Source organism: Lemur catta, chromosome 6 (assembly GCF_020740605.2).
Source record: "Lemur catta isolate mLemCat1 chromosome 6, mLemCat1.pri, whole genome shotgun sequence".
In the NCBI taxonomy this organism is placed as follows: domain Eukaryota; kingdom Metazoa; phylum Chordata; class Mammalia; order Primates; family Lemuridae; genus Lemur; species Lemur catta.
Window position 1 is genome coordinate 6,906,807 of NC_059133.1, and position 114,887 is coordinate 7,021,693.

A 114,887-nucleotide genomic window follows, 5' to 3' on the forward strand; every position below is an offset into this window, starting at 1 on the left:
GGCTTGTTTTGTTTGTGGGGTCCCTTTTGGGATGGAGAGAAGCCCTGAAGGCTTTGAAAAACAATCATCGTCCTCCCAGTGACTGAGCCCTGGGTAAACGTAGTTGTCCTGGTTCCCCTTTTTCACCCCATCAACACAGGACACTTTCCACACTGGAAACAGGTTCCATAAGGTTAGGAACTGCCCCAGTTTCCTTGCTAGTAGGTGGTGGAGCCAGGGCTGGAAGCAGAGCCTGGGGTACCTAGTCATGGCTTTTTAGGAACCGCCTATTCGTGGAGATGGGGTGCGGTCAGCCTCCAGTCTGCTCTAAATCTAGTACTTGCCCACCCCAAAGCACTAGACAGGAACGTGGGGGTGGGCTGGGCTTCTCCCTGTCAGCACGGAGGAAAATGAGGCCCCTGGAAGTGGCCTTGTGTCTAGTTGGCTGATCAGCCTGGACCAGGGCCTCCCTCTGCTCAACAGGCTCTGTGGAAGACAAGTGGCCCATGCAGGGGGCTGGACATCAGGGCTCCTGGGCTCCTGCCCAGAGGCTGGACATTTGACCCTAGAGCTTCTAGGCCCAGTTCACGTACTTGGGTGGGGAGGGATCAGTGTTGGCCTGTTTGGAGAATGAGGGGCTTGAGGAGACCCCCACCTCACTAATGCCCTAGGAGAGCTGCTTGCCCCCTGTCCCAGCCCAGAGGTGGTGGCGGAGGTGACTATGGGCCCCAGGGCAGGGGCCGGTGGCCCTCACCCACTCATTCCTATTTCTATTAATATAAACACAGTTCCTAACACAGCAGGTGCCCACTGTCACCTGCTCCCACTTCCTGTCATGCCCTCAGACAGCAGAAGTCCCTGCGTGAGGCCCACCTCAGATGCTGAGACTTACTTTCCCGGCCAGTCCCTCCAGCTGAAGGTGTGGACACTCCAGATTTGAGCAAACTCCCAAATACTCCCAGGGTGGGGAGCCCCACTCCTGGCATAGACACAGAGATGCCTCATCCATACATTAATGCCTCCACTTCTTCACCACACACCGGCTCTGACGAGGTGGCGTGGGAGACCTGAAGGGGTAAAGGGCTGTCTGGGGCCCCTGCCCCGCAGCAGAGGAAGAAAATATTCTGGAGACTCAGACAGTTCCTCCAAAGAAGGCTCATTTATTCACTTGACAAATCCTCCACGAGCATCCTCTCTCCCCTGGGAATACAGGAGGGAAAGCAGTTTCAGGACAGGTATGCACAGGGGACCTGGGAGCCAGAGATTCAAGAAGGCTTCCTGGAGGTGGTGAAGAAAGTACAAATGAGCCCTGAAGGAGGAGAGCAAGGCACACCCCTCCCCAGGGAGCACCTGCCAGGACGGTGCTGCCCGTCAGGTCAGGTCAGGGAAGTCTGGACTCTGCTCCCTTAGAAGTGTAGGTTTCCAATTCCAGCCCTGCCACTCCCGAGCAGGGTGACCTCAAGCAAACCACTCCACCTACTCTGGTGCCTCAGTTCCCTCACCTCTAAAATGGGGATGATAATTGTACCTACTTGTCAAAATTAAATGAAATAATGGGTGGAAAATGCTGAGCATAGTGGCTGGTCTGGAGTAAACAACTCAGTAAACAACAAGTATCATTTTCACCATCATGGCCATTCTGGTCCATCCTTACAGGCCACCAGCCAACCCAGCCCAGTGTGCTTCCCTGCATCAGCAGACAGGCTGAAACCCAAGCCGGCTGGCAGCAGGACCAGGCTGGGACAGAACAGGAAACTGCATTCTCAGAGCAGGGCCTGGGCTGCCCGGTTCTGCCCTCTGCCAACATGGGAAGCTGCTTCTCCCAGCAAGACTGTGTCCTGCAAAGTACACTCAACTCTCTTCCTCCTCTCCAGGGGCCCAGCTTTCTGCTTGGGATGGGCTGAGGCCCTCTGTGTGTGTCCCAAAACATCCTGGGAGTTTCTCCCTGGACAGGCAGACAAATGTGTGGGGGTGAGTCATGGTGGCGGGAGAACCCTGCTCCCTTTGTCACTGCCCACTTGACTCAGCACCTGTAGGCCAAGGGGCTGCCACTCTCTGGTCCCCACTATTGCCACCTCCTCGTGCGTGAGTCAGGGGGTGGAGTGGCACACTCCCTCTACCTTTACGTGGGCCTGGACAGTTCTGCCAAGTTTTGCCCAGGCAGGGGCTGTGGACAGGCTGGGACCAGCCAGGAGTCTCCAAGCCTCTGGGCAATGGGAGCCTGCTCATTCTCTGGATTTTTTTTTTGTGTGTGTGTGTGTGTGAGACAGAGTCTTGCTCTGTTGCCCTGGTAGAGTGCAGTGGTGTCATCATAGCCCACTGCAACCTCAAACTCCTGGGCTCGGGCGATCCTCCTGCCCTAGGCTCTGAGGGACTGGGACTACAGGTGTGTGCCACCATGCCCAGCTAATTTTTTTTCTATTTTTTGTAGAAACAGTGTCTCACTCTTGCCCAGGCTGGTCTTGAACTCCTGAGCTCAAGCATCCTCCCACCTCAGCCTCCCAAAGTGCTAGAATTACAGGCAGAGCCACTGTGCCCAGCCCACTCTGGTTCTTAATTTGGGGAATTTCACTGCCAGCAAGAAAAATGAGTTCTAGGTCCTCAAAGCTGCCAATTCACTGTATAACCTCGAGCCCCTCTTGACATCTGACCCATTTGTACAATGAAGGACAGTGGGGTAGGCCTCTGTCCAGCTAGGACATTGGGCTGGTCTCTGTGCCAGCATCTCTTCCTGCCCCACAGGCTCCCAAGCCCTGGTGAGGGCCAGTGGAGGCCCCTGTGCTGTGGCATTCTGCCCAGAGCGGGGAGGAAAGAATGACAGGCTGAGCCCTAGGCAGGACCACATGCTACCAGCCGGGACTCCCCACCCAAGACACAAAAACATAATCAAACCACTACTGGGCTGGGGCAGGGCTGGGTAAGTCTGGGCAGGAGAAGAGGCTCAGCCCAGAGGCCCGGACATCTAGTTTCTTCTAGCTTTGCCTGATTCATTATATTCAACATTTAATATTCAGCATTCAACATAGAGGCCCGTAAGTGCTAGACACTGTTCTAAACATGAGGAAAATAAAGGAGAACAGTAGACAAAATTCCTGCTCTCCTGGAGCAATGTTCCAAACAAATAAACAAGAAAATGCCAGACATGAAGATAATCACAATGAGAGCTGGGGTGGTGGCATACGCCTGTAGTCCCAGCGACTCAGGAGGCTGAGGTGGGAGGATCAGTCCAGGAGCTGGAGGCTGCAGTGAGCTATGGTTGCACCACTGCACTCCAGCTGGGCGACAGAGCCAGACTCTGTCTCTAAAAATAAAAATTTTTAAAAATAATAATTGCAACCAGTGATGCTGGCTAGTGACCCAAGGACCCCTTAAGATTGGGTGGACAGGACAAGGGAAGCCTTCGCAGGAGCGGGCTTTCAGCCTACGATCTGAAGTACAATATCCCTTGTCACATGCTTAACAGAGACAGCCGCAGAAGGACCAGACACTTCAAAGTGTACGAGGCAGGAACAGCACAGTGTGCTCAGGGAATGGAAAGGCCGGTAACAAGCAAGAGGCATGTGGCACAGATGAGGTAGAAGAGGTGCCCGGGCCACACCATGGGTCCTGAAGCCCAGATGGGGAGTTGCAATTTTATCTTAAATGTGCCAGTTAAGTTTCCTGCCCCATAAGGTCACCTCCTCAGGGCAGAGGCAGTAAAAGAGCTTTTCTCCCACCCCTATCGACAAACCTCCTGGAGCTTATGCCAGGCCCTGAGTGTGGACTGGCTGCAGGAGCAGAGCCAGGCCCTGCCCTTGGGAAGCAATTTAGTGGTGGAAAAGTCAGGTGGAGGACGAACCGGGGGCATCATGGCTTCACCACACCATCAAGTCGACGGCAGAAGGAAGCCCAGGGAGCCATAAGCCAGAGGAGCCTCCCACCCAGCTCTGGAAGGCTTTTCAGGGGGGCGATGGAAGCTAATGGAGAGCACACTGGGAGGCCGAGGTGGGAGGGCTGTTTGAGCTCAGGAGTTCGAGACCAGCCTGAGCAAGACTGAGACCCTGTCTCTCCAAAAAATAGAAAAAATTAGCTGGGAATGGTGGTGTGTGCCTGTAGTCCCAGCTACTCAGGAGCTGAGCCCAGGAGTTTGAGGTTGCAGTGAGCTGTGATGACACCACTGCACTCCATTCAGGGTGACAGAGTGAGACTCTGTCTCAAAGAAAAAAAAAAAGAAAAAAAAAGAAAATATCTTTGTGATCTTGAGTTAGGCAAAGATTTCTTAGATATGGCTCCAAAAGCATAATCCATAAAAAAAAAAACTGACAAACTGGACTTTTATGAAAATTAAGAACTTCTCTTAGAAAGACACTGTTAAGAGAATTGGCTGGGTGCAGTGGCTTGCACCTGTAATCCTAGCACTCTGGAAGGCCAAGACAGGGGGATTGCTTGAGCCCAGGAGTTCCAGACCAGCCTTGGCAATAGCAAGACTCTGTCTTTACAAAAAATAAAAAATAAAAAAAATTAGCCAGGTATGGTGTCACATGCCTGTAGTCCCCGCTATTCAGGAGGCTGAGGCAGGAGGATCGCTTGAGCCCAAGAGTTTGAGGTTGCTGTGAGCTATGATGACACTACCACACTCTAGCCCTAATGACAGAGCAAGATCCTATCTCAAAAAATTAAAAAAAACCAAAAACAAGAAGCCCAGTAGTACCCAAAGGCCTGAAAGGCCCAACCAGCATTCATGGTTCATTCAACAAGCATTGAGCCCCTACCACGTGCCAGACGCTGTTCTCGGCACTGGGGATGCAGCGGAAATAAGACAAAGTCCCTGCCCTCTAAGACTTATGAATTCTACTGGATAAGATAAACAATAAATATGATAAAGAAACAAAATCCATGCAGAGTTATGTCCTCAGGGAAACAGAATAGCTCTCCTCTACAAGGGCAGGGGTGAGAGAGGGCATCTAAGTAGGTGACAGCTAAACTGAGTCCTGGAAATTACAAAGGAGCCAGAGGGGCCCCTCGTGTTTCTTGTGTGCCCCCTCCCCTGTGAGACTTCTGCCCTGCTGTCTCTACACTGGAGTCTGCTCACGGCTGTGTGGCTTTGCATGAATCCCACCCTCTCTGCAGCTCAGCTTTCTGATCTATAAAGCAGGGAGACAAGGCTGTGCCAGCTTACCGGGGTGCAGGGCCCCCACACGGCTGGTTCTCTGTGCAAGGAGGCTGCTCCCCTTGGCTCAGCTGGCGTTTGGGGACACCAAGCAAAAACACTAAGGATATAGAAACAAGCATCTCAGGAGCCCAGCTGCACTCTGAGAGGCAGTCTGGGGAGCCTGTCCTTGGGGACTTGGGGTGTCTTCCAGAGAGAGGGCATGGGTTGGGGCAGGGGCACCCCTCTTAAGCAAGTCTCAAAGTGAGGTGGGGGGAGCTAAAGCGCTGTCCTGGCCTCTGGGAGGGCAGCTCTGTCCTCCTGCTCATACCAGGGCTGGGAACAAGCCAGGTTGGCCTGAGGCCCAGAGGGGCGGAGCAGGAGGTCAGTGCCACGGGAGGGGGTGCCTGCTTGGCCCTCTCTCTGGACACAATGTCCTGGACTGCTCCACAGCTTGGCTGGCCGACAGGGAACAGTGGCTGGCAGAGGGCACGGGCAGCCGGCCGACCGGGTGGGGGGGCAGCCCAGCCTGAGCAAAGGGCTTGTTCTTACAACCTGTCCTGCCACCTTGGCAAGGGGAGAGCCAGCTCTTCGAGGCCACAGGGCATGGTGCCCTGAGGGAATCTCAGCAATCTCTCACCACCTCATGCCTCAGTTTCTCCGTATCACCAATAACTACCATCACTTGAGCTAAGTTCTACACGAATGCAGAACCCTGCAAATGCTGCCCTGGTGCCTTACTAGCTATGTGACCTTGGATAGGTCACAATCTCTCTGAAACTGAGATACTCACCTGAAAAATGGCATCTATTAATACTTCTTTGGGCATGAATGCATGAAAAGCATTTAGGAGAGTGACCCTCACAGAGAGAGCATTTATTGGAGTAAAGTGTGCTATTATTACCACATTAATAAGCAGCAGTAACATTTATTTATTAAGGGCCTCCTGGGTGCCAAGAGCCTTACCTACATTGTCCCAAATCCAGGCAGTAACCTGGCAGGCAGATCTTTTATAGGTGAGGAAACTGAGCTCCGAGAAGCAAAGTGACAGTGATATTAAGAGGCTGAGTGGCTCCCTAGGTGGGAACTCAGCCTCCCCCGTAGGCAGAAGGGTAAGGGCCTGTTGGGTGGACCCTGGGGGGGTACTAAGCAGTTGAACCCAGATACCCAGCCACCCACAGGACACTCCTGGCATAGTCCAAACTCAGATTCAGGCACATGAGTCAAGGTGCTCAGGAAGGGTTGGGGGACAGTGAGAGGAATGCATTCATTTTTATTCATTTGCATTCATTCACTTGGCAAATATTTATTGGGGGCAATACAGTCTGGTGCTGCCACACACAGGCTCTGGAGCCAGACTTTGAACATGGATTCTGTCACTTGCAAGGTGTGTGGCCTAGAGGTAGGATAACTCCCAGTTTCCCCTCTGAAAGTCGTAAGTCCCCAAAACCCCTTAGTCTCTGGCAAAGCAGGACAGTTGGTAAAATGACACCAATTCTCCCTATATTGTTCAAAGCTAAAATGAGTCTAACACCCTGGGCTCACAGTCCAGGCCAATAAGTGGGAGTAGGGATAGTGGCATTTCGTCTCATGCTGGTAAGGGCAGAGCAGGAGGGAAGGGAAGGAAGTATGATTATTCCCTTTGCAGATGAGACTAAAGTTCCAACAGTGTTTGATCAGCTCAGAGAAAGCCTGGGAGATACTCCCTCATCTCAAAGCTTGCCCTTAGTAGGTGCTCAAAACAGGTGTTGCATGGACTACCTCAGCAAGTAAGACCATGGGTGGGGCTGCTGGGGACCCTTAGGTGCTCCCAGGGGTCTTATACAGAGGGTGGCTGGGAAGCCTCCCCACCTGGCGAGGCCACACAGCACCAGCCCCACCTGCAGCAGCTGGCCAGGCCACAGGGCAAGCCTGGACCACGTGCTCCCAGGGCAAAGGCCAAAGTCCACAGTGAGCTGACTGTGCTGGGCACGCCTGCAGTCCCTGGGAGGGGTGAGGGGTGAGGGGTGAGGGATAGACAGAGTCCACAGTTACCTTGCTAAATACTCACCAGGTGCTGACATGTGTCTACAACACTAGACGGAAGGGACCATTTAATAGGTGGGGACACTTAGGCTCAGAGAGGAAAATCTGCCCAAGGTCACCCAGAGGAAGGTGGAGAAACCAGCCACCACAGAACTTCACCGCTAGACTTAAGGCTTTAAGACACGTGGTGGCCCAGGCACAATGGCGTGGGAGGAGCGGCTGCATAAGGCTTCCTGAGCAGGGGGCCTTCAGAGCCCCAAATGTCCAAGCCTGGGAGGAAACCATCATACAGACGGAGCAGGGGTTCCCACCGCAGTCTGGGTTCTCCTGGGGACACAAGGATCCTAGCGACGGCGGTCACAGCCATCCCCCCACCCCGCGGGGTGGTCCGCTGGAAAGGGACCTCAGTTTCCCTTTGGATGCTAAGCGACAGGGGTGAGGGCGGAGCCAGGCGAAGCTGAGCCAAGAAGGTGGCCCGGGCCCCTCCTTGCCCGCCCAGCGAGGTGCGGAAGGGGTGGGGGGGCAGTTACATAACGGGCGGCGGGGGCGGGGCGGCCACGTCAGCGCCGGGAGGGGGAGGGGAGTGGATGGCGCCCCCCCACGAACAGCCTGGCTGTGCCGTCCTCGTGACTCCAGAACAGGCCCCCTCCGCGCCCCGCCGTGCCGGCCGCCGAGCCCGCTGGGGCTGGGGGTGGGGAGGACACCCGGGGAGACCGAGGCTGGGGAGGGCTGCGACCTGCCCAGGTCACCCCGCCGTCTGGGCAAGCTGCCCGAGACCTGGGCCTGGAGAGGAGCCGGGGTGGGGGACCCTCGCTGCACCTGAGGCCGCTGGCGGGGCGGCCCGAGCCCCTCACTGGCCTCCAGGGTCCTTTCTGCCCCCGCAGCCTGCAAGCCCTTTGCCCTTCCCCGAGGGCATTTTCACAGCTCCCGCCCTGCCCTGGCTGGGAGCTCGGCCTAGAGGCCCCCAGGCCCTCCTCTTCCTCCTCCTCCGCGGAGGCCGCCTCAGCGGCCACTCGGGACGCGGGGCTCTGCGCGGTGTCGCCGCGCGCCCCTTCCCCGGCGAGGCGCGCCTCGGCCGCCCCGGTTGCAGCGCTGACTTCGTCCTCGCGGTTATTTATATCCACGTCGTCCCGCCGCGAGCCCCGCGCCGAGAGGCGGCCCCGCGGCACGCAGCTTGTGCGGCGGGTGCGGTGCAGGGCGGGAGGCCGCGGGCTGGCTGTGCCCGCTGCCCTCGCTCAGGGCCCGGGCGGGGCTGGCTCGCCTCAGCCTTGGGGAAGGAGGAAAGGACCGAAGGCAGCTGCCACCTGAGGTCATCCCGGGCCCGCGTCCCGCCATTACTGCCTTTGCTCTCCCTCCTTCTCGGGTCAGGGTGTCATGGTGGGCTTCCCCGGGAAGCTCCCCTCAAGCGGGATCACTGCCCCTGCCCGGGGAGACTGCTTAGTAAAGCTGATTCCACACCAGCCCCTCCGAGGGGCCCTCCTGAGGGTGAGGCCTGGGCCTCTGCATTTGCAACACGCTCCCTGGAGGAATCCGTGGCTTTCTATGGTTTGGGAGCATCGAGGGAGGCTGGCAGGCAGGTCCTGCGCCTATTTGGATTTGATAGGGCAGAGCGAGTGAGGGCTGGTGGAGGACAGCCTGGCCTGGGGCCACGGCCAGAATTCGCCAGTTACGCCTGGGAGCACCCCCTGCCCCAAGCCCTTTAATGCCTGCTAAGTGATGCAGTAGACCCTTTCCTCCAGCAACCCTGCAAAATGGACCTTGTTGTCCTCATTTTACAAGGCTCAGAGAGGGGGCTGTGACTTAGACAATGTCTCTAGTGAGGAAGGGACAAAATCAGGACCCCATTTAATTCCTTTTTCCAGGTATCAGCTAAACACTGGGCATGCAAAGATGGATAAAATACAGTTCCTGCCCTAAAATATTTGTTGGGACGGGAAGAGAGGAGGCAGCAGACGTACAACGATCCACAATCATGATCGCGACCGTGGTCTGATGGAGCACCAAGGGCCCAGAGCTGAATTTTTTTTTTTTTTTTTTTTTGAGACAGAGTCTCGCTCTGTTGCCGGGCTAGAGTGAGTGCCGTGGCGTCAGCCTAGCTCACAGCAACCTCAAACTCCTGGGCTTAAGCGATCCTACTGCCTCAGCCTCCCCAGTAGCTGGGACTACAGGCATGCGCCACCATGCCCGGCTAATTTTTTCTATATATATTTTTAGTTGTCTAGATAATTTTTATTTCTATTTTTAGTAGAGACGGGGTCTTGCTCAGGCTGGTCCTGAACTCCTGACCTCGAGTGATCCACCCGCCTCGGCCTCCCAGAGGGCTAAAGCTAGGATCACAGGCGTGAGCCACCGCGCCCGGCCCCAGAGCTCAATTTTGAAGGATGAGCAGGAGTTACTGGGGAAGATTCCAGAGGGGGCATCCCAGGCGGCAGGAACAGCTTGTTCAACTGTTCAGAGGCCTGAAATAGCAATTGCTTTAGGGATCCAGGAGCCCTACAGTGAGCCTGAGGCTTAGCGGCTTAGCCTGTGTTGGTGTGTTGGTTTGGTGGGAGATGAGGCTGGATGTGCAGGAGACTCTTAGCCAGGCGAGGGGGCTGGACTTCGCTCCCTGAGCACAGCAGGAGGAGGGGTGAGGAGGAGAAGGGATGGGAGGGAAGCCACAGGAGCAGAGGCACAGGGCCCTCTCCCACCCCAGCCCATCCCTTATCCCCATGGCAACCCATCTTCCCTTGCCTTGGCTCCACCTTAAGCTGGGGACTTCCAGGGAAGACCAGACACCATCCCAGCTAGGCATGATATGCTTGCTTTGTGGCCTGAAGCAGTCTACTTTGTCCCCCTATGTCTCAGTTTCCTCATCGAATCCCTGAGTGCTAATCCCTGCCCAGGCCCGCTCAGGGCCAGCATGTGGAGCAGAGGCCGGTGTGGGCAAGAGGAGCCTGTGTATTCTGAGCGGCCCCGTCAAGCACAGTGCTAGGCATCTGCTCACTTGGTGCATCCCCTGCCCTCCTTCCAGGGGGCTCTCCCAAAGGATCCTCCTCCCAGCGGTGTCCCCCAGGCCTCAAAGAATCACGACCTGAGAACCCGCACTGCTGGCTGGAGTCTGGAGCTGCCAGATCTCTCAAAGCAGGGCCTCAGGCATGTCACAACCTTTCTGGGCCTCAGCTTTCTCAGATGCAAAATAGAACGCTCCCAAGTATTGAGGGAGGAGGGGGCTATGGGAGCCCCTCTGCCCAGAACAACCCAGGCTGGCTCTCTCCAAACACATACAGCTCCCAGACACAGGGCAAATCAGGACCCCCTCCTCCCTCCCCCTCCCATGTCCCCTCTGCCACCCCCAGCCCCTGCCAGGGACATCCTGTGCCCCGGTGATGACACCAGGCTGATAGGATTTATTTTTAAACTCTCAGGCCTTGGTGAGCTCCCTACCCCCACCCATCCTACCCTACCTCAGGCTGCCTGCCCAGTACCCACATCCAAGCTGGGCCCCAGCTTAGTCCTCAAAGGACTCCCTACACACACTGTTGCTGACCTGCACAGGTGTTTGCGATCATGTGCCAGGTGCCTCTAATCATTGAATTCAGACCTGCCAAGTAAAGAGATGGGCCCCTGGAGGTGGACCCCAGCTCCCTCTTGCCTCCAAGGGGGATCCCGAAGCCCAGAGAAGGCAAGGGGCTTGCCCAGATCCCACAGTCAGGGCCAGGGATCATCAGAGGGGCTCTATAGACACCGGAATCCCTGGCTGGTGCCTTAGAGCTGTCACCAAAGCTTGGCTGGAATTCATCTTTTTCAAACAGCTTTTTTGGACTGCAGGCTTCAAATCTTTCTTGGTGCTATATAGCCCAGACAAGCTGCAGAAGTAGACTGAGTGCTAAGGTAGTGTCCAGCAGCACCACAGCCTTCACCAACACGCTGGGCAGGGTGTGTCCATCACAAATGTCACACACTTACCCTCTTGAGTGACTTAGACTAAGGACTTGTTACCACCTTGAGTTTGGAAATTTATGCTGATGAAACATCCCTTTTATCTGTTTCATATGTTGGCCTTCTGGATAAGATTGTAGCTGAAAATGAGGTTCTACTGCAAAGAAACAGTGGAAAATGTCAGCCTTGAATCTGTATCCTCGAAGCTGCTCCAGGAAGCTCAGCAAGGGCCAGAATCCTCTTTAAACAAATGGGGAAACTGGCCCGGTGCGGTGACTCATGCCTGTAATCCCAGCACTTTGGGAAGCCAAAGTAGGGGGATTGCTTGAGGCCAGGAGTTTGTAGACCAGCCTGGGCAACATAGTGAGACCCCATCGCTACAAAAAATACAGTTAGCCAAGTGTAGTGGTACATGCATGTAGTCCCAGCTACTCGAGAAGCTGAGGCAGGAGGATCATTTGAGCCCAGGAGTTTGAGGTTGTGGTGAGCTCTGATGATGCCACTGCACTCTAGCCCAGGCAACAGAGGAAGACCCTGTCTCAAAAAACAAAACCAAAAACAAATGAGGAAACTAAAGGTCAAGGGGAGGGGTGACTTGGGCAGTGGCAGGAATCTAGGGTATCTGTCCTCCAGCTTCATGAGGGGTGAGATTGACCTACCTTGCCCAGCCAGCCGGCCAAGTTGTTGGTCTGTCTTTGATACCACTACTGCCTAGGAGAGTAAGTCCCTAGAATCTCCATTTCTTTTTTTCCTTTTTACTTTTTTTAGATTCTTTCTCTCAGTAGTCCAAGGCCAGTTTGGGAATCTCCATTTCTTGACAGTTCAGTTCAGTGCAACATAGAGGATAAGGGTGCAGACTCTGGACCCAGATAGATCTGAGTTTGAATCCTGCCTGTAGCATTTCTTAGCTGTGTGACCTTGGGCAAGTCACTTTACTGCTCTTTGCCTCAGTGTTCTCACCTGTAAAATGGGGTTAATAATAGGATGTAACTCACAGGGAGGATTATGGGAAAACCTGCTGGAGAAAATGCCTAAAAAATACTGAGCACAAGGCTTGACACTTAGTGAGCACTCAACCAGTAGAAGATTTTATTATTATTATTATTATTATTGTCCCTGTGCAAGCACTCACTGGATCTTTACCCTGGCAGCCCTACTGTGGGGCCCAGGAATCAGATGTGGGCCCTGCCCCCATGTGGCTCACAAGTCCAGAGATGCAGGGGAGGATGAGGGAGAAGCCATCTCTGATGGGGCATCTGGGAGGGCCTCCAGGAAGAAAGGGGCCTCTCCGGTGTCTGGGCAGGGCCATCAGGATTGGAGTGGGGGAGGGGGCAGCTGGCTCGGCTGGTCTGGGAGAGAGTATTGCAGAGAAAACCCCGTGGGAGGACTAGTGGGTGTGGAGAGAGTCCAGCATCAGCTCAGGATCCCCCAAAACCTCAGCAGCCCTTTTGCCTTATATTATTGTCACCACCAACACCCCCATGTCCCTGGGGGATGCTGTGACCCTTGAGCCAAAGAGCAAGAGCTGGGCTGGCACACAGATGGGCCTGTTACCAGAAGGGCAGGAGCCAAGAAAGAAGGAGCCCAGGCTCCACTCCCTGTGCCCACACTCCAGTCATGTCAGCAGAAAGTCCACCAGTGCTGAGTTCAAATCCCACTTACTGTGTGATCTTAGCCAAGTCACTTAATCTCTCTCTCAGTTTTCTTCTCTGTAAAATGGGCACAAAGATACTTAAAGGGCTGTTGTGAGGGTGAAATGAACAGGGATATAAAACATCTACCACATACAATAGGTGCTCAGTAATTACATTTCTTTTTTTTTGAGACAGAGTCTCGCTTTGTTGCCTGGGCTAGAGTGAGTGCCATGGTGTCAGCCTAGCTCACAGCAACCTCAAACTCCTGGGCTCAAGCGATCCTCCTGCCTCAGCCTCCCGAGTAGGTGGGACTACAGGCATGCGCCACCATGCCCGGCTAATTTTTTCTATATATTTTTGGTTGGCCAGATAATTTCTTTCTATTTTTAGTAGAGACGGGGTCTCGCTCTTGCTGAGGCTGGTCTCGAACACCTGTCCTTGAGTGATCCACCCACCTCAGCCTCCCAGAGTGCTAGGATTACAGGCGTGAGCCACCGCGCCCGGCCTAATAATTACATTTTTTTTTTTTTTTGAGACAGAGTCTCACTTTGTTGCCCGGGCTAGAGTGAGTGCCGTGGCGTCAAGCCTAGCTCACAGCAACCTCAAACTCCTGGGCTTAAGCGATCCTACTGCCTCAGCCTCCCGAGTAGCTGGGACTACAGGCATGCGCCACCATGCCCGGCTAATTTTTTCTGTATATATTTTAGTTGGCCAGATAATTTCTTTCTATTTTTAGTAGAGACGGGGGGGGGGGGGGGGGGGGTCTCGCTCCTGCTCAGGCTGGTCTCGAACTCCTGACCTCGAGCGATCCACCCGCCTCGGCCTCCCAGAGTGCTAGGATTACAGGCGTGAGCCACCGCGCCCGGCCTTAATTACATTTCTTAAGAAGGGAAAGAGCTCAGCTGAATCTCTGCCTGGCAAAGTGGAGAGGCTGGGGATTGGGCCCCTCCAGCTTAATCTCTGGCCCTCCTTACGCTGAGGAAGTCCACAGCCTCCTTGACCAGGCTGGCGGGACTGAGCTGTGCCCCTTAGGGAAAGCGGGTTCTGAGCACAAACGTATGGAAATCCCATGCAAACCAGGAAGCACTGGGTCCTCCGTGGGGAATCCAGCTACCGTGGAGGGGGGCCGGGGTTGGAACAGGAGCCTTCACAGGGCACTGCCGCAGCTGCTGCCTGAGAAGGTGCTCTGGGTCCTGTGGGCCCATCCTGGCACTGAGAAAGCCCGTGGTGCACTGGGATCCCTGGACCTTCCCTGTCAGGGTGAGAAGGCCCCTGGATGTGGGCACACACACTCTGTCTCAAATCCTGACAGACACAGTTGAACACACACATATACCAGGGACACTCATGGACACAGACAGACAACTGCACAGACGCATGGGCACAGACCTTGCCCTATTTGATGACACAGGATGCTGGGGCCCCAGGAGGCCCAGGCTTCCTGTCCACCTGCCTTTTCCCCACACCCACATACTACCCACCTGCACACACCACCCACCACTGGGGGAGGCCCCTGAAAAAGCCCCTCAGCCTCGTTCTGGTACAGCGGACCCATCGGCTCCCTCACACGGGCGCTCAGTCCTTGCTCACATTTATTGTCCCCCCACTTTTGATAAAGGGTCTTGCTCTTTCAACCCAGCTAGAGTGCCGTGGCGTCAGCCTAGCTCACAGCAACCTCAAACTCATGGGTTGAAGTGATCCTCCTGCCTCAGCCTCCCCAGTAGCTGGGACTACAGGTGTGTACCACCACGCCTGGCTAGTTTTTCTATTTTTAGTAGAGATGGTCTTGCTCTTGCTCAGGCTGGTCTCAAATTCCTGAGCTCAAGTGATCCTTCTGCCTTGGCCTCCCAGAGTGCTAGGATTACAGGTGTGAGCCAACTGTGGCTGGCCTATTATCCCTTTTTGACAGATGAGGAAACTGAGGCTCAGAGCCAGGCTTGTTGAGATCACACAGAGGACTGGGGAGGTGGAGTACAAATCCAGGCTCAACAGATAGACTCCAGGTCTGAGGCTTCTCTAGAACCCGCACCCAGACACCTCGCTCTGCTGAGCTCCAGTCCCCACACTCCCTACACATCTGCTCCCTCCCCAGAAAGAGGAAGCAGCCAGCCTCCCTTCCTCCGGGGCCTCTGTGGATAGCCTGGGCCACGTCCGCCTGGGGCCATTGGTGGGCAGGCCGCCGGGTCAGCTGGTGCCCCACAGCACCGCCTGGCACAGAAGGTCCTGGCGGCTTTGCTGAGAGGACAAATCTGGAGGCTGGACCCTGAGGTCATTGCCCAGGACGTGTCTGCAGTGCCACCTGGCGGTGACACAATACTCCTGTCACGTCTGGCTCTGGTGCTGTCATCCTTCCCCCAGAGGGCCCAGCAGAGGTTTAGTGAGCAGCTGCTATGTGCCCAGCAGGCCAGGCAGGGAGCCAGGGCTAGGCTAGGTCAGGGCGCTCACTCCAGGCAGGAGGAGCAGAGAGTGCGGGGGCCTCTGAGACCGGAAGGCGTGGGGGGAGGACCAAGAGGAACAAACCAGTCGAAGTGCTAGCCTCTGCTGCCAGGGGCAGAGAGAGAAGGGAGTGGGCCTGGCAGGCGGCCAGATCTGGCAGGGCCTCTTGGGCTGTGTGAGGAGTTTGCCTTTGTTTCTGAGTGTGATGGGAGCCGCAGTATATGAGGTGTATGATGGGCGGTTTAAAGGTGCTGTGAGAAGAGCATCAGAAAGATGCTGCCATCATTCAGGCAGGAGATGATGGCGGCTTGTACACCAAGGGGTGGCGGTGGGGGTGGTAAAGAATGACTGGATTCTAGAACTGATAGGATTTGCTGGTGGATTGAATGGGGCTGTGAGCTAAAGTGAGGAATCAAGAAGGACCCCAAGGCTTTGGTCTGAGCACCTGGTGGACGGTGGGGGCCTTGGTTCTGAAGGGAAGACTGTGGGAGGAGCAGGTTGTGAGCACACCAGGAACCTGCCTGGGGGCTGGTGCGGGGCAAGATGCCGTGAGACATCTGAGTGGAAGGGCCGGGTAGGCAGGTAGATGCATGAGTCTGGGGCTCAGGGGAGAGGTTCAAGCTGGGGATACAAATTTGGAAATTTTCAGAGTATAGCTGGTGCCCCAGGCTGTGAGGTGGGGTGAATCACCCAGTGAGCAAGTGTAGACGGAGCAGAGCAGCAGGATGGATTCCAGGGTCTGACAGTTTGGGGAAAGTTTGGGGAGACGAGGAGGAACCAGCAAAGGAGAGTGAGCAGGAGTAGCCCCAGGCGGAAGAGAATCTCGCTCTGGTGAAGGGGGTTTCAGAAAGGAGGGAATGAGCAACCGAGTCCAGCACTGCTCAGCAGTGAAGGATGAGGCTGGCACGGTGGCTCACACCTATAATCATGGCACTCTGGGAGGCTAAGGCAGGAGGATTGCTTGAGGCCAGGAGTTTGAGAACAACTTAAGCAAGAATGAGACCCCGTCTCTACTAAAAATAGCAAAATTATCCAGAGATGGTGGCACACATCTGTAGTCCGAGCTACTCAGGAGGCTGAGGCAGGAGGATTGCCTGAGCCCAGGAGTTGGAGGTTGTGATGATCTGTGATGATGCCACTGCAGTCTACCCAGGGCAACAGATTGGGGCTCTGTCTCAAAAAAAAAAAAAAAAAAAGTGAAGGATAAGCTCGAGCATCGGCCACATTGATCTGGCAACACCAAGGTTATCGGTGACCTTGAGAAGGGTGGTTTCAGCCCAGGGGTTTCAGTGGAGGGACAGCAGTGGAGGAGGCTGTAAACACCTTCGTGTAGTTTTACTGCAAAGGGTGCTGGAGGGTAACAGGGCCCAGGAGGTTGGATGTTTCTTTTTTCTTTCTTTCTTTTTTTTTTTTTTTTGAGACAGAGTCCCACTCTGTCGCCTAGGCTAGAGTACCGTGTGTGGCGTCAGCCTAGCTCATAGCAACCTCAAACTCCTGGGCTCAAACAATCCTTCTGCCTCAGCCTCCCGAGTAGCTGGGACTACAGGCATGTGCCACCATGCCCGGCTAATATTTTTCTATATATATTTTTAGCTGTCCAAATCATTTCTTTCTATTTTTAGTAGAGACGGGGGTCTTGCTCTTGCTCAGGCTGGCCTCGAACTCCTGACCTCGATCGATCCTCCCGCCTCGGCCTCCTAGAGTGCTAGGATTACAGGCGTGAGCCACCGTGCCCGGCCCTGGATGTTTCATTTTTTAGGATGGGAGATTGACAGCATGTTTGTGGGATGACAGGGTGATAGAGCAGAGAGGGAGTGATGACTCAGACCAGTGTCCTTCCAAGAGCTGTTTGGGTGGGAGGGGTGTAGTGGGAGTGGGGACACTGGGATGCTTAGTCCCTAGGGACAGCAGAACAGCCTGTGGCTGACAGGGAGGACCTTGGAGTTGGGCTGTCTGCATTCAAATCCTGGCTCCACCACTGACAAGCTGTGGGATTAGGACAAGTCATTTCTGCTTTCTGAGCTTCAGTTTCCTCACACACAGAATGGGTGATGATGACAGCAGTTGCTGACACGTAGGGCTGCCTGCTCCATGCCAGGCCCTGCTCTAAGTGTTTCACGTGTTTTAACTCATCGGATCCTTACTTCAAGTGTGAGGGAAGGACTGGGTCCAGCTGGTGGCCTCCAGAAGGCGTGGGATCATGCAGGACGGGCAACTTGTCCCCAAAGGCATTGGTGAAGCGGGAACATCTATGTGGGGCCTGAAGGATGACTAGGAGTTTGTGAGGCAGAGAAGAGAGGAGAGGGAAGGCTGGGCTCGCCTAAGCACAGGCAGAGGCCTGGTAGTGTCACCAAGTCTGAGCATCAGTACTCAGACCCACACTTCCAGTCCTCCTGGGCAGATGGGGAAACTGAGGCCCAGAGTAAAGAGAAGCCCAGTGAGTTCGTGGTGGGCTGGGTGCTGGAAACTCCCAGCTCAGGCCTCCAGCCCAGCTTTGGCTGCCCTTGTCTGCTCTGGTCACACCCAGAGGCTCATACCTGGGGCCTCTGCAGGGCTCTCGGGCAGGATCTCTAGGCAGTTTGGGTTCCGTTCAGCAGTGTCTCAGACACAGAGCCAGGGGTTCCAGGGTGTAGCCCTGCCACAGACATGGGTCACAGCAGTTCCAGACTCAGGCCCAGGAATAGCTGTGACCTTCACCTTGGGCAGTCTGGCCCTGCTGCCATCGGGCCACATCTCTGTCCCCTCCCTGCCCGCTCTTTACCCTCCAGCCAGCTTTCCCAAGGGTGGGATCACAGGCGTTGGCAAGTCTGTGGGGAAGGGGATTTGTGTGTGATGTGGGGGCAAGGGTGGGTGAGGCACTTGGCAGCACATTCTGAGCCCCAGATGTGTTGGGCTGGGATACTGTCCATTGTCACGTGCCCTGTGCCTTGCTGTTTACAAGGAGATTCCATCCAGCATCTCATGTGACCCTCACAATGACCCTAACAAGTGGGCAGCACTGGGATCCTGGTCCCCATGGCACTGATGAGGAAAAAGAGGGGATGTGGCTTGTGTGGGGCCACACAGCAAGTTGGAGACGGGGCTGAAAGAAGCCTGACTTCTGGCTTTGTGTGAGCTCAGGTTTCTGTGAACGGCTTCTGCCTGCGGTGGCAGTAGGGTGATCAGGGCCCTCCCTGCTTGGGTGTGATTCCAGGGAGATGGGGGTGTGGCAGTGCTGGATCTCTCAGCCCGAGGCCCGTTTTGCTGTGTGACCACTGGTTCCTTTCTCTGGGTCTCTTTCCCATCCATTCAGGGAGGGCCTGGATGTGATAACTTCCAAAGTCTTTGTTGTCCAAAGCCTCTGACCCTGGCACCCAGGAGAACATGACATATCATGAAGAAGGGAAGGAGAGAGATGGATCCAGGGGAGGGAGGACCCCAGAACTGAGGCTGTGGGGCCCAGCTGGGTAGGATCAAGGAAGAAGTTGGGAAGGGGCTAGAGAAACAGTGTGCCCTTAGGGAAGTCACTTCCCCATTTGTCAAATGGGGTCACTGTGAAGGTCGTCAGCCAGCATGTAGGATAAATGCCAACATCTTCCTCCCATTGTGGGCAGCCGGGCCTGGGCCTCATTGCTACCAGCCAGGGTGGCTGAGGCAGCCCATGGGAAGATGTCAGCCCTGACCTCAGTTCTGGCTGCTTTGGCTGGTTGCCCTCTGCTTGCCTAAGGGAGGCGGCAGGTAAGGGAGTCCTTCCAGTGTGGACGGGCCCAGGCAGCTCCAGCACCACTGCCAGGAGATGACTGAGATGCAAGAATAGCCAGGGCTTAGGAGACACCAGATCTTGGTTTGAATCCCAGCTCTGATATTTAGCAGATGTGAGACCTTGGACAAGTCACCTAAGACTTCCCTGAGCCTCAATTTCTTCCTCTGTAAGACAGGTATCCCCATCTGTCTTAGTTCATTTTGTGCTGCTATAACAGAATACCTGGGTACTTTATTTTTTATTCTATTTTATTTATTTATTTGAGACAGAGTCTCACTTTGTCGCCCCTGGAGAGTGCAGTGGCGTCATCATAGCTCACTGTAGCTCAAACTTCTGGGCTCAAGTGATCCTCCTGCCTCAGCCTCCCAAAGTGCTGGGATTACAGGCATGAACCACTATGCCTGGCCTATTGTTAATTTTTTTAAGAGACAGTGTCTTGCTATGTTGCCCAGGCTGGCATTGAACTCCTGGACTCAAATGATCCTCCCACCTCAGCCTCCCAAGTTGCTGGGACTACAGGTGAGTACCACCATGCTTGGCTAGACTGGGTAATTTATAAGAACGAGATTTATTTCTTACAGTTCTGGAGGGTAGAACTCCAAGATCAAGGGACCACATCTGGTGAGGGCCTTCTTGCTGTGCATGGTAACATGGTGGAAGGCACACATGGCAAGAGAGAGCAACAGCTAGAACTTGCAGCCTCAAACCCTTTTATATCAACATTAATGCATTCACGAGGGTGGAACCCTCAAGACCTAAACACCTCCCATTAGGGCCCATGTCCCAAAATTGCACTGGGGATTCAGTTTCCAACACATGCTTTTTGGAGGAGACATTCAAACCATAACACCATCCTAGGGTGCTGTGAGGCTAGCAGGACATAGCAACAGGGAGGAAAGGTACACCCAGCCTCCTGCCCTGAGAGGACCAGCTGGAGGCAGCAGAACAAGGCCCCCATTGACCTTTTCACCCCCAGCTCTGGGGCTGGACCCCTTGTCAGTTTGGAGAAGCCTGGCGGAAGGCTAAGCAGTGGCTTGCTGTGTGCCCCAGCTCCGACTGGTGGAGCTGCAGCTTAAAATAAGTATCCTGCTTAGCCGTTACTTAATCCTAATGGGCCTGAGCATCAGGCTGCATGGTTGGGAGGATTTGCTGAAGTCAGAAGCTGATGAAAGCTCAGAGGGAACTGGCTGGGGGTCTGGGGCACCCACCTTAAACCCTGTTTCTGGTTTCCTTTGCTGCTCACCCCTGTCTCTGGCTGGCAGCTTTCCTGGATTAGCTGCTGACGTCAGGAGCTGCCAGCTGGGCTGGCTTGAACAGCCAAGGAGAGCTGTATGAAGGGATGTCTGGTGGTGGGGTGCAGTCAAGGAAGGGGGCGTGTGTCCAGCTTTGGAAATTTGTCCTCCAGGGAGTTGGGGAGGTGTGAGGGAGAAGGGAGTTAACAATGATGCGTTGGGTCAGGTACTCACATGTGACCCGTGTGGCATATCCTCATCGTACAGAGAGGGAACTAGCTCAGGGAAGTGATGTGACTCCCCTAAGGTCACATGGCTGGTCTGACCCTGGCTGCATCCCACACCATCTGGTAGACACTCCTCCCTGACGGCCAACAGCTGCTGGGACTGGAGGTGATCACCTTGGTGTAGGTCGGTACCGTCTACTCCATTGCTAAACGGCATGGTGAGCAATCACTCTGCACCAGGGGCCTTATGTACGGAATCCTCACAACAGACTTAGGAGGCTAGTGTCCCATTCTGCACATGAGAAAACAGAAGCCCAGAGAGAGGAAGTGACTTACCCAAGATCATCCCCCAAATTGGTGATGGAGGCAGGGTTGGATCCTAGGACTGTCTAACTCCAAAGCCAGTGTTCTTACCTGCCACACACTCAGCAGAGATTTTACAGCTTTGACGTATTTCAAGCCCACGCCTGTCCTTCCCATGGCTGCACAAATCTCTGCTTTGAGTAAGAGCATTTGAATGCAGAACAGAAAACACAGCGTGTTAAAACAGGTTATCACTGGAGAGAAACAGACCTCAGGTTGACGAATATCAGGGAAGGGCTTCATAGGTCCAGTTGGGTCACATGGTCATCCCTTGACTAATCAACTGTGCCCAGGGCTAGGGCCAAATAGGCCACAGGGATGGATTTGGGAATGGGCAAGGCCTTTGGGGTCAAAGGTTTTGCTTTTTCACCTGGCTTCTTAGAGTTCTATTCCCAACCTCAGGGACAAGAGGCTGGGGAGCAAGGGTTCCTATCATCCCCGACCTCCCATAGCTCTTTTCCTGGTGCCCCATCCTTTGGCCAGCTGGGCAGGTGGTGTCTGCAGGGGAACTGAGGTACATGGCTCAGGGCCAGAAGCTACCTGCAAGACCCTTGGCTCTGCACTCACTTCTGTGGGAACCTCTGGGACAAATCACACCCATTCACCCTCCTGACCTCAGCTTAAATGCTTGGGCTCAAGCGATCCTCCCACCTCAACTTCTCGAGTAGCATACCAACACACCCAGCTAATTTTTTCATTTTTTGTAGAGATGGGGTCTTGCTATGTTGCCCAGGCTGTAATGTTTGTCTTTCCTAGCAGATTGTGAGGGCAAGAGCCAGGGATGACATAAAATAGACTGTTATTTTTTTGAGGCAGAGTCTCGCTCCATTGCCTGGGCTAGAGTGCCATGGCATCAACCTAGCTCACAGCAACCTCGAACTCCCGGACTCAAGTGATCTTCCTGCCTCAGCTTCCCGAGTAGCCAGGACTACGGGTGCATGCCACCACACCCAGCTAATTTTTCTATTTTTAGTAGAGATGGGGTCTCACTCTTGCTCAGGCTGGTCTCGAACTCCTGACCTCAGGCGATCCTCTCACCTCCGTCTCCCAGAGTGCTAGGATTACAGGCGTGAGCCACTGCGCGGGCGGCCAAAATAGACATTTAATAAATATTTGCTGAAGGACATTTCTCTAAACTCTGGTTTCTCCATTTATAAAACAGGGTAACAACATCCCCCCTGTTTAGTTTAAATAAGATAATACCTTTAAATAAGATAATACCCACCTTAGTCCTGCAAGGTAGTAGTAAGTGCTGATCATGCTGGGGGCTAGCCTGAGAGTGAGGCTTTGTAAGCTTTGAGGGGGCAGGTAGAGCCCAGGGTGCAATTGGTTCAAAGATTGAATATGTGACTCTGCCCTGATCCCAGGGTGGAGATCTCTGCCTAGTTGCTCTCCTGGGAATTTGTCACCACATGCCCCACTCTGGGTTTGAATTTAGCTCTGCCACTACGAATTGGGCACATCACTTTGCCTTTCTGAGCCTCAATGTTTCATTTTTAAGATGGCCACTTAAAAGAGTCCACCTTTCCAGCCCAGGTCTCCAAACTTCAAATTTTATTTCCCCTTAGAAACAAAATTACAAATAGTTTCCTGTCCCTCAAACTACAAGGACCCTGAGCACTAACAACATGCTGTGTGGGGAGCCCAGGAAGAAGCAGTCTTGGTTGTAAAAGGGCAGCCCCACACCTTGTGGAGAAAGCAGGCGCCACCAACTCCACACACCAGGGGGATGGAGGGAGAAGGGTGCAGGGAAGGCTGGAGCTGGAGGAGGGGGAGGGGTTTGCAGTGGGCGCTGCCAAGGGTGGTGCCACTTCCTGGGGAACTCGGGCCAGCCTGAGCAGGGGACCTGGGGACACCAATGGTGAGTGAATCAGCAATGACGGCTCTGGTGCCCTGCAAGTGGCTGTACCCTTGTGTATAAATTTGTCATTTAGCTGTGAAAGTCTTATGGCCACAGACAGAAAATCTGGCAAAAGGAGAAATGGAAACCTCCCAGAGTCCCACCACCAGGGATTCCATCTCTCCCAGTCTTTTTAATTTCTTCTTTTTTTTTTTACATAGTTGCTTGGGAAAACATTTTATAAGCAGTTCCTGTCTTTCTACTAGTTGCACAGCACTTTTATCTGTTCTGTTGCTTTTGGTCTGATATTTGTCCTTCTTCAATATAAGCAGGGCAGGAATTACTTCCATCTGATAGATGAGGAAACTGAGGCACAAAGGATTAGAGGTTAGATTTTATTTGTTTGCTTGTTTATTTATTTTATTTTTTGAGACAGAGTCTTGCTCTGTTGCCCAGGCTAGAGTGCTGTTGTGTCAACCTAGCTCACAGCAACCCAAACACCTGGGCTTAAGCAATCCTTCTGCCTCAGGCTCCCGAGTAGCTGGGACTATAGGCATGCGCCACCATGCCCAGCTAATTTTTTCCATATATTTTTAGTTGTCTAGCTTTCTGTTTTTAGTAGAGATGGAGTCTCACTCTTGCTGAGGCTGGTCTCGAACTCCTGACATTGAATGATCCTCCCGCCCTGGTCTCCTAGAGTGCTAGGATTACAGGCGTGAGCCACCTTGCCCGGTGTAGAGGTTAGATTTTAGATGCCAAGGGTATCTGGATGCTGATGAAGGGGGTGTCTGGGATGGATTCTAATGAGAGAGTTTTTTGGCCTATCTCTCAGGTTCCTAGGCTAACACACAGAGAGGAAACACAGGTGAGGTGGGGGTTGGGGGAGAACAGAAAAGACAGTCTCAAAATTCTCATCTCAAAATATTTAATTTTGTTTGAAAAGGATACATTCCCAGCTTCCCTCCCCACCACATCGCTCTGGCCCACCAGCACGACACACTCGCACGCACACGCGCACATAAGGCCTACGGGCTGCGGTCTGCTTCCGCCCTCTCCAGCTGGGAAGAAGGGATTTTTCTCTTGTCTCCTTCCCCCAACAAAGGTAAAGGAGAGAGGGGCCCACTGGAATGCCAGCTCCCAGGGGAGGACACAGAGCCCCACACACTCTTATCACATCACATGCACTTAGAAAAATAAAACCAAGTGGTGTTCTGGCATCCCCAACACCATAAGATAGCAATATCCACCTGGAAGTCATCTTTGCCATTTTCTAGAAAAATTTATTGCACTTAATTAGCAGATGTTAAAGGGAGCTCTGGGGTGGAGCTTTGCCATGAAAACCAGAAGCTCCTCGGCCCTTTGTGTTGCAGGGAGCGTAGCTCCCAGGGCCCTGGGTGGAGAGCTGCCCAGCACAAAGGGGCTCCCGACCTGCTGCCCTGCCTCAGGCCAGAGAACTGTAGGAGCTGCCTGCCCAGGGCCACGGCAGCCCTCTCAGCAGGGTGACGGGTACCCAAAGTCAAGGATCACTGCTAAGTGCCTGCGCCAACCTAAGGAGCCAGACAGGCAAATCCCTTCCTTCGGCTGAGGGTAAATTACCCAGGTCCTTCACCGAGTTGCCGTTGACCTTGAAAGCTCTCTCTCGATCTAAATGAATATATATCTCTATATACATTTATAATATGTATATTCTTGCAACGTTCCAGCTCATTCATGACTTGTCTGTTCTGAGGTTGTAGTGAGGCTGCCATGAAGAAGCTGAAGACAGGACCCTTAGGAAGTGGGTGGCACTTCCAAGCCCATCATGAACCCATGGAAAGCCAAGGTTAAGTCAGCTTCTCCAGCCTCCAGTGCTTTTTAGATGTCAAAGATCTGAGCACAGGAGCCTCAGTCTTCGGCTGTCAGTCCCAGGATGGAGAAGGTCCAGGAGGGAGTCAGGGAGACTCCCATTTCCCTGACAGAAAATGAGCAGGCACCGACCCTTTCCTCCTGCAAGGACTCAATTCTTAGGCCAGGGGAGGAGACAACCTTACCTGAACACTTATCTTCTCTAAAATGTCCTCTATGAACATACGCTGCCCTGTCCCTGCCAGGCTCCTGACTCAAAAGGACTCTTCTGAAAGAGTCCAGTAGCCACACTCTTTCCAAGTAAGCACTTTGGGAAGGAACCCGCCACCTACTGCCTGGGGTGGGGGAGAAGGGGAGGGCACCAAACAGGCAGAAGGTGGGACAGAAAGGAGAGACATCAAGCCACCATCCTACCTACTGGGGTTGGAAGATGGACACATGGACACCATCCAGAGATTAGGTGTCCATCCTTTAAAAAAATAAAAGTGAGAAAACACAAACCATATACTTCTGGCCAAAGAAAATGAAGAGCTTTTAAGCTCAAGGCTCTTCTACCAATAACAAAATGAGAACTGCCCTCTTGGTGAATAGCCAGACCAGAGAGAGTGTGCCCAGGAGGGCGAGCTGCCCAGGGCAGGACACTGACATGCTGGATGCACCTGCCCTGTGTGGTTATAATAGAGTGAAAAGTGTGTACATGGTTTTTATAGAACCGCAAAGTAAAAGTCAGGGCCTGGAGAGAGGGGTGACCTCCCTTGGCCTCAGGGACCCTTGTGAAGTCCCCAGGAGAGGTGGGTGTACAGGTCCCCGGAGGGCCGTGGCATTCCTCTGGGGTGCAGCCCACAGCCTGGTCTTAACATCTGTTATGAAAAGTCTTTAGAGTTCTGGCCTGGGACTCTGAGCCATCACTTTAAATAAAGCTAGTGTTACCTATGACAAAGTACACCTGTCACTTCTGTCTCCTCTTCACCATACGCTGCCCGCCCTGAGCAAATAAACACACCCATCTCAAGGGTGCCCAACTAACCCAAATGAGCAGAGGCTTCCACGAATTTCCTCAGTCAACTTTCTGGGCAAAGCAAAAGGACGAGTCCAGCCAGACACAAGAGAAAGGAGCAGTTGTGAGGCAGAGGAAGCTGCAGCTGTGAGAATCCCTCCATGCCATGGCCAGGCTTGTGCAGGTGGCCCCCATCTCCTGGGACCCAGACTGAGGGGACTCTAGGCCTGTGTAAATGTCCCAACAGCCTGCTATTCCCAAGGGGTGCACCACGACCTCAGCAACCGGACTAGGTGCCCTGCCCTGCCAAGTCTCTGGGCAGCTCACACGGGAGGGATCCTGAAGCAAGAACTAGGAAGCCCTCTCTGCCCCAGGGAGAGGGGACTCTGGCCTGGGCCACATTGGTGAGCAGAGCAAGAAAAAACAGGAGTTTTTCAAGAAACGTGCCCCAGCTCTCGTGCCCACAGTGTAAGGAGGCTGCGGAGGCCAGTTTTCTGAACACCACAAGGAAGCTGCATCCTGGGTCCAGGACATTAAAGCTTCCTAGATAAGAGGGGTTTTCCTTGTAAATCTACGATCTGAGATTAGTTATTGGGTGGAAAGAAACAGCAGGCCTGGAGGCCCAGTCTAGTGGGACAAACAAGAGACTCAGGTGGCCTCCACGGGTGGCCTGGAGAGGAGGTGAAACGTTCTCCCTCTGCGCTGGCAGCCAGGGCTCAGAGACCAGCTGCCCCGGGAGTCTGTCTTCCATGGGCATGAAACACAGAGAGGGCAATCACCAGGGCCTCCTCCCTGGCTTCCAGACCTCAGAGCCGCAGGGGAATAGTGGTTCGGGGGCTAAGAATGGTTGGGCAAACTCCTGCTGCAGGCTCCAGACTCGAACCCCAGGCCAGGCCGTGCAAAGATCCTGCTCCTGTGGCCTGCCACCCATGCAGACACTAAAGGAGGAGCTGGTTTGTCCTCTAACTCCAAGAAGGATGGGAACTGATGTTTCTCTCAAAGACTTCTGGGGAGGATGAGGTGCGTGACAGACACACCCCAAGTGGAAATGCACCCTGCTACCTGAGAAGACATAAGGGTGACAACAATTACGACTCCTTCTGCAGAGACAGCCCTTGGCAGCCCAGGCTGGAGACTGAGGGAGAGTCAAGAGAAGCCTGAGTGCCCTGTGAAAGGAGGATTTGTACTCCAGAGGTCCCCTTCTGATTCAACCGGGACATCCAAGAACAGAAACTAAGGCCGATTCCCCCGTCTACGTAGATTCTCTCACACTCCCCACCAGTGAGGAGGCTGGCCCCCTGGGGAAGTCGCCACGTGCGCCGCCTGTGTTATAATGAAGCTGAGACGTGAACGCTCCTGCGACAGGTGTGCCACCACGCGCCCATGACGAGTCATAAGTCTCCACGTGTGTGAGGGGTTTCAGGGAGCCCCCAGGCAGAGGTCTGAGGTGCAAGCAGTGCCCCGCCCGGGCGGTGGGCACAGGTTACAAGGGCCCATACTTGGTCTCGTACTTGGACACAATGGTCTTGCACTTGCCCACCTCCTTGCGTAGCTCGGCCACCTCCGTCCGCAGGGCTGTGTTCTCCTTCTCCAGGAAGGCTGCCCGGATGGTGATCTGATTTTCTTTCAGGCGCCGGGCGTCTCGCGACCGTTTAGCAGCCACATTGTTCTTTTTGCGTCTTGTCCAGTACTTTTCATCCTGTGGGGAAGTGCCCTCTGTGGGTTGCATGTCTTTCCCCTCCCGCCACCCGGATTCCCCTCATATCTCGTCTGGGCTGGCCAGAACTAAAGCTGGGACCCGAGAGAAGGAGCAGCAGCACATGCTGAGGCACACGGAGGGGAACTGCCCCCTGGGGTGGGTGGGGATGAGAAGCAAAGTCCTCAGGAGGTTACCAGGTAAAGGGAAGGAGATCCATCTGCTGGTAGCCGACCGAGGGCTGCCACCTACACCCTTGCCTCACTTACGTGTTCGGGTTGTGGCTAAGGGCCTGTTACGTGGGTCTAGTCCCCTGAGTTCAAATCTTGGCTCTGCAAGACTACTAGCAGTGCAACCGTGCCAGACCTTAGCTCTCAATATTTCAGGTCCCTTATCTTTACAAGGAGAACTAACAGCTGTAACTACTTCATGGAGTTGTTTGAAGATTAAATGATTTAATACATAAAAAGTGCTTATAACCATGGCTGGTACAGTAAGTACCATATAAATGTTTACCATTATCATCATTATTATTATTAAAGTCTCAGAAACCTCCTTGAGAGGCAGGTTCAATTCCCATTTTACAGATGAAGAACCTGAGTTACAGCTAGGTCACAGGTGACAAAGTAGGATTTGAACCCAGGTCTGCTTGACTCTAAAGCTTTGGATGAAAAGTCTTTCCTGTAAGTTTTTCATAGGATAGGATGGAAAAACGGCAGCATTCCCTCTTCCCACCAGTTCTTACAGAGCCATGAGCTTGAGAGCTGCTTGTTCATCCCTGGGGATGGCAACACACAGCAATCTTTTGTCCTTCAAAGCGAGGACTTGTTCAACCACGGTTCCTGTGGTCTAGTGAGTTCTTGCTCAATGGCTGGGCTAAAGCCAGGGAAGCAGGAACATCAACACAGCTGAAGGCCTGGGTCAGGGGAGAGAAACTACAAGGAGTCACACTGGGGCCAAATGCCACCTGACTCTCTTTATTTCTACCAAATTGCTGCAGGATGTGGCTCTATGCACAGAACTCATGTCTTTCTATACAAAGACCACAAAGAGGGAGGATTCTCCAGATAAGGTCAGATGTGAGGAAGCCTAGCCCCTCAGCTCCTGAACCAATGTTGCAGGTTTACTTATAAAGAATACCAGGTTACCTTCTGCTCATCGGGGACAAAGACCTTCTTGGCCTTTTTGATCATGGGCTGGGGCTTCAGGTCCTCCTCTGCAAACTTGTGCTTCCGAGGGTTGAAGAGCTCCCCACCTGGTACGCTGGAGAGAACCAGGTCAGCAGGGTCAGGATTGAAGTTCACATCCACCTCCACACAGTTGGGGTCAATGGGACTGGGAGTCTCCCTCTCCTTTTCCAGGGAAGATTCTGGAAGACACAGAGGCAGGTGGTCTTGAAGCAGCCCACTGCACAAAGAAGACCCACATCACAAACCCAGATACCTGCTTGAATCTCAAGGTTGCAAAAATCACTGCCACTTAGGGGGAAGAAAACCACAACAGCACCAGCCCCTACGCCAGACTAGCACACGTGGTTCAATTCAACAATGCAAACATGGAAAGAATTCTTCCTTTTAGGAACAGAATGCTCAAAAGAAACAGAGGCCCTTGAAAGACAGGATTTTCCAATTGTTTTCTGCCCCCACCAGAAATGTTAAGCAAAACATATCACTATATCCCCTTAACTTCCTGTGATTTCAAGTTCTTAAATAAGGAGAAACAGCTGAATCTCTCTGTGAACTCCAATGGGTTAGGGACAAACTGAGTAACAGAAATGGGTTCCACTTTTGAGTCCCCGAGATGTGTCAGTCACTGTGCTCATTTAGTCTTTTTTTTTTTTCTTTTTGGTAGAGACAGGGTCTCACTCTTGCTCAGGCTGGTCTCAAACTCTTGAGCTCAAGCGATCATCCCGCCTCGGCCTCCCAGAGTGCTAGGATTACAGGCATGAGCCACCGCAACCAGCCATCATTTAGTCTTATGACAACTCTGAAAGGAAGATGGGTGTTAACTCTATTCTACAGGTGAGGAAATTAAGGCTCAGAGAAATGAAATGGTTTTCTCAGGGTTATACAGATGATAAGTGACTGAATGAAAGTTTGTTTTTTTTTTTTTTTTTTTTTTGAGACAGAGTCTCACTTTGTTGCCCAGGCTAGAGTGAGTGCCGTGGCGTCAGCCTAGCTCACAGCAACCTCACACTCCTGGGCTCAAGCGATCCTACTGCCTCAGCCTCCCGAGTAGCTGGGACTACAGGCATGTGCCACCATGCCCGGCTAATTTTTTTTTGCTATATATATTTTTAGTTGGCCAGATAATTTCTTTCTATTTTTAGTAGAGACGGGGTCTCACTCAGGCTGGTCTCGAACTCCTGACCTCGAGCGATCCACCCGCCTCGGCCTCCCAGAGTGCTAGGATTACAGGCGTGAGCCACCGCGCCCGGCCTGTGACTGAATGAAAGTTTGAACTTTGGTCTAGCTGACTCTGATTTCTTGTTCTTCCCTGCCCCATCTGGCTGGCGCTTTATAGCGGACATTGGATTAAAGCCACATTCAGAATTCAAAGGTTGTGGCCGGGCGCGGTGGCTCATGCCTGTAATCCTAGCACTCTGGGAGGCCGAGGCAAGTGGATCGTTGCAGGAGTTCGAGACTAGCCTGAGCAAGAGTGAGACCCACTCTCTACTAAAAAAAACAGAAAAAAATTAGCTGGACCCCTAAATATATATATATATATATATAAATTAGCTGGGCATGGTGGCACATGTCTGTAGTTTCAGCTACTTGGGAGGCTGAGGCAGGAGGATTGCTTGAGCCCAGGAGTTTGAGGTTGCTGTGAGCTGGGCTGATGTCACGGCACTCCAGCCCAGGCAACAGAGTGAGACTCTGTCTCAAAAAAAAAAAAAAAAAAAAAAGAATTCAAAGGTTGTGTGTTATCAGAGATAAGTTATAAAAAAAAAAAAACTATACCTTTGGCCAACTCATTCAATGCTACTGATAGGAGTGCATAAAATAATTATTCAGTCAACAGATATTTATTGAACATCTACTATATGCCACATACTGTCCTGGCAAAGACAAAACAGTCTAACAAACAAGTAAAAATCTCTGCCTTCATGGAATGTTGATCTGGTGGGGAAAACTGAAATTACACAAGATAAATATAAAATATCTGTAAGAATGTTAGATGCCATGTGGATATTTGGGAGAAAATTTCAGCATGAATATCAAGTGCAAAGGCCCTGGGGTAGGTGCTTGGCTGGTATATTCAAGGAATAGCAAGAAGGCCAATGTGGCTGGAGTAAATGAATGAGAAGGGAGAATAATAAGATGAGTCTGGAACAGAAAATGTTGGGCCTTTAATCCCAATAAAGCAGTGGTTTTCTGCCTTGCAGAGGATATCTGGCTACATCAGGACTGGAGGGAGTGCTACTGGCATCTAGTGGGTAGAAGCTAGGGGTGCTGCCAAACATCTTACAGCGCACAAGCCAGTCTCTCTTCCAACCACGACAAAAAATTATCTGGTCTAAATGGCAATGGTGCTGATTTTGACTCATACCCTGAGATGGGAAGTCACTGGAGGGTTCTGAGCAGAGGCATGACACAATCAGACTTAGGTTTTGACAGGATCACACACATAAACTATTAGAGGGGATTAATTACAAAGAGGTCTGAGCATCAGAGGAGTGAATGAGCAGGGACTGATGTAACTGTAGGAACACAGGGGCCTGCCGAATCCCATATCTGCAAGACAAACAGCCAAGGTACCGACCACATGAAAATGCTGTTCAAAGTGATTCCATGTCTGGGTGCCTTTCAGCAGCAACCAAATGCCACGATGTGGTTAAGTTTCAGGGACAGGACAAGAGAAAGCCCCAGGAGACAAAATGGGACAACTTGCAAAGAGTGCATAAAAAAGAGGCTGGGGGGGCAAGGTTTTTGAGGACTCCCCCCTTCCCAGTGGATAGCTCTGTGAACAAATTCTAGCAAATGACTATAAGACCTTAAAATTACTCTGCTGGAGGAAGAAGGAAAGGTAACAGGTCTCTTAGTAATTTGCCTGAAACATTATTTTCTGAGGTCCACCATTACAAAAGATGTCAAAATTAAAATTAAAAGCTGACAACTAGAACTTCAATACCTTGCTGATGGGGGTATAAATGGATACGACCACTACATACACTGCTTGGCAGTATCTACAAAAGCTGAATACATGCATGTCCAAGGACCCAGGCATTCTATTCCTAAGCAAATGCCCAAGAGAAATGCATACATATATTTATCAAAAGACATGCACACAAATGTTCATGGCAGCTCTATTCATAACCCAAACTAGAAACACCCCAAATGTCCTTCGACTGTAGAATGGATAACCTGTGGCATGCTCATACAGTGGAATACTATTCAGCAATGAAAATTAACGAAGTATTGCTACATGCAACAACGTAGATGATTTTCACAAACATAAAGTTGACTGAAAGCCAACTTTAGTACACAACTTTAGTTGTATACTTCAGTATATACAAAAGAATACATATTACTTGTGTCTTTTCTACAGAAGGAATTGAAAAATTAAGAGAAGGAATTCTACTTTCATTCCTACCATATGTACAAGTCTTCAATATAAATCTTACTTCATTTTTATTGTTTTTTTCTGTCAAAAGAGTATTTCAAAAATATATTCTGTAAAACTTTTTTGTTAGAGATTCTGATGCCCACATAATTTACATGTATACCATAAAGCTAGCTATAGAAAGCTATAAATGTAACAGTATAAACGTAATTAACTTGTGATAGTTAAACACAAAAAAGAGGACATAGTACACAATTCCTTTTATAGAAAGTTCAACTACAAGCAAAACCAATCTTTGGTGATAGAAATAATAATGATGCTTCCCTTTAGGGAATAATGATTGAGCAGGGTCATAAGGTACTTCAGAGACACCAATAGTGTTTTATATCCTGATTTGGGTGATAATTATGTGGGTAGGTTCACTTTGTAAAGATTCATTGAGCTGCACATTTATGATATGTGCACTCGTGTATGACATACTTCATTAAAAAGGTTTACTTAAAAATAGAATCAAAAGCAGATGCCATCTAAGTGGTCTAAGGCAGCAGTCCCCAACCTTTTTGGCACCAGGGACTGTTTTCATGGAAGATAATTTTTCCATGGACCAGGGGTAAGGGGATGGTTTCGGGATGATTCAAGCACATTAAATTTGTTGTGCACTTTATTTCTATTATTATTACATTGTAATATATAATGAAACAATTATACAACTCACCATAAGTTGGGGACCCCTGGTCTAAGGTACAAAATGGAAGCTCATTTTCAGCTCCCTCCCCTACCCACACATGGAAGCAGCCTTCTAGAAAAACCAGAACAAAAATGACCCGCCTTCAAATGAGAATTCTGCCAGAATCAGCAAAGGCCTCTAGAACTAATTGGTTTACAGGAAAAAAATAAGGAGCAAAGAAACATGTTAAATGGCACCACAGAATACAGCCAGCAAAACATGTGAAATTTTACAGGATAATGATTCAGTTTCATGAACAAATAAATTGCAAGGAAAAAAAAAGGGGGAAGGAAGCCTATAGTTAGAAATTTAAGAGACTTATCAACCAAATGCAATGTATAGGCCTTATTTGGATATTGATTCAAACAACCTATAAAACAATAATATTTATGAGACAACTTTGGAAATCTGAATGCTGATGGATTTAATGTCAATTTTGGATGTAAAACTGGTATTTTGGTTATGTCTTTTTAAAAAGAACTCTTATTCTATAATTTTATGTTTGTTTTAGAGGTGGGGTCTTGCTCTATTGCCCAGGCTGGAGTGCAGTGGCATAACCATAGCTCACTGCAGCCTCCAACTCTTGGGCTTGGCAATTCTCCTGTGTCAGTCTTCCAAGTAGCTGGGACTACAGATGCAAGCCACCACGCCTGGCTAATTTTTTTCTTTTTAAGGGACGGGGTCTTGCTATGTTGCCCAAGCTGGTCTCCAATTCCTACCCTCAAGTGATCCTCCAGCTTTGGCCTCCCAAAATGCTGGGATTATAGCTGAGCCACCATGCCCAGCCAGAATCCTTATATTTTATTTTATTTTATTTATTTATTTTGAGACAGAGTCTCACTCTGTTGCCCTGGCTAGACTGCTGTGGCATCAGCCTAGCTCACAGCAACCTCAAACTCCCGGGCTCAAGCAATCCTTCTGCCTCAGCCTCCCGGAGTAGTTGGGACTACAGCCATGTGCCACCATGCCTGGTTAATTTTTTCTATATATATTTTAGTCCAGATAATTTCTTTCTATTTTTAGTAGAGACGGGGGTCTCGCTCTTGCTCAGGCTGGTCTCGAACTCCTGACCTTGAGTGATCCTCCCATCTCGGCCTCCCAGAGTGCTAGGATTACAGGTGTGAGCCACCCCGCCCGGCCTAGAATTCTTATATTTTAGACACATATTGAAATATTTATGGCTAAAATGATACAACATCTAGGATTTGATTGAAAATAATTGCTTATGAGTTAAGAATTGTTGAAGCTGGGTGATGGTTACATGGAGGTTCATTACAGTAGTTTCTTACTTTTGTATTTTGTTTGAAAATTCTTCCATAACAAAAAGTTTAAAAAAAGAGAGAGCATGTGAATTTCCTAGATGTGGGTTCCCTGGGTGACATACCAGCTCCCAGGAGACATCAGCCTGTATGCCTCTAACTGAACCTGCAGAAAACTTTGCAGAGCCCCCTGAAACAGGAGCTATGTCTCCTCTGGTAGGTTCATGTTCAAAGGGCATGAAAACAAACAAACCAATCCCCAGAGGTACAAAGAGTAAGAGGATGAAGGACGGAGCCTGACCAAGGTCCTACCTAGGCAGTGGGAGTGCCTTCTGCATGCCAGGGCCTAAGCAGTACCTAGCTATGGAGTCAGATATCCTTGGTTCAACTGCTGCCTCCATTAACTACCAGCTGTGTGACTGTGGGCAAGTTACTTCTCTGTGCCTCACTTTCCTCACCTGTAAAAGAGGGATAACAGTACTAATCTCATAACGTTCTTGTGAGGATTACATGTTCGTGTCTGGCACAGAGTAAGTGCTAACCAAATGTCAGTAGGTGTTAATATTATTATTGCCTCAGCTTCTGGATAATCTGTGGCAGAGCAAGTGTGGGGTAAAAGAGCATCGAGGAAATGGAGAGTGGGATTTCTATCCTGCAAGGCTTCAGACTGGAAGTGCTCAGTCCACGCCGTGACCATTTGCAGCATACCAAGCATCAGAAAGGCTCCGACTGCTGTTGATGTCACTACTATTTTTATCTGCAGCCTCAGGGACTGTGCTGAAGGGTGGGGAGCACAGGGTTTCTCCACACAGCAGCCCCACCAGGACCTCCCCTCAGAGATAGGGCTCAGTGGGTTTGGTGTCCACACAAATATGCTCAGTGGGAAGTGGACTTCTTTGGGTGGGGCAGGTGGCCCTGCCCAAAGGCCTGTCACTAACCTGTGCTGGACACAGTTTCAGAGGGCTGAAAGATGGCAGTGGAGGAGGATGGTGGGGACGCTGTGGAAGAGCTGGCAGACTCCTTTCCTTCCAGCTCAGCCACAGGAAGCAGCAGGTTCTGGGCCAGGTGGGTGGGGCTGGCAGGGATGCCATTCTCTAGCAGGAACTCGTCCAGGTCCATGTACTCCAGGTGGAAAGACTCGCCGTCGTATGGGATGGTCTTGTCCCAGATGGGTGGCATGAGGGAGGCTGAGACAGCCATGGTGCTGGCAGCTGCTGCCTCATCCTCCTCCAGCTTTTCCTTCCCCTTTTCCTTATCTGCAGACACAAAATCTGTGATGAGACACCATGCAAGAGGGTAACTCAATCCCAGAAGGTAGGCAGTAAGCCTCACAGGCCCGACCCATCTTTCTCAGAGCCCTGATTCCATCCCATGCATTTCAAGAGCCCACTCTATTCTGCTGCTTGAACAAGCCCCAGCTGGTCTCCTTTAGAGACGGTATCACGCCCTCATCCATGCCTGACTCTCCCGTAATGCTTACCACATGCTCTGAGGCCTGACATGGTCACAGGGTTAATTCAGAATAGGCTGTAGGACTAGCATCAGCAGGATAGAGGCTACAAAGAAGGAAATGGAGTTTTCTGACCTTTCCTGATATCTGAGCATGGAAAGGGCTGACATTTTCAGGTCAAGAACTTTTGTATTCTCCTGTCCTGTTTCCTCTGGTGATGCTTCTCCACAGCAACCTAGCCCAGGGATGAATCCCAGCTCTGTCACCCACTTGCTGTGTGATGTGTGACCTTAGCCATGTTACTTAACCTCTCTGAGCCTCAGTGTCCTCCACTACACATACGGATAAAGCTGTCTCTTTGGTGAAGATTAGAGCTAACATTTGAAAGCATCTATGTTATATAGATTGTAGCACACAGCAGGTATTCATTATTACTGTGTGGTCACGGGGGACAGGGACTGTGTCTGAATCATTTCTAGATCTTAGGGGCCCACAAAGGAATAGGCAGACAATGGGCTATGAGAAAATGTGTATATTGAATGTAGACTATTGGATTTGCAAACAGATTCACTTTAGGTTAATTAGACAGAGAGGGCCTGGAGCTGTCTTTTCAGGACCTTTTTCAGAGCAAGAGACCTTTATCCCTGAATAAGACTGAAGGTAGGTTTTCTGGGAGAAAGGAGAGGGTGGAGTTGAAGAAGAAAGACTGCTCCTATTCAAAGCAAAATTAATTAATGGGGACTGGATCCTGCCTAATTGTCTCAGTCAAAAAGTTATGCACGTGGATATCCAAGAGAGGGCAATTAAGAAAAAAGAGAAGAGAGAAATGTGACAAGGTTGGAAGGAAATCAAAGTGACAGGGAGGCTAATCAGGGAAGCGGGAGATAAAATCATGACAAGTTCACAATGGGTTTTCAAAATTGAGGGAGACAACTTTGAACTCTAGATTTAAAAGTGAAAATGAAAAATCAAATATGATTATGTTGGAAATAAACCAGCCACGCATGGACTTCTAGAGCATAGACAGACAAAAAGCAGCTTGTTGGTTCAATTAAAAATGAACATAACCAGTGAATTAAGAAGGTGGATATTTTGACAAACAGAACATGGTCAGGGCTTCTAATACAAATTATTAATAACTTGAGTTTCTGCAACTGCCTTCTGTACCAGCCTTTGATTTAAAACAAATTGGGAAGTAAAAAGCCAAGTCCTGGTGGGCTGGGTGGGCCAGATGGCCTTCCTGTTCTCCTCCCCTGATATCTGGACTCCACATTCTGTTCAGAAATGACTGTGGCCCGCGTCAGGTGGGGTCATTTGGGATCAATGGAGGCAAGAAAAAGGAGGAGATAGAGATAGAAAAGCAGCCATACTGAAGGACAAGCAACAATAAGTTCCAGGTTTTGCTTGGCCTAAATAAGGATATTTTAAATGAATGTTTTTGTAAGGTGAAGTTTTAAATTGTAAGACATAAAGGACTAGTCCATTACTTAGATCTCAGGAATTGACACCAGTGGTTGCTAGCATGATACAGTAGAAAAGCACCAAACTTGAGAAGCACCTTCACCTCTCAGAGCCTCAACTTTCCTCATCTGGGAAATGGGGATAATACCCTACAGGGCTGTTGTGGAAGTCTAAATGAAATAAGATTATGTCAAAGTGCTTTGTGAGCACTCTGCAAATGTAATTTAGAATTACTAGGTTCTAGTAGGTTACTAGGATGGTTATTATCTGGTAATCTTAAACAAGAATCTGCCAGATGTGTACAACTGTCCCTGCAGCTTGTTTCTGCCTCAGATTTGGAACAAAGCATTGCCTTAAAAACAAATAGAAGGATTTGTGCACATGAGGTCCCAAAGCAGGAGGAGAGAGCCTGGCCTCACCTGATGTGCTAAAGCTATTTATAAACCTAAAAGTGACAGCCATAGGGATGGGAGCCTCAGAACACACCCAGAAAAGGAAGAGAAATGGCATTTTTAAAAGGAAAATTAATTCTCCAGGACAGGCAATTAACAGAAGGCCTATCCCTTCCCAAATCCCTGAATAATGCTGATGGCTCTTGGAAATGAAAAGGTCTCAGACTAAAGTATACCTCACTGCACCTAAAACCCCCGCAATAGGTGGCATGCCTGCTGCTCCTTGAACCTCATCTCCCAAGCCAAAAATCAAGGCCAACCCTGCTTTCCACATATGCCCCAGGGACCTCTGTGTTCTAGGAAATAAGGCAAAGTTCAGTCCTGCCCCTGTGGCCCCAAACAACCAGGGGAAGGGCCTCAGGGACCTCACTCTGACCCTCGCCCAGTCCCTGCCTCATCCAAAGCCCCCCTCAGAAGACACCCGCATCCTTGCCCACTCCCTTCCCCCACAGCAGCAGCCCTGAGACACGTTTGCAGAAAGGCTCCAGCGTGGACCTAGCAGCTGGGGATACTCACACCCAGGGAGGAAGCCACGTCCTCCCCCCCAGGAGGGGGAAGGCCGTATACAACGACAGTCTGCCACCTTGGCCCAGCGCTTCACAAACTTTGGTGGACTTTGAAATTAACTGGGTGAAGTGCATTAGGGTGCTCCTTAAAATGCAGACTCCTGTCCCAGGAGCTGCAGATTGGGTGTGGCCCAGGAACCGGCATTTTAAACAAGCATCCCGAGTGATCTGGTGCAGGCAGCCCCAGAGGCGGCGCCCTGGAGCATCACTTAAGTGCCTGCTCCCGACCCCCACCACCCTCCTCAGAAACCCCTACACGAACCTCCTCCTCGCGGCCCCAACCTCACTCTCCCTCCTGACCCTTCCTCTCTCAGCTTGTCCCTGACCGCCTCTCCCCAGCGCCCCCGCCTCGTCCTTCAGGCTCCTGGTCATCCCCGGCCCCCATCCCCCTCCGCTGGACCACTTCACCCCGACCTCCAACCTCCCCGGCCCCGCCCTCTACGGCCCCGCCCCGGCAGAAACCCCGCCCCCAGGCACGCGCGGACCACCCCCCTCACCGAGGCGCGCCTCGCGCGGGGGGTTCTCCATCAGTTTCTTCAACACCAGTGGGAAGGAGCCCGGCAGGCCCCTTTCCCCAGGTGCACGCCCCGGCCCCGGGCCTGGCCCAGCCTGCGGCTCCACAGGCGGCTTCTTTCCGCCGCCCGCGTCGGACATCGTGCCCCGCGCCCTGCTCGCGCGCTTCGCCTCCCCCGCCCGCCCCCCGAGACGGGCCAGAGCCGTGCGACCCGCTGCAGCTGCCGACACGGACAGCTACTGCGCAGGCGCTCAGCGGCACCCCCGCCTCCCTCCATCCCTACCCCGCCTGCAGACCGGCTCTGGGACATTAATTATTTATGAGGCCAGGCCGGCTTCCCGAGATTGCGGCTTCGGATTGGTCCACCTTCCCGGGCCGTGATTGGCGGGGCAGCCGGGGTGAGCGAGACACGTGCGGGGCCAGGTGAGGCGCCCCCGCCGGAGGCCCCGCCCCGCCCGCGCCTGCGTCCCCTGATTGGAGCCTGCTGGAGTCTGTGGTGGAGGCCTCCTTCGGCTGCGGCCCCTGTCCCTCTACCAGGTGTGTCCCCTTCGCCACTCTTTCTGTAACCCCCGCCTTCTCCCAGACCTCCGTATCCTTTCCCTCCAGTCTCAACCTCGCAACCTTCTGGCTGCGTCACCAAAGGGAGGCGGGGCTGGGCGCGGACAGGCCGGCCAGGGCAGCCTATCCGAGAGCCCGCTCGGTCTGCGCGGACAGCCCCCCGCGGGTCACGTGGAGCCGCAGCCGAGGCCAGTCGCGTGGGGAGGGGGAAGAGGAGGGCGGCGCGGGAACAGCCAATGGAGGGCGAGGGCGGGGCCCGGGGCGGTGCACGAGGCGCCGCACGTGCGGGGTTGCGGCGGGGCGGGGAAGGGAGGGGCTGGTCTGTTGTTCCGCGGACTCTGCCCAGGGTCGTGAGAAGGGGACGCGAAGCCCAGCCCCGCGCTTTTCCTCCCACGCGACCTAGAGGTTGCCCGAGGGCAGGACGGCGGACGGCGACCTGCCGAGCCTTGGGATGGCCGGAACAGGCTTGGCCGCCGCGGAAGTGAGGTGTCAGGTTGCCCACTGACCCCGGGTTTCTGGCGCGGGCATGGCGGCCAGATAAACACTAGCGTGGAGGGAGCATTCTTGAGGCCCGGCACACGCTTCCGTCCTCCCACTTTACTAGCTTGTGACCTTGGGAAAGTCCAGTTGCTTCACTTGAGCTTGTTTCCTTGGCCATAAAATTAAGAGGTTGGGCCAGATAATCTGTACAGTCCCAAATAGCTCTGATGGTTCCTTTTTAAGACTTGCCCTTCTTTTACCTAGGGGAAGAAAATCTCTTTTACACAAAGTAAAGATCCCACATCTTGTGGGAGAACCACCTCTTCTTTTAAAATATAAATACTCCCTGGGAGTTCCTCAGGAAACCTGTGGAAATGTAAAACGTGGAAGGGTACACAAAGGTAAAGACGTTTTGGGAAGCTGCTCCTAAACAGCGCTCAGAACTTTGTACTCTATAATACAGATCGTAACTCTGCTTCAAACCCAGACAGCGCTACCCTGTCCCGGCGTACTCCCAGAGGGCAGAGACTTTGGCTTATTTGTCCTGTATCCCTCCAATGGCCGGGGCTTTCTAGAAGTGGCGGCTGGGGGGATGGTAGAATGGCAGTCCTGGGTTCACGGGATAGATGCGTGACCCAAACTCACAGCTAGCTAAAAGTTGTCAAGCTGATGCAATCAGAATTTTGCTGGGAGTTGACAAAAAAAAAAAAAAAAAGTTGGGTAGCTGAGCAGGCCCGGAAAGCAAGAGATCTGAAGGACTTTGGGTAGTGGTAGGGACAGGATGATGGAGTCTTACTCCAAAATTCAAGTTCTCACTGCCACTCTAATATTAGACTTTGGTCATTTCCTGAATCTCATGCCTCCAACTAATGGCTTCACCTCTCCAGGCTTCCTTTTCCTTACATGTCAAATGGAAAAAGCAGGCTCTATTATACCTTGTGGGGTTTCCATGAGTCAGTGTGTGTAAATGTACAATTGCAATCCTGCAACAAATGGTAGTTTTCATAATTTTACTAAAACTTTGATGGGTATAAATCCATTGGTTGGTGTATCATTATCTCAGAGGCTAGCACGATGCCTGTAGTACTCTCACTTTAGTAGAAAAACTCAGTTGTGTACAGAAAATCTGTTGTGTTGTAGAATTGTTGTTAGTGTGAATTCTGTATGTGGCTAAACTAAGATGTGTTTAGGAGAAACTGACCTAGAGGTTTTTAGAAACAAAATTCAAAGGGCATTCCAAGGCAATGGGCTAAAATAATATAGGAAGCTTTAAAACAAAACAAAACAAAACAAAACAAAAAACGGCTAGTTTGGCCATGGAGAGACTTGCTGGGTTAGAGTTAATTGTATATTTTTTGTGGCCAATATGACATTATTGTGGGGGAAAAAAGTTTCAACATATTAGAGTAGGATTAATAACAGTGGAAGGTTATAACATTTGTTTATGACAAAGATGAGATGTAGTAAGAGGAAGTAAAGATTTGGATTTTCTTTTTTTTAGTTATAGTTATCCAAAATGGATATGCGTATGCCACCCATCCCCTGCCTGGAGTAACTAACCTAACACGCAGGTGACTCTGGTGAGAAGTGAGACTAGCAGGTTAGGGCTTTACAACTCAGTTTTGATTGTGTTCTCAGTTCATGTACTGACACTCCCCAGAGAGGGTTTTTCCTCCCGGATAACCAAAGGGTAAATGGTATATCACAGATAGTGAGGGAGCATTATAAACATGTTCTCTCTTGTGCTCAACTGCAAGCTGTGAGGTTGACTACTTGCAGTGGACAGCACGCTGCTGGAGGCAGGAGCCATTCTGTTTGCTTCATTCTCCACCTGGCCCAAGAAGAGCCACAGCAGCCTCTTTCTACCATCTCCTATCAATAAAGTGGAAGTAACGGAGTGATCTTGCCCCTTCTCTTAGTGGAGGAATAAATGTTGTGAGAAGTGATCAGCTAATTTCCATGGTCCTTGTGAACCCTACAAACTCTCTAAGAAGAACATGTTATTATTATGTGGTTAAGACTTTAAAGATATGAAGTGTACCTTAGTATTCTGTAGTGACAGGTTTTCAATACAGTGGCTTCTTAAGGGACACGTGACAGTGGTGACTTTGTGGGCTTGGGAGGCTAGCCTGGGGAGAGTCTCCCCTCGGCCACTGACCAGCCATGTGGCCTTGGGAGAGTGACTTCTTCTGTCTGAGCCAGAGATGGACCTGCTTACCTCATAGGGTGGTTGTGAGGTTTATATGTTATAAGCAATGTCAAGTGTGTGCCCAGAATAGGGTGTAGTGTGAAGTGGGTGGGCGCCCATCCTTCCCTTTCCCTTCAGGTTGTATCAGGTCAGGAGTAGAACTATTAATATTTTGGGTGTGAGGACAAGACTGTAGGCCTGAGGGTGGGTTTGGAGTCTAAGTTAAAGATGAGATGGGATATGAAATGCCCATTTTCCAGAGCTGGACTGGCTTTAAGTTCTACTCGTTACTGTTCCAGAAACCTGCTAACTAGCCCAAGTTAAACACTTTATTCAGTTGAGCATATGCAGAACAAATGATTTTCATTAAGCCTTTTTGCCAATCTGGATTTTAAAAAACTTATTTATTTATTTATTAGAGACTGGGTCTCACTCTGTCACCTAGGCTGGAGTGCAGTGGCTCCATCATAGCTCTCTGAAGCCTCAAACTCCTGGCCTCAAGTGATCCTGTGATTCTCCCACGCCAGCCTCCTGAGTACCTGGGACTACAGGTGTGGACCACTGTGCCTGGCTCAGATTATTATTATTTAAACTGGAAGTTTAGATGAACTAAAACTCCAGCATGGGAGCTTTTGACCAGATACCCCATAATCATCTCTTTGGCCATATATTCAGCATTTAGGACAGTCCCACTCCATCTTCTGACTTCCTGAAAAATGAGACATGGGCCTGGGATGTGTAATGGCAGGACAATGATAAGGCTTCTGTTGAGCTCCAGCAAAGCCCGGTTATCTGTGTCCTCTGCCAATACCAAATTCAGGAGGCACGATGTTTTGTTCAGGGTTGTAACTCAGTAAATATTTGTTGGCTTGCTTTGTTGGTGGTGGTGGTAGGAGGGTTGACAAAACCTTTCAGAACCAAGTTATATACATTTGGAGCATTATGATCATTAAATAACAGTCACTGTTTGATTTACAGTTGAACCGGGAATAACAAACATGAGCCATCCTTAAGGCAAGTCCCCTAGCGCTAGCTGTGCCAACAACTCTCCTTTCTAGTCCACATACCTGTGGCTGCAAAATTCCGGGCTCTGTGGTTTGTACATTGGTCTCAGTGTGTTCCAGGGGAGAAGTGGTAGGTGGAGGCTCTTTACTAAATTCTTGTCCATCTCTTCAGTACTCTCGAGAGTACTGGTTTCCTGTTTGGTTTGCATTTTGTCCACTCCCATAGTTTGGATTACAGATGGAGAGCAGCCATAAGAATGCTATATCCAGGGAGAAGCCCTCACCTCCAGCCTCTGTGACAACTCAACAGCCACTACCTGAAAGCTGTAGTTTCTCCAGTAGAAGCCTGGAGTAGGTTGTGGGCTCTGGAGCCAGACCACCGGGGTCGGTTACCTGCATCGACTACAGTTGACCCTTGAACAACACAGGTTTGAACCACATGGGTCCACTTGTATATGGATTTTTTTCCCATAAACATTGTACCGAGTGTGCCTGCCTCTTCTGCCTCCCCTTCCACTTCTTCCACCTTTTCTGCCTCTGCCACCCCTGAGACGCAAGAGCAGCCCCTCCTGTTCTTCCTCTTCCTCAGCCTGCTCAATGTGACGATAATGAGGAAGACCTTTATGATGATCCACTTCCACTTAATGAACAGTAAATGTATTTTCTCTTCCTTATGATTTTCTTAATAACATTTTCCTACTTCATTGTGAAAATACATGTAACATACAAAATATGTGTTAAACAGCTGTTTGTGTTATACATAAGGCTTCTAGTCAACAGTAGGCTATTAGTAGTTAAGTTTTGGGGCAGTCAAAAGTTATGCTCAAATTTTCAACTGTGCAAGGGGTCAGTGCCCCTAACCCCTGTGTTATTCAAGGGTCACCTGTACTTCCTTTGTATTCTTGGGCAGTTTACTTAACCTTTGTGTGCCTGAGTGTCTGAAGTAAATGAGTCAGTTTAGGCACAGTGGTGAGGACAGCACATGGCACATAGCAAGTGCTCAGTTAATGTAAACTCTTACTATAATTCCATGTTAGATGGTTCTGGGGATACCTCATTCCTCAGGAATAGTGGTAGTGGGTGGGGCCTTAAAGATAGGGAGGTGACCACCTCACTCTTCTTTATGAACCTCAAGGCCCTGCAGCCTCACCCTTGTGGGTCTCTACAACCTCACCTGTACTTCTCTCCCCCTTGCTCACTTTCTGAAGCCACAGTGGCCTTTTTTATTTTTATTTTTGAGAGACAGGGTCTCGCTGTGTTACCCAGGCTGGAGTGCAGTGGTTATTCACAAGCACGATCATACCTCACTGTAGCCTCAAACTTCTAGGCTCAAGTGATCCTCCTGCCTCAGCCTCCCAAGTAGCCGGGACTACAGCGGATGTCACAGTGCCTGGCCACAGTGGCCTTTTATTTGTCAGACACATTTCATCTTTCCTGCCCCAGGAAAGGGCCTTTGCAAATGCTATTCCCATAGTCTGAAATTTCCTTGTGTACCTGGCTCTTCCTCACCCTCCAGGTCTCAGCTCAAATGTCACCCCCTGAGAGAGGGGCTGGTCCTGACCCTCTGATGGCTGACTGTCTTCCCCACTGGAATGCAAACACCAGGGCAGCAATGGCAGCGTTCATCTCATTCACCCCTGAGCCACAAGCACAGCAAATGCTCAATAAGCAAATGATGAATGATCGGATGACCGAGAGGCGCTGCCCTGAGATGTGGTTTCAGAGACCAGGGAATCCTGTGGGTAGCATGAGCCTGGTAGCAGGAGGAACTGGGTTTGTGTCCCTCGACAGCTGTATGGTCTTCCCATCTCTGAACAACCATCTTCACATCTGTAGACAGGATAATCATACCTCCCTTGCAAAGCCACTGCACAGACAGTCATGTAGAAGCACATAGCACAGTTCCTGGCACATGCTCAAGAGACAGTGGCTTTTAGAACCAGGAGTCATTCCTTTAGCAGCCTAGCTTTGGGTCAGGCCTGATGCAGACCCATCCAGAAGGGGCACTCCTGGACTCCGCCCTCAGTGTCTGGTACTTGGTGAGAATTAGTTTCTTACACTTCTCTGATTGGTGAGGGGGGACAAATAGAGAAGGCGGCTCTGGAAGAAGACAGGCTGGTCCACATACTGGTCCTGAGGGTTCCAATCTCAGTTCCTTTTCTCACCAGAAGAATGGGGAAAATACACCATTTAGAAGGTGGTAGTGAGGATTAAATGAGCTAACAAGTCCAGCACATAGAGGGCCCCCTTCTCTATCCTCCTCCCTGAAAGCAAAGGCCACAATTTCTCAGTTTTGGTATGGCTCCTCCAAGCTATGAGAGGAGGCAACCACATGGTCCTCTGCTAAGGCTAAGCTGGGGGCCAGGGGGCAACCCAGGCTGCACTGAGCCCGCCTTCTCAGCCCATTTCCGTCCCCCCACCAAGAGGACTACCAAGACCTCTCCTTCTGTACCCCTGTCTCTGTCCCAGCAAGTCCCGAGGAGATCCTTCCTGTTATTACAAAACTGGCTCTCCTGTGCAGGGCCAATGGCACATGCCCCTAGGAGCCTCAGCACACGTTTCCAAGGTTCCAAGGAGACAGCCTGGGTGTGGGTGTGGGTGTGGGTGTGTGCACGCGCATAAATTTGTAACTTCCAGTTCTTTAAAGGAACGTGGAAAGGCAGTGAGGGTCAGATTGCAAGTGTGATGCAGGGGGAAGAAGCATAATGGCAGGCCAGGCTACTCTTTGCCTTTCGTAGAGAAAACAGCATGGCACTTCACAGTTTGCAAACACTTTCACGTAGGATAACTCATTTGATCCTGGCGACAAGCTTGTGAAGCGGGTATTCTTTTTCCCCTTTTTACAGACTGGAGGTAGAGAGAGAGAGAGACAGGTCAAGGATTCCTGAGCAGCAGGCAGCAGCTTCCGTATTCATATCCTGTCTGTGATTATAAGCCCCTGCCATCTTCCCTGGGCCACACTGCCTTGTCCAGAGGGGATTCTGGTTTAGAAGTGCCCCAGATGGGCAACCTGTCTGCCCAGCTCAAAGCCAAGGACTTGTTCAGCCTTTGAGTGTGTTTTCCTACTTCACAGCTCATTAGAAAGGAGGCCTGAATGACCAAAGATGGCAGGAAGATGGGGGGCACCTCTAAGCACAGCCAAGCTCCGTGGGCTGAGGGAAGGTTGGGGTGTAAACAGCTGGTATTAACAGTATGGGTTACAGACACAGGGTCTTCCCAGAAGCTGGAGAAGAAGGAAGTGAGAGATGGAGTGAGCGGTCTGGAATGGAATCAGTTCTTGGAAGAGGATCCTTGGGAGACAGGGTGGGAGTGAAGACAGGAAGAGTAGTCTTTAGGGATCAGGGCCCAGAGACACAGAAGTGAAACTGAGTCAGGGCTTGGGGCACAGATCCACCCTTTTGCTGGACATGGATTGCTCTGCCCAAGGAGAGAGCCGCCAGGCAGCCATTGTAGCTGGAAGCCAAGGGAGCCTGGAGTCTGGTCAGCTCTGCTGGAGAAATTCTGCTTACCCAGCGACAGGAAAGAGGCAGAGGTCTGTGCAGACTGGGCAATGAGCCCCATGTTTGGGTCTCAGGGAGTCTCTTTGAACTGGAAAGTGGAGGGGGAGGCTGCAGGGAAGACAGAGTCTGGGGAGAGCACACCTGGAATTTCTCACACTCCTCACGGCTTTCCTCTGAAATTCCCTCCCACTGAAGCCAAGATGTGCTTTGCACGTGACCTAAATGTGTGCTGAAGCACAGCCATCGGGCTGAAGGAAGAAGAGAAAGTGGGGAGTGTGTAGTCCAAGGAGAAACCTGCCCCCTTTCACACTGGACAGAGCGCAGTGGAAAGTCCACCAGAGCAAAGGCACTTGACCCTGAGGGCATGCATGTTCTGGGGCAACTGGCCTCAGCTGTCTTTCTCCACTGAGGTTTGAAGCTGGAGCAGTGGGAGATGGGAGAGAAGCTGCTTCAACAAGAACTTTTTGGGCACTTTCACGACTGCTTAAAATTCCAGTTCTGCATGGTGGGTGTTCTTTCTTTCCACCACGGTATATTGCTTTTCAGGTAGATATTTTTATTTTTATGAATGATCTGGCCAGTCTGGCAGCTTTGGTTGGGGACAGTAATGCGACTGAGGTCTTTGTGACCCCTTTGTCCCCTGATTCACCCAGTTGGCTGCAGGCATCTGTCAGTCCCTCATGCCTCTGACCCTCAGTGAGACAGACGGCAGTGAAGGAATAAGAGGCGGCCGAGGCTCTGGCCCTTGGACCTACCCAGCCATATCAGACTGACAAGCCTCAGCCGGAGCTTGCAGCACTTGGCAAAGCTCTGCCTGAAGCCTCAGGCAAGTCCCCTGAGTGCTGGCCTCTAACTCTGCTCATCCACAGTGAGGGTTGGGGACTTTTCAGCTGTCACAGGGCTCTGCAGCCCAGCTGGGAGCCAGGGACCAGCAGCTGCTGCCACACTTCAAAGGCCTTGTTATCCTCATCCTAGGAGCAGTGCCCTGAGTTGCCCCCAAGAACCCTCCCCTGCTCTGCTGGAAGCCCTGCCGCTCCTGTGCATGCAGGGGGCCTCTGGGCACCTGAGTAGGGCCAGAAGGGGGCAGCACCACCTTCCCTGGGTGCCTGGGCCAAGAAGGGAACCCTCCACCTTAGCCTTTGGAAAGCCTTCCAGCTTTGCCCACCTACACGGGCCACTCAGAGATGGCAAAGAAGTCACCTGTGGCCTGTTCGTGGGTGTGGACTCCAGCTGGGGCTCACCCCTTGGGCTGAGGTGCAGAGGGCTTCCCTCAGGGATGGGCTTCTCCTGGTGGGCAGCTGGTGTCCCAGGTGTTCCGGGGGCACAGGAGCTCCTTCTGTGATCCTCACCTCAGAGGGTGGCCTGGGCTGCCCCCAGCATTCAGAACCGCAGGGTGTGGGTAACGGGCCTGTGCCCGAAGCTCCAGGAGAGAGCCCGTGGGGGGCCCTGCCCTGAGCTCTGGAAATGACCTTCCTCCCTCAGACACTGACTCTGGAGGAGCAGAGCCTACCACCCCTCCTTGCTGACTTAAAGGCAAGCCCACACCGGCTCCAGAGGGATGCAAAGGAGGCCATGGGCTGGGGTGTCTGTCCTCTGATTCCAAAATTTGGGAGTGGGCTAAGAGAATTCCTGTAGGGACAACCAGGGCCACCTGGGATGAGCTATATGAGGTGCCAGCACAGCAGGATGAGGGACAGGCCTGAGAAAGGTCCCTTGGGGGGATGTCCCAGGGGCCTAAGTCAGACTCGGGCAGCAGAGGCCAGCCGCCCCTGTGAAGGCAATGAGGAGTTTCAGCATTGAGGACCCCCGGGGGTGCGCCCCTGACATCTTGCAACAGAAGAGATTTGGGGAAATATTTATCAGGACTCTCCCCAAAACCCAGCCTTGGGTTTCCCAGGCAGGACTTGGGAGACACTTGGTGCTGGCCGCTGGGTCTGCCCCTCAGTCCACACCCCCCTCCACCCTCCCGCGCTGCTGTGTTTGCCTGGGTATCCTGGGAGCCCGGGCTTTCCAGCCTCGTGGTCCGTTACATAACAGCTTCCATCCCATCCGTGAGTTCAGCCCTCCAGCGGGTGAGCGGGAGGCTCCTCTCCAGACACGGGCTCCTGCTGCCCAAACCCAGTCTCTGCCGCTCCTCTGCCACCCCCAGCGTGCAAAGGGAGGGAGCTTAGTAAGCGGTGAGCATCCAGCTGGATTCTTTCAACAGGGCCCTCTGTCCTGTCCTTGTCCCACATGAGCATAGCACCTGTCAGTGGCCACACACTGGCCATGGCTTCCCAAAGCCAGCAGGCCTAGAGGACAGCCCTGGAGATGGTGAGGCCCCCACAAGTCTCCCCAGTCCCTCTCTGCACCGTGGCCATTCCTCCTGCACAGGGGAACCAAGGCAGACCCCTGTTGTGGACCCTCCCTAGCCTGGAGATGCCTGTCCTGCCACTGTACCTGTGGCTGTCCCCATCCCTTGGGCACCTGGGCAGCCAGCGAACGCAGACCACCTGTGCTCCTACCTGTCCTCTTCTCTGGCCAAGGAAGAGAGTGCTCCAGCAGGGACTTGAGGACCTCAGGCATGTCCATGGCAGGGGCCACTCCGAACCAGTTGCAGCTCAACACAGCCCAGCGGGAGGTGCTTGCCTGGGGGAGTTCAGAAGCAGCTGGAAAGGCAGGGGCTGGCCGAGCTGCAGGCTAAGGAGGCAGGCAGGGTGGGAGCCTGAGGCAGCCAATGGACAACACTGGCCCAGCCCGCTCGGCCACCCCCGGCTCGGCCACCTGCCAGCTCCGCCAGCTCAGGCTGCAGCCAGGCCTTCCCTTCCCGCTGCTTGGCAGGGCGGTCCTGGCCCTATGCCAGCTGCAGCACGTGGCACCACTGCGCCAATCCTCTGACAGAGAACTCGGCCTGTTATCTAACTTTGGGAAGGGAAGTTCTTCCCCAGGCTGGGAGCCATAACCAGGGCTGCCAGGTGAGAACGGTGAGCTCCACACCCACAGCAAGCATGCCCTGGCACACAGGGGCAGCAGAGCCCTGGAGGCCCAGGCACAGCAGGGAGCAGGGTGTGCCATGGAAACCATCAGGGCTGGGACCTGAGGCCCCAGGAAGAAAGAATGACAGGCCAGACCAGCATCCCAGGCAGCTCAGCACAAAAGATACTCTGTGTTGGTACATACTGGGACCCCAGTGGGCATCATGCCCTCACAAGTGAGCCTGTGAGCCTTGAGGGGTTGTGGCGTGTTTTCATGCTGATGTGTATGTGCCATGCACATGTGCCCTACCGGGCACACCAGTTGCATGTGGCATGCCTAACTGGGGCTTTATACCATCTGCAGAGCCTGAAGTCTGTTCCCCGAAGGGAAATGATAAAACCTGCTGCCTGAGGTTCTTTGGTCTTCCAGTGGGGAGGGAGAGAAGAGGCAGGTGCCACCGAAAGGGGGCACCTCGGCAAGCCTGGTTCAGGTTTGTCTTGATGTCCCAGCTGTCCAGGTGGCAGCTGGTTGTTTGCTAGTCCCCTCCCTTGACCTCCCACCAGCACACTATCTGGCCTCTGTGGTCCTCAGGCTACTTGATGTTGTGGGTGATGCCAAGATTCTGCGTGTCGCCATCTACCTAAGGCCAATATCAGAGCAAAGCCAGACCTGGCCAGGATGTCAGGTTCTTGATTCTGCCATACATTGATGTGGGATCTTGAACAAGCTAGGCAGTGATTCTGGGTCTCAATTCTAAAACTACTCAGTGCAGTAACCTTTAAGGCAGCAGTCCCCAACCTTTTTGGCACCAGGGACTGTTTTCAAGGAAGACAATTTTTCCATGGACCGGGGTTGGGGGGCGGTTCGGGATGATTCAATTGCATTACATTTATCGTGCACTTTATTTCTATTATTATTACATTGTAATATATATTGAAATAATTATACAACTCACCACAGTTTGGGGACCTCTGCTCTAAGGTTCCTTTCAGCTCTAATTCTACAGCTCTGAGGTGCAGGTTGGATGCAATAAGCATTTGGTTTTCTGCACTGTAGCTGATTTCTACCCAGTCCTTGCTGTTTTCCAAAATTTCATTTTGCACAGAATCAAAAATATTCCAGGAACCCCTTCTGGCTTCTCCCCTTCCCTACAATCCCCAGCTTATCCTCTAATTACCCTCCTTTCCTCCCTAGTAACCATCCCCAAATTATGTTCTTTTCCCAAATTAATTAAAAATTAATTTTAGGAAGGGGGAGGAGGGGATGGGGGAAAACCTACCTAATGGGTACAATGAACAATATCTGGGTGACGGGTACTCTTATAACCATGACTCAAGCATTATAAAAGCAATTTATGTAACCAAAATACCAAGACTATTTGTACCCCATAATACTTAGAAATACAAAAATTAATCTTAATTTTTGAATCCAAAAAATAGTATAGATCAGCCGCGGTGGCTCACACGTGTAATCCTAGCACTCTGGGAGGCCGAGGCAGGAGGATCACTTTGAACTCAGGAGTTTGAGACCATCTGAACAAGACCCTGTCTGTACTAAAAACAGAAAAAATTAGCTGGGCATGGTGGCATGTGCCTGTAGTCCCAGCTACTCAGGAGGTTGAGGCAGGAGGATTGCTTGAGCCCAGGAGTTTGAGGTTGCCTTGAGCTAGGCTGACACCATGGCACTCTAGCCTGGTGACAGAGTGAGACCCCTGTCTCAAAAAAAAAAAACAAAAAAAAAATCAGGAAACCAAAAAATAGTACATGGCCCAAAGCTCAAAACCTCTGGTAAGGTATACTTGAGAAATGTCATTTCTGTCCTGTTTATTCTCCCCATTACACATTTAATCAGTTTTTTATTTTCATTCCAATGTCTCTTTTTGCAAAAGTGAGCACATATATATATGAAAACTTTTTTAATTAATTAATTATTTATTTATTTTTGAAATATGGAACGCTTCACGAATTTGCATGTCATCCTTGCGCAGGGGCCATGCTAATCTTCTCTGTATCGTTCCAGTTTTAGTAGATGTGCTGCCGAAGCGAGCACTATATATGAAATTTTTAAGTACATTTTTTTGAAGAGTTGTATGTTTTGATCAGTTGGGAGGATTTTGTGACTACGAAGGGGAGGCCTCCTTCCTGCTCTGTTCCCAGCCAGAACCCTGGTTGGTGCCCTCTGCCTCTGCCAGCCTGTGGGTGGGAGTGAGGCTGGGCCCGGTATGCAGCTGCCCCGAGTTGACCTGTGATTTACAGGCAGGGCTCACTCAGGCTGGGCTGGTGCATTAACTATTCCTTGGCCTAAGACTCCTCTTGCGTCCAAGACTGGCTTATCGCAAAGGTGGAGTGGCCAGGTGCCCGCAGAGCATGACTTCAGAGGCAACAGGAAGTATCCTGTGTGTCTCAGAAACACCCACCTGCTGCACGACATTTCATTCTTGGAGATTGGTTCCTGTGAGCTCTCTGCAGACTCCTTTTAATGTACATGTCCTAAGCCTCTAAGACCATGAATGAGCACTTACCACATACCTGGCACCAGGCTAAACCCTGTAAGGAATTCAAAGTTAAATACCATACCTGGCCAGGCAACTCCCTATCCTTAGAGAATTTTCACACTCCTGAAAGTCCACCCTGGCACCCCTGTGCTCAGGGTGTCCAGCTGGCAGTATCACCTCTGGTCAGTCAGGGAGCACATCAGTGGGTTGCAGGGCCAGGTGGCTGGGGAGAACAGAGGTAAGAAGGGAAGGCCAGGGACATACCTAGAGACCTTTGGAGGGGCCACAGGGCAGTCATGCTGGGTTTGTCTGCACTCCTTGGGTTTCACAGCCCAGGGGTCTGATGCGCACTGCAGAAGGTCTGAGGTCCATTGGTGTCCTCCATGCCACTGAACCCATCCCCGTCCCCTGCCCTTGGCTTTTCACTGGTTGTATCTGACCTCAATTCACTAGGAACCAGGTGCCCTTTATGTGCCGACAGCTACGTCTCTTCACAGGAAAGCTGTGATGCCAGACAAGAGGCTGGGATCAGAGTAGAAAAGGCCTCCAAGAACATCCAAGGCCTCGTTCAGCTGAGAGGCCCAGCCCGAGGGAGGGCTGCACCACGAACTTGCACAGAGCCTCGCCCTCTCCCTGACGGCAGTGCACGATTCACTTCCAGGCCCAAAATGAACATGTCAAAGAGGTTGACACAAACTTACTGATCATCAACCAGGCGGGTCCAGTGTCACAGGCTGCCCTCTCTGAGTGCCTGCACGTATCTCCCTGGAGGCTGCAAAGGGCTCCCCTGGTGGGGGCATATGTGGATGCTGTTTTGGGGAGAGCCCTCAGGGCCTTCTATAGAGGTGCCAAGATGCCCGTCACCCCTCCGCCTGCAGGTCCCTGACAGTCATCCACTTGCCCTGGGCCTATCCTTGAAAGCAGCTTCCCCAGAGCAGAGGCGGCTGGTGGACTGTGTTGGTGGTGCGCACTGAGGCCTCCACTCACAGAGCCGAAGCCCAGAAACGGACCTGCATCAGCTCTGACCCACTGATAGGATGAATGTCAGCCTCTGACTGTGGAGGTTACCCTGGTACGTAGAACTGCATGTGTGAAATAAGAGAAAAAGCAAGATGCAGAAAAGTAGATGTGCACTGATTACAATGATTAAAAAATATTTTTGAAGCCTCAATTCCAGTTTCACCTCCTCCAGGAAGCCCTCCTGGGCTCCCCAGCCTGGATGAGGGGCCTTCCCTGGCACCTGAGTGTCTCCCGCCACTGTGCCCATCCCATCATCCTACAATCTTATGTCATGTTGGTCTCCCCTGGCAGACTGTGGACTGATGGGGAAATCAGTTTCTTCAGTCATCTCATATCCTCAGGATCGGAGGTGGAGTGGGGACTCAGGTAATGCTTACCAAACAAGGATCAGAGGAGAACTTATGAATTCAGTTCAGTGGGGTCACTGAAGTCCTGCGTGACTCACTCCCTTTAATTCTCTGAGCTCAGGAAAGGCCCTGATGCAGGCCCATGCTCTCTCCAGCCTGAGGCGGTGGCTGCGTTTTTCTCCTGCGAACTGCACCTTGCCACTCCACTTTGGTTTTTCGCAGTGTGGCCAGGGGTGCTGAGAACCCTAGAATGGCAGAGCTGAGGGGACCTTTGCTGACATCCACTTCCCAGTGTTTCTTGGTCTTTTCCCCGCCTCCTTCCTGAGGATTCTTGGAACCTTCACTGAACCTCTCTGGGCTATGAAACATGGAAGTTCTGAGGTCCACTGGTGTCCTCAGTGCCACCGAACCCATCCCCATCCCCTACTCTTGACTTTTCACCGGTTGTATGTGACCCCAATGTGGACAGCGGACTTGCAGGGCTGTTGTGGAGAACAGACACACTATGTGTACCACACCTGTGCAAACAAGGTGCCCCATAAAGTTGGCTGCTTCTGTCCCTCATCCCATCATTTGTCAAGCATTAGAGCACCCACTGTATACCTGGCCCAAGTGACTCCATCTTTAGGCATTTCTCAGGCCCTGGACCTCTGTTCCTGGGGCCACTTCATGCTGCAGTTTAAAGCTACCTGATCAGAGCTTGCTCGTGCAGCCCCTCCCCACAGGACTCCCCTTCATTACCCGCAACTATGCACCATCCAAGAGATTTGAAAACATACCTTCTGCCCTGGCAGGTACAGGTGTCCCTGATTGAGAACTCCAGTTCTAATACAACCGCTCCTTTTAAAGATGAGGAAACTGGGCCCATGTGACTTTGGTCTCCTTTAGGCCCAGAGGAGTCAGGGCTGCAGTTGGCATCGCATTCAAAGGCACGGCCCTCACCTTCCTGGAGGAGCTACGTCCAGAAAGGGCGCAGAGGCAGGCCTCCCAGACCCGGCTGGCACTCACTGGTGAGAACAGGGCAGGTGTGGGCACCACTGGACCACAAAAGGCTGTGGGCAGAAAGGCTGCAGAAGAGCCAGCAAAGGGTATCTGCTGGGGACACTTGCGCACAGCACAGCTTGTCCCCGCCAGCCGAGGTGTTGCCTGAGCCGGGGTCAGCTGGGTCTGTGTGTACACAGGGACACAGTCCTGCCCCTCACCCCTCGGAATGTCCACCCAGGGCAGAGCCAGCACCAGCCAGCTCTGCCCTGTGAGTACAAAGCAGCCCAGGCCCCCGGGCACAAGTGCCAAGCGGGGAGGAACAGGAGCGACACCTCAGGGACAGAGGTCAAAGTGCACAAGTTTATTTTATAGAACAAAGGCTAAAAGAAGCAAGTTTCTTTCATTTTATTTTAAGAAGGACAAAAATTATTATTAAAACATCTACATTATTATCAAGATACTAGACCTTATGAATATTTAATATTAAAGTGTGGTATTCTTAAATTTTTAATACACAGACATTTTAAAAGGACCATTAAATTGATTACTGCCCAGCTGAGAAATGCAGCATCCTTCTCCACTCCACCCCCACCCCACTGGCCATGTCATCTTGTCCCTGCCTGCTAGGGGCCCGCATGGCCCTGATTCAATGCTCTGAGCCTCCCAGCTAGGGGCCCTGGAGGGGTCAGCAAAAGTGCATTCTGCCCCCCCAATTCCCTGCCCTGCCCTGTGTGGGTCCAGCTCTGGCCAGGCCAGGGAGCGCCAGGTCCCAAAGGCCCCTGGACAAGATAACAGGCTGAAGATGAAAACTCTAGACTCTAACCATGTTCCTTTGCAGGGGAGACAAATACCAATGACCTTCTTTCCCTGAGCACTCCGTGCTCTCCCCACTAGACTGCGTGGTCTGGGAAGCTACCAGGCAGAGCTGGGCCCACATCACCTCTGAACCACAGCTTGGGTCCCTCTCTCCTTCACAAGTAGCCCAATGACCCCTAAAACCCTCCAAATCACACAAGGATGGCTGCATTTTCTAGCCAAATTCTTAATCTTTAGCCTTCATTAGAAGTGATTCCTTGGATACCACACACATATATAATATTATATAGAGCGATATATTTAATACCTGTGTATATATGCATCACGGGGGCGACATATATACACACTAAAAACAAGGCTGGTGACAACAGACTGCAACACCACAGATCAGGGAAAACAAGTATCGTCGACACTCACAGCCACAGCCACAGCCCCCACTTAGGGTGTGCTCTCCTCCTCTCCAGCCATGCCACCAGCACCCGGGCTCTGCAGTGCTGGCCTGCTGGGGGCAGGGGGCAGGGAAGAGGGAAGGATGCATGCCACGATTATCAGGAAAGGTCGGGCAGTGGTGGCAAGAGGACCGGGCGCACACTATCAATCCTTGATGGGGAGAAGGATGGGGCCTTCCCTTCTCTCCATCTCACCCCCCAGCCTTGGGCCTTGGTTCCTTCAGGGGCTGCCTCACTCCTTGTGCCAATGGTGTGGGGCATTCTGGAATGTCTGGGGGGCCAGGGGAGGCTGTGTCTGCCCATGGCGGGTGGGGTGGAGAGGAGGGGGTGCACACAGACATGTCAGACGAAGGGATGGGAGAGGCCTTGGTGGGTGGGGGCAGGGGCTGAGGGTCAGCTGGGGTCCCAGGCAGCTGGCAGGGCTGGGGACCAGGGAGGGGCTGGGACAGATGGTCGTAACTGTATGTCTGGGTCTAGGGGAGAGGATCGTGCTGGATCCCCAAGAAAGAGGAGCAAGTCCCATCCTGAAGTGGTCTGTGGTGTCCAAGGTTGAGCCCCCTTTTTTCCACATCTCCCAGGTCCCCACCCACCCACCCCCTACACCTCAGAACCTGAGCTCCTGGTGCCCTGCCCTTTGCCACCTCTCCCGGGGCAAGCGAGGCAAGTACCCTCTGCTGCTATACTCCCCACGACCACCCCAGGAGGGGACTGTCCCTCCATGGGTGCTGACATGACCAGCCCTCCTCTGGGCCTCCCTCCCCAGCCCCTGGCAGCCTGACTGGGACCCCAGCTGCACACTGACTGTCACATCTCCACTGAAGGGCCCAGAGGCTCCAGCCAACAACTGGCCCTGAGTCTTCTGCCTACTGTTTTCATCCCAGCTCGGTTTTGTGCTGGGACCCTGGGCAGATCACCTCTCCCTTCTAAGCCTCAGTCTTCCTATCTGCAAAATGGGGTCTGTGCTGGGTCATGTCTGGAGGCTCTGAGGATCTGCAATCTATATTCTCTGGCCGGTGAGGCAGCAGCGCTCAGGTGGTGGCATCATTAACAGGCCCCAGACGCCTCCACTAACCAGAGATCATCAAGCGCAGCTCCTCCCACTCTTCTAACCAGAGGAGAAACTGAGGCCCCAGGGGGCAAGTGACTAGTACAGTGTCCCCAGCTCCATCCTGGGGCTGCATTTTAAAGCTAATCGGGGCCACCTGCCCACTGCTGTTTCCTGATCTGTCCCCCGGGGGTGGGGGGTTGGGAGGGGGCAGGGAGAAGGACCCTCCTGCTACAGATTCAAGTGGGGACTCCAGGCTCCCCAGCCCTGAGCTTTGGGCCCCTTTAGGAGCAGACAGAAGTTAAAGCTGTAGGCTGAAGCTGGAGGGGTCGCCAGGCCCCTCCCTCCCCAACCAGGAGAGCCGTGGGCGTGGGGGAGGGTCTGCCCAGGTTCCAGCAGGACGAGGACCCTGGGACCCTTGTGACTGCAGCACGTGCACTTGGGTGTGCACAGCTGGGGCACGGGGGCGGAGAGGATGGCCTGGGCCCCAGGGGGTTGGGGGCTGCCTGAGGAGGGCGGCCCCCACCCCCAGCTGGCCTGCCCTGGCCCTTCTATCAGCCCTCTGTCCCCACCCAACCCCGACCCCAAGACTTCACTCACACCCAAGACCTGGCCCTACTCCCCAATGGTGGCAGCAGCAACAGAGGCTTCTGGGGTGGTACCAGCAGTGTCCCCGTCCTCCTGCAGCAGGAAGTTGTATTTGCCAAAGTCGTCATCCCGAGGGCACAGCAGCATGTCCTTGCGAGCCTTGGCCAGCTTCTGCTTCAGCACCTCGCGCCGGTCCAGCCACTCGTTGAGCTCCTCCTGTCCGTGGGCGCAGCGGCACTTGTCCCCGTCTGGGCAGGCCTTGCCCTTCTGGAGCCTGTGGGCGGCAGGAGGCTCACTGCCCCAGCTCTGTGCCCTTCCCACCCCGGAGCTGGGACCTTGGGCTGGCCACCTGACCTCCCCCAAGACAAGCCCCTCCCTGGGCAGCTTCCATCCCAGCTCAGGGAACATCTGCATGTCCCAGGCCCTCTCTGGGATCTGCCCTGGGCTGCAAAGCAGAGGTCTGGGCAGGTCTCAGCGCCCCCTCCAATACCAGCCCTTCCTGCCCCGCCCCTACGGCTGTACTCATACCCCAGACGCCCCTCACTCACACTACCTCCAGGCCAAGGGGAGCCAGAGCTGGCCATGGCCCCACCTCCTCAGGCCCACCCCATGTCCTGCCAGGCCCTGCCCTCCGGGGGAGCACCTGTCGCAGAGCCGGAACTCGCCCATGGGGAAGCGGTAGGCCCAGCCACTGGCGTCACTGTCGGACGTAAAGACCTTCTCCTTGTGCTTCTCAGACTGAATGTGCTGCTGCCACTGCTTCTTGCTATTGCTGTTCTTGCCACAGAGCCAGCAGTGGTAGCCCATCTGGGGAACAGCCACCGTGGGTGCCTGATCCCCCACACCTCTGCCCGGCCCACCTCCCTCAGGGAGGCTGAGCTCGAGGCCACCGGCCCTGCAGGCAGCCCCTTGGGCACGCAGGGGCAGGCGTTACCATGATGTCAGCGTAGTCTGTGGGCATTTGGATCTGCTTCTCTCCTTCCCGAGAACTGACTGGGGTCCCTTCTCCAGGCTTCCCTGGGTTGTGTTTTTTCAGCCACATGTCATAGGTCTGCTGCATGTCCAGGACTGGGGAGGGGAGAAAGGACAGAGTGCCTGGTGAGGAGGGCTTCCCCATTCATCCTGCCCCGTGACCCCTGCTTGATTTGGGAGCCATGGGCACCCCAGGCCCTGCTGATCGGCTGCCCGACCTCAAGGCCTGGTCAACCACAGAGGCCGAGAGCAGGCACGGCCTGGTATGGATGGACAGGGGCCCAGGCAGCAAAAGGGGGCCCGAGAGCGCCTGAGATGGATCGAGATGTCGGCAGTGAGGAGACGCCGGCTGAGACCCCACCCTGCCGAGGCTGCCCACTCACTCTTGTTCTCCTTCATGAACGTCCACATGTCCCTCTCCTCGGGGCTGTGTGCGAAAGAGCAGTTCCCCACATACTGGCACTTGCGGCCGTTCTGCGCGTGGATGCAGAGCTGTGGGGCGGGTGTGGGCAGAGCCTGCTGAGTCCCGCTGACCGTGTCACTGCCTTGGCTGGCAGGCAGCCCTCCTGGGACCCCACAGTCCCCTGCACCCCACCCCTGTGCTCACATCGTATTGCTGTGGGAAGTTGCGAATAGATGGCAGCGGCCTCACTGACACCCATTTCCTCTTGGCCTTGGACATCACCAGCAGGACCCGCCGCTCCTTGGTCCAGCTGCAGGACAGACAAAGGAGCCGGTTGGGGAGAAGTCAGGACAGAGCCTCGGGGCTGTGTGGCCTCCACTCCGTGGTGCTTGGGCGGCTCCATCCTGCCTGCGCCCCTGCCCGGTGCCTGGCTCACCAGTGCCGGGCCTTGGCGCTGCAGTACTTGAGGTCCTTGTCAGGCTCCACCACCTGCCCGTTCCTCCAGCACTGGCCACACACAAACTTCATCTGCAGATCGAAGGTGCTGGGCCCGTGTGTCCGTGGGGCACCCTGTAGGGGGACAGGGAGAGCAGTTGGTGAAGCTGCAGGCACCAGGCCTGAGGCCCTGGAGTCTGTTGCACGGGTGGTCTCTGTGAGAGCTGGGGCTCCCCAGAGCCTTGGAATGGGCTGGTCCACTCCCTGGTCCTACCAGCAGGCTTCTTAGTAGATGGGACTCCTGACTCCTTATTGAGTGCTCTTTTGGCTTTCTCTGGCTGCCCCGACCTCACCTCACCCCCTTGGAGGCCTGCTCTGTGGAACCACTGCATTTCCTAGGGCAAAGCATGCTACCTCTCTGCCTTTGCACATGGTGTTCCCTCTGCCTGGAATGCCCTTCCTCCATTCTTCATCCAGCTTATTCTAGAAACTACTTTCAAGAACTCAACTCAAGTGCCATCTCCTGCAGGAAACCTTCCGTAGAGCTCTTCTAAGTCACAGCCGCCCATTCTAGGAGCTCCCATCGTCCCTCAACTGCCGCATGTTGACTGACTCATCCAGTTATGGGTGCTAGGCTTGCAGAGAGCAGGCAGGGGTTCAAAAGGTGGGCAGCAGGGGGGTGGGCAGGGAGGAGGATGCCTTGAGCAGGGGGACAGACATGTGGGCAGCTCTGGACTCCAGCCCCTCCCAATGTCTCGCTGGTCTCTTAGGCCCCACGCACCATGCTCCTTCCCTGTCCTCTGAGCCAGCCTTTGCTTTGCAGGCAGAGGGCCAGCCCTTCTGTACCCCTGGGACAGGGTAGGGGTGAGAGGTGCCACCTTGAAGCCGCTCGCTCAGCTACACCAGCCAACCTGCTGCTCTGTGAATGTACCATCCGTCTACCTCCCATGCCCCGATCTCCCAGGGACATTGGGTGCAGTCACCCCTTGCTTTTCCAGGCTGAGGGGAGTGAGCCTTCTGCCCTGGGAGCTCCACGAGGACAGGAGCTGTGGCCACTCCTCTGCCTCCAGCACTGCCAGCCCAGGGCCACACTGCTGACAGACCCGTGGCCTGCACTGGACACCTCGCAGGCCAGCTCGGCCCCAGAGTAGCACACGTTCCAGCCCAGCAACAAGGCGAAATCACACCTTTGGGACTGGGACTCGCCTGTGCAGGAGCAGGCAGGAGGTTTATCCACAAGGCTGTTGATTTCTGGGTGTTCCCCTTGATCCTCACAAGCAGCATGAGAGGCAGGCACTACTCCCATCTCACGGGCAGGGGGAGGGGGCGCGGAAGGTGTTCAGTAGAGCAGTGACCCTGGTCCTGAGCTCCTACCTCAGGGTGCCACAGCCCTGGGAGGTGGGTGGCATCATTCCCACCTGCCTGAGCAGAAACAGGCTGAGGTTACCGACCCACCCATCTGTAAGTGGCATGAGGACAGGGGCCTGGCAGGAGATGGTCACTCATGCTCCTTGTTGGGATGGCACAGATGAGCCATAGGCTCTGGGCCTGGGCAGCTTCTGCCCTGGTGTCCCCTCCATGGCCATAAAGTATCACTGGCCTCACCCTCTGAATGGCAAATAAGAAGCCTCACACCTGGGCCATAGTCAGGCCTGGCACAGAAGCCCTGTTCTCAAGCCAGGCCAAGCATGGCATCTTGGGTGGGCAGGGTAGGGCCCCTGACAGCAGGAGGAGGCCCCTCATGGCACCCTGGGGCAGCTGGGCCTGCACCCTGTTCCTGGGTGACCCTGGTAGCACCACTGGGCAGGAATAAAGAAGGAGTGGTCAGAGAGATAGGAGGTGTCAAGAACTCAGTGTGGAGATGGGGTCTTACTATGTTGCCCAGGCTGGTCTTGAACTCCTGGACTCAAGTGATCCTCCCACATCAGCCTCCCAGGTAGCTGAGATTACAGGCATGAACCACCATCCCCAGCTGGTGTTCTCTCTCTTTCTTTTTCTTTTTCTTTTTTTGAGACAGGGTCTTGCTCTGTTGCTGGACTAGAGTGCAGTGGAGTCATCATAGCTCACTGCAACCTCCAACTCCTAGGCTCATTGGGATCCTCCTGCCTTAGTCCCAGCACGAGTATCTGGGACTACAAGCATGCGCCATCACACCCAGCTGGGTGTTCTGTCTTTAGAAGGTCCCAGCTGAGCCCCTCACTGCTTCTTTGCCAGGCTCCTGGCCAGGAGCAAAAAGAAAACACAGAGAGGGGTGAGGGGTGAAGGAAGAAGAGGACTGCATAGGAGACTGACTGGGGAAAGAGGAGAGGACCAGGAACAAGGAGGTTAGGGAGGGAGGGTAGGCTCGAGGGGGTGGGTAGCCTTGCCCCATCCTGGCCCATGCCTAGCCCCAGGCAGCCCGCCCTGCTTGCTGGCTCCCTGCCACACCCAGACTGGCCACATGAGGGGTCGGGGGCACAGCCTCCTCCTGAGTTGATCAGTGGGTGGGTCTGGCATGGGTGAAAGGGCCATCCCCCATGTGTGGACAACACAGAGGCCTCCCCTCACACTCACTGTCTCCCTGGCCCAGTGTCCCCATTGTCATCTACAGTCACAGTGATCTCACCGTCTGGGGAGGGTGTGAGCTTCAGGGTGGCACAGGGCAGCCTGGGTCAGCTCCTGTGAGCCTGCTGCCTACCCCAGGAGGTGGGCGGGGCAACGTTATGATCCCCATTTTACAGCTGAGGAAGCTGAGGGTGATGGGGTGACAGTACGGTGCAGTAGGAAGGGAGCCAAGCTCTGGACAGGTTATCAGAGAACTTGGGATCTGCCCCACTCACTGTGCCCCCGGGCCTGTTTCCCCAACTGCAAGAGCCATAACACCACGGCTCATGTCTTTAGGGCCGTAGCGAAGAACCAGAGGGACAGCGGAAGACACCATCCGTAGGTGTCAGCTTGAGCAGCACCGGGGTATTCACATAGTCTCAGAGTATCTCCCAGGAGATATTTATTAATTACAAAGGGGAAAGACCTAACTTTACAACAAAGAAACTTGCAGTGGAGGAACTTTTAATCAAGTAACCCAAGTTTAATCAAAGTGTCACCAGTGACGGGACACATTGAGATGATATGTCTCCTGACATGTGAGCTGAGGAGGACACACCACCTCTGTGGGAAGAGGACACACCGCCTAATGATCCGGATGGATGGATCTTTTACAAAACACCTGGTTCCTCAAAGATGTCAATGCCATGGAAGACAAAGAAAGACCGAGAACTGTTCTAGATTAAAGGAGACCAAAGAGACACAACAGAACACAATTCGTGACTTCTGAAGAACGGTCTCTGTGAATTCTGTGATGCTGGTAGCCATACCGCGGCAGTATGAGAGTGTCCTGGTTTTAGGGTATGCACACTGACGTGTTTAGGGGTGATGGGGCGTCATGTCTGCAGCTCTCAAATGGTTCAGAGAAACAAGAAAACAGTGGGTATTTATGTATATAAATGTGTATGTGTGTATGTACACACACCACACACCACACACACACACACACACACACACACACACACACACACACACACACACACACACACCCAAGTGAGTGGGTATTTATGTATATAAATGTGTATGTGTGTATGTACACACACCACACACCACACACACACACACACACACACACACACACACACACACACACACACACACACACCCCCAAGTGAGCACAGAATGTGGTAAAATAACTTCTGGGGGATCCAGTAAAGGGTACACATGAATTCTTTGTCCTATTCTTACAATGGTCTGGTACATACGAAATTATATCAAAGTGAAGGGATGGGACAGCCTCCCTGTCCCCAACCCGATGCTGACCCTGGGGCCTTACCAAGCTGCTGCTGGCCTTGCCTGCATGGGCCTCCATCTGCTGCCAGTACTTCTTGGATTCCTGAACAATGTCTTCATGGGTCATGCCTAGGGAGGGGGGGGTAGACACAGGCGTCTCTGAAGCGTTCAGAGGGGAGGCAGGCAGGAAGCTTCGAGGTGCCGGGGCTACTCAGGGCCACTCAAGGCCCATGCGGAAGAACCCCATCTCCAGTTAGGCCCCATCACAGTAAGACATGGGGTGCAGAGGAACCACTTTGATCATCTGCAAAATGGGAACAAAGTCTCTCACAGGGAGTGAGAGAATTAAATATGGCCAAAAAGAAAGGGAAATGCAGTAGAAGACATTGGCTCTGTGCCATGCTGGTGTTCCCATCTATTGGGCCAGTGGCCCAGCACCGTTCCCTGACCCCGCCTCCCCAGCAGGGCCTCAAACCTGACGCCTGTTTCGCAGCCTTTAGCCCCCTGGTTTCAGGGCTCCGTGCCTGCCCAGCCCAGCTCACCAGCTTACCGGGGTACATGGCTCTCACTGACAGTCCCCGTAGGCCAAACACCCCAGCCTGTGGCTCTTCCAATCTGATCCCTGCCTGCCTCAGACGGCTGCCTCAAAGCCCAACCTTTGAGGTGCACCCTGCCCTCCTCCCAACTCCTCTACTCTTCCTAGTGCCTTTCCCACGTCGGATTCGCCATCCACCTCCTCCTCTGGATGCTGCTCCACGGCAGCAACTCATCGGAGCTCGCTCTGGGCCAGGCACTGCATCTGACACCCAGTACTGACAGCCCAGACCTCCCCTGTGAACTCCCAGACGATCCAGCACCTGCTCTACATCTCCACCTGAGTCCACCAGGTGGCACAGACCGCCCACGTCCCACCCTCAGCCCTGATGTTAGCCCAGCCTGCTCCTCCTACAGCCTCCTCCTTAGGACATGGCAGCCCCACTCTTCCAGTTATTCTGACCTTGGAGTCAACCTTGACACCGTTCTGTGTCTCATACTTCCCACCTGGTCCATCAACAATTCTTATTGGCTCCACCATCAAAATATACCCAGCATCTGACCACTTCTCCCACTTCCACCGCTGCCACCCTAGCCTGAGCCACCCTCTGGACTCCTGGCTTCTGTCCTTGCCCTTCCATTCTCCACTCAGCAGCCAAAGCAACTTTGAAAAATACCAATCAGATCATACAACTGCACCCACTAAAACCCCCCTCCAGACAGGGTACGCCATGTTCAGAACAATCCCAGCTATTTCTGTTTATGGCCTCCAGAGTCCTACACACTCAGGTCTCTGCTGACCTCTTGGGCCTCATATACCCTCCCCACCCCCACTTCACTGAGCTGCTCTAGCCCCATGGACAGGCTTTCTGTATGCAGCCTTGCTGTGGCCTCTGCCTGGAATGCGCCCTGCCCTTCCCTGCTCAAGTGTCACCTGCTCAGAGGCCTCCCCTGGCCATCTTACCTGAAGTGCCCCGACCCGAGTCCCTCTCTATCCGCTGCTCTCACTTTCCTCACAGCCCTGATCTCACCTGGAATTATATCACTGTTCATCGACTCTAAGAGACACTGACTGTTAGATGTACCACATTTTATACATCTCCCTCTACACACAAAATGCTGCTAATTATTTTACAAATTACGACAGGCAGTGGGGGAACTGTCCTTCCCAGGTCAGATGGAACGAGGATTTATTTACTTCGTCGCACATTGCCTATCTTGCCTCCCCTTATAAATGTGAGTTCTCTGAGCAAAGGCCTCGACTAGTTCCTGGCTGAGTCCCCTGACACAGAGAAGGTGCTTGGTAAGTCCCGGTTAGATGAGTGAGTGAGCGAGTGAGCTAACACCTTTTCATCTCCACAATAGCTCGGTAAGGTAGCGATGAGCATCGCCCTTTGGCAGATGAGCAGAGGGAGGCCCAGAGAGGAGAAGGGACTTGCTCATGACCACCCAGGCAGCAAGCAGAGGAGCTGCGGCAGGAGCCTGGGTCTGACTCCCGCCCCCAACTCCACGCTCCCCTTGCAGCACCTGCACAGGGAGAAGCCCAAGATCTTCCGAGCCTGGACACTCCCTGAGAGCAGAGCTTGTCTCTGTGGTGTCCGGGACACACCAGCTCCCCTGGAGCGCCCACCCCTCAGCGCCGCCCTCCCCTGAACTCTCAAGTATCCCCAACTGGCCACAGGGCCCTGGCCTGTCACCCTCTGCCCAGTCCCGTGCTCCCCTGGCCGACCTGCCTGCCCCTCACCTGAGTACTGCTGCAGCAGCCAGACCTTGAGCTCGATAAAACTGTGGGCGAAGTGGCAGCTGTCCTCCCGCAGGCAGCCGTAGCGCACCTCGTGGCGGCACACGTCGAACTGGAAGTGCTCCTGGAACTGGCGGATCTTGGAGTACTTGAGGGAGGTGGAGCGGACGATGTGCACCAGGCACCTGGTGGGCAGGGTGCAGGGCCAGAATGTAGTCTACCCTCCTGGTAGGGCCTCCCTTCTAGAACCAGGCTTTGCCCTGGGCACTTCCTGACCTATTAACTGACTCCAGAACACGACAGCGTGGGAGGGAAGAGACAGGGCTCTCATGCTCAGGCAGTCTGGGCCTGGGTCCCAGCTCGGCTTCACTGGGCCCCTGGCCTCAGGATTCGATCTGGGGCAGGCTCGAAGATGGAGCTGCCAACAGAGGAGGACCCCAGGCCCCACCTCCCTTCTACGAGGCCAAGAGAAGGCAGTGCCCATGGGTGGCAGAAGGGGCATTTCCCTCAGGTTTCTGGCGTGATGCTCCAGAGCCAGCCCTGACCCCAGAGGGACAATAACCAAGCACCTCCCCGAGCCTGGAATCTTAACTGCCCTCACTGCCAGCCTAGGAGATCAGACCATCACCGACTTTACAGATGAGGACGCCCAGGCCTGGAGCAGCTGGGGGACATAAAACAGGCCATTAGCAGGGCCAGGAATGGGACCCAGGTCTGTTCCTCCCTAGGGTCCGGGCTCCATCACCCCCACTCGGGCAGAGCAAGGGGAGCAAGACAGAGCAAAGGTCAGTGTGCCAAACCTGAGCTGGCGCCTCCCTCACTGCCTGACGCTGGTGTCACGACAGTGGAGGGTGCCAGGCAGGAGTCAGAGACCGGGCACCCACTTGCCTGCTGAGTAAGCTACTTCCAGGCCTTGGCTTTTTCTCTGTACAAAAAAACAGGGGCAGTAACTCTGCCCTCAAGGGACTGCTGAGATAATTAATTAAAATACCCAAGCCAAGCTTGGAATATAGTAGATGCTCAGTAAATACGGTTCCCATCTTTTCCAGGTGGAGGCCGGGTCTGAGTCCCAAATTCTGCTCCTTGCCTTGACACCCTAGGTCTACCCTTTGGCCTCAGCCTTTCCCCAGCCATCTGGCTGGCCCAGGGGGACTCTCCACTGGCTCCCAGCTCCCGGCCCAGGCCGTGGGTCCCACTCACTTGTTGTTGTAGAAGCTGTGCTTGGCAGCCAGGTTGGAGCAGACAGACGGAGAGTCCTTGGTGCCTTTGCTGATGATCCGAGGTTTACTGTCAAAGCAGATCTGCCCAGGGAGGGGGTAGGCTGGGACTTCGCATGGCCACCTGGGAAGTGGGTGGGCTGGGACCCCGCATGGCCACCTAGGGAAGGACTGCTCGGTCCCTGTAAGCCCTGCCCTGGATCAGGGGAGTGAGGAAGGAAATTCCAGGGCCTCTGGCTCTAGCTCACAGACGACCTGGGCCCTCGCACCTCCTCCCTCTCTCTGATCTCACACACCAGATGCCTGGGACAGGGGCTACCCCCTGTCTTTGAGCCCGTTTCCTCAACTGCAAACCAGGGATAACCACACCTGCTTTGTCTCACAGGTTCACTGTAAAGGTCAAAAAACAGATAAAAAGGAACTGCATGTGCTTTGTAAACCACAGGCAGCCAACCGGCTGTGAATTAAAATTCCCAGGCCAACTGCTTCGACAGGAGTCAGCCCAAGTGTGCCTGCTCTAAGAGTGAGGGCACAGGCTGGCTGTGCAGTGGATTGGGGTTGGGCTAAGCTGCACCAAACCTCCAGCAGCCCACACCTAGAGTCCTTGCTCCATGGACATGTGACACTGCTCCTGCCCTCAACATGCTATGACTGGGTAGGGAGGCAAGGGCCAAGTTCACTACAGGAGCCAGGCAGGGTCTTCAGTGACAGCTCTGGAAGGGAGTTAACAGCAGCTTAGTGGAGCTGCTAGAATCAGAGCTGAGCCTGAGGTCTGAGACCCAGAAACAGGAGAGCACTCCGGGGAGAGGACAAAGCCAGCACATAGGCAGGGAAGTGCAGCGGGCACTGAAGCCAGCCCAGCTGGATGGGAAGGTGTGTGGAGGGACACGTGAAATGCAAGTCCATGGACACCTTGCTCTGGATGGCTGAGGAGTGCCAAACACATCATACCCAAAACAGGGATCAGCCTTGGACAATCCTCCAAGTCTGCTCATGTCACAGAGACCTGGCAGCTGGCACTGGGAGGTGGGCATGGGCCCTGCGGCCAGCTGCCTGGGTTTGAAGCTCAGCTCTGCCCCATGCTAGCTGTGTGGCTTAGGCATGCTCACTTCCCTGAACCTTCAGCATCTGTCCAATGAGGACAGCACCTGCCTACCAGCGCTGCCACGAGTATGGGAATGAGCATCTAAAACACCTGCTGCCCAGCCCGGCCCACAACCCACTGTTAAGGAAAGAGCAGGTGCAAGGGTTAGGATTCTTCTTTGTGGCCCCAGTTTCTGCCTGGCTGGACAGTATCTGGGCTCTAGCAAGACAGGATCCCACGGATCCTAACTTCCTGACAGTCCAAGCACCTACTGATTCTAAGGTCAGGCCTCCAAAGCCCACAGACTCCAGCACTGACCTTCCATGATGGCCCTGCCTGTGCCACGGACTGTGGGGGTGGCAGGTGGGTGGGGCAGGCAGGCAGGCGGGTACCTCACAGAGGAAAGTGAAGATGCCCTGGTGCTCCTTAAGGAGCTTGGCGATGGTGAGGCTGCCGCGCTTGACGCCCCCCAGTGGGTCGAAGAGCAGGTCGCGGTTGAGGGTGCCCTTCCGCTCCTCGGTCCACACGTCGATCTCCTCCTGATGGTAGGCGAAGGTGCAGTTATCCCCGTACTTACAGTCCTGCTTGTTAATCATGTCTGCAAAGAGGCAACAGGACACACGTTCTGCCAGGCGGGGCCGGCAGCCTGCAACACCCTCACAACCCCTGCTGTGGCCAGTGGGGCTCTGGCTCCAAGAGCTGGGCAGGTCTCGGCTCTGCCCTTGCACAGGTGAGGCAGTGGCTGCTGCCTTCCCCACAAGGACTCGGCAGGGCTGGACGGCCCTTCCCAAATGCCAGGCCCCCTTCTGTGCTCTGCACCTGCAGAGGACAGCAATCACTTCTGCCCAGCTGCCCGACATGTAGACTTATGCCTTTTGCAGGTCAAGCAAGAAAAAAGGTATAGAAAGGGCTTTGTGGAAGTATACAAGCCTCTAAATAAATGAGCGATTTAAAAAAAATTATTATTCACCAAGAAAATACTGCATGGTTGAGAGCATGCACTTCGGTGTCAGACAGCTGTGGGCTGGGATTCCCTGTCATGCCCTGGGCCCTGCTGCCTTGTTCGGAAATGGAGGACGCCATACTGTGGTGGGGCTCAAGTGAGGTGTTAAATAAAGCTCCTGGGGCCAGGGAGTTTGGAGGGAGGGAGGCATAGAGGGAGGCTCAGAATCTGGAGACCTGCCACTTCTTGGGGGCGGGACCTGTTTTTCTTTCTCCTCTTCCTGCTCTTTCTAGTCTGCCCTGTCCCATCCCTGTGACAGGCTCTAGGCACAAAAGGACAGACGGGCCACAGACCCAGGGCAGTGGGTTGGCTCCTGGGTTGGGGTAGAAGTATCTGCAGGGGGAACATCGCGGGGAAGGGCTTCCCGAGATCCAGGTGATGCTGGCAGGCAGAGCAGAGCATGCCCAGGCTCAAGGGGCACAGCGTGTGCGACAGAGCTGGGAGGGTCAGCGCATTCGGGGAGTGGTTAGGGCAGAGGGGGAGGAGCACATGTGGGTACATGTGATCCTCACTGCAGCCTGCACTTCATCCCACTGCCCACGGGAAGTGGCCTTTGAACCCAGGAGTGACAGGGGCTGGCCAGCCTGGCTGCTGGGAGGAAAATGAGTGGGTCCAGAAGGCCTGGGTGGGCTACTGCCATGGGCTGGGTCAGGGGACAAAGGCAGGGCCCGGGGAGGACGCTCACAGCCTCAGTTTCCCACCCAGAGCTGTTGTAAGGATGCGTGATGGTGAGTATGAACGGGCTCCACAATCTCGTGACTACTCATGTACTGCCGTATAGGCTGGACCAGGACGCTTGGATGGGGAAGAGAATGAGGGACACAACAAATGTCCATCAAATGCCAACCAAACTGCCATGTGCCAAAAGTGAGGACAAGGACAACCACAGAATAATTAAAAAGAGCTAACGTGTATCGAGCCCTTACTATGTGCCAGTCCTACATGCCTTCCACAGATTCTCTGCACATGCTCCCGGCAGCCCCATGGGACCTGCCTTGGGACCCTGCTGTGGGACCAGCTCTCCATGCACCGTCTGACCCTCACACTTACAAGCACAGGCCGCCACAGGGGTTCCAGCTTCAGTGGAACATCCCGCAGGCTTCCCGCCTGCCTACATGGCTGGTCGGGACAGGAGAGGCCCATTCTGTTGCAAAATTCATCCCTGACGGGCCCCAGGAGCCCTGAGCCCCAGCTTCCTCACCTGCCTGTGGCCGTGAGGACCACACCTGCTCTGTCCAACTGTGACATGGAGCAGAGCGGGGCGGGGTTAGAGGGGCCAGGCCCGGTTGCACTGCCCAACCCTGCCACAGCCCACCCACCTTTGCACAGGTAGTAGGAGCCCACGAAGCTGGTCTTGGTGGGCCGGGGCCGGATCCGCTTCCAGGTCTGGTCCTCGGGGCTCCGGAGCCGGCCGAGCAGGATGTCCCGCTTGCACTTGTGCTCAAGGCCCTCACGGTAGGTGTAGTCACCAGCCCTGGGGCCTATGGGCAGGGTGGACAGGGCAGTGATTCCGGAAGCAGAACTGGCAGGGGACGGCTGTCAGGCCCAAGCTGTCAGGGGCCCTGCCTGAAAATCTACCTCCCCTCACCAGGGCCTCCCATCAGCTCCCTTCCCTGCTATGTGCTCCCTGGAGGAAGTGGGCCCGTATCGGGGATGACTCTCCAAGGACCCCGTCCTTGGCAACCGCCCCCCCCCCCCCGCCACACCTGCTACTACCACCCTGACTCTAGCGAGCCTGACCATTTCAGTATCTCTGGAGAGAACCGTGAGGACAGTGCCCAGCAGGGAGCAGGCCCGGCAAGCGTCTGTCCCTTTCCTTTCCTGCCCTGGAAGGACTTCTGTTTTCCCACTCTTATCTCCAGCTGTTATGCTAGGATTCTTTTATCGTGGGATCCCATGCTCCAGAGACTGCCAGCTCTCTGGGGCAGAGGGGTCGAGTCCAGGTGCAACATTACCTGTCTTGGGGTAGCAGAGCTGGCAGGCCTGTTTGAACTCGTGGGTGGCAGCCAAGGGGTTCTTGATGAGCAAGGCGGTGTTGGGCATGGAGGGCTCTGGCTGTGACAGGGGGAGGTCGGCCATCATGGGCATGGGTGATGGCTGGGACCACCGGGGCCAGCCTGGGCACCAGAGGTGGGGGTGCTCTATGACCCCCCCATCCTGCCCAAGAGCAGAACCGTAGCCCAAGACCCTCCCTCTTCCTCTACCTTCCCATATGGGGAGCCCCTTGTAACATGGTCCAAAAGCCTAGAATATCAGGACCAGAGCAGCCTTGGGAAGCCCTTAGACTAGTGGGGGCATGTAGGTGACCGTGATCTTAGCCCAGAACCTCTCCTTGAACGAAAGTTCAGTGTGAAAGCAGAGAAATGGGAGTGGCCCTGATTGGAGCCTATTCATATGTCCTCCCTCAGACTCCTAAAACACCAGCAGATGGGGAGGAAGGCAAGACTCAGAGGGGTTAGGTGACTTCCCCACGGCCACACAGCTAGTGTCTAGGCCAAGGTCAGACAGAGCGTAGGCCGCCAAACTCCTCATCAAATGCTCTTTTAAACTCAGAACCTGAGTCTGGAAACCAGAGATGTTACTAACCCTGGGAAGTCACTTAACCCTCTGAGCCTTGATGTGCCCTCCTGCCAGACAAGGCCAGGGTGCCCTCCCAGCACATGGCTCGGGGGGGCAGCCGAGGAAGAGACTGTCTCTGGCCTGTCCACTGAGGGTGCCCCGCCGTGGAGGACGCGGCACCTCACCGCATACAGCCCCCACTGTGGAGCCCACAACAACTTTCCCTCCACCCCCAGGAGGGAATGAGGGGCCTGGCCATGGAGGCCCAGCCAAGTGACTCACCGAGGGGGCTGGTTTCTGAGTACCGCTTGGGGGACGGTGGTCCTGTGAGTTGTTCTCCTCTGGGCAGGGAGAAGACACGGAGGGTCAGCTGCCCTGGCTCTGAGGGTAGGAGGGGCCTCCCTAGGACCTCCTGTATGTGTTTCTAACTCAGAGAAGCCCCAAGGCTATACATCCTCTCCTACCCATGCTGGTCCCCTGACACTGTCCCCTTCTCTTCACCCCCACAGCCACTGCCCTGGGGTAAGAAGAGGCCCCCAGGCTGAGCATGTCCACACCTTGCTTACACCTTCTGAGGCTCTCCACTGCCCCTGGGGGAAGCTCCTCAGCCTGGCTCACAGGTCTTCTGAGACCAAGATCCCCCACCCACATTCCCCTCTGGCAGACTGTTCTGGTCACCAGCCATCCCCTGCACCGCGCCAGGCTCGTGCTGCTGCTCCTACTCCAGGGCAGACGGACTTCTGCTCCAAGACCTCATGCAGCCATCACCTTCTCCAGGAAGTCTCCCTTGGCCATGAGGCTGAGTGACTCCCCCCTGCCCCATGTCCCCACAGCCCCATGTCCCCTCTCAGCCCTCTCCATCTGAATGCCCTGGGCTATGTCTGACTGCAGAGGGCCAGTCCCTCCAGGGCCCAGACAAGTCTGTTTCCTCTCTGGGTCCCTGGCTCCCAGCCCAGAGTTGTGTTGAAGGAGCCCATGGCCTTGCACCCTGCCCCCAGCTCAGGATCATCCCACGGGATCTCACCAGACCGGCCACCCAGAGTCCTGGGAGGCTGGGCAGACTGGGAGTCAGGAGGGCAGAACTATCTGCTCTGCTCTGTGTGATCCTGAACAAGAGACACAGCAACACACAGATGTGGCCCTGGATCGCTAAGGCGTGGCAGGGCCTGGGCTTTCTGTGATCCCAACTCCACTCTTCAGAGACTAGTAACGCAACAGCACTTTGCAAACTGTCAAGGGGGCTGGGGGTGAATGTGCCTCCCAGGCCTCACCCATGAAGGAGTCAGGCTTGTCCAGGGAGCCTCGGGTCGACCCGAAGCTGTCGAGGGCATCCAGCCGAGTCTCCGCGTACGGCAGCAGGTCCAGGGGGTCCAGTGTGGGGCCTGGGGGCTCAAGGGCATCCAGCACAGAGGTGGCCAGCTTCTTGGAGGGGTCCATGACGAGGCCAAAGGAGGCCGGGGGCAGTGGGCTGGAGACAGGGATGGAGCCGCCCACCACAGGCGGCAGCAGCGGGGTCCCGCCGGGGAACACAGGTATCAGCTGGGGCAGCTCACTTGGAACGCCACTGCCGGGCAGGCTTCCCTGGACCAGGGACTGCGAGGCAGGGACAGAAGGAGGGGTCAGAGGAGAGCATGACTGCCCAGACCAACATACCACCCCACTCTGCAGCTCGGCCTCAACCTGCCCCGAGGGGAGCCATGGCCCCGCACAGTCCCTCCTGGGTGTGCGTTCTGCAGCTGCATGTCTATCCCAGCAAGTCCCTCCTGAGGCCTCAGTTTCCCTGGCTGTGACACAGGGACACGATCTTCCCTCCACCTCTTGTAGAACAACAGGGGCCCAGGCGGGAGAGGGGTCCAGGGGAGCAGGAGGGCAACGTGGCTCACCAGCGAGTCCAGGAGGCTGTCCAGCTCAGGGCCAAAGACATCCCCGTCTGAGAAGTCATCCAGGCTCTCAGCACTGGGGAGGGCCCTGCTGCTGCTGTCCAGGGGGGCCAGCAGGTCCAGAACGTGAGGGAACAGGGGCATCGTGGGGGTGGAAGGGAGGAGGGCCGGGGAGCCCCGCAGGTCCACGTAGCAGTCTGTGGATGGAGGTGGGTGCTGCTTGGTGGGAGTGGAGGAGGTGTCCTAGCCTGGCGTGCATGGCCAACACCTTCCCTTCTTTCCCCAGCTCCTGCCAGGGGCCCTGCCTGCCCCCGCTGGCAGAGGCTCAGCAGTTGTCAAGGAAGGCAGCAGCCCCGGGTGGGAGAGGGTCCTTCAGTCCTACAGCATCAGCCCACAGCAGGCCAGTGCCTGAGTGACTACCTTCACTACCTCCTTCCTCTGGGGTGAGCAGTGCCCTCTCCAAGGGATACTCTTACAATGTAACCCTTCCTGGAAGCCACTGAGGGAGAGAAGGGAAAAGGAGGACTTTGATGAGGGGCCTCCCAGGGATGCGAACAGGCCTGGAGTGAAGGCCACAGGACCATGGCCACCCGCTGTAGGGCAACACCCACCCTCGCCAGGCTAGAGATGTTCTCCCTTCCCTGAGAAGGAGTCTGTGGTCCTCATCCCGCTGTTCCCTCTCAGGCCTCAGGGAGTCCCCAGGTCAGGGAGTCCCTCAGGAGCCCCTGTCTACAGGGCTGGGATGGGCAGGGCCTTTACTTGCCTGACCTCCCAGAGACCTTGGGGGTGAGTGGCTGACCCCTCCCCGAGGTCCCCTCCCTATTCTGGCCTCTCAAACCAGGGATACTACCTGTTTCGATGTCATCTATGGACCCCAATCCATTGGAAGTTCCCTGTGTGGGAAGAACACACAGGTCAGGCCAATGCGGGCAGGGAAGGCCACAGCGCCTGGCACCCAGGCCCCAGCCTCTCCCTGCATGACTGTGCTGATGATGGCACTGAGGAGCACCTGGAGCACTGGGAGGACACTAAAGACCCAACACATGCCAAGTCCTTGCCCCCATGGTGCCAGCCAGGGGCAGGCATAGGCTAGGAGGTGGGGGTGTGGGCTCAGACAAACCTCACAGCTGCCCCTCTCTGGAGCAGCAGCCAAAGGAAGGGTTTATGAACTCTGAGCCTCAGTTTCCCCACCCACCACAGGCTGGGGTCCACGCCCTGGCAAGGATGGCAAGAGTTTTACCAAGCCCTCCACACTGCACCACGGAGGGTTTGCAGCTTAAAGACAAAAGTGCCCACTCCCTGAATCCCAGGGTCCCTTCCCACCTCCAGCCCGGGACCCCTAGGAAGCAGGAAAGAGGAATGAGCCCAGGCGGGACCCTACTGCTGCCTGTGGATCTTCTGTTGGAGGGAAAGCTGGGCCTGAAGCTGCTCTGCGGCCCAGCTAAGCCCCTCATCCTCTCTGGGCCTGTTTGCTTGTCTGTAAAATGAGGGTACACCCACCTCAGGGGATTGTTCTAGGAATGAAATTACTTGGTATCTGTAAAGAGCTAACAACAGTGCCTGGCACACAGGAAGTACTTTTTAAGTGTTGCATGATACTTATAATGTTATAGATGCGTAAGATAGATTTTTAAGTCCACGTTATCAGGCCTGGGTGAGCTGGGTGTTTGTGTAATTCACCAGCCTCCACGCTCCACTCCCAGCAGACTCCCAGCCTCTTGTCCACTCCAGCTGTGACGGTCATTCCTCTGTCCTGAATTTCCTCCCCCGTTTCTCTGAGTCCATCACAGCCCGGCTGAAGTCCTGCTTCCCTGATAAGGCCCAGGGTGGCCCCGCCTCCTCTGTGCTCCCACAGAGCATAGGGTGGAGGATCAGAGTCCCACCACTGGCCAGCCTTTCCCAGGGATCAGTAGCAGTAACAGTACCAGGATTTGTCCAGCACCTTATGTCACACCAGGCCCAGGGCAGCATTTCACACCCAGTGTTGAGTTTGGCCCTTAGTCCAGGCGCCCCATGAGGTGTCATCCCATGGCACAGAGATGTCAGCCCAGAAGGCTGCCATTCACAGATCAGACGGGCCAGACCCTGTCCCCTGGGCACGTGCACTCGTTCTCCCCCACTCCCACCAAGCGCCTCCTTCCCACACCCCCGAGCCTGTCCACGGAGCACCCGGCAGACGTGTGCACGTCAGTCTCCCAGGGTGTTCGCCAGTCACAGACAAACTGCACAAAGCAAGGCTGTCTGGCTGGCTCAGAGAGCGGCTATTCGCAAGGTAAGTCTACAACATATTCCAGGGGGAAAAAAGAGGTACCAGATGAACATCACTAGGGACAGCTGTGATCTTTCCTGCTAGGCCCTGCCTGTGGCTTCCAGGCCCTGAAGGACAAAGTCACCTTCTCAGCCCTTCTGCCCACAACCTCACCCCAGCCGGCTTCCCCAGGCTCCTCTCTTCCTGCTGTTTGGCACGGAATTCCCGTTAGCAACATTTGTTTAGCAACAAAGGTTTTGGGGCACTCTCTCTCCAGCAGGCGCTGTCCTGGGAGCTTTCATGTTTGACCCGTAATAACCACCACAAAACGGCAGGTACTGTCACCCCTTTTCAAGCTAGGGAAGCTAAGGCCCTGAGAAGTGGAGTGGCCAGCTCAGAGAAGGGGTGTGCTCAGGGTCTGAACCAAAGTGCACCCAGACACAGAGCCCAGGCTCTTCTGAACTCCATGAGGAGCAGCTGGGCTTGTGGTCAGGGGCACATCTCTCCCTCTCCCGTCACTCAGGGAGTGAGCCAAGGGAGTGTTCCCTGGGCCATGTGTGCCATTCCCTCCTCTCCATTCATGGCTGCCCTGGGCGCTCTGTTCCTAGAACTCATAGCCCTCCTTGCATCTTGCTCCGTACTGCCAGGCGGCAGCTCCTGCACACTGTGTCTTATAGGGCCTCTGCTTGTCTCCTGGGTCACAGGAAGCTCCCTGTGGGCACAGCCTGGGCCATGCCCACTTCTGGGCACATGTACGGAATGACCAACTCCCTGGATGCATTAGATTCCCACACCCGTGCTGGAGAACCCACAGGGAACCCTCCAGCCCACACTCACCATGGCCTGTACGACTTACAGAAGGCCAGAGCTCGGCTGTGACGCCACCCTGCCCTGTGTGTCCTCAGGCCACTGCATGTGTGTGTGCACAGCACCACGCTGGCACAGTGAGGCACTGAGGCAGGGTCTGACCTGGTGTGCTCCACTGTGGAGTCCACTCTGCCTGGGCTTCTCACACCCCCCACAACCTGACATCTGGCAGGGCTGGGGGCCCTAGTGCCAGGTGTGGTGCCATCTGTGGTCCACTGGCTGCAGACTGACAGGGTGTCACGGATTTGGCCCTGGCAGAGCAGGGCATTCTGCCCATATTTGCTGTGGCCCTTTGGCCATGGTCATTCAGTCATTCAACAAATATCTTTTGAGCATCTGCTGTGAAGAGCAGTTGCGTGCTGCTGTGCTCCCAGTGCCTAGATTGTTGATGGGCACAAGGAAACACTCAATAAATATCTCCTGGATTAATGAATGGAATCAATGCTGGCCCCCTTCAATGCCTCCCCACACTCTGCTGCTGCCTTGCCATGTGACACTGGCCAACTCCCCTCCCCACTCTGTGCCTCAGTTTCCCCTTATGTATAAGGTGACAAGACACCAGGCTCCATCCATCCTCTTACAGCCTAACCCTCACTTTCCAAAAAGCCTCGAAGTCCAGCTGAGCAGTTCCTGTGTGGTGACTGGGGGGCTGGGGTCTGAGGCCCTGCCACCACCCCCAGGAGGAGCTGGGACTGCCTGGGTTACACAAGACAGCACCGCAGCTATCAGCAGCTACTGCCGTTGCACCTTTCATGGCCCACGTTTCTCAGGTTACAAAGTGCTTCCTTCCCTTCCCTGGCTGAGGGATACAACACCCCCATCTCTCAGATTTGGAAGCTGAGGCTCGAGATGAGGGACTGCCCAAGGCCGAGGCCAGCACAGGGTCCAGTTGGGCTTTTTGCTGTTGAAAAAGTAAAAAGTGGAAAGACAGAGAAAAGGCAGGGCAGGGAAGAAGGAAGATGCTCGAGGCCCAGGCCTGAAGCTGCAGAAAGGCTGGTGAGAAAGGAGCCAACGGCAGCAGGAGGCGTGGGGCAGGGAGGCAGAAAGGAGGCAGTCGGGACCAGTCCACCGGTCCACCTTGCCCTGGCTGGGGGGCCATCCCACACTCTGCCCCCGTGGTCACAGGAGGCACCTCCTAGGGAGGTGGGGTGGTGTGTGTCCCTCGTGGTCCTTCACATGCTGCCCTTGTGAGCCTGGCCCAGGCCGTCAGTCACTCTCTCCTTCCCGGGTACGTGCCTGACTCGCCACAATGGGGACCAGGACAACATGAAATAGACCAGCCGTTAGGTCGGATGCCCCCAGGACCCGCTGCCTGAGGTCATTTATACCACAGAGAGTGAATCCCAAGCTCTCATGATGAATGAACCAAGACAGTTTGGTACAGGGGGTGGGAAGGGACTTGGGGTCGGAGCCCCCAGCCTACCTGATCTGACATGCCAGCTGCAGTGCCATTACTGAGCAGAGAAAAGGTTTCCAATTCCTGCCAGAGATTCGAGAGAGGTTGGAAGAGATGAAGATTCTGCAAAGATGGTCAGGGTCCCACCAGCCAGGGCAGCAGAGGGTGGCTGGGGTCTGCGGTGCCCTCCAAGGGAACCATCTGCTCTGTCTGGTCAGATTCTGGTGTGCTCCAACCTGGACCTGGCAGAGATCTCCACATACACACTCCTACTGTGCATCCGGGACCGTGCCAGGCACTATCTCAAACATCCTCGCATTTCAAAGCTCCTAGGAGCTCCTTGAGGTGGGTGGGCATAACCACCCCACCTTCCAGATGAGGAAACCAAGGTGGAGAGGTGAACTAACTTGCTCAAGGTCACGGCAGAGACTCTAGAGCCATACGCTTTCCCACACGCGCCTCTTGGCACTCGGTGGGTGGTAAATGAATCTATGTGGATCTGAACTAATCAAACAGATACTGACACTTCAAATTTGCACCATACAGGGATTATTTGAGAACATAAGGCTGAAGGATGCCAGTGTCAACTCAGGCCACCTCCAGGATGATTAAAGGCAGCCAGGGCAGGGAAGAGAGCAGTTTTTAGCAGCTGGTATCTAAGGTGAGCTAGAAGCATTGGCTGTTTTTTGCTTTTCCAAAAGGTCTGGCAGTCATTCTGGGGCTTTCAGCCAACGGAGAGGGAAGATCAGCTGCTATGTCACCCCTCTGTCCTAACCAGGCCCTGGCCACCCTCACTCACTACCTGGTCCCTCCCTTCAGACCTCTTCATCCCCACCCCACCCCCCAGGGCCTGGAGCCCACATACCTGGGGCCTCTTATATGCCTTGCGCACGCGTAGCCCGAGCTTCTGGGCCAGCTCCTGACCAAGCTGAGTGACGCTTTCATCCTGGAGAAGGTGAGACAGAGCGGTGGGTTAGTCTGCCCAGGTGCACAAAGCTATGGTCCTGGATGCCTGTGCAGCCCTGCAAGAGGGGACCATTGTCACCCCATGTTACAGATGAGAAAGTGAGGCTGAAGGAGCTGACCCTGGCTTGCCCAAGTCACACAGCTAGTGAGTGGGGGACCACGACCCCATGCTTTTGTTTTTCCTTTAATCTGGGGGAGGAAAAGGACTACTCTTGTTTTTATGTTAATATTATCTTTTCTTTCCCTAAAATTCAGCGAGTGACAGTGTCACTGTAGAAGGGGGAAGTGCTGCAGAGAGCAAGTGCTCCCTGGACCTCCCACACCCTCACCGCAAGCCCCTCGCCAGAGGGAATCACGCTGTGTTGGTCTGAAGTTTCCTTGCAAATCTTTCTAGCAATACACGCGTGCAGGCCTATAAAGAATGCTTAGTTTTGTTTTGTGAGAATTTTCTCTTTTTTTTAATGTAGGTGGAATCACATTATACCTATAGTTCTACAACTTGCTTCTATCACCAAACAGTGTTTCGGAACTCTTAGCAAGTGAGGACCCATGGATTGCACCCTGGGTTACGAGGCCCAGAGGAGCAAGGGTGTGTCAAATTTGAACTATGCCTGGCCCACAGCTAGTGGTCACTGAACAGTACTGGTCCTTCCTTCCCCTCTCTACGTCTGCGGCACTGAACGTGCACCATGTGCCAGGCAGGAGCTGGGGCAGACGGGCCCGGGCCTCATGGAGTTTCCAGTCTAGTGGGGAGATCAGTCAGGAAACACAGAAACAGGAAACAACAAATGGGTCCAGGTGCAAACGGGTAAGGGGGAGGCCATGACATCCTGTGCACCTGTCCATCTCCCTACCCCACTGCTGTGCCCTGGAGAGCAGGCCTGGTCTCATCGTCTCTGGTCCCAGCACGGAGCAGGGGCTCCATCAGTGTTTGCCCAACAAAGACCGGGAGAAGAGGGGATTCTCTAATGCAGAACCAGGAGTCCTCCTCAGTTTGGGTACTGTCCTCATGCTATTTACTAGCCCTCAGTGGTCCCGACTTCCTTACCTGTGGTGGGGACCAAGCTGCCCTGCTCTCCTCGTGAGTGAGCAACCAGCAAGACCTGGGTGTGCACCCGCTGTGGACACTGTAAAATGCTATATGGGTCAGGGACTATTATCATGAAGAAAGGTTCTTTTTGTTTGTTTGTTTGTTTGTTTGTTTTGAAACAAGAGTCTCGCTCTGTCCTCTGTCGCCTAGGCTAGAGTGGCGTCAGCCTAGCTCACAGCAACCTCAAACTCATGGGCTCAAGCAATCCTCTTGCCTCAGCCTCCCAAGTAGCTGGGACTGCAGGCATGTGCCACCAAGCCTGGCTAATTTTTTATTTCTATTTTTAGTTGTACCACTAATTTTTTTCTATTTTTAATAGAGAGGGGGTCTCGCTCTTGCTCAGGCTGGTCTCAAACTCCTGACCTCAAGCAATCCTCCCACCTCAGCCTCCCAGAGAGCTAGGATTACAGGCTTGAGCCACTCTGCCCGGCTGAGGACACCCTGTCAATCTCTACAGCAATCACACGCTCTTAGAGTGTAGAAGTCAATAGCACCAACTCTAGAATCAGGTTGCCTGGGTTCATGTCTTAGCTCTGCCATCCCCTGGCTGCTATGATCTTGGGTAAGTCCCTTTCTCTCCACACCTCTGCCTACTCATCCCTAAAATGGGAATAAATAACAGTATCTACCTCACAGGGTTGGTGCAAGGATTGAGTTAATACACAATGTGTTCTTAGCAGTGCCTTGCACACTATCAGAGCTCAGAGAATGCTGAGTATCGTTAATGTCAGTATCTGCAACTCCATGTCACAGAGGAGGAAACTGAGGCTCAGAAAGATACGGTGGCTTTGGCCCAAGTGAGGGCCAGAGTAGAGGGTTTGGAGCCTGGACTCTGAGCCTGGCCCTGGTGTGGCTGCAGAGCTGCACTCACATGGGGCAGCGCGAGGGAGCACCGGCTGCTGCACTCGTAGGCCTCCTTGTGGCGTCCCAGCTCGTTGAGGGCGCGTGCCTTGCGGAACAGTGCCCGGATGCTCTCACCGTCCAGGCCCAGCGCCTTCTCGCTGTCCTCCAGTGCCTTCTCATACAGGCCCTGCCGGAGAGGAGCAGGCAGCCCTTGGTCAGCACCCGTGAGCCTCCCTTCCCCAGGCCTCCTGCCCCACCTAGGCCTAAACACCAGCCTCTCTTCCCGGCTGGACGCCTGGGGTCTAGGATGGGGCTGGAGAGCTGCAGCAGAGAAGCCAGGAAACGCTCTGGCATTCAGACTCTGATCAAGGGCGTCCGCATGCAGCTGGCAGGGCTGCAGTGGGTGCTGGCAGGACACTACGGGGAGGGGCCTGCAAGTTCTACCGCAATGAGCCCAGTCACTCAAACACATCTATTTCCACATCTGCCTTCAGTTCAGAACGTCATGGACTAAGAGGAACAATGTCACCTTTAAGAAGTGAAACTGTGATGGCACCTCTGTGCACAGAACAGAATGTGAAGGGTTAAGCCCTCAGGCACCTGGAGGCTCATTTATCCAGAAGCATCCACTCTGGACTGCAGAGGTGTTACAGGGTCCTCTAGAGGGCCCACAGCAGAGCCCCCCACAGGATGTGATGAATGCCTGAGTGGGCGGGCAAGCAGGACAGGGAGCGGAGGAGGCTGGAGCTCTAAGGAGGAGAGGAGGGGAGGGAGGGACTGGAAGTTGAAGACAAAGAGTGAGGAGGCTGAGGGTGTGGGATGGGCTCAGGAGGCCAGGAGGGAGGAACAGCAGAAATCAGACTCCCACCAATGCCCAGGGTCACCCCAAGATACTAACTTGATTCATTTGAGGTAGGGCTAGGGCATCAGTATCATTTACAAAAACTTTTTATTGTGCATTAATACTTTTAAAAGCTCTCTAGGTGAGTCTGCTGTGTAGCTGAGATTCAGGAAGGAGAAGGTGGACGAGCCTGGGCCTGGGCCCACAGGCTCACCAGGGTGTGGGCAGCCAGGGAGACATGGTGATTGGGGCAGAGGTGGAGGAGAGGAAGGGAGCCAGGCTCACCATGGTGAAGTAGCAGGCGGCCCTGTTGACATGCAGCTTGCATAGCAGCTCCCGGGGCAGGGCCACCTGGTCAGAGGCAGCGTAGTCAGCCACATTCAGCCCCTCCATGTACTGCACCAGGGCCTGCTTGTAGTCCTTCTCCCGGAAGAGGTCATTGCCCTCAGCGAGTAGATTCTGCACCAGCTTGAGCAGAAAGGCCTGTTGGGGGCAGGGGAGTGGGGGCTCAGACCATCTTCTCCATCCAGCCTCAGCCCTGGCACCCCTGCCCTTCACCTTCGCCCAGCCCGGCGCTGACACTCACCTCATATTCTTCTTGCTTTAGGGGTAGTGTTGACCTAGCAGGAAAGAAGAAGGACACAAGGTCTAGGTGAGCCCAGGGGTCCCAGCTTCATGGAGGCCCCAGGAGTCAGAGCCGCAGGCCAGAGGTCATTCAAGGAGTGGGCTCCTCCAACTCAGACCTCAGACATCCCCTCGTGGATTGGGCTGAGAGGACAGCGGTTTTGCCCCTAAATTATCACCATGCAGGCCTTCTGTTTCTGATGGAAGAACTCGCATTTCCCTGAGGGCTGACAGCCAGGCTTTCGCAGGTGCAGATGCTGAGAAAGAGCAGACCAGCCCCAAAGTCCTCTCCTAAAAGGAGAGCAGGCGTCCCAAGGCCTTTCAAGTCACATTAGGGAGAGAGGGCAGGAGCCACGGTTGGCCTGGGAGGCAGCTCAACGCCAGGAAGAGAGGATGGCACAGGCGCTCCTGCAGCAGGAGCTGTGGGGACAGGGGCAGCAGGGAAAGGCAGGAAGCACGAGCGTCGAGGAACTAACATGTGAACTGGGCCTTGGGAATGACCACGCCTTCACTGAGCCAGACCTGTGCCTACAGGCCCATGGTGGTGAGGTGTCCAGAGTCCACCTCGGGCCCCCTAGGTTGGGAGTCTCTGTCCTTCTCTTGTCCACTCCCATAAAACACACACGCACCAGCCAACACCAGGTACGTTCTGAGCGTGTCAACCCCTCATGCCAGACTCAAAAAATTAGGTGGAGTTTGGCGCACGCTCCCCTTTCCCATGGCCAAATATCACCAGCTTAGTATGAAAGAAGGCGTCAGCCCAGGAGACCTGAGGCACATCTGTCAGCTGAATGGCCAAGCAAGAAGGGAAACTGGGGTTTGTCACTTGGAGCCTCATTTCACAAGGGGAAAACAGACACGCAGAGTGGGGCAGCAACTCGCCCAAGGTCATTCAGCAATTCAGTACCAGAGACAGGGCCAGAGAGCAGGGCTGGGCTCTTTCCATTGGCTGGAAATGTTACCAACACCTGGGCAAGAAGGAAGTCTCAGCTAGCGAGTGACAAGTGGGGAGAGAGATGCTAGAGGTCAGCGCGTGTGTGCACGTGTGTGTGAGGTGGCCCTAGTTGTGACATCAGGCTTGCCATCCCACCCTCTCACTTGCCTCCCCCCTGTCAGAGCCCAGGCCCGGCCCTCCCTCGCTCCCCATGCTGCCCCAGGTGTCTGTCCCCTGTGCTGTCCCAGCCCCAGATCCTATCACCACCCTCCTGGCTCCAGCCTCCCCTCCTCCAGCATCAGCTCCAGCTTGAATCTGTCACACTCCTGTCCTAGGATGTCTTAGCCTGGTGTTTAAGGCCCTCTGCAAGCCAGCGCCAACCCACCTGTCCAAATTCACCTTATGGTTCCCACATGCCTGTGCCCAGAGGTCCTAACAGATGTTTGCTAAGCCCGTGCAGCACACATGTGCAAACGCAGTGTAGGAGCAGTGAGGCAAAAACAGCTCAACTGATGCTAAAAGGATCAAGTCCTACTGTGCTTCCTGCAAAGCCTGCGGAGGCCGACAGCTGGGCCCCAGGAGGCCACCCTGCTGTTGCACCTTCCACAACACCCCTTTGGAAGTGGGGCAGACACAAGAACAAATGTCTTCCCCCAGCACCACTGGCCCCCCTAACCTTCACCACGACCCTGTGAGGGAAGTAGCATTATATCCACCTCACAGGCAAGGAAGCCGCCTAGGAAGTGGGAAATTGGGGTGGAGATCCAGCTCCAGAGAAATCAGTGACAGAGGTCAAAGATATAGAACTCCTCTTACAAAAAACAGGAGCCGTAAGGGTCCTCCTGTTGGCCAGGCTAGCCTCCGAAGACATTTGAGCACTTCACAGAAATCAACCTCCTGCTCCCCAAAGTGAGAGAAGGCCCCCCGCCCGCCCATGAAGAGTGCTGACCAGGGACTGCCCTGATGACCAGGTCAGAGGAGAATTTGAGGACCCCCACTGGCAGCAGGGCAGGGTGGGTGAGCGAACAGCCCAGGTGGGGGGGTCCTGCAAGCCATGGAGCCACATTCTAGATGCTCCCAAAAATCCCTAATCAAATTATCCCATCTTCGGACACCCTTAGGAAGTAGTCAGGGAAAGTGACCGTGTTGTGAGCTGAGGAAAGAGAGCGAGCGTGTTGTGTTGATATAACACTCGCTCTGTGACAGCAACTTGGTCACAGTGTGTGTGAAAAGGGACCTGGTTTGTAGTGACACTGTGGGTGAAAAAAGGCAGGGAGTGTTTTATAGATCCGTGTGAAAGAACAAAATTGGGGAGTGCATGAGGGCAAAGAGAGGCAAGTTCCAGTTTTATGGGGAGCCCTATTTATGAAAAAGAACACAAAATTATGAGCACAGAATTGCTAGGCTGCATGCCTTCCAGGCCTGCGCAAGCAGGGGCCACAGAGCCTACGAGTCATAGCGTCACAGCAGGTATGCCTCTAAGGATCTACTTAAGAGAAATAAAAGAAAAAGGTTAGTCAAGATATTTTGTATAGTAAAAAAAAAAAAAAAAAGAAAGAAAGAAAAGAAAAAACGAACATGGCACATAGGTTCTGGGGGGCACATAATGGAAGGAACTGAGGGTTTTGGAGTCTGCCAGCACTGGGTTAGAATGCTGTCCCTCAATAGCTGTGTGACCTTAAACAAGTTTCTTAACCTCTCTGAGCCTCAGCTTTCCCATCTGCAAAACAGAAATGAAGCCACGTACTTTACTGGGCTGTTGTGAAGATGAAACAATGGATGTGAAGGGCCCAGCACGGAGCCTGAGAGATAGTAAGTGCTCGGCAAGGCAGACCACTGATGCATTGGAAGGTGTGTGCAGGCAGCAAGGGCACTGACAGTGAGTGTGTGTGCAAAGGTAGAGGGTGAGGGAAAGATGACCCACTCCTGTGGCGTTCAGGGCCCCTGCCACCTGCCACACGAGCCCCTCTCTGGCCCGTCTCACCTCCCCACACCCCAGTGCACACAGGAGCCTGAATAGTGAGGCTCAGCAGGAAAGGGTGCGGTGGGAGGGCCTGGCTGCAGGAGGAGCCCCCCGCCCGCCCACCGCCATACGCTTACTGGATGAACTGCAGCCCCTTCTCGATGTCCGCCTTCCGTTTCTGCCTCTCCATCAGTCTCTGGGGAGAGAGCACAGGCCACCGTCAGTCAGTAGGGAACAGGGCGCCGTCAGCCCCCTGCCACTTTGTGGCCCCGCGGTGGGCGCTGTCTCACTCCCACTCTCATCCCATTTCCCAGGGGAAGGGGGCCCCTGAGGGCAGTGCCACGTCAGGGCGCTGTCCTCCACGCCCACACGCCCCTGGGCTCGGAGTCTGTATGGTGCCCTGCTGCATGGAGACCACCTGCCCTTTCTCACACACAGATTGGGCCAGATACTGCACAGGGCACCTTCAAGTTCAAAGGAAAAATCTTGTTTTTACCATCAAACTCAGTAGTCTGTGCTGCTGCCAGGGAAAAGAGATGCAGAACATGCAAAATGAGGGCCGATGACTATATGTGACGATGCAGGGCCAGCACCTGGCCACACATTTTGTATAAGGATCTTGCTGACTGTTTCAATAGTGCTGTGAGGTGGGTGTCGTTTCATTCCCACTTTACCAAGGAGGAAACTGAGCGCCCCGCCATGAGCCGGCACGCGGCAGAGGCAGGATTCAAACCTTTCCCGCCCACCGCAGCCCTCTGTGCATGGCTGATGGCCCCTGGCGATGGCCACCTGAGGACGAAGGCCAGGCAGCAGAGGGCCATGGAGTACACATCTCCCCTGTGCACAGCCAGGACGTGCCGCCTGGCCCAGGGAAGGCTTCTGGACCTCCGGCCACCTCAGCTTCCTCCCTCCCTCTGCAGCCCACCTGCTGACTGGCCAGCCACTGCCATTCAGCCCACAGGAGGCCACGCTGGGTAGATTCGGGGATGCCAGCGGTGACCCTGACACGGTTGCTGCCCTCAGGGAGCTTTCAGTCCAGTAGATAAACCAGCCCTTGTATTCATGAAGCCCTGACACATGCCTGCTACACGTCAGCTTGCCCTTGAGGGGCCCTGGGTCAGGGCTCTGGGCTCGGACAGACCTGGGTGTGAGGCCCAGTGCTCACACTTACTATGTGACTTTGGGCCTCCATCTCCTCAGGGGGAAAGTGGAGCTAATGGCAGCTCCTGCCACGCTGGCTGTCCTGAGGGTTCAGGAGACGGCACACGCAGAGCACCTGGTGCAGATCAACACTCCAACAAGCGTGGGAAAAGGTGTCATCCAACACTGCTCCTCTGTCTTGCAAAAAGTTCTACAAGTGTTCCCTGGGATGGACATGACTGCCATGACCCCGTGCTGCCCGCCCCACGCCCAGCAGGCCTCTTGGTTGTTCTCTCTGTCCTCAGCTCGCCTGTCTGTGAAGCAAGCCCCTCATCATCCTCACACCACCCTGCAGGACCCCAGCCCCAACAGCCTCCTGGTCTTTGCTCTCACCGTTGCTTCCACCGGTGAGCAGGTTCCTCTCCGTCCTGCAAGTGCAAGTGCATCATCCTTCGAAGCCTGACCCCTCCACCCAGTCTCTCCTGACCCCTTCAACCGGACCCATCCATCACATACTTCATCCAGCGTTCACCAGGAGACTGGGGAGCCACAGACGGGCAGACCCAGGCCTTGCCCCAGAAGAGGGTTAATCTAGTCGGGGAGATGAGGGTGCACCCAGGTACCACACAGCACAGCCCGGCACTGAGCGGACAGTTGTGGGAGGGGACAAGGCCTCTGTGGGCCTGAGCACCAGCACCACAGGGCATGGCCACAGCCAACGGCCCCAAACCCTGCCATTTTAACCTGGGTCACAATCTAGCCTCTGTCCCTCCCCAGACGACCGGACCAGCCTCCTCACTGCCCCCCTAACCTCCTCAAGTACAGCGTGGGGGCCTTTCAAGCCTCTGCTGCCTAGAGTCTCTGATGACTGTGTTTACCTTTGGCTGATCAAATCTCCCCCTGCACCTACACCAGCTCGTGCCACGGGGAACAATGGCCCTGTGACCCTCTCAAGCCCCGTTCAGCCCTGTGGTCCTCTCAGAAAACCATGGAGGTCAGAGAGAAACATTTCTGCATCAGTCCTCCAGCCCTAGAGCCTGAGCAGACTTAACAGTTACAAACAGCCATAACCACCCTGAGCGGCAGTTCTTACAAAGTCTCAATTCTATGCCAAGGAATAAATGTTATCTGCTCCAGGTGGTATGAATACTTCTCACATAGCCTGGCCATTTATTCACCTCTCTGACCTCCTCAGCTGACGGGCTGTGTGACCCCGAGCAGGTTACTCTGCCTCTCTGAGTTATAGTTTCCTGCTTTGTAAAATGGGAGGACAAATGGCGTCCACGTCAGGATTAACACATAGGAGGCACTCATTTCAGGGCTTGGTACTTAGCAGGTGCTTAACAAACAGTGGCTATTACTAGACAAGAATTCCTATGCTGGACGTTCAACTCAACATTTGCTACACGCCCACTATATGCAGATGAGAAAGCTGGGGTCCTGTCCCCCAGCCAGGCCTTACAACCTAGTCAGAGATAGGGACAAATATTCCAACAACTCCACCCCAAACCAGACTCCAGTAGTAAAAATAGACCGGGATAAGGCACAAAGAAAGTAGAAGCTCCTCAAAGGGGGCAACATTTAAATTGGGCTTTGAAGGATAAATAGGAGTTGGTTTCTTGGTGTGAGGGAGGGGAGGCCTTCTGGCAGACTACATGTGATGGTTTATAAAATCACCATCATCTCCCACATTTCATACGATGCAAAGTGATGACCCTGGGGGCTGGGCCCTAATGGGACCCACATTTGAGAGACAAGGAAAGTGAGGCTCAGAGAGGTCACAAGGTCTGTAGCCAGCAAGTGGGAGCCATGCCTAGAACAATGACTTAGGATCGGAGACTCTGATGATCTCCCTCTTCAAAGGCACAGTAGAGGCAGAATCACTCAGCAATCTTCCCTGGCACCAGAGCCAGCATTTCCGCAACTGCTCACCCCCAGAGAAGCCACATATGGGTGTGGTATGATCTGGAGGGAGCTTTCTATACAAAAATATTATGCTTCTCCCGATTTCCTGCCTCAGGGTCTATATATGAACCTCTGAGTCATTGTGTTGAGTGTAAGGCCCCAGACGGGGGCTGGCGAACAAAGTTCATCTTATGGAGCAACACTGCCAGGCTGACAGAGGCCAGTGGGGGCTGTCCCGAGGGGAAGGGCTGAGTTGAGAAGGATCCCCAGCCCCAGTGGTGGTTTATAGAAGGAATGCACAAAATGCAATGTCTGCCATCAAGAAGGGATACCCAGTGAAGGCACATTTGTCCTCATGCCCTGGGCCTCAGACAGCCCTCTCCCATTAGTAGAACTATCGCTAAAAGGCACAGTAATACAAAGTAACACCAGGTCAGAGGCCCAGGTCTGACCGGAGCTCAGGATGCAGAGGGAGGGGCCTGGAGGAGTCCGGGTTGTAACACAGACAGTACAGCGGCAGCTCGGGGGCAGGGAACAACCATGTCCCTTCCTTCCGGAAGATTTTGGCTCCTCCAGCTACACTGGTTAGACTCTTCTGTGCCAAGGGCAAAGACAGACACAGAAAGGGAGGGTTTCATTCAAGCTCAACCAACATTTATGCCTCTCCTACTTGGCGCCAGGCAAGGTGCGGGAGTGGGGCGACACAGAAGGACCAGGTTGCTTAGGCCCAGTCCTGCCCCCAGAGAACTCCTGGTTCAGCAGGAGGGAGACAGGTGAGCCAACGGGAGCCGGTAGCTGTGGGGCAGGGGCCTGGGAAGGGACAGGCAGGAGAGCTGGGTCTACAGGGGAGGCGGGAAGCCTCTGCGGGAGGTGGTCCTTGGGCTGGCTAGTGAAGGAGAATGGCAAGTTTCTTGGGACGATTGGGAAGGGAAGGATATTCCTAACCAGAAACCTGCCCAGAAGGATGTGCACTAGGCCCAGCTTGGACACCCCAGCTCCCCATGGCACCCTACAATTTGCAGAGGCATGATGATGGGGAAGCCCAGGCCTGTCCCTCCTCCAGTACCCTGGCCCACGACTAGGAGAAAGTCCAAGAGTCAGAGGGCAGCAGAGGAAGGAAACCCACCTGGGCACCCACCATGCACCAGGGGCCCTACGGAGGACAACAGTGGCACAGACCATCCCAAGAGCTACTCAGGATGGCTCTACATCTGGCTTTGCCTGACCATGCCCTAACACAGCAAGCAGACTACCAGGAGCTTGTGACGTGCCACACCCTGGGGCAGAGGGGCAGGCAGGAATAGAGCACATTGCCTGGAAGGAAAACACCACAGAGGCCAAGAGGACACCAAGGCTTTGGGAGCTGGGGATAGGTGGGGATCACACTCATCCCCTTTGCTCACTCACTCGCTAAACTCGAGTGGGTACTAATCTGTGTACAAAACCCCTCCCCTCGCTGTCTTGTGGGGAAACCAAACTATAGGGACAGAGTTACCATAAATGAAATAAGAGCGTCAATAGAGGCATCTACCCATCCACCTATCCATCCAACCATCCATTTGTGAAATGAGCACCTAAGGAATATCTTAAATGTTCTAGGCCTTCTGGGGATTTAGTAATTAACAAAGCTGACAAAGTCTCTCTTAGAGCATATGTCCTAAGAGAGAGCCACACAACACATAAAAATATACTGCAATACAGGAAGGAAACACACAACAAAGAAAAAACAATGAAACAGAGTGACAGAGTGCTATAATTATAAGGTAGCCAGGAAAGGCCACCTTGACATTTGAATAGAGACCTACATGGCGTGAGGGAGCGAGCCATGTGAATATCTAGTGGAAAAGGCAGAGGGAACAGCAAGTGCAAAGGTCCTGAGGCAGGTGCCTGGTTGGTGTGTTTCAGGAAGTACAGGAGGCTAGTGTGGCTAGAGCAGAGTGGGCAGTGGGGAGATGGGAGATGGGAAGGAAAGTTGTTCAAGGCCACAATGAGCCTGGAGCCTGGGTTGAAAGGGACAGGGGAGATGAGCATCAGGCAACCTGAGTAACAACATGCCAGGAGAGCAAAGCCCGCAGCCGGTGTGGCACCTAACGCCCCACACCCTTCCCTCCTCAATCTCCCTCCTCTGGGAAGAAAATTCTTATAGGTGGTTGTTATGAACTGAATGTTTGTACCCCCCCAAAATTCCTATGTTGAAGCCCCAACCCCTATATTTGGAGATAGAGACTATAAGTGGGTAATTAAGGTTAAATGAGGCTACGAGAGTGGGTTTGATATTCTGTTACAGCAGCCTAAGCAGACTAATACAGACTTTGGTACTGAGAAGTGGGCCGCTGCCATAAAAATACCTAAAAATGTAGAAGTGGCTTTGGAACCAGGTGATGTGTAGAGGCTGGAGGTGTTTTGGGGTGCATGCTAGAAAAAGCCCAGGTAATCATGAAGGGACGGTGGGTAGAAACATGGATATAAAGGTGATTCTGGTGAGGTCTCAGAAAGAAAAAAAGGAAAGCTGGAAAGAAGGCCTCTACCATCTTAGAGAACACATATACCATCATGAGCAGAATGCTGGTAAGAATACAAACATTAAAAGGTAATTCCAGGCCGGGCGCGGTGGCTCACGCCTGTAATCCTAGCACTCTGGGAGGCCGAGGCGGGTGGATCGCTTGAGGTCAGGAGTTCGAGACCAGCCTCAGCAAGAGTGAGAACCCCATCTCTACTAAAAATAGAAATAAATTATCTGGCCAACTAAAAATATATATACAAAAAATTAGCCAGGCATGGTGGCGCATGCCTGTAGTCCCAGCTACTCGGGAGGCTGAGGCAGGAGGATCGCTTAAGCCCAGGAGTTTGAGGTTGCTGTGAGCTAGGCTGATGCCACGGCACTCACTCTAGCCCGGGCAACAGAGCAAGACTCTGTCTCAAAAAAAAAAAAAAAAAAAAAGGTAATTCCGGTAAAGTCTCAGAAGGAAATGAGGAACATGTCATTGGAAACTGGAAGAAAGGCTATCCTTATAAAGGGGTAAAGAACTTGGCTGAATTGTGCAAGGTAGAACTTGTGAGCAATGAAACTGGGTATTTAACAGAAGAGATTTCTGAGCAAAGAATTAAAGGCCTTACTACTCATGGTAAAATCTGAGAGGAAAGAAATGAATTAAAGAAGGAATTATTAAGCTAAAAGGAACCAGAATGTGAAGATTTGCAAAATTGTCAGCCTATCCGCATTGCAAAAAATAAAAAGGCTGGTTCTGAAGAGAACAGTAGGTATGGCTGAACAATCACTTGGTAGGGAAATTAGTGAGGCTATGAACCATGGATCTAACCTGCCATTTCAGCAGAAGCCAGGAAGAGAGAAGACAGCAGAGAAACTGCCAGTTTGAACTAAAGAGGACAGAGAAAGTAGGATAGAATGAAGCAAGACTGTTGGACCTCTGAGATTCTACAGGATGGGACCATATATTTATTTGGGTGTGAATATGCTTTACCCTTCAAGAAAAGGAAAGAAGCCAAGCACAGTGGATTGTGCCTATAATCCCAGCTACTTGGGAGGCTGAGGCAAGAGGATCACTTGAGGCCAGGAGTTTGAGACCAGCTTGGGCAACATAGCGCATACCACCATGTCTGGCTAATTTCTATTATTTGTAGAGACAGGGCTGGTCTGGTCAGGCTGGTCTTGAACTCCTGAGCTCAAGCAATCCTCCCACCTTAGCCTCCCAGAGTGCTAGGATTATAGGCATGAGCCACCATACCTGGCCTCTAAAAATTTTTTTAAAAAAATTAGCGAGGTATGGTGGCACACATCTGTAGTCTCAGCTACTTGGAAGGCGAGGCCAGATGACCATTTGAGTCCAGGAGCTTGAGGCTAAAATGAGCTATGATCATGTCACTGTATTCTAGCCTGGGCAACAGAGCAAGATCCCATGTCTAAAACAAAAATGAGTAAGATTAAAAAAAAAAAAAAAAAAGGAAAGAATGACCCCAAAGTTGATTCAGAGATCATCAGGGCTGCCTCCTTGCTTTCAAAGTATATGGCTGCCACCTCTGTTTCAACAGGCCAAGCTGCCACCTATAGCCTTGGGGGCAGAACCATGCCACAGAGCTGTGGGTCCCGAAGGAGGATCATCAAGCCAAAGAGGATTATCCTCAAGTCTTAAAATCTAATGGACCAGCCTGGGCAACAGAGTGAGACCCCCATCTTTACAAAAAATTTAAAATTAGCTGGGCATGGTAGTGCATGCCTGTAGTTCCAGCTACTCAGCAGGTTGAGGCATGAGGATCGCTTGAGGCCAGCGAGGAGTTCGAGTTGCAGTGAGCTATGACCACACCCCTGCACTCCAGCCTGGGCAACATAGCAAGACCCTCATCTTTAAAGAAAAAAAATCTAATGGAATTTGCATTGCTAGGGTTTGAGGTTTTGGACTTGCTTGGAACCCGTCATCTCTTTCTTCTTTCTGATTTCTTCCTTTTGGCATAGGGATGTCTACCCTATGCCCGTCCCACCATTATATTTTGGAAGCATATGATGTGTCTGGTTTCATAGGCTCATAGCTAAAGAGAACTTATGCCTTAGGATGAATTGTATCTTGAGTCTCACCCCTATCTGATTTAGATGATATTTGATGAGACTTTGGACTTCAGACTTTAGAGATGATGCTGTAATGAGTTAAGACTCTTAGGGCTGTTGGGATGGAATGAATATGCTTTTTGATAAGGACATGACTTTTGGGGGATCAGGGGTGCAATGTTTGTGTCCTCCCCAAATTCATATGTTGAAGCTCTCATCCCTAATGTGACTGCATTTGGAGATGGGGCCAAGAAGGAGGTACCTGTAATTAAGGTTAAATGAGTCATAAGGATAGGGCCCTCATCCAACAGGACTACTGTCCTTGTAAGAGACACCAGAGAGCTTGCTTTCTCTCCCCCTCTCTCTCTTTCTCCTCTCCCATGCATGCACCAAGGAAAGGCCATGTGAGGACACAGTGAGTTCTGTAAGCCAGAAAGAGAGCCCTCACCAGAAACCGAATCAGCCAGCACCTTGATCTAGGACCTCCAGGCTCCAGAATGGTGAGAAAATAAATTTCTGTTGTTTAAGCCACCTGGTCTACAGCATTTTGGTATGGCAGCCCAAGGAGACTAACACAATGGTTATAAGGTCATTTGTTCTCAGCTAAAGAGGGAGGTGAGATGAGCACCTTGAAGGTGAGTGTCAGGAATGACTCAGAGAAGGCACTTGGTAGAAGAGCAAGGAGCATATAGGCCAAACAAACCTCTAGGATCTGATTTTTTTCTTTTTATTTATTTTTGTTAGTTTGTTTGTTTTGAGACACGGTCTCGCTCTGTTGCCCAGGCTGGAGTGCAATGGCATCACCATAACTCACAGCAACCTCAAACTCCTGGGCTCAAGCGATCCTCCTGCCTCTGCCTCCTGAGTAGCTGGGACTACAGGCACACACCACAGCCAACTAATTTTTCTATTTTTTGTAGAGATGCTAATTTTTCTATTTTTGTAGGGATGGGGTCTTGCTCTTGCTCAGGCTGGTCCCAAACTCTCAACCTCAAGCGATCCTCCTACCTCAGCCTCCCAAGGTGCTAGGATTACAGGCATGAGCCACTGTGCCCAGCTCCAACTTGTTTTTTTTTTGTTTGTTTGTTTTTAAGGAAAAAAGTCCAAGGAGAAATGGAGGCTCAGATTTGTCCAGGATCCCAGTGCCAGGCAGAGTAATCCCTACACCCCAACTCCAGGTTCTTATAACTTAGGAAGTTCATACTGGACTTGCCTCAGATGGGCTCTTCCCAGAAATACAGCTATGAAATAAGCAAGGAATGGAAACAATTCCCTTAAAAAGTCAGCAGAATGTATGACACGTACCCAGGTGCATATCTGGGTTCTAACTCAAGACGATCTCGTATCAACTGTATACAAGTTACTCAATTTCTTGGTGTTTCACTTCCCTCATCTCTAAAACAAGGATAATACTAACTACTTTATACGGCTGTTGTGAAGGTTAAACGAGATGTCTGATACATGATAAGCATTTAACTATTATTTTTTAATAATTGTTACTTAAAAATAGGCAAAAAACATAAGCAGGAAATTCGCAGGAAATATAAATCATTAAGAAAAGATAATCAAACTCACGGATAAAAGAACCACACGTTAAAATAAAACACCACTTTTTCACCCGCGAGACGAAGGTGAGCAGAAAGCCTGGTTGCTGAGGGTGGAGCAGCGGGCACTCCCAAACACTGCACCTGCACTGAGAGTGGGCAGGAATCATCTTTGTGAAACAATTTAGCAACTTCTACCAAAACGAGCAAGGCAGGCCCTGTTGACTGTCTACCCAGCAGCCAATTTTCTTTCTTCCTCCCTGGCATTGCCTCAGTATTGTCCCTTCCCATGTACTCAGGTGAACCTTATCTGAGCTAAGCCAATCATAACAGTCCTTTCCCCTTGCCAGTGATTGGCTTAGGCAAGGCCATGTGACATCACCCTGACCAATGAGAAAGGAGGGGAAGGCAGCCAAGGGGCTTCTGGGAAAGGTTTCTTCACCGTTCAACTGGGACAGGAGAAAGAATGCCTTTCTCTGCTGCCTTATGCTCTGCTCGGGTGTAACAACATGAACACCGCGGGGATGGCGGAGCAGAAAGACAAAAGGACTAAAGATATTTAATGACAAGTCTGACCCCCAAAATTAACTGCCCCTAGAACTGTCCCACCTCACTTTTTATGTGAGATAAACATGATGAGGTAGGAATTCTGTTACTGGCAGCCAAAAGCCTTCCAAATGATAAAATGTCCTTTCACTTCCAAGAATTTAACCTACCAAAATCCTTGCACAAGTACGCAATTATACTTGCATAGCAATGTATTATTTTTAAAAATGAGTGAAAAACTAGAAGCAACCTTAATGTCCACCAGTAAAGGATTAATTTAATTAATTAAATTATAGTATATTCAAACCACGAAATACAATGCAGCTATTGAAGCTATATGTATTGTCATGGAGATGCTTCCACCCATGGTTGAGGAACAAAAAAGCAGCAGATATCAGATCACTTTGTGTTGTATGATCATATCTCTGTGTGATGTGTGTTTATACATTAAAGAAAGAGTTTGAAAGAATATTCTCCAATTTAACTGGTTTCCTCTGGGGACTGGGATCTGCCAAGGGGCAAGAAGGCACAGAACACTTCCTTTCCACTTTTCCCAGCATGGCTTGGATTTTTTACACAGAGCAAGTGTTACTCTTGTAATTTGAAACACAAAATTAGGTGATTGACTTGAAGCCAGCCTAGTAGGCCAGGGGCCAAGTGGGAACCAGTGGCCTGAGTGCCTGATTTTAAACCCAGTGTTCTGGGTCTGCCAAAATGTCAATGGACTGTTCTTCCTGAGAAAGAAAGCCAACCATTGACTCAAGAACCGTGATGGAAACATGTTGTTTTTTTCCACTTTGGGGAAGAGTTTGAAGATGACAGAATTTTAGAGACTTGGCTCTTCATCACACCTGGGAGGAACAGTGCCAGCTTCTCCAAAAATCTCATTGCCTGACCTTGTGCTTGGCACAGAGCAAGTGCTCAGTAAATGATGGTAAAATATATGAATGAATGAATGAATGAATATCAACTCTTCCAACCTAGCCATTTTATAGATAAGAATGGATGAATATTGACTAAATGAGAGAAACTGACACCAAGAGAAGAGATGAATAATCAGATAGTAATATTAACAATTGCTGAGTGGTTACGATGTGCTAGGGGCTGTCATGATGGCTTTACACATAGTAACTTCCTTAATGCTCAGTAACAACACTAAGAGACAGATAACTGTTATCACCCCCATTTTGCAGATGAAGAATCAGAGACACAGAGTTAAGTGACTTGCCCCAAGTCACAGAGTTGGTACCTAGTGGAGCTGGGATTCAAACCCTGGCAGCCTGAACCCAGAGCCCATGCACATCACCCTCACCTTTATTGTCTCCCATTAAACAATTAGACCCAGCCCCAGGACCCCTCTGTCATCATGCTCCAGTCTTCCCCACTCTGCAAATGATGCCCTCCCCTGATCTGGAATCCCCTTCTGGCTAATGCACAACCTTGCCTCCCTTTCTGGGTCACACGTCAAGAAATGGTTGTCTACACTGTCTCCACATCCTTACCTCTCACTCAACTGTCCAACTCACAGCAACCCCACTCCCACTCCACCACTCCACTGCATGGTGCTTGCCAAGGGTCCTTTCCAACCCAGAGACCCCCTAATTGCTGATCCAGGTGAGGAACAGTTTTTACTCACCTCTTCCTGGACTCTCAGCTGCACCTACCACTTCCTGGCTCCTGCGAGGCTGCAACCTTGGGTCCTCCTCACACCTCTCTGATCGTTCCTACTCCGTCTGTGAGAGGCTCTTCTTCCTCTGCCCAGATCTCAAGATCAACACTCCCAAGCTTCCAGTTAAAGGACAGTGCTCCTGCTCTCCTCACTCTACACGCTGTCCCCAGATGAGCTCTTGCATTTCATGATCCTATGAGTCATGTCGATGACTCACAAATCTATTCCTCCCACCAGGCTCACCCCCTCCCCAGTATTTCAGACTCTTATCTCTTACCTTCTGGGTACTGGTACCTGGTTGTCCAACATCCAGACTATGACCTCCATGCCTTTCCTAATCCTGGGCCCTCTCCTGAAATGTCGTCTCCCATACATACCTAGCCAACTCCTACACATCCTTTAACACCCAGCTTTGATGCCCTCTGTGTCTAGAAAGTCCTCCCTGGTGCCCATCCCAGCTGGGTTGGGTGTTCCTCTAACTGAACACATCCTAAACTGAACTCAGCATCTTTTCCTCTAATCCTGTTCCTTCTCTATTCTTCCTTAACTCTAACCATAGCTCTGACCATCATCCTGTTCACAGCTAGTCCTCTGTTCCTTCCACCTTCATCTCTTAAATATTCCTCCACTCTGCATCCCCTCCCATCCTCTCCACAAGCACAGCTATCACTTAGGCCCTCTTCATTTCCTGCCAACAATTTTCAATGCACCCCCTCCAGTCTGTTCCCCTTCAGTGATTAGGGATATCCGTCTAACACATATGTCTAACACAATGGCACTCCCTGCTCAAAATCCTTCTAAGTGTGCACATGCACACACACATACATATACAAATGAATGCAAGCTTTAAAAAAAAAGGTGGGGGAAACTGAATAAGCTCTGTAGTCTAGCAATGTACCAATGCCAATTTTCTGGTTTTGGTAATGTACTCCAGCTATATAAGATGTCACCATTAGGGGAAGCTGGGTGAAGGGAATTCTTTGTACTATTTTTTACAACTTCTTTTGAATAAAAAGTTAAAAAAACAAACAGAACTTTCCATGATAACACTATCAGGAGGAGAACAAAGTCCAAGCTTCTCATCCTTTTGCACACAGTGCTGTAGGACATGCCTAGCCTCCTCTTCTGCCCCTGGCCCAGCCTGGAATGCCACACTCGATGACCATCTGACTTATCATTCAAGCTACCTGCTTTTTGTGGAACATCCTCCACACCTACTGCTTCCCACCCCAGCTAATGCCCACTGTTCCTTTTGGTTTTGGGGGGGTATTTTTTGTTTGTTTTGAGACAGGGTCTCACTTTGTTGCCCAGGCTGGAGTGCAGTGGTCTCATCACAGCTCACTGCAACCTCAAACTCCTTGGCTCAAGCAATTCTCCTTCCTCAGCCTCCTGAGTAGCTGGGACTACAGGCACGGGCCACCATACCTGGCTAATTTTTCTATTTTTTTTTAGAAGCGGGGTCTTACTATGTTGCTCAGGCTGGACTTGAACTCCTGGGCTCAAGTGATCCTCCCGCCTCAGCCTCCTGAATAGCTGGGATTACAGGTGTGTACCACCATACCCAGCTGTATCTGATTCAGATCTGAGCAGCCCAGAGAAAGAATGTCTACTCTGAGTAGGCAAAGCTCATGAATCCTAGAATAACAGTGAAGATACTGATATCAGTCATCATTTATTAAGCACTTTATCCTACCAGATACTGCTCTGAAAGCTTTAAATATATTAATAATACTCCACTCCTCACAACATTCCATAAGAGAGTATGATTATATCCCCATTTTACAGATGAGGAAATCGAGGCACAAGGAGGTGAAGCAACCTGCCAGGGTACACAGTTAGTAAGTGATAGAGCTGGGATCTGACCTGGCAGGTGGCCTCTGGAGTACATGCTGTCACCTCCCAACTCAACAATGCTCTGCCCTTCTCCATACCAGGCTGCCTCCAGCCTCACCCCACCCACCTTGCACTCACTTGCCCCAGGTTTAATTAAAGAGTAGCAGTCAGTCCAGACTGCAGACATGAACACTATCTGAGGTTACGTCATCTCTAAAGATGCCTGACACCTCTCCTGACTCACCAGGCCCTTGATGGCTTACTCAGAGAGACCAGGAAAGGCCTAATTTTACCATCCTTGACCCTACTACTCAGCATTCCAAGCCTGTATTTATCCCTTCTCCACAGTCCCTCCATGGCTTATCTACCAACCCTGAGGACCCTCTGCCCCAAGGAGGTCAGGGAAGGGACATGTGTCATTGCTGGGAATTACCTGCAGCATGTCAAGTACCTTCTATGGCAGGGATTCTAAATGGAGAGCATTCAGGGGCCTGTGAACTGGATAGGGAAACATTTACAACCTGGTTTTCACTAAACCCTACCTGATATTTAGCATTCCCTCCAATTATGCATGTAGGCAATACACTGTCACCATTAGAATCTTTTCCCATCATGTTTCAGTTACTGCAGACATAATGAAATGCTCACCCTCATCACAACTTCAAAATTACAGTCGTTACATTAGACTCACTGCTAGATCTTGTTTTTTAGTGAATTCATAAAGACGCTATAGTTCAAGAGAATTGGTTTCCTTTATCATCCTGTGTATTTCACTTTCTGCATTTAAGAACCCTGGCTTTCTGGCTGGGTGCAGTGCCTGTAATCCTAGCACTCTGGGAGGCTGAGGTGGGAGGATTGCTTGAGGTCAGGACTTTGAGACCAGCCTGGGCAAGAGTGAGACACCCTCCCAACCCCCACCAAAAAAGAACACTGGCTTTCATTACAGATCTGAGATTGATTTAGAAGCCCTGTTCTAAATACTTATCCCCGCAATAATCTCAAAGATAGGTGCTTATTACCCCTTTTTCCACAGAAAAGTGAGGCTTAAAGGGAATTTGTGAGTTGCCCAAGGCCACACTGCTTCTAAGGAAGAAAGCTGGAGCTACTGGCAATGTCCCAGCCTCCAGGAATGAATGTGACGTGGAATGCCCACAGGCCTCAGTGACCTGAAGCTTGCTTTCCCTTCAACTGGCCACGCTGAACAGAAACCAAAGTTCAGGAAACTTCCCCAGGTCTCCCCTACTCCCTGCCCCCCAATCCCATAAGCCAAATTAAGCGTCAGCAGCAAAGCATAATCCTCCCTCCTGCATGTTCTGGTTACAAAGGGCTTTTATTTTCATAATCTTGTCTTACCCTCCCGACAACCTGCGGCCAACCTGCCCAGGAATGATTCAAACCCACATCCCTGTCTCCAGGGGCCTGGGCTCCAACTTCTTCATCAAGATTGTAGGTAGAAACAGAAGGTTGAATCTTGCAAAAAACAAAAAACAAAACAAAACAAAAAAAGACCATAGGATGTGGTGCTAAAGAGAGATGTTTAAAAAATAACTCCCCCTTTTTTTTTCCAATAGAAAAGTAACAGAAACTCATTGTAAAAGCTTTGGAAATTATAGGCAAACATAAAAAAACAAACCAGAAATTTCCCAGAGGACCATAGCTGAGTGGCCACCTAACACTGCAAAGTCCTTGCTTTCTTTCAAGCAGTTGACTGGTCACTCTTCCTGCTCACAGCGGTGCACCACCCAGCCATCGAGACAGATTCAAGGGCTCCTCTGGGCCATGTGGCCCAAAAGCCCTGGGTACAGATCCCAGGACTGTCCCACAGTGGCTTTCAGGGCATCTTCCTGAGCCTCAGTTTTGTCATTTGCAAGATGGAGCTGACAATACCTGCCCGGCAAGACTATTTTGTAGATTTATACAGTGTGTCTCTCCCAGAGGAGATCAGAAATTTGTGCGTCTGCTGAACTGGGTGCTGTGGTGTACACATAACTTACAAAACTCTCCTATAAGCTTTCAATCTGTCAACACCAATTTCTTTGCAGTTTCTGTCTAGACCTGGGCTATTTGGCAAGGGCTGTTCTGTGGGCAACCTGCTATGTTATTGATTTATTCAACATTTATGCACCTTTATATGCGAGGGGCTCTGCCAGGTGTTGGGGGAACACAGTTAATAAAGTCCCTACCCTTAGGGAGCTTGTCATCCAGAGATGCAAAGACAAATAAACAGGTTAGTGTTAAATGCACAAGGTAAGTAAAGATAGAGATAAGAGTTACAAGGAAACTGAAACAGGAAACTGGCAGGGAGTGATGGAAGGTGGACTGGGATTTCAGGGAAGGTCCTTAGGTGGCATTTAGGAGTGACCAGGAGCCAACCATGGAAGATGGGAAGTGGGGTAAGAATGGACCCACTCAGCAGCAGACAGGGCAAGGGCAACGACCTTGAGGTGGGGACATGCCAAGAAGCTTCAAGGAACACACAGGAGGCCAGTATGACTGCAGTGCTGGAGCGAGGGCGAGCTACGGAGGAGGCAAGGTGTGCGGGGCAGGCTGGGCCATCAGAGAGCTACACACAGGCCACGCTGGAGAGCCACGGCTGTGTCCTGTGCATGCTGGGAGATGCCTGGAGGGTTTTCAGCAGAAGAGTGGCAGGATCTTATTTAAATTTCAAGAAGATCCCTTTGCGGCCACGGTGGCTCATGCCTGTAATCTTAGCACTCTGGAAGGCCGAGACGGGATGATTGCTCAAGGTCAGGAGTTCGAGACCAGCCTAAGCAAAAGCAAGACCCCGTCTCTACTAAAACAATAGAAAGAAATTATATGGACAACTAAAAATATATATAGAAAAAATTAGCCGAGCATGGTGGCGCATGCCTGTAGTCCCAGCTACTCGGGAGGCTGAGGCAGGAGGATCGCTTGAGCCCAGGAGTTTGAGGTTTCTGTGAGTTAGGCTGACGCCACGGCACTCTAGCCCAGGCAAGAGAGTGAGACTGTCTCAAAAAAAAAAACGAAGATGCCTTTGGCCACTGCAGGGAGGATGGACAACAAGAGAGGATACTAGGAGATTAGTTTTGAGGCTACTGTAGTGGTCCAGGCCTGGATCAAGTTAGAGAAGATTCAGGAACATTCTGGAGGCTATTAAATGCTCATGACAACCACTACTCCTGAGGCAGATTCAACTGGGTCAGCATGACCATTTGACCATTTCACAGAAAAGGAAACTGAGGCCAAGAATAACAATCGTGCCCCAGATCACACAACTGGCGTGTGCTGGACTTGGGAATGAAACAGGACTTTTGGCACCCTGCCCTATGCTCCTCTGCCTGTAGAGGGGCAGGGCATGACAGGGAATGCTCCTGGGAACAAGAGCATAGATGAACCAGAGTGACCTCTGAAAACCCCAGAAGGGCCCTGACCTTCCCGGTAGCCCTCACAGGAAGTGCTCAGTGAATGATTGTTGGCTGACCCCAGCACTTCAGAAACACAAACCCACTATACAACATGGCTCTTGTGTCCCTTTTCAAGTCACAGTGTGCACTGGGTAGGAAAAGCCAGAGAGTTGGTGACTCCTCGGTTTTCTTCTTCTGAAAAATAAGCACGCCTGTCTTTCAAGGAAACTGGAAGTAACTGAAAGACTCTCCCCTGCATGGCAGCTAAGACCTCAGACTCGGGGGTCCAGGAGGCCTGACTCCATCTGACTTCCTGCTCTACCACAGCCGTGAGACCTTGGATGTGCTACTTAATCTACTTAATCTCTCTGAGCCTTGGTCTCCTTGTCTGCAAAATGGGGCTGCTAATAACTGTTCCTGCCTCAAAGAGTTAAGCAGAGGTGATAAGGGGAGGCACAGCAAGTGCATTAAATACATGGTGGCTACTGCCGTATTACCACCGTCACGCTCACGTCTCAGCCTCTGATATGGGGCTCGGGAACTGCCGCTGAACTGAAGCTGCCTAGATGTTTCTGAAGAGAAGACAGGTGCTGACTGCAGGGTGCCACTGCCCCTCCCATGGGCCCCTACAGCCTGATGGGGACGCAGAGCAAACACACCTGCAGAAGTCATCGGGACGCCTGCAAAGAAAGACTTCCTAGGGGGAATAAATAAGTCAGGAAAGAGTCCGTAGCTGGTGCTGACAGAGAAAGGAAATGAGCCCATTTTCTATGGGCCATTAAATGTGATGAAAGGATCCGGCTTGTGTGGAGGCTCCTGGGAGCTGACACGTGGTAGTCACTTCATCAGCCCAGGCCGAGCCTCCAGCTTCAGGCTGCAGCCTTCCTCAGAGGACACCTCCACCTTCTTCTGTCCGAACCCCTCAGGTCTACCCCGAGGGCCCCTGAGGTGTCCCCTCTCCCTTCCCAGGTCCACATGAACCAACTCCAGAGCCAGAATGCCCGCCTTTGCTTCACAGCTCTGCCACTTGCACACTGTCACTGAACCTCTCTGTGCCGCAGTTTTTTCATCTGTAAAATGGGGATAATGATAGTGCCTCTCTCTAGGGCTACTATAAGAATTAATAATCTAATCTTGGAAAAAGCACTTGCAACAGGGCCTGGCCACTAGGGAATTGCTGGATCAGTGTTTGTTAAATTAATACAAATTTTAAAACCTGTCTAATTCCTTTCATCTTGGTTTCTTGTCCTGATCCCCAGGCATGGGTTTCCATCAAACATCATCAAATCTCAGAGCTCATTTTCAGGAGGGGAAACAGGCCCAGAGAACCAAAGGGACCGGGTGACAGACTGACCTGAACACAAACTCATATCTGTCCCCGAAATTGTGGTGGCACCAGGTCACCTGTTCCTTCTTCAAACATCCCAGCCTCTGTCTTGGTGCCTCTGCTTAGAATACCCTTTCTCCGGCCTTTCAACCTATCACTCAAATGTTCAAATGGCACTTCTAGGAAGACCTTCCACCCATGGGCAAAATAAACCTTCTTCCCCTACAATGGGGCATAATTCAGTTTGACAACACAATGGCTGGATGTGTCAGAGGCATGGAGGGTGAATCAGACCCAGTTCCTGTCCTTGGGAAGCTCAGGTTAATCATCTGTATCTGTCTTGTTCCAAGCCCCAAGCTCCAAGCTCCTCTGGGGTGGTGAGCCAGGCACCCAATAGGCACTAAGGACCCAAACTTACTCATATCTCCATGTTCAGGGCCTGGTCATCCTTCCACTGCCATCCTGCCTTCTCCAGTCAGAAACCTACTGACAGCACTTTCACCAGGCCAGTCCTGTGGGCCCTGGAACACACAGCTAGTTCAGTAGAACTCTCTGGCCTTGGGGAGCCCACCGACCTTTTAGCCTGAGCCCCCAAACCCTGCTGCATCTGCCAATTCAGACCATCCCAGTCCCTACTCTTGTTTACATATCTGAGACAAAGCTGGCTACAGGATGCAGGAGCACACTCAAGAGTCACGGAGGACTGGGTTCAAATCCAGTGGGGTGACATCGGGCCAGCCACACGAATCCTGTGTTCCACAATTACTTCATCTGCAAAATGGAGGCCAGGCACAGAGGCTCACACCTGTAATCCCAGCACTCTGGGAGGCTGAGGTGGGAGGATCGCTTGAGCCCAGGAGTTGGAGGCAGCAGTGAACTATGATCGTGCCACTACACTTCAGCCTGGGTGACAGAGTGAGACCCTGTTGCTTAAAAAAAAAAAAAAACCCTAGCGATAACAATGCCCAATGCCCATCCCTCACGGAGCTACTGTTAAGAATGAAAGAGAACGTAAGTCCATGTCCCAGCACAGAAGCAACTGGGGCTTACCCAGGGATCCCCTTCCTCTTCTCCACCCTGGCCAAGCTTCCCCATTCTTTCAAGCTCACATTCCACTTTCTGGAGGAAGTTTTCCCTAATTTTTCCAGGTTACCCTGAACTTCATTCTCTCTCCATGCTCACTGCACTGACCCCAGAATTCAGCATTTTCTTGTTCTCTCATTCATTTACTAGAGTTAACTTTCTCTTTCCAGCCACACAATAAGAGACAAACTCAATCCTAAACCTGCCCCACAGCATCTCACAAGAGAAGCTTGAAAAGCAACTTGCCAAGGTAGCCCAGGATTCTGGAAAAGGGAGAAGATTTGGAGTCAGCAAACTGGGCGGGAAGCCCACCTCTGCTGTGTGACTTGCCAGCACTCACTTCTCTAAGCCTCGGGTTTCTCATCTGGAAAATGACTGAAAAGTGTTCACCTGACATAGTTGCTACGTAGGCCAGATGAGCCAACATATATGAAACTAAAAAGTGTTATTTAAGGGATTATTATTTTCAGAAGCTCAAACCCAAACCTACCAATGTCTCAACTTTCCTAAACCTAAGACTCAAGAGATCCGCTCATCCCACTGAGCTTTTTAGGCCCCAAATAATCTTCCAAAACCCACTCTCCTAATTGTCCAACCTAAACAAAAAGCTAACAGCTTAGAACTCACAGCATCCATGGAACACAAACCTTATCCAGCTCAGAGACCACAAAGTCTCTCCCCCATCCTCAGATCTCATCCCTCCTGGACACAGGTTTCCTTTCCAGCTTAAGGCATCCCACTCCTCAAACCTGCTAACCAGGTGTTGGCCAGGCATCACTTCCAGCTTGCAGTCCTACTTCCATGGAAGGTGATCGTCGGGAAAGAAGACCACAGAGGGTATGGACCACATGGCTGTACGTGTGGGGGGGGGAGTCTGGGTAGTAGAACGAAAGATTCCGCTAGAATTTTGTGTCCAACACAGTTGCTAAATGTACTATAATTATCTCATTTTGTGTGAAAATTCAAGGATCTGCATTCTGCTATTTTCATCAGACTGGAACTGGGGAAAATAGCAAGAAGTTGGGGTTCAAAGTCTTATGCCTAGGAACCAAAGCTAGCCACCAGAGAAATGCAATCCCTGATCACCCTGCTGTGAGCCTGCAGCCCCCTACTCCAGGCCCAGCCCCCAGACTCCCATTCACAGCCCTAGCCCCCTAGACTTCCCCATTAATACCATGAGGGCAACACAGACATCAGGTTCTATCAGAGTGAACTGTTTCTACATGATATTTTCCGCTGGGAAAACTGCTTTGTCTCTCTGTGTGAAAGACCCCCAAACCAGGCACCTTATGAACACCTGAACTAGACAGTTTAAAGGGGAAAGCGGAGAAAGGAGGAGGGATCAGGCTCCAGAGGGGGAGCCCCAGGCCCGCTGTGAGCAGGAGATGGGTGTGAGGGCAGGTCAGCGGCTCCTGGTCCCCCAGCCCCAACAGGGCAGCCCCCCCAGTGCCTAAGCTCATGCCCACAGACCCCACATGCTTCCAGCACCGTGGCGGTGGCGGGCCTCCGGCAGGCCTCTCAGCCCGGAGGCGGATCCCAGACCGGAAACGCCCCCCTGCCCAGCCAGCCCAGACCGCGCCCCCCCTTTCCTGCTGCCCCCTCCCCCCGGGCCTGGCCACAGGCCCCGGATCCCCGAGCTCGCTTGGCCGCCGCAGCCGGCAGAAGCGGCCTGTCGGGCGGCCGCGGTCCCTGGCCCTCGCCGCGGCCCCTCCAACTCCGGGCGCTGCGGGGCCAAGGCGAACACAAAAGGAAGGGAGGCGCTGCCAGCGACGCCCCTGCTAGCCCCCCGCGACCCCCTGAGCGGGGTTCGGCAAAGCATCCGCGCACCCCCAAAGCTCCAGACCCCGAGGAGCGAGGCCCCCACACAAAATTCCAGGACGCCTCCTGGGGGCTGGCAGGGGCGGCCAAATCTGCCCAGCGGCAGGTGCCCCCGGCCGCACAATAACTTTGAAACTTTGGGGCAGGGCACGGGGATGGGGATCCCCAAAAAGGAGGAAATGGGGATTGGTGGGCTATTTCTTTATTTTTGCCAAAACCCACTTTCCGGGTGGCCCGGCGCGCGGCTCCGGCCTGGACGAGGTGCTCTGCGCCTCCTCCCCGGCCGGGCCCCGGAACCCCCGGGCCCTCGCGCGCCCGTGGCCCGGGACGCGGTGGCCCGGCCTCTGCCCTGGCGGGGCTCGGGCCGCGCCAAGCACTCACCTCCGCCGGGCTGCGCTCCCCGCGGGCCTGCGCCGAGCCCGATAAATGGTATGCTATGACTAGAGGTATGATTACGTTATTATTAGTAGTAATAATAAGAGTAAATGCTATTTAATTATGGGCGGCCGCATCCTGCTCCCGGCGCCGCCGCCCCAGCAGCTCCGTCCATGTGGCTCCGGAGCGCTTTACTTTCATTTCCAGCCCCTCGGCCGGCCGCTCGCGGCAGCACCCGCTGGAGGCTCCGTCTCCCTGCAGCTCTGCCTCCTCGGGTCCTAGAGAGCGCGGCTCCCCTCGCCTCGTCGCGCCCAGGGTGGGCGGCGCGGGCTGTGCACCTGGGGAGGACCGGTTGGGGGAGGAGGGGAAGCCCCCCTTCCCCGTGGAAAGCTCATGCCTGGAATTCACCTTTATTTTCCTTAAAAGTGTCCTTCCTTTCAGGGGGTTTTCTTTTGGTGGTTCTGCATATCTGGGCTGATGCTGGTCAAATCCAGTGCCTCCTCCCTCCTGTATGCGTGTAAAAAGCCCCCAGGTTTCCAGGTATTTTCATGGAAGGCTCCCAAAAACCCTTTTCGCAGATGAGGACTGGAGGCACGGGGAGGAATCAGCATCTCACTTGGCTGGAGTTTTGTGTATTGGATGTTAAAGAAACAGTTATTCAATGAGGCTTGTTAAAGTCGGCAAGGCAGACTTTATTGGGGGGGGGGGGAGGCATCACGGTAGGTGTAGGGACTACTGCAGCCTGCAACGGGGTTTTGCAGTGGGGGAGAGAAATGGGGCTTAACTAGGAGTTAGCCTGTGCAACTGGAAATTTATAGCAAGCAGCAAAGTGGGGGTCAGTGGATAGAAAATTACAGCAGGGTTGGGGGGGTTCTGGCTAAACAGACCTAACAAGATTCTCCCTGAAGGCAGGCCAGAGCGATCAGAACTCATCTGGAGAATCCAGGAGGATGAGGAACCTGCTTAAATACTGATGATCAGATATGGAGGATGGGGGGTTCTAGCTAAACCAATGTAGCAGGATTCTTGCTAAAATTGGACAATGCAGAGATGAACACAGAAGTCCAAAAGTTTAGGCCTAGGTGACAAGTTCAGGGTAGCCCAAGTAGAGTTCCCTCAAGGAGACAATCTTTGTCAGGGATCTTTCCAGAAAGGATGTGATGCCTCTTAGAAGACCTACTAGGTAAAGGGGGATTAACCAGACAGACCTGCCATAAGCCCCCCAGCACTGCCTCAGAGCTGGTGAAGGTCAGGCTGGAGATTTGGATCCATAGCTCCTGATTCCAAATACTGTTCATCCCACCCTACTGCTACCTGCCCGTTGATTCCCAGAGAATGCCTAAGAGTTCTCTCAGATTTCCTCCGTCCCCCTCTTCATTTTACAGGTGTGTATGTATATTTATTTATAGCTTATTGTGGATCGGCTGTGAGCCTGCCAGATTTTATCTTTACAAATTTTATCTGTTCCACCGTTAGTGACAGACAGAATCTTAGGACTGGAGATACAACAGTGAGACCAATTTTAAGTATTTAAATACACTGTGGTAAGTACTAGGAGAAACCAAGAACCTGGAGCCATGTTTACTTATTTAATTTTCACAATAATCCTGGAAGATTGGTTTTGTCATGCCCATTTTACAGATGGAAAAGTGAAGCTCAGAATTAAGTGACTTGTCCAAGGTGGCAGTTCTGCCTGCCTCCAGGGTCTGTGTACTTTGTATGGCCTCCTACACTTTCCACTATCTCTGCATTAAGTGAGACTTGAAAGAGGAACAAAATGCACCTGGACCTTCAGAAGTTCTCAGACTCTTCCTTCTCTGGGTGACTTCTCCCTCCTCACTACTCTGAGATCAACAAAGAGACAGCCTCTGGCATGAGGAATATGGACACTTATGTCCAGCTATGAAAGCAGAGTCCAGTGGCCCTCAGACATCACTGATTTTCAGTGGGAAATCAACCCCTGGGTGACCTGAGATAGAGTCAATCAAGACCATGGGCTAAAGGCGGTCACAGACTGAGCCTGATAATTTAGGAAGGCCAGCTGGTGTGATACAGATGTCACTGAGGTGTCATTAGGAAAAGCAAGGTCTCCAGCCCTGCCACTTAGTGTCTGTATGACTCTGGATAATCTCACAGCATCAATTTCCTCATTTGTAAAATACAGATAAGAACACTGAATCAATAGAAATTTTGTTTCAAGGATTACAACGAAATGTCTATAAAGCATGTAGTGAGAGATGAATAAATGTCAGTTCTCATATCCCCTGTGCAATTTAGTGAAACACTCTTGACAACTTATTGTAGTAGGTACCATTGTTATTAAATATGGTCACTCCCATTTTATGGATGTGGGTGCTAAGGCCAGTTGAATTACTGCATCTTGCCTTAAATGAACTAGCTGGCAAATGGTCTGGTGATTCCACCATCCCAGGCTGCTGGTGAAATGACACATATCCTTAAAAGAGGACTGTCCATCATTTGGGAGGATTCAGCTGGATATCAGCCCCCCATCTCTTCAACTTGGCATCAACTTGTTAAACTGTTTGGGCTGCCTGAGATAGTAAAGGGGACTTTATTACAAGACCCCAACCAGAGGTAAGAGTGCTTTGGAGAAAGGGGCCAGGAGGCTGGTCCCGGTAAGTTTTCTTGGAAGCCCCATGTTGTCAGGCAGCAGTGTCCCCACATTGAAGCTGAAATAGCAGGAACAGCCACCACTTCTTGTTTACTATGAGCCCAACACTACATATATTGATTCTCTTACCCTCTCAAAAACCCTGTAAGGTAGGCATTGTTTCTACCTGTTTTCAGGTAGGAACAAACACAAAACAGTTAAGTGACTTGGATAAGGTCACACAGCTAAGAAAGAGACAGAGGCAGGATTCAATTCCAGGCTTGTCCACCTATAAGGCATAACCACTGCACCGTGATGTGGACATCTTAAATCTGGATCTGTCACTAGTTAACCTCAAGGGCTTGTCATGTGAGTGAGTCACTGGAGAATGGGATTCAGAGGCTCATGCTCCTAATTCTGAGGAACTGACAAGTGTATCATTTATTTGTTCCTTCTTCAGTGAGTACCTTCTGCCCTAGGCTTACCTCCTGGGAGGGCCTAAGTGCATGGCAACCTTAATTGCAACAATGAGTAGGATTCATTGTTACTTGACAAATGTTTGTTCATTGCCAGATCCTGTGTCCCCACAGCTCTAGCATTATCCCAGGACCTAGCCCTGCAGCAAGGGATCTTAATTTGGAGTTTAGGGAAGGGCCCTGAAGAGGTACACACAACTTTAGGCTTAGGTTCTTTTTTCCTTATTTGTAAATTGAAGGTGCTATGGGCAGAATGTGTCCCACCAAAATTGTATGCTGAAGTCCTATCCCTAATGTGATAGTATCAGGAAGTGGGGCCGTTGGGAAATCATTGGGACATGAGGATGAAGCCCTCAAGAATGGGATTAGGAGCCCAGGAGTTCAGAGCTGCAGTGAGCTATAGTCCTGCCACTGTATTCCAGCCTGGGCAACACAGTGAGACCCTGTCTCAAAAGAAAACAAAATGGGATTAGTGCTCTTATAAGAAAAGACACTGGATTGAGAAATGCTCTCTCTCTCTTTCTGCCACGTGGGAATACAACAAGAAAACAACCATTTGTAAAGCCAGAAGGCAGCCCTGACCAAGAACCTGACCATATTGACACCCTGATCTTGGACTTCCAGCCTCCAGATCTGTCAGAAATAAATTTCTATTGCTTAAGCCACCCAGTCTGTGGTATTTGGTATAGCAACCTGAGGTGACTAAGACGGGGGTAATAAGAGTCCTTATCCCATAGGGTCTGTAATGGTTAATTTTATGTGGCAACTTGACTGGGCCATGGAGTGCCCAGACATTTGGTCAAACATTCTGGGTGTTTCTTTGAGGGTGTTTTTGGATGAGTTTAATATTTAAATTCATAAACTAAGTAAAGCAGATTGCCCTTCCTAAGGTGGGTGGGCCTCATCTAATCAGTTGAAGGCCCAAATAGAACTAAAAAAGCTGACCCTCCCCTAAATAAGAAGGAATTCCCCTCTGACAGCCTGTGAGCTGGGACATTGATTTTTGTCCTGCCTTCGGACTTGAAGGAAAACTCGGGCTCTTCCTGGGTCTCCAGCCTGCTGACTGCAGATCTTAGGACTTCTCTGTCTCCATAGTCACGTGAGCCAATACATTACAATAAATCTTTCTCTCCCTCTCTCTCTCTCTCTCTCTCTGTGGGTATATATGTATACACACACACACACACACACACACACACATCTCCTATTGGTTCTGTTTCTGTGGAGAACCCTGACTAATACAGGGTCACTGCAAGGATTAAGTGAATTATGACGTGCAAAGCATTGATATATATGTGATTGTTAATTTAAAAATGAATAAAAAATACATTCTTGGGACACAATCTATAGAACTCAGACTCTCAAAGGTGAGGGTGACATAAAAAAAGACAAGGGGAGGCTCCATGGGTCTAGAGGGTGAAATAGGCTAGCCACCAGACAACTGTAATACCATGGGCAAAACGCAGGCGATGAAACATGGTCACATTTGTCCCCAACGTGTTAGAAAAATGTTCAAACATACAGAAAGTTGAAAGAACTGCACAGTGAACACCCACATGCCCTAGATTATTCTACCATTGTTAACATTTTGCTGTATTTGCTTTATTACATATTCATCCATCCATCAATTCCTGAACATTTTTGTTTTTAAAAAAGTAATTTTTAACTTTCTTTTTTATGCTCTTTTGCATTTTATACTAATTTAAACAGATTACTGTCAGTTTTCATTTAAAAAACATGGAACAAAAGAATTATTAAAAAAGAAGATAATTTGCTAAAAAATATTTGGTATCAGGAAACCCTCCATAAACATTAGAGCATAATTTAAGCTCCTCTGTGAACACCATCCTTTTCTCTCTCCTGGGTTTCTCAGGAGCTGGAACAGTGCCCTTTCCAACATGGATGTTTGATAACTATTTGTGGAGTGAATGAATTATTTTAATTATGGTTAGTAATCAAGATTAAAAAAACAGGAGCCTTTGGCTTGAACCCCCAAGGGAATGCGGTTTGAGTGTCCTTCACAGATGATGTAGCTGCCCCTGCCCACCAGCAGAGGGGTGCTGGGGGAGGCTCCCCTGCCCTGCGGGTGGGCCCGCCCACCACTCTCCAGGGGACCTGGGGCAGCACCTGGTGGGGTCTTGGGAATTTCTGTCCACATTCCTCACGTGTCCGGCATACTTCAGCCATTTGTTTTTGGTCAGACTAAATGGCAAGTCAGCAGCCTTGGTAGTTTTTCAGGAAAGCAGCATAAATATTGTTATTTATTTCATTTACAATTGGCAATTAAGTTTGCTTTCAGGCACCAGAATGGAATTTAAAACATTCATGAAGTAAACTAAACTAATCAGAGGCACCGTGTTTTTGTCTTCAAAACATTCTTTAAAAAAAAAGAAAAAGCTGCACAACAGAGAAAGAGAGGTCCAGAACACTCCCCCTCTCCGTATTCCCCTCATACACACTTTACAGTGATTTGTTTTGTGTGTGTGTTGAAAAGGATCCAGAGACCTGGCTTCCACTGTCTCCTGTCTAAATCATGATTTAATTTGGGCAGGTTATTGGACCTGTCATGGCCACAGTTCTTCACCTGTTGAAATGAGGAAAGGGTTGGCCTAGGAGGGCCACCTGTCAAAGGCTATGATTCCAATTCTGGGGCCAGGCAGACTAGCTCCTAAGGGATAACTTGAAAGAGAGAAAGTTGGAGTGGGGGGAGAGAGAGAGAGAAGATGACAAGTGTGTTGCTTAGAAACAGTGATGATTCTTGATTCCTCTGACTCACTGTGCACTCTTGGGCAAACCCCCTTCTCCTTTTTAAACCTGTCTCCCCATTTGTAAAGGGGCTTAAAATAGAACCTAGATATAGGAGTAACAGAATCTCAATTGCTAGGGTGTGCTGTCAGGCTGAGTTTGTGATTTTTAGCTCTGAACCAGGAACACCTTCGGGCAGAACATCTACTTTCCAATTCTCCATAAGCCCCTCCAGGCCCCATTACTTCTTTATGTCTCCTTGGCCCTTGAAGGACATTGAATTTCTGCTAAGAATTCCCTTCGAGTTCTGAACTTCCCACGATCCATCAGCTGGATGAGGAGGGGAAGATCACCTAAGATGTTCTGCCACCCACCTTCCTCTTCCCTTTGGGAGGTCTCTGAGGGCCAAGGAAAGTCTCAAGTAGAACTGGAAAAGGGAGGCTGGGCATCACCCCAAGGAAAATCCAGACTGATGTCATCAGTCCCAGCTGGAAGCAGCACAGGATTAGCATTAGGTCTAATTGGGAGCACATCTCAGCCTATTCAGATTACTTTTTTTTTTTTTTGAGACAAGGTCTTGCTCTGTCACCCATGCTATTATGCAATGTCATGATCATAGCTCACTGCAGCATTGCACTCCCTCCTGGGCTCAAGCAATCCTCCTGCCTCAGCCTCCTGAGTAGCTGGGACTATAGGTGTATGTCATCACACCTGGCTAATTTGTTAATTTAATTTTTATAGAGATGAGGTCTTGCTATGTTGCCCATGCTGATCTCGAATTCCTGGGTTCAAGCGATCTTCCCACCTTGGCCTCCCAAAGTGCTGGGATTATGGGTGTGAGCCACCATGTCTGGCCTCAGATGACTCATTTTACTTTATTTTTTTGAGACAAAGTCTCGCTCTGTTGCCTGGGTAGAGTACAGTGGCATCATCATATCTCACTGCAACCTCAAATTCCTGGGCACAAGTGATCCTCCTGCTTCAGCCTCCAAGTAGCTGGGACCACAGAGGTATTCCACCACGCCCAGCTAGATGACTCATTTTAAGCAAACATCCGGTGACCTTGACTGATATCCGGTTTAAATGAGGAAACCTGAATCACCTATGACAGCCCAGGCCCAGAGAGGATCTTGCCAGGACGGATTCAGCTCCTGCCCCAGAGACCCTCCCAGGCTGAGGAGGAAGCCACCAAGAACACTATAAACTCTGAAAAAGCCCTCAGAGCCACAGACCAACTGCTGTGGGTACCTGCAGGAGCGTGAGGCTAATTCTGACTACAGTGATGTACAAAAGCCTCCTGTATTAAGTGGCATTTGATATGGGCCTTAGGCAGAAAAGGAGCGGGGTGGGGAGCTGGGGGGCGTGGAAGAGGACCCATATCTTGGTAACTTTGTGAACCAGGAAAGTTACATTTGATCTGAAGTTTTCTCCTCTTTATGCTGGGAAGAGTGGTAATGATGCCCACTTCCTTTGTAGTTGTAAAAATTAAATTAGCTGTGTGAAAGGATCTGGCACACCTGTTTAACTCCGAATTGCAGGCAAAGCAAAAACATGAGTAAGCTGAGTTGTGAGAGGTAACTCTGGAAAAGAAGACTGCATATGTTGACAGTATTTCTGAGTACTAGAGTTTAGGGTATGTTTACTTTTCTCTTTATTCTGTATTGGTTGAAGTATTTATATTAATAATTAACACATTATAAATATGGTTAAAATGCTCTTTTTAAATTTTATTTTTTTAATATGAGGGGATTGAGGAGGGGGTTCAATTTCCTTTTTTTTTGTTGAGACAGAATCTCACTCTGCCGGCCTGGGTAGAGTACAATGGCCAGGAGTTTGAGGCCAGCCTGGGCAACATAGCAAGACCCCATACCCAATCATTTTTTTTTTTTTTTGAGACAGGGTCTTGCTCTGTCACCCAACTAGAGTGCAGTGGCATCATCACTGCTCACTGTAACCTCAAACTCCTAGGCTCAAGCAATCCTCCTGCCTCAGCCACCGGAGTAACTGGGACTATAGGCACAAGCTACCATGGCCGGCTGATTTTTCTATTTTTTTGTAGAGATGGGGTTTTGCTCTTGCTCAGGCTGGTCTCAAATTCCTGGCCTCAAGCGATCCTCCCACCTTGGCCTTCCAGAGTGCTAGGATTATAGGCATGAGCCTAGCCAAGACTCCATCTTACTTGAAAAAAAAAAGAAAGCTATTTGTGTGTGTGTGTATGTTTGAGACAGGATCTCACTCTGTTGCCCAGACTGGAGTGCAGTGGTGGGATCATAGCTCACTACAACCTTGAACTCCTGGGCTCAAGCGATCTTCCTCCTTCCACCTCCCAAAGTGTTGGGATTACAGGGGTGCACCACCTTGTCTGGCCCTATTTGTGTTTTTGTACTTAAAAAAATTCAAACCTACAGAAAAGTTGCAAAATTGTTCATAGAACTTCCATATATTCTTCATCCAGCTTCACTAATTAACATTTTACCACATCTGTGCTGTGTCTGTATGTATATACACACATTGCTTTTAACCATTTGAGAGTAAGTTAAAGACATCATACCTCTTCACCCCTAATTATTTCAGTATTTTCCCCCCAAGAACAAGGGCAGCCTCTTACATAACCCAGTTCCATAATAAAAATCAATAAATTTAACATTGATACAATACTATTGTTATCTAATATACAGTTAAATTTTGCTAATTGTCTCAATACTGTCCTCTATAGCAATCTCCACCCACCCAGAATCTGATCCAGGACCATGTATTAAGCTTAGTTGTCTTTTTTTTTTTTTTTTAATGACAGCGTCTCACTCTGTTGCCCAGACTAGAGTACAGTGACATCATGATAGCTCACTGCAACCTCAAACTCCTGGGATTAAGGGATCCTCCTGCCTCAGCCTCCCAAGTAGCTGGGATGACAGGCAGTGCCACTGCACCCGGTTAGTTTTTCTGATTTTAGTAGAGTCAGGGTCTTGTTCTTACTCAGGCTGGTATTGAACTCCTGAGTTTAAGCGATCCTCCTGCCTCGAGCTCCCAGATTGCTAGGATTACAGGCGTGAGCCACCTCGCCTGGCCTGTCTTGTCCTGTTAGTCTCCTTTAGTCAGCAACACTTCCTCAGCTTTTCTTGCAACCGTACAGACCAGTTATTCTGTACCTCAGCTTGGGTTTGTCTACTATTTCCTAACGACTAATTTTATGCATTGTGGCCTGGACTGACAATGCTGTGTCCTCGGTGCATCACATCAGAAGGGGTGCCATGGATGTCAATCTGTCCTGTTACTGATGTTAAGGTTAAGGTGGTGTCCACAGAGTTTCTCTACGATGGAGTCACTATTTCCTTTTTTTTTTTTTTGAGGCAGAGTCTCTGTTGCCCGGGCTAGAGTGAGTGCCGTGGCGTCAGCCTAGCTCACAGCAACCTCAAACTCCTGGGCTCAAGCGATCCTCCTGCCTCAGCCTCCCGAGTAGCTGGGACTACAGGCACGTGCCACCATGCACGGCTAATTTTTTCTGTATATTTTTAGTTGCCCAGCTAATTTCTTTCTATTTTTCAGCAGAGACGGGGGTCTCGCTCTTGCTCAGGCTGGTCTCGAACTCCTGAGCTCAAAGGATCCGCCCGCCTCGGCCTCCCAGAGTGCTAGGATTACAGGCGTGAGCCACCGCGCCCGGCTCCCCTTTTTAATTATAATTTGTGAATATGTATGTGGAAACCTTCGAATGCTCTTTCAATTTCATGGGAGGGGAAAAGGGAGTCTTTTCTTTCAGGAAACGGACGCCTGTATCTTACTGAAGGGACCCAACACGCCTTCGGCAGCCCAGGCCTGGGTCGAAGAACCTGCGCGAAGAGCAGCGTTCCCGGAAGGTCTGAGCCGCCGGGCCGCAAGGCACTGAGGGACTCGTAGTCTCCCCTGGCGCTCGCCGCTAACCACCGCCCTGCGCTCTCCGCGAGAAAGAGCCAGAAGCCGAAAAGGGAGGGCG

At 52.4% G+C, this 114,887-nt stretch overlaps 2 protein-coding genes and 1 non-coding gene across 7 annotated transcripts; all 3 read right to left on the bottom strand.

The window, feature by feature from the left end:
- Positions 1 to 23,435: 23,435 nt before the first annotated feature.
- On the bottom strand, positions 23,436 to 48,554 carry TEF (TEF transcription factor, PAR bZIP family member). Of its 3 annotated transcripts, none has more exons than XM_045554819.1 (4): positions 48,292 to 48,554; positions 34,553 to 34,870; positions 28,214 to 28,434; positions 23,436 to 27,068 (listed from the first exon to the last, which is right to left on the bottom strand). In XM_045554819.1, the coding sequence occupies exons 1-4, from the start codon at positions 48,356 to 48,358 to the stop codon at positions 26,853 to 26,855; spliced, it is 822 nt and encodes a 273-aa protein (XP_045410775.1). In that variant the 5' UTR covers positions 48,359 to 48,554; the 3' UTR covers positions 23,436 to 26,852. The 3 variants fall into 3 exon arrangements, with proteins under 3 accessions (XP_045410775.1, XP_045410774.1, XP_045410772.1); XM_045554818.1 differs by lacking the exon at positions 48,292 to 48,554 and adding an exon at positions 38,041 to 38,322; XM_045554816.1 differs by lacking the exon at positions 48,292 to 48,554 and adding an exon at positions 38,041 to 38,292 and having other exon boundaries at positions 34,553 to 34,885.
- Positions 48,555 to 50,684: 2,130 nt separating this feature from the next.
- LOC123640825 lies at positions 50,685 to 50,791 on the bottom strand. Its single transcript, XR_006736069.1, has one exon. It is a non-coding gene; the product is annotated as a U6 spliceosomal RNA (small nuclear RNA).
- Positions 50,792 to 55,451: 4,660 nt separating this feature from the next.
- ZC3H7B (zinc finger CCCH-type containing 7B) lies at positions 55,452 to 105,347 on the bottom strand. Of its 3 annotated transcripts, none has more exons than XM_045554820.1 (23): positions 105,095 to 105,347; positions 84,039 to 84,097; positions 80,967 to 81,000; positions 80,666 to 80,863; positions 79,568 to 79,726; positions 77,506 to 77,586; positions 76,668 to 76,724; positions 72,980 to 73,022; positions 72,133 to 72,326; positions 71,521 to 71,842; positions 70,532 to 70,590; positions 69,646 to 69,745; positions 69,010 to 69,171; positions 67,080 to 67,285; positions 65,587 to 65,687; positions 64,390 to 64,571; positions 62,155 to 62,240; positions 58,297 to 58,430; positions 58,065 to 58,170; positions 57,841 to 57,949; positions 57,420 to 57,553; positions 57,129 to 57,292; positions 55,452 to 56,759 (listed from the first exon to the last, which is right to left on the bottom strand). In XM_045554820.1, exons 2-23 carry the CDS (start codon positions 84,089 to 84,091, stop codon positions 56,513 to 56,515), a joined length of 2,931 nt encoding a protein of 976 aa, XP_045410776.1. In that variant the 5' UTR covers positions 84,092 to 84,097; positions 105,095 to 105,347; the 3' UTR covers positions 55,452 to 56,512. The 3 variants fall into 3 exon arrangements, with proteins under 3 accessions (XP_045410776.1, XP_045410777.1, XP_045410778.1); XM_045554821.1 differs by lacking the exon at positions 105,095 to 105,347 and adding an exon at positions 102,231 to 102,359; XM_045554822.1 differs by lacking the exon at positions 105,095 to 105,347 and adding an exon at positions 95,234 to 95,253.
- Between the last annotated feature and the right edge of the window lie 9,540 nt (positions 105,348 to 114,887).

Coding starts and splice junctions, on each gene's coding strand:
- ZC3H7B (XM_045554820.1), bottom strand. CDS start 84,091: ATGGAGAGGCAGAAACGGAAGGCGGACATCGAGAAGGGGCTGCAGTTC. Junction 67,286..69,009: donor CTCCTACTACCTGTGCAAAG/GTGGGTGGGCTG, acceptor GCCTCTTTGCAG/ACATGATTAACAAGCAGGAC. Junction 64,572..65,586: donor CACAGCTTCTACAACAACAA/GTGAGTGGGACC, acceptor CCTGCCCACCAG/GTGCCTGGTGCACATCGTCC.
- TEF (XM_045554816.1), bottom strand. CDS start 38,197: ATGTCCGACGCGGGCGGCGGAAAGAAGCCGCCTGTGGAGCCGCAGGCT. Junction 34,886..38,040: donor CCCGCGCGAGGCGCGCCTCG/GTGAGGGGGGTG, acceptor GTCTCATCACAG/ATTTTGTGTCTGCAGATAAG. Junction 28,435..34,552: donor TGAAACTGTGTCCAGCACAG/GTTAGTGACAGG, acceptor TGTGTCTTCCAG/AATCTTCCCTGGAAAAGGAG.